General features: G+C 37.1%; 2 protein-coding genes and 1 pseudogene across 8 annotated transcripts; 2 read left to right on the top strand and 1 right to left on the bottom strand.

Moving 5' to 3' along the window:
• The first annotated feature begins 45,006 nt into the window (after positions 1-45,006).
• LOC149843917 (putative histone-arginine methyltransferase CARM1) lies at positions 45,007-110,745 on the top strand. Of its 6 annotated transcripts, none has more exons than XR_016430938.1 (15): positions 45,007-45,323; positions 47,500-47,568; positions 56,089-56,197; positions 56,788-56,931; positions 57,123-57,226; positions 57,354-57,452; positions 57,562-57,631; positions 59,737-59,833; positions 63,962-64,016; positions 93,460-93,543; positions 94,399-94,476; positions 96,166-96,269; positions 109,677-109,849; positions 109,937-110,094; positions 110,222-110,360. XR_016430938.1 is itself a non-coding variant. In XM_090000161.1 (14 exons), the coding sequence occupies exons 1-14, from the start codon at positions 45,045-45,047 to the stop codon at positions 110,425-110,427; spliced, it is 1,656 nt and encodes a 551-aa protein (XP_089856287.1). In that variant the 5' UTR covers positions 45,007-45,044; the 3' UTR covers positions 110,428-110,745. The 6 variants fall into 6 exon arrangements, 3 of the variants coding, with proteins under 3 accessions (XP_089856287.1, XP_089856288.1, XP_089856289.1); XR_016430940.1 differs by having other exon boundaries at positions 109,937-110,110; positions 110,222-110,357; XR_016430939.1 differs by having other exon boundaries at positions 109,937-110,117; positions 110,222-110,354.
• Positions 110,746-113,890: 3,145 nt separating this feature from the next.
• On the top strand, positions 113,891-123,223 carry LOC149843916 (phosphoserine phosphatase, chloroplastic-like; annotated as a pseudogene). The gene is made up of 8 exons (XR_016430990.1): positions 113,891-113,952; positions 115,461-115,558; positions 115,662-115,781; positions 115,866-115,972; positions 119,361-119,480; positions 122,171-122,318; positions 122,403-122,456; positions 122,533-123,223. The product of XR_016430990.1 is annotated as a phosphoserine phosphatase, chloroplastic-like (transcript).
• A 1,668-nt stretch (positions 123,224-124,891) lies between these two features.
• LOC149843915 (zinc transporter 6, chloroplastic-like) lies at positions 124,892-126,588 on the bottom strand. The gene is made up of 2 exons (XM_090000160.1): positions 125,701-126,588; positions 124,892-125,591 (listed from the first exon to the last, which is right to left on the bottom strand). The coding sequence occupies exons 1-2, from the start codon at positions 126,388-126,390 to the stop codon at positions 125,277-125,279; spliced, it is 1,005 nt and encodes a 334-aa protein (XP_089856286.1). The 5' UTR covers positions 126,391-126,588; the 3' UTR covers positions 124,892-125,276.
• Positions 126,589-144,179: the final 17,591 nt, after the last annotated feature.

Genomic DNA, 144,179 nt, shown 5'->3' with positions numbered 1-144,179 from the left:
TGTTTTGACTTTGTCTTAGGATTTCAAAAATGTGTTTAGCAATTTAGGAAAGTAAGTGTATCTTTGTAGTTGTTTTGATGTAGTTACTAGTTTTATTTGTAGGCTAAATTTTTGCTTTAGGATTACATATTTAGTTTCCAATTTTAAGTGATTAACTTCTTAGTAATTAGGTTAGTTATTAGGAGTTAACTACAATCGTGTAGGTGTCCTTGTTAAGTAAGTTTAAGCCTTACTAACCATAGTGGGTCTACCTAGGAGGGGCGTGAGCCTATGAGTCAAAGTCAACCCTAATTGTCCCCTTGACTAACCCTAGTTAGGTAACTAACCCTAGTTAAGATTGACTAACTATCGTTAGGTTTAAGTTCATGTTAACTTTAATTTCAAGTTAGCTTTAGATTTAATTTTCATGTTTTTAGTTAATTAGTTAGTTTACATTAATTCAGTAATATTAGGTTAGTTGATTCTAGTAGTTTTAACGTTTTAACGTTTTAACTCTTAGTTGTATGTTAGTTAAGTTAGTTTAACATTGGCATGTATTTAGGAATTTTATTCTCACATTAATTCATAATTCTTGCAAGTAACATAGGTAGTTAGTTTAGACTTCGTTTCTTTAGTTTAATTACTTTTATTTCCTGATATTTAGTTAATCTTAGGTCTGCAAATAGTTGTTTTGCAAATGTTTTTAAGTAATTAAAGCAACATTGGATTTTGACAATGAATAGTGCATTGAATTCAAAAAAATATTTTTCCACCAACTTGCACTCGACATTTTATGTGCAATTTTTCTGAGTTTTTTCAAAAATATTATTTTATTCTATTTATCTGGGTGTTAACTGACTATAAACCAAAAATCAACTTGTTTTGAGTTGATTTGGTTTGATTTTTAAGTGTTTTTGCAAAATCAAGTTTTTTGTGTTTTTGAATTTTGGGACACGCGATTTCCAGAATTTTTATGAACTTGAAATGCTTATATACGGAGCTTCCAGATGAGTTTTTTAAATTCGTAAAGTCTGACAGATTTTTAAATCTATCAGGAAGAGAACAAAAGAAAAATCAATCAATTTGAACTTCGTTTTCACCTTCAAAGTCACTATTTTTTAAAACCTATCAGAAATCAATTATTTACTTAATTGATTTTTGGTAGTTTTTCTCATTTTTCTGCATAATGTTAGTATATTAATAGTAGTTAGCTTAGTTAGAATTAACATCAGTAGTTAGTTTGAGTAGATTCTGCATTTTAGTTACTTTTTTTATTATTATTCTAACTATAATTTAGATTTAGAAACTAATTTCAAATTTAGTTATAGTGTAAGTTAGGATTAATTATTGAATTGTTTACTGACTTTTATTTTCTTTTATTTAGGTTGATAAGTTAGATACAGATCAACAGGTGTATTCAAAATGAGAGTGTGAATGCATTTGGTGAAAGGATGGAAAATGCCCCTAGCGATCCGTAGAAGACTTAGCACCTGTTTTTAGTTAATTTTTATTTTTAGTTTGTAATTTAATTAGAATTGTAATGTTAACTTAGTTGTAAATTCTATTGATATTAATGAATTATCAATTTTAGAAATAATTGTGAATGTATCGCGTTCCATGATGATTCGACCCGTACTTTCTACATTCGTGGAAAGTCGATTTTTATTATTTTTGGTTGATGATTTTCCAAATGATTTTATTGAAAATAATATTTTAAAAATACCATTGTTAAAGTTCAGCCAAATTTTGATCATCAATGTATATGAGTATTTAGTGTAGGTGGATTATGTGCAGGCAAAACATCATCTATAGAACAATGAGTTAAAAATTCACATAATGTATATTTAAATTAATCAAGTATACAATTATTTCAATGATATACCTATTGAAGCATTATGTGAAGATGAATGCTGAGACTGACTACCACTGAGCTGAGATCTTATAAAGATGATTAACAAGTAATAATTTTTATATCAACATATAAACAAAAATATAATGAATGCCTATATTTAAATATAACACAAAGACATCTACCTAATGTTGTCTCACGGCCTCCACTTGGTCCTCGACCACTGGGTGCTCAACCACTGTGACCTCCACGAACCATATTCTAACAAATAAAAATGTTATTTGGATCAGTTATATAATTGTTGATCTTAGCATGGACATGACATATGCATGAAATGTAAAGATTTAAAGATTTTACATGAATCAGTTTTATAACTATGCATAAACGGTGCATGTAATGCATGAACTATGCAGTTTTATAACTATGTATGTACATGCTACATGGAATGTAACACGATATGCAAGATATAACGATAAAATAGATTGTGCATATAAGAAAGTGATGTGGTATTTTTTACAAGATATATTTCACTAGCTCGAGTATGCTTCCTCATCACTTGTTTGACTTTCATATTCTTCTTTTTCCTCCTCCTCTTCGTCATCTTCCTCTTCTTCTTCATTGTGCGGCCATCCACTTGGTATATCATTTGAATCATATTCTTCATATGTGTGTCATCAGACAATGAAGATATGACATGCAGACCATGTGTGATATTGTGACCATAAGAGAAGTCATACATATCATCTGATTGATAGTAATCACCCCCTTCAACAATCTTGTCTTTCTGTAACTGATCATACTCGGAGTATAGTTTAGACTTCACCTTGCAAACCGCTCATCATTCATTTCTATATGACTTCCTTGTATTTGGATATGAAGTATAGTAAACTTGTTAAGCTTGCGATGCTAATATGAATGGTTCATATGTTTCAAACCTTGATTTATGATTCACCTCCACAATGCCTGAGGCTTTATTGACTCTTGTTATTGTGGGATCAAACCAATGACACTTGAATAAAGTTACCATGTTATTTATGCCTAAGTCAACTCCATTATTTCTTTAATAACACCGTAGTAGTCAAGTTCATTTTTATTGTACCTGTTATCCTTGACATACACGCCATTATTCATCGTTGATTTGTTTACACTGTAGTCTTTTGTATGGAATTGATAACCATTTTCGATGTACCCAATGTAACATTGCACAACTTTGGTCAAACCATTTTGTAAATCATATATTCATTGGTCATTAACATCATCATGGCGGATCTACAAGCATAAACAATGATTGTAAACATGACCAATTAAGTCACATATTGTTGTTTACACAGAAAGCTTGCATTTCATCGCCCTTACCAACTCTTTCAACTATGCCCCAAACTTATTTTCACATTTTTTTTGCACTTCTGAATCAATGAGATGTGAAAGTTCTCTTCACAACTCCAGATCAAATTGTCTACACTTAACAAATAATTATATTACTGAACCATGTACGTAGAGACTTAGTGTAACATATTATGTATACTTACTCGATGTAAGGGTCGATCTCTGATCAATTAAAAAGGATATAGATTTGTATTGTGTCTTGCTCTCGATCTTCCAAGAGTCTTACCCGGCAACTGCCAAAGGCATTCCTTAATTAGTGGTTTAAATATCGATAGTTTGTTAGCCACAATAACCTGTTCTTCATCATCATTACGAGGTGGGCAAGTGTAACATGTTGGAATGTGAGGCTCAAAGTACATAGATGAAAATTTTGAAATCTATTCTAAAGTGTACGCCTCATAAATTGAACCTTCCACTCTTGCTTTATTCTGAACCTTTTTTTTAGGTCAAATATGCATCTGTCAATAATATACATCTCGTAATACAATTAATTCTCAATAGCATTAGAGAGAAATATATAAATAAAAATATACCTTTCAAATGGGTACATCCATTGATATTGCACAGGACCACCAACCCTAAGTTCATATGGCAAGTGTATGATCACATATTTCATAATATCGAAAAATGCTGACAGAAATATCTTCTCTAGCTGACAAATAGTAGTGACGACAGAATCTTCAAAAAAAATTATCTTAGTTACTACAACTTTTGATGCACACAATGTTCTAAAAAATTGACTCAACTAGAATAATACCCCCCATATAGGTTTGTCTAACATATCATGGAATGCTAAGGGAATCAACTGTTGCATGATGACATGACAATCATGGCTCTTCAACCCATATAATTGTCCATCGTCTATCATCACAGCCCAAGCAATGTTAGAGACGTATCCATATAGAAATCTCAATGGTCTCAACGAGTGACATATCTGCTTTACTTGATCTGATCTAAGCATGTACCTTGCTTTTGGTTTCAGTACTTTGTCATTATACTCTTGAAGTTCTAATTCTGATCTTTTACACATTACTTTTAAACTCATACGGGCCTTCGGATTATCCTTTGTTTTTCCTTTGACATTCATTATCGTATTGAACACATTATCAAATATATTTTTCTCCACATGCATCACATCCAAATTATGTCGTATCAATAAGGTCGTCCAATATGGTAGTTCCCAAAATATAGATTTCTTTGTCCAATTGTGATCCTTCCCAAATCCAAGGAGCATCGCACTACGGGCATCTGTCAGTCAATATAGAAAGTATCACAATCATCTTAAAATCTTTATGTCAGACAACTGTGTAGGTGGACCTTCTATTTCAGTTATGTCTGCTCGGAATGCATTCCTTTGTCATCGGAACGGATGGTTATTAGATAGAAATCGATGGTGATAATCAAACCAACACGACTTCTTTTCATGCGTCTATCTAAAAGATTTTGTATCCTCCATGCAGTACGAACATGCCAACCTCCCATATGTGCTCCAACCAGATAACATACCAAATGCAGGGAAGTCATTAGTTGTTCATAGAACAACAACCTTCATATTAAAGTTTTATTTTTTTTTTTGGACATCGTACGTGAGAACATCATCATCCCATAGTATTTTCAGTTCATCATTTAATATTTTTGTGTATAACACTACCACATCATATTTACACACATGACAAGGATATTTGAAAAGATAAAATCACATTCGCGAACATGATGCATTTATTTTAAACATGTTTTCATGATACAATTTCATATGGAATGCATAATCAAATCGAAAATAACTTCATGCAAGTATGGATAGTCATGTCAAATGTTGCAATACATTCAATTATTCATATCACAACAATGTCAAACATGTACCTGCAACACACTTCAATATTCTGCTAACTACAATCATGACTAGAATGGTCTCCGAACTACAAAAATAAGAGCACTTTTATTCTCATATATTCAAATCATGCTCAGCATGATCTCCAAACTTCAGCAAAATAGTCCAAGATATCCACAACTAAGTGAGTGTGTGAGCAGAAAAGTGTTGCATCCAAGAAAGTAAATAACATGTGATGTGCTTGCATCACTTACTCGCCATGGGTATTTACCTATTTTGTATGCTTTTGCATTTGCATTTGCATTTGCATTTTTCTTGTTTCTTTTCGCATGGCATTTTAAGCCGCATGTGATGCTTAGCATTAAGCATCGTGCATTTTGCTCTGCTATGCACCAGCAATGACAAAGACTGCCAGTCAAAGACAAAGACACAGGCAGGGGGTTTCACCCTGCCTTGCCTGACGAAAGGAAAACACGACAAGGGGGTAGAGCCCCCTCCCCTTGTCGATAGAAGAATCACTCAGGTAGGGGCTTCGCCCTCCCTGTCCGATGAGAAAAGACAACAACAGAGAGATAGAACCCCAGCCGGCCAGAGAAACAAAGTGGACAAAGGGCGGAGGAGCTCCGCTTTCTACCGACTGAAAGAACCAATGTAATGCCCCAACTTTTTATAGTAAAAATTTAGGAGTAAATTTTTTTTTAAATAGTGGAATTGCGGAAAAACACAAGTCGGGTGCATTACAGGGTAAAACAGAGAAGTACCAAAAAAACATACCATTCATTAATTAAAACTTTAATGTCATTAACTATATCTCATAACAGAAATGTAAATCTACTAATCAGAGTTCAAACATAAAATACTGAAATAAATGAGATCTCTTGGTTATTTCCATAACGACTCCCCGATGCTTCGATTTAGTTGTTACCTGAAAATAATTAAAGCAGAAGGGTCAGACTCCCCTGTCTGCGTAAGAAGCATTATATTTATATGTGGTGCTTAGTGTTCTGTGTACAAATATGTGCAACAACTACATATATAACTAGCATGGAAATTTGCATCATTCTAAAAAAATAATCATGATTTCTAATTCATGATACGGTGCAAAAGATAACTGAACTAAAGGTACATTTATTCACATTAGCATAAGCTGTAGATTCCACAAGTTTTACGAAAGTCATATCAACAGTACATAATTCTTCAGAAATAAGTTTCCCATCAACTTAAATCATTTAATGATTATCTTACTCTTACTCTTACTCTGTGGGTACGCATAGGCATAGACCTCATAGCGGACCGAGACCATACGGGGGTCTATTAATTAATAACCCGTATGTCTAGCCGTACGGATATCCAAAGGGGACAGTCCGTGACCGAGAGAGAACTCCCCAGTGGCTAGAAAAAGAATTAGGATGCACCCTTGACACTTCTGCAGAAGACTTGGATCTACCGCCTAGGACGTATTGGTAGTCCTGGTCCCCTAACTTCGTGGACTGGGGACCCGGTGAGACGCCTAGCTCTCACGACAACAAGAATGTCCATGAAGCTTGTACCACCTACCCTCTCCAAGGTAGACCATGGTCCAGTAACATACACCATCTTTCAGGTGTACCCAGAATCTCGAAGATTTTATGTTTTATGTTTCATTTCACCTTTTTTGCATTACCATGTGCGATCCATCGCACCACCTGGGGTCCGGTAACATATACCGTCTCTCAGGTATACCCAGAACCACATAATTTTATGATTTTTACCCTTTGTTTGTTTTTCTTATGCAAGACATTGCTCTAAAGGGAGGTTCTCAAAATCCCGAACCCGACTTAGGGTTCACACACATAGTAATTTTTTTTTTTTTGCCAAGGTGCCATAAGCACCATCAAAATAGCATTTCTCAGAATCATGGCTTGACTCGAAGCCCACAGTTTTATTAAATTCTAGAACAAGGGTATATGCACCTGCATCCCACATACCATGCCATCTACGTGGAGCAAAACATTATATATATATATATATATATATATATATATATATATATATATATATATATATCTTTTAGGCAAGCTCATAGTGAAATCACTTGGCCTTCGCTCAACGCATCAGCAGTCTTAAGCCTAATTAGTACCATCATGGGGTTCGACCCAGTAGCAAATTGGGTTTGGTTGCAGTATGTGGTCTGGTTTTATAGGGCTAACATTAGCCTTTCTAGTTACAGCATATCATTGATATGCTTTGAATGACACGTGAGTTGTGTAAACTACGGAAACAACAAAAAGCACTGATATCACTTGAAGCCCAAATTTTGAACAAAATCTTTTTTTATTCATCCATGATTATAATGAGTCATATCATGCTAAGATTTATTTCACAAGATGGAAAAAATACGAACTTGTTTCTACTTATCTCACGGTTTCTTTTTCTCCTCTTTTTTTTTATTATGGAACCATCTTATAGCCCTATAGCACACTTAAGTCAGATGTATTAGACATGGCTTATTCTATCGACTAAACAGACCATTGTCAATCCCAATCAACATGGAAAAATATGTCCACCCTTATTTATCAAGAGTACCTCTTTCAAACCACATATATGAAGCTTGTACAAGTGGTATAGCTCTAGAGTATGATCTAAGAACTATATAGTAAGAATTAGATCTACATCAAGCACACACAAGGCGAAAGACTTATCATCCTGGTGTAATGGGTTTAACATAGTCAGGTTTGGATATTCTTGAATTAAGCAACAGAAGAAATTTTTTATATAAATTGAAGTATACCTAGTAAATCATAAAATCAACAACCTTTTAACATCTTAATGACAAACATGCTTAACATCAACAAATGGTCTAACACCAAAAGATACTGGTTTGTTTATCATGAAACAGAAGAAAGGGACTATTTTAAAAAAATCTTCACGCTAACAAGAACTTAATCCATTCATCACTGTAATGCAAGCACAGTTCAAACCTATCATTGGCTTACAGAAATTCAAAACAGGATCATCCAAAAATTGAACTAAAATTTCTTCTTCTTTTTTTTTTTTGGGGGGGGGGGGGGGGGGTCTAATGAATATGCTCATGTTAGCATATCAACCGAGATTAACTGGGCTCATCTGCTATGTGCAGATTCGCCCTGTGTGGCCCGGCCTTGACTCAATCATAGGCACAAACCAATAGCTATTGTTTTATGTGTCTATATATATATATATATATATATATATATATATATATATATATATATATATATATATATATATATATATATATATATTTGACTTCATTACAATGTATTTCATTTATAAGAAAAGTCATTTCTATTGAACTTATCAGACCACTACGTATCAGTGGTTACAACATGGACAAGCACTATGCTTAAAGAATCAAGGTAATCGTAAGTCTCAGGAACAATTTTGACAAAATATGCACATCATCAAGTTCTTGATAAATTTTCACTGGTCATCAATCCAAAGGTATTTTTTTTTTTCACCTGGAGGATCAAAAGGTCATACTGGGACTTGAAACCTGGTTATTTAAAACAATTTCAACAAAAATTCAGTTTAATCTACCGAATGCAAGCAGCTAAATCCTGAGTTCTATGTACAGAACTTGGTCAATCTGTCAACCTTGCAGCATTGTTTCCATGGAAATTCTTAGGATGCTTAGTTTGGGTTTTGATTGCTAACACAAATAACAAATGAAATTGAATACAAATCTGGCAGGCTTGCACAATCCAGCCTCATACTACAAATATATATATGCTCTTTACTTACTTCTATAAGGAACGGGGGTTCAACACCCGTATTAGCAACCCTCATAATAGTGAACACGCCACCAGTGCTGGTGGTACCGTCAAGAGGAAAGTGATAGGGTATTAACCGCAATTGGGTTCACAGAAACCTTGATCACACACAAATAAACAAAATGCCTCTTACCTCTTTAGAGACTCACGACAGCAACAAATGCACCTTCTTTTCTTTGTTGAAGTGGCACACCACGTTGCTAATGGAGGTTCACACAGTCCCAACAATGGAGGTCTACCTTCACAGTGGAAGAGAAGAATAGGAGGGCAAAACGTTGGGAGAGAGAGAGAGAGAGATAGGGAAATCCAAATCGTGTAACCCCTTTTTTTTCCATGTCCCTTCCCTATTTTAACTCTCCATCATTTTAGGTCTTTCCAAACTTTTTAAAAAAAAAGTGGAAATCGTCCCCTTATACACGATCTCTCTATTTTTTCCTAAAAAAAATATTGCACTCAACTTCCCATGTTGCCCTTTACTTATTTTGAACATTAGCTCCATCAACTAATTTTTCCTCATTTTTGAGGTACCCCTCTTCCATGTCACATGGGATTCCCTTGTTTTTTGGAAAAGTTAAGTGGAAAAAGCTAAAATTGTAGGCTTTTCCATATCCCATGTTTTTACTATTCTTATATATATTATTTATTTATTTATTTTTCTTTTAATCCCCATCATCCTCTTTTTGTGTAAAAAGGAAAAATCCATGCACAGGGGGTTTTGAACCAGGATCTTCAACCTAAGGGGTAACAAGCCCCACCACTTATGCTATATTGTTTTTCATTGCAAAGTGTGTGAATTAAATTGTATTTAACTCTTTTAGTTTTGTTCCGGATTTCATGAAAAAGCAATGTTTTTCATTTCTACGTGGGTGCTCCGAGGCTTTGAACTTGGGTTGTGCTCCACACAACCGTGCATCCTACCACTACACCACACCATCACTTGGTGCTTATTTTTGCAAGAAATATCTTTTTTATGTCATATTGGGGTGTTTATTCCTCGTTGATGGATTTCTTCCGTTTTCACATGGATTTTACTTCTGTTTGTTCTAAACTTGCCCTCTCTTACCTTAAATGTGTTTCGGATCTCACACTATTATCCCAAAACCATTGAATTTACCATTGGGTCCCGTGAACTAGGTCGGATTATCAGATCCTGTCAAGATCCGGATCCAAATACCACTTTTGAGGGTTTGTTACCGGTTTCGTTCTATAAACCTCAAATCATCAAAAATGTATTGCTTTGCATAAAATCTCACTATTTCACATAAATGCTCCACTTTTATTCATTTAGAATTTTGTAAATTTCATGGGTTTTACATAAGACGGGGGCTCTATCCACTGCCGACCGAATAAAAACAAAGAAGGAATGGGGGAGGAGTCGAACCTCTCCCTCGTAAACCAAGCAACAAGGAGGGGGTCTCGGCCTATCCCTTACGAAGAATGAGAAACGGGAGGGACTGAGACCCTCCCTTAAAACCCAAGAAAAAGAAACACTACATGCTGGAGACACCAAGGCAGTAGGGGCAAAGCCCCTGTCGGACGGAAGGAACAAGGCAGGGGCCCAAAGCCCCTATTGAAAACTTTGTCACATGCGACAGAGGATGTCTTCCTTGCTGACCTGTCGAAAAAACTGGCAGGGGCTTTAGCCCCTGCCGGCCTGCCATGGTTTGCCAAAAAAGAAGAACGACAGGACCTGTCGGTCGATAGAAAAGAAAGAGAAGGAGAAGAAGAAGACACAGAAGAAAGACAGAGGGGGTGAGAGGTTACCTAAAAAGGGGTCGTCAAGAGGGAGAGCATCGACATCAGGTGCAGGCGACAAGCGAGGTGAGTGAGGGTTCAACTATGAGAGTCGAGCGAGGGAGAGGATTTGGCAGTCCAATCAAAGAGGGGGTGGCTGATGATCGGTGGTCGTCAATGGTAGCAGGGAAGAAGGAGATGGTGGTGGTGTTCGAAGGGATGGTCGATGGCTTCAGTCGTCGGCATCTGCTCGAAGGATGGGAGGCGAACGAGCGAGGGAGGAGAAAGGAAGATGGGTTGGTGGAAGAGGGGAGAGAGAGAGAGGAGGGGGAGGAGAAATTGTGTGCCCTAAATGGGCCATTTTATATCGAAAAGTAGTGACGGATTAGCGACGGAACAATTGTGTCTCAAAATCGGTTGTTAATTAGTGACAAAAATATTCTGTCGCGAAGTTACGGCGGAGTTTGAGACAGAATATTTTTGTTGCTAATCCAATGCGAATTAGTGACAGATTTTGAGGCAGAATTTTTTCTTCACTAATTCCGTAACTAATTCCAATTTTAGGGATGACTACTTTTCTCTAGCTAATCCATCGCAAATTTGTGATGGATTATTTCTGTCATAAATTTTAATCACTAATTAACATTTTTCTTGTAGTGTGTATATATATATACACACATATATATATAATATTTTTTGTTATGCATTTTAAAAGCTTGAGACCTTGCTAATTGTATGTATCTCGATTGTAATGCATGCTAAATATGGGATGTTTTTATTCACATGCTTTAACTTAATATGACCTACTTTAGCATTATGTTATTTCAAGATTGGTTCAAATGCACGTGTACTCATAAAAAGAATGTGTATAGTCATGTGATTTAGTTTCCAGATTTTCGCTAAGTGGGGCTGATATATCTTTATGCGGGCAATAGAATGAAGTTTTCACATGCTTATGTTTAGTATATCATGTTTGTCTGCAGTACTAATGCATAGTTGCTTTCTTGTGCATGGGTATACATGAAGTTGACATATTTTGCATGTATGTAATTGCACGGTTGTTCACATGTTAAATTTATATGATACATAAATGAAAGCATGCATTGGTTCACATGTTTACTTGAATTGGTTTATGAATAGAAGCATGCTTTGGGTATGGTTATGTGAATGCATACATCCGAATATGAATACATGCTTAAGGATATAGTCATTGGCATGCATGGTTGTGCATTGGAAAGCATGTAACATATAATGAATGCATTGGCATGTTCCTAATTATTTTTGTATATAAATGCATGGATGATCAAAGTAAATCATTATGGCAGTGAAATGCCTTGAGTTGGTTTCCTCTTTTCTTTACTTGTTTATGCATTTCAAAAATCATATTGGCTATTGTGGTTTTAATTATAGTTTCCAAGGGCTGAAGCCTTCGTGATGAGACTCATATTTGAAAATGTGAATTTATGATATTAATTTAGCATGCTGAATTGTAAATTAATGAAACAACTATTAATAATAACTTAAAGAAAAAAATAATATAATGTACTTTCTAAGATATCTCGTTGGGAGTACAAGACTCTTGGAGTTGCGGTTTTAGAAAAATCGAATTGATACAAAAACTCTGTGTGCATTGTTATTGCCCCTGAACCCAATATTGAGGTTCTTTCTTTTGACCACGGTTTTAGGGTGGTGTGTAGACACAACTGTTATTTTGGTATGCCAAGAAGTGGTAGTTGTGAATGTTGTTTTCACAGTTCTCCCTACATTAGATGTTGTTTTCTAATGTTCTGATGAATGATGTTATTTTCTGATATCAATCGAGGGCTAAGTTTGAAACCCAGTAATAAAATACAACTTGTATGTTAAGTTATCTTAGGAACCCTACTTGACCTCAAGAATTCTTACCCGTTTGGTGTATCCACAGACAATGTTGATAAAAGTGAAACTTAAATTTGTGTACATCCTAATAGGAACATGCATGTAAAATAATACTTAATTTAAGATATTAATTTATTCATGCATATGCATTGAGTTCATAAATTTTTCTGTTATGCATTAGATCATGCATACTTACTTGCTTCTCTACTTGTTCTGCATGATATTTTATCTTGTTGCATGTTAAATATCTTTAATGCTTATCTGAATTTTATTCTTATTGCAGTAGTATCCTTTTAAATTTTTACATGAATTCTCTTCTGTACTATTTATGCTTATATGTTTCATTAAAGAGACTTATACTTAGAATCTTGTTTGGTTCTGACACACATATTTTTTCTATATCTTTCATCCTCAGGTACCCAGAGAAAGGATATGGTTCTAGGAGAGCTATAAGTGCATCACAACTGTTGGAGAGATCACTTAGGGACAATATGGCTCTACTCTTTCACTTACCCTTTTTGGCTTACTCTAATTTTTTTCACTTACCCTTTTTGGCTTACTCTAATTTTTTATTATTTTGCATTTGTCTCATACTATTAAATTTGAATTAATAAAGTTGCTTCAGCTTGGGTTTGATTTGAAAGATGGGGTTTAAGATTCCTTATGGTTGGTTGAGTTATCCAGTTGAGAATTTAACTGTAAAGGACCTAGGTTTTTTAGAAGACTTCCGTAATTGATTTAAAAAAAATCCTTCACACTTTTTCATGGGTAAGATTTGGGGTTGTTACAGTTTTGGTATCAGAGCAACCATAAAATCTTATGTACCATCTTCTTAGCATTTAAGTTTTAATTTTGGTATTTGAGTCATGTTCTGAAGTGTCAGCAAATCGTGCCTCATGCTTCAGAGCAGTCTCCTTCATTGGTAAGGCTATTATATACCTTTATTAAAGTATATGAATTTATTATGCTAGATTGCATTTATAGTTTAATTCTCTTCTGTAGTGACTTAATATTTTTTTTATTGTATGAATGTAATTATTTAGGATCAATTCTAAGGGGGTAGGATCGTTCAGGGTGTAATTTTTAAAAAAATTTATGTTTTTGATATATACCTGCAATTATTCGGTACATTCTAATTTCGAGGACAAAACTCTCTTAAAGGGTTAGGGATCTAATATCATGTATGTTCATACTTAGTCATTTTCTAGTTTTTCAAAATTTTGGCCAAGTCTAGGAGAAAAGTCATTTGAACCTCGATTTGTAACCGATGCCTTTAAGTCTAGGCTTGGCCCAGGTCTCATCAACTAGGTCGAGACGAGCCAATAGAAATATGAGAATGAATTTTATTTTCAACCTTTAAATTCAAGCAAAATTTGGGTTATTTTTTAGCGAAACTCAGAATTTGATATTCGTGTAATATGTTGTTGGATGTGTCTCGAAATGACAAGCACAACAATATGTTACTTTTTTGAATTCAAGTTTTGGTTGACCCAAAAATCATATTTTTAAAAAAAAAAAGAAGTTTGTCGATTTGGATTCGAAATTGAATCAGACTGGATTTGATCCAAATTAATATGGATTTCGACTCTATTCAAGACCCATATTAATCAAAATTTAGTCTAATCCAAAATTTATTTGAAATTTTTAAAATAGATTTGGATCTTGGATCCAAATCTATACCCAACATTTTTTCCAACTTTAATTTGGGGTTAAATAAAGTTGAGAAGTCTCCCAAGTTAATTTGGCTATTTTTGAAAGCTTTTAGATCATTATTAATTAATTAATTCTTATTAATTCTGAAATTTTTACTGTTAGGGTTGTTTAGGACTTCCTAATAAAGCCCTTTATACATACCTAAAGAAACCTAAGAGAGTCTAAGAAAGGACTTCAAAAAAAAAACTTCAAACTTTCAAAAATGTCAAACTTAAGAGTTTTAAAAAAATTTAGAGAGAGAGAATCCTCCAAGGAGGAAACTCTCCTTCTCCAGCCCATTTAGAGAGGGCTAGAAAAGGGGGAGGGTATCACCCTCCTCTTGTCTATATAAAGTCAAAAAAAAAGAAGGAAAGAGAAAAAGAAAGGAAGAAAGAGAGAGGAAAAGAGAGAAAAGTGGAAGGAGAGGATGAAGAGAGTCGCTCCAACCCTCCACCCACACTTTTTAACCTTCATCCTCATTTTTCTTTGTTTTTTTATTCAAGGTATGGGTTTTCTCTCTTGAATCAAGTGAGAAATTGATATAGATTGGATTTTCATGCAATAATTTGATGTAAATCTATGGAAAGAGTGTTTAAATCTATGTTTTCGTAAAAATATGTAGAAGATGGTGCATATATCTTCCTCCATGGTTGTGTTCTTAATTATTTTTACTCTTTCATGCAATAAAAATTTTGTATAAGCTAAAATAGAATTTTTATTGGTAGTAGGCATGCTTATTTAGATGTTTTTTTATAAATATCGATTTTCTTGAGATTTTTTTTTAGCTTTCCTCACATAAAAATTTTTGTACATATGTTTTTCTTTATTGAAACGGATTTTTATCATGATCCAAAGAGCATGTGTAGGTATATATAAGCCCTTGGCACACGAATATCGTTTATTTCAAAAAAAAATATTATAAAATATATATGAAGCCATAAATGTGAATCATGGCTGGTAAGAGTAAAAAACCTAAACCGTGAATAAGTAATAAAAATATTTTTGAAGAGCACGACTTTAGAGAAAAAAACTATTGATTGTGTTAGGTCAGTTCGGACTGGTATGCACATAGGTTTGAATTGGGTGACCATGTGATATCCAGGATCGAATAAAGGGTGTGAATGTAACATACGCCGGCCCATGAATATTTTTTTTATTATACAACTATGTATATACGTATATTGTAGACCAATATTCTTGATTGAATCCATTTATTTCAGATTTTAGTGAAGTTTTGACAGTCATGTGAATATGAATATCCTATATACTTACTATGACGTCAGATGTAGATTTATTGAATGTGGTTTGGGGATTGTATAATTAAATCCTTTAGTGTTTACAAATTTTGATGTCATTGTGAAAGTCGTATCTCTGTTAGATGATTGTGCATAGGCGTATGTACTCGTGTGTTTACAGGTTAATGTATTTACGTGAATCTGATTCTAAAATATACATGCAGCTATGTAACATTGAGTGGCTCTATTTAAGGATCATTTTGATTGAAAGTTATATTTTCTGGCCGTTTGTCTAAATGCATTGGATTTTTTTTGCATGGTATGTTGTATAACAGGTTGGGGTCTACCTAAATCCCCAGTCTACCACCTAGTGCATGTTCCCTTGTGTTGGGGCATTGTATGTTCACATTCCCTTGGTATCTTGAACATTAACAGACTGGAGTTTTTTCAACTCTAGTGTGTCTGATATAAAAATAAAAATGCATATATCCAAGTGCACTTCACTCGGTGTTAAGACAGTTTTGTTTTAAAACCCATAAGTGAACTTGAATAAAATTAGATGAGATCTGTCTAAACCCAATTGATTCTTTAAAAATAAAGAGTATATTATATTAGATTGAGGTATGCCAATCCCAGCTTGCCTTTTAACATGCAGATGCACGTACATTGTTGTTTAAAACTCAATTGTAAATTCAGAAAATAGAATGAGAATGGGGTTTGTCCAACCCAAACTTATAAAATAATAATAATAATAAATAATTTTCATTATTTGCTGCTAATCTAGAGGTCTGGCTAGATCAGGGCAGCACCCAATCAGGTGCTGATAGGCATGTCGGGTCTCATAGGCCCAGTCGAGTGGGCTCGATTGGGCAGGTGGATTTTTATAAAAAAAAGATACACACACACACACACACACACACACACACACACACACATATATATATATATATATATATATATATATATATATATATATATATATATATATATATATATGTTTCGTTATGCATTTTAAAAGCTCTAGACCTTGCTAAGTGTATATATCTCGATTGTAATGTATAATAAATATGTGATATTTTTATTCACGTGCTTTAACTTAATATGACCTGCTTTAGCATTATGTTATTTCAGGATTGGTTCAAATGCACGTGTACTCATAAAAAGTATGTGTATAGTCATGTGATTTAGTTTTCAGATTTTTGCTAAGTGGGGCTGATATATTTTTATGCAGGTAATAGAATGAAGTTTTCACATGCTTGTGTTTAGTATATCATGTATGTCCACAGTACTAATGCATAGTTGTTTTCTTGTGCATGTGTATACATGAAGTTGACATGTTTTGCATGTATGTAATTACATGGTTGTTCGCATGTTAAATTTATATGATACATAAATGAAAACATGCATTGGTTCACATGTTTACTTGAATTTGTTCATGAGTGAAAGCATGCTTTGTGTATGGTTTTGTGAATGCATACATCTGAATATGAATGCATGCTTAAGGATATAGTCATTGGTATGCATAGTTGTGCATTGGAAAGCATGTGACTTATAATGAATGCATTGGCATGTTCTTAATGATTTTTGTCTATAAATGGATGGATGTTCAAAGTGGATCATCATGGGCAATAGAATTCCTTGAGTCGGTATGCTCCTTGCTTTACTTATTTATGCATTTTAAAAATCATATTGGTTATTGTGGTTTTAATTGCATTGTTGTGCATTTTTCATAAGCTGGAGCTCCGTGATGAGCTTCGCATTTAGAAATGTGAATTTGTGATATTAATTTGGCATGCTGAATTGTAAATTAATGAAATAACTATTAATAATAACTTAAAGAAAAAGAATAGTGTAATGTACTTTCTAAGATATCTCGTTGGGAGTACGAGACTCTTTGAATTGCAGTTTTAGGAATACCGAAAGAATACAAAAACTCGGTGTGCATTGTTGTTGCCCCTGAACCCGATATTGAGGTTCTTTCTCTTGACTATAGTTTTATAGAGTTTTTGTCACTTTGTTTGGGGGTTGTGTATAGACACAACTGTTGTTTTGGTATACCAAGAAGTAGTACTTGTGAATGTTGTTTTTCATGTTGTCCCGACATTAGATGTTGTTTTTTAATGTTTTGATGGATGATATTGTTTCATAATATCGGTCGAGGGCTAAGTTTGAAACTCAGTAATAAAGTACAACTTGTTTGCTAAGTTACCTTAGGAACCATATTTTACTTCTTGAATTCTTATACGTTTAGTATATCTACGGACAATGATAATAAAAAATGAAACTTAAATGTGTGTGCATCCTAATGAGAGCATGCATGTAAAAGAGGACTTGATTAAAGATAATAATTTATTCATGCATATGCATTGAGTTCATAAATCTTTCAGATATGCATTAGATCACGCATACTTACTTGCTTCTCTACTTGTTCTGTATGATTAACTGTATAATATTCTATCGTGTTGTATGTTGAATATCTTTAATACTTATCTAAATTATGTTTTTATTACAATAGTATCGCTTTAAATTATTGAATGAATTTTCTTGTGTACTTCTTATGCTTATTTGTTTCATTAGAGAAACTTATACTCATAATCTTGTTTGGTTTTGACACCCATATTTTTTTTATATCTTGCAGCCTCAAGTACCCAGTAAAAAGACATGGTTCTGGGAGAGCTACGAGTGCATCATAACTGTTGGACAGATCTCTTAAGGACAACGTGACTCTACTTTTTCACTTACCCTTTTTGGCTTACTCTAATTTTCTATTATTTTGCATTTGTCTCATACTGTTTAATTTCAATTAATAAAGTTGATTCAACTTGGGTTTGGTTTAAAAGATGGAGTTGGTTGAGTTATCTAGTTGGGAATGAAATTGTAAAGGCCTTGGGTTTATGGGAAGACTTCCGCAATTGATTAAAAAAAACTCTATATGAATGTATAAATAAAAATTAAAGGTTCAAATTAAAAGACTAAGAACACGTTTGAATTTATTCACACTATTTTGTTGAAATTTTTAATAATTAAGGTTAAGGAAAACTAATCATAAAAGTGCATCAAGTGCATTAAGGTTATAAAAAATTTAAAGTGATTGACTAGTCACAAATCGGTGGCAAATTGACATATGGAGGTGAAATCTTTCTGAAAGTTTATTTAATATATGCTACCATTTTTAAGCTTAATTAAAACTATTTTAGAATATAATTTTTTTCCTCATTTTGTTTTGTAAAAATGCAAACAAGGATTTTTTGTCAATTAATCACCATTTTTTATTTTACTGATTAATCATGATTTGCCGAGAAGTCCATGACAGATTTATTTGCTGATTAGTTACGAGTTGCTGATAAGAACACCTCCTGAGTAATTGCCAAGGACGAGTTGTCTTCCTAATTATCTGACCAATCTAACCTCCTCTTTAAACTGTAAATGGAAGGATGAACCACCGTATTAACACCCTTCAATCGAACTTTTGCAACTATCTGTATCTGTACATAATACACCGAAGTAGGTGATATGTCCCCCCCCCTCCCCCGAATAGGGCAGTTAGCTATATCTCATGTTCGGGGGTCCCAAAGAGCACCACGTATGTAAGCATGTGTGTCTCGTATCCCCATGTTTGTCAGCATTAATTAGCGTTGGAGTTTGATGCGATTGCAAAGACTTAAGTACTCTCTCCTCCATTGGTGCGAAAAAAATGATGATTCTTGAAAAGGAGTGGTTGTAAAGACTTAAGTGCCCCGAAGATGATTATTTAAGACCCAGTCTCTGCACTGTAGGATTATCCGAGAAAGAAATCTCCCCTAGAGGAGGCCATGAACATCAACCCTCTCACTCTCTCTCTCCCTTCTATTTCTGCTTCTGTGCACATCCAGCAGAAGATCCTACATTGCTCCATCAAGCACCGACTGACATTCACATTGACTGTTGTGGAGCCTGATTCAGAGTTTTTACCCTTACAGAAGGAGGGTTTGGGGGCTCATCCCAACGTGGGTAGTATCATTCAACTTGAAGAGTTGTAGATTCTGATTCAGAGTTTTTACCCTTACAGGAGAGGGGTCTGGGGGCTTCTCCCAGCGTGGGTAGCATCATTCAACTTGAAGAGTTGTGGAGTCTGATTTAGAGTTTTTACCCTTACAGAAATGGGGGTTTGAGGGCTCCTCACAGCGTGTGTAGCATCATTCAACTTGAAGAGTTATGGAGTCTGATTCAGAGTTTTTACCCTTACAGAAGGGGGGTCTGAGGGCTCCTCCCAGCGTGGGTAGCATCATTCAACTTGATGAGTTGTGGAGCTTGATTTAGAGTTTTTGCCCTTATAGGAGGAGGGTTTGGAGGCTCCTCCCAACATGGATAGCATCGTTCAACTTGATTCATTGTGGAGCCTAATTCAGAGTTTTTGCACCAATGGAGGAGAGGGTACTTAAGCCTGATTCACTCTCTCTCTCTCTTCTATTTTTGCTTCTGTGCACATCCAGCAGAAGATCCAACATTGCACTATCAAACATCGACTGACCTGCACATTGACTATTGTGGAGCCTGATTCAGATTTTTTACTCTTACAGGAGGAGGGTTTGGGGGCTCATCCCAGCGTGGGTAGAATCATTCAACTAAATGAGTTGTAGATCCTGATTCAGAGTTTTTACTCTTACAGAAGAGGGGTCTGGGGGCTCCTCCCAGCGTGGGTAGCATCATTCAACTTGAAGAGTTGTGGAGTCTGATTTAGAGTTTTTACCCTTACAGAAAGGGGGTCTGAGGGCTCCTCCCAGCGTGGGTAGCATCATTCAACTTGATGAGTTGTGGAGCTTGATTTAGAGTTTTTGTCCTTATAGGATGAGGGTTTGGGGGCTCCTCTCAACGTGGGTAGCATCGTTCAACTTGATTCGTTGTAGAGTCTGATTTAGAGTTTTTGCCCTTATAGGAGGGGGGTTCAGGGGCTCCCCCCCGGCACGGGTCCCGGGTGTCGTGGTCAAAAAATGCACAGGGTGTCGTGGTGAGAAAAACATATGTTTGTTCCAAGCAAGGTTGAAAGAAATCAATGAAAAATCCAACAGGGAGCATGCCAGAATCAAGATGTGGATGTCAAGCGAGAATGGTGTTGTGCAACTCAAATAACACAAAATAATAAGGGTCCCGTTTTTAGTTAAAATAGGGAACGAAATGACAATAGAAATTGCTTAAAATTTACAGAAATAAACTAGACTTAATAACGAAGACACCACTTTTTACGGATTTGGAATATGACCTCCGGTTAGGGAGATATGGTCCTGACAAGTTGGTCCTAATTCGAGTAGCGATTTGCTTACTGAATAACACTATAAATCGCTATAGTGATTTGCGGAAGACACTACAAATCGCTATAGTGAGATCCAAAAATACTATAAATCGATATAGCGATTTGTAGAAGACACTACAAATCGCTGTTGAAAAGCCGGATAACACTATAAATCGTTGTGGGGCTTGTTGGAGACCCGAAAATACTAGAAATCGTTGTAGGAAAGCCCGATAACACTACAAATTGCTGTTGGAAGGCCCAAAAAAAATTGGTCCAGAGGGCGCTGCCCCCCGAGCCCCCCCCCCCCCCCCCCCCCGCCAGAGGCGGGCCCCCCCTGGACCCCCGCCCGCGCAGCGGGATCCGCACCAGGGAGGAGCCCCCGGACCCCCCTTCTGTAAGGGAAAAAACTCTAAATCAGGCTCCACAACTCATCAAGTTGAATGATGCTACCCACGCTGGGAGAAGCCCTCAGACCCCCCTTCTGTAAGGGTAAAAACTCTGAATCAGACTCCACAACTCTTCAAGTTGAACGATGCTACAGTCAGTGTGCAGGTCAGTCGGTGTTTGATGGAGCAATGTAGGATCGTTTGTTGGATGTGCACAGAAGTAGAGAGAGAAGGGAGAGAGAGTGAGAGGGTTGATGTTCATGGCCTTCTCCAGGGAGAACTTTTTGCCTCCCTTGATTTCTTCTCTAGAGAGAGAGAGAGGGTTTTACAGTGTTTTACGGAGAAAGAAGAAGAAGACTTTGAAGAGTCAATGTCATCCTCGACTTTCTGGATGGAGGTCATGTTTGTCCTTTTTTTGAACGGAGAAAGAAGAAGAAGACTTTGAAGAGTCAACATCATCCTCGACTTTCTGGATGGAGGACATGTTTGTCCTTTTTTTGAACGGAGAAAGAAGAAGAAGACTTTGAAGAGTCAACATCATCCTCGACTTTCTGGATGGAGGACATGTTTGTCTTTTTTTTTTAACTGTTTGTTTTTTCTTTTTTGAATGAAGGGCATTTTTGTTATTTTCTCAAACCATCACTTTATGAGAAGAATAGCAAGAAAGGGTACTTAAGTCTTTGCAACAACACCAGAGTCCGATGCAAAGTTATGTCAACATACACGGAAATACGAGCCCCATGTGCTTGTATACGTGGTGCTCATTCAAAGCCCTGAACACAGACGTGGGATTCAGTGAATCATCCGGGAGGAACATACACCACCCTCTCATAATACACAGGTAGGGGTCTGCTTAGCCCCACTTTTTTTTTATATATTTACACGGAGAAACCGACCCCAAGATTAATGACCTAGCAGTGTTGACTCAGCCTGTCGTAGGTATAATCGCTGTCCTGGCAACATAAAACTTTGTGGTCATATCCTTTTCCCCCATGGGCTGACTCTCATGGGATTTAGACTTAGACTGCCTGCCTAGCGGCCAAGCCTCATCCCACTACGCCAAACCCCTTTGGGGTCACCTAACTCCAGCTTTTGGGATTTATAACTCAAAGAAGTTGCTTTTGGTAAGAAGACCTGATCCCTCTGGCTCAGCCTGCCTTACCTACGCTCATCGTGCCGACAGCATAAAACTCTTACGCAAGGACCCCGGTCCCCGGGGCCTATGCTACACAGTTGCCACTTAACCTCCGGGGCCTATGCTACAATAATGAGGAAGCAGATCAGGTCATGCTGAACATGCGCATTTTTGCTCATGCCGACATCATGGTCGTCTGTTTGCATTTTGGATGAATGCCACATGGTTTTGTTGACTTTTGAGCATTATAAAATGCAAATCGGATGGCCACGATGTCGGCATGAGCAAAAAAACTCATGTTCAGCATGACCTGATCTGCTTCCTTGACCAAGTGACTTTTGTCGTTCGGTTTCTTCTACATGAAAAAGTCATTGTGAGGACGCGCCCATTTTGGCCTAGTCTCCTGGGTGGCACACTCGGACATGCAAATTTGGATACAGATTCATATGGCTTATATTTTAATATTTTATTACCTCTTAATATTATTCTTATAAAATTATTTTAATATTAAAATAGTAAAAATGAATTTTTAGTGTTTAAAATTGTAAAACATTTGTATCCTTATATCCAATTTTTTTGTTTTGTTTTTTTACTTATGACAATTGAACCTGTATACGTGTCCATGAATCTTTGTGACATCCAATCTAATTGCATATTCACTCACTATTTTTTTGTTAATCTTTAGCTGTATTTGGGTTGGATATGTGGTAGACCAAGAACGGATCACAAACTGGGTCATTAGATTATTTTAGATTCATATATTTTGTTTTGGATCATTTGTAATGGATACAAGATTTATATAATGGATCTAAATATAAATTTGGTAGATTTATTAGATTAGAATGTTTCTTAAATTATCTTTATGAAAACAAATAACTTAATCTTATAAGATTAGAATCTCTTCATCTATGAATAGATACGAGATCTATATGTAGATGGGCAGTTGAATCAGACGTGATATATCACTTGACGTTACTTTATTTTCAGTTGAACCTTTGCATTTTTCAATTTTTATAGATAAAGCTAGGTATTCATTGGTAATTCATAGTTTGGTAGATTTTTTCCTACAAATCCGGTGTTGGATTTGCATCAGTTGCTAGGAGAGCAACCCAACTGACTGATAATGTCACATGATTCGAGGTTGAGAAACCCTTTTCGCATGACTGATAATTGTGATCGGATCTAGTTTGAGTGTGTAGACACAATAAAAAGAATACTCTATTATTCTGGATATCTGAACTTTTTTTCGTGACCAAGAACCCTCGTCAAAGCAAGAAAAACCCCACCACGCTGCCTTAGGTGGCCCACCTCTAAAAGCTATTGACATGCCCGTGTGTCAGCAGAGTTTGATCCGGTGCCTTCATCTAAGCACTCTCACAACTACCCTGCTGGCCACGCGATGCTGGATATCTGGATTTGACCTCTACTGTTTCAACACCCCTAGCTAGAGTTAACATGGTTCAAGCATTCTGCATGATTTTAGTAGAGGACCTGATCAAAAGTGGGCACGAGTCAACATGGCTTACCCGTTTCTGATGGTATCATCCCTTGTCTTATGCAGATATTTGAAAGTGGACTCCAGCTTGTTTTGGCCTTTTTTCTTTCTGAGAATAAAGACTACAGCTTGTTTGGTCATACACTCATTTAATGCTTCTTCATCACGCACACGTAAGAGAGAGAGAGAGAGATTTTGCTTTGGGCTGGCTATAAGGTAATGGTAAAAACAACTAACACTGCCTAGTCCATAGGTATCAAGCACAGACCACGGTGAAGACTAGGTCCGGCCTATGGAGCCTAGTGCTCCTGCCATTGCATGAGTGTAGGCTCAGGGCAGGTTCACTAGCCATTATTCTAGCCGATTTGACAAGCCGCGCTTGAACCATTTACTAGATGTTTTAAATACAGAAACTATGCCCAGCCTAATCCTGTGAAAGAGAGAAAGAGCATTTATTTGTTCATGTAACTTTTTGGAGATTTGTATTTCAATTTTGAACTGTGTAATTCATCAAAATATGGATGAATCCATAGGCCTACCTTCCAAGAAAGAGCAAGCTGAGCCAAAGACAGAATCATGAACATAAGCCCCGTGATCTGGGCTGTCAGATCCTGATAATCTGACATACTCTTACCGACCTCAACTTATTCAACGCCATGGATAATGGTACATCAAGAAATATGAAATATGGGTCCCACGCACTGAGTTTGGATCCCTATCCAAATCCAGGTAAGCAAACCCACAACCAAAGTCTCTCTCTCTCTCTCTCTCTCTCTCTCTCTCTCTCTCTCTCTCTCTCTCTCTCAAAGGCAGTAGGCAGCAGTAAACTAAAGGAAAGAAGTGATTGTCAGTTGATGCAAGCCAATCTCTAATCGTTAACAAAACATAACATATACAAGAAAGATGACTATTCCATTACAGGAAGGTCCATTATTGTATGAAAAAAATTGATGATTTTGACATAAAAAAACAGCATGCACGCATTCATACCTTCTCTGCAGCTTCTTCCCCACAACTGCTCCAATTCGAACTCAAAACCTTCCGTTCCGATCTGTTCCTACTAAGCATCCTCTTCAACGAACCAAACGAGTAACCAGTGTCATTCCCCACCGAAGAAGACCCCTCTTCGGACCCCAAACCGGTTCTCGCATCCATAATTGCCTCGCCCTCCACCGAACCAGAAGGACATGAAACCACGCCGGGCTCGCCCACCTCTGCCCGGACCACCCTTGCTTCTTCACTTCCAGATCTCATCAAGAGCTCGGAAATGGCCGACGGTGGCTGCGGTGCCTCCTCCGCAGAAGTCCCGGGTCCAATTGGTGGTCCGAATCCGATCTCGACCTGATCTCCCTTACCAACAACCAGGCTAGCTCGGCAAACCGGGCAGGTTGAGTGCAACTGCAGCCAGGAATCAATGCAATGGACGTGGAAACAATGTTGGCACATTGGCAACACCCTTCCCTCCTCTCCCTCTTCAAATAAACTAAGGCAAACAGCACACTCCAACCCATCCTTGTGTTCATTGGGTCTATACAAGAAAACAGGGATCAACGCTAGCATTGCACCATCCAGACCCGTTTTAGCCATGTTGGTGTTGGTGGGTGCACCATGGGTGAACACATGGAGGCCTTCTAACCCAACCGATGGGTTCCATAGTGCAAGAATGGCGTCCTCTCTTCTTATTCTTCTCCTCACGACCCACCTTGCATAGAGGTGTAGAAGGATCAAAAGGAGGATTACAATGAAGAGGCAGAGAACTGCTGCAAGCATCATCTTACCAGTGTAGGCAGAGTTGGTGTTGGGGTCGTCGTAGTTGTGGGGGACTGAACTGGACATAGTATGATAGGTGGTGATGGCTGGGACTGGGGATGAGTATTTTTAAGGGAAGGAAGATTTGTGAAGAAGTTGAAGAGAAGATTGTGTGAAAAATCTTTTGGGGTTTCTTTTTTTCCAAGGCTTTGGTTACAAGAAAAGACTTTAGGTTTGGTTGCCTTGTAGTTGGGGACTATATTTTTTGACTTTTGGGGATCCCGGAGACCTCTCGTGATGGGGAAAGCGTTACTTTGTCTCTGTTTTGGTAGTTTCCTTTTTGTGTATTTTGATAAAAAGGGTAATTTACATAATGACTCTCATTGTATGAATAATTTACATTTTGGGGTTCGAGGTTTTAAATATTTGAGATAATCGTGTTTCCTTGTGGATTTGATACAATGCTAATTTATTATAGGCGCCTATTTTATGAAAAGTTTACGTTTAGCCTCTTCAGTTTAATTGAATATTTAAGATAATTGGGTGATTTCTTGTGAATCTGATAGAAGGGTAATTCACATGTAGGCGCCTAATGTATGGAATATTTACGTCTAGCTGCGGCAGTTTTTTAAATATGTAAGATAAGTGCCTATCTTTTCAGGAAATTGCTTAGATGACAGTCAGAATTACTTTTTCTATTATCTACCTCTCGTCGCTGGTCCTCGCTTATCCTTTTTCTTGATCCTAAAAATAAAAAAATTGTATTCAAAATGGCACTTTTAACCTTTTCTTTTTTTTAATGGTTGAGTATTACTTTCATGGCTTCTCTTTGTTGGTACAATTAAACGGCAAGGGATTAAATAAGGGGAATTTTCAAATAGACCCCAAATTTTGGGGATTAATTCATATGCACATTAATGTTTTGAGGGTGTTCAATTATACACCACAGGTTTGTCATTGTTAATCAAATATCTCCTATTCATGATCTGCTATCAGTTTGTCCTTGAGTTAACTATAACCATTGTTTCAAAGCTACTATTTTACCCCTGCATCAATTGTACTTCAAGTAGGGAAATCTCTTCATGCTTAGATTAAAATTACTGAATTACCTTTGCTTTGGAAGTCCAATCACCTTTACCCTATTTAAAGTTAGCTTGTCCTCTCATACTTCAAAATTAATTATTTTACCCTTATAGCAAAATGCTTGCATGTTTTAGTAAGGAATAAAAATGGATTTAATATGGGCTTAGCTCCCATAAGAATCCATGACTTCTTTGTGATGTTTTGAGTTGGACCTAAATCCAATCTTAAACCCATTTTAGAAAATTGGTTTTGTTCGAATCAAAAGGAAATTTTCAAATACCTCCAAACATTTCGGCCTAATTCATCCGCACATCAAATGTTTCAGACTTTGCAAATGCTCACCAAAGTTTTTACTTGGGTGAATCAAATTTACCCATGTAACTAGGAAAATAAAATGTGTAGGGTATTTAGCTAAAAATTTATTGCCTACAATTATACTTGAACCATTGACCCCACTAAAATAAACCACAACTCTAATCACTACACCATGAAATGTGTTGCTAATTATTTTTTGAAAAACAATTATATATTTAGATTATGATAAGCAAATCAACCTAACAATTACTCAACCCACTATAACGCAATTGTCATAATCAAATAATCAAAAGATTCAAGATTTAATTCCTATAAAATTAAGCATGTAGATCACATCTGCATGATCAGATTTTAGTGGATCGAGTAATTAATTGTTGGGTTGATTGGCTTATCACAATCTAAATATATATTTTTTTTTTTCAAAAAATAATCAATAGTAAGCTTTGTGATGTAGTGGTTAGAGTTGTGGTTTATGTTGTGGTTATCAATAGTTTAAGTATCATTGTAGGTAATAATTCTTTTGCTAAATACATTCAGTTGACAGCCTCGTTTATTTTCCAAGTTTTATACCATTGGGGTCATTTGATTAACCCAAGTAAAAACTTTGTGTAAAGTTTGAAACGTTTGATGTGTGGATGAATTAGGCTGAAACGTTTGGGGGTTATTTGAAAATTTCCCTAAATTAAAATCCCAAACGAGATCCTCATAATTTAAAGTATCAACTTTTATTAAAAATACAAATAAAACACTCAGGGAAGCCAGGTCAGGTTGGATATTCAATAAAAATCATAACCCAAACCTGATTGTGGATTACTAGGATCGGATTGAGGTAATGTTTTGGTCCCATACCTGATCATTTGGGTTCCAATCGGTACAGGTCGCCAATACAATCCCAATCAATTGATAGCCCTGTCCTTGACATCAGGAATAGAAAGAGTTGAATATGGGCTTAGTCAGACCTTGACCGCAAACTACATTCCTATTCTTGAAAACATGTCTAGATTTGGATCCAAATCTAACTCAAACATCAGAAAAAAAATCATGGGCTTGTATAGGATCTACACTTCAGTTGTTCAGGATCCACCAAAAATCGGTGAAACCACTTCTTTTTCATGCCCAAATAAAGTATGTTCCGGATCAGACAGTATGGATTATATCCAAGTTAGACCAAAATAGATATCGACCTTTGTGCACTGTTACATAATATCACGATAACATTATAGTTTTATCCTATATAATTTACCATGTTTACTTCTTCAATTCATTATTTTGTCATTGGTTGAAAAATGTTAATATGTCAGTTCCACTCTAAAAAAAACATGTGGGTAGGTATTTTAATATTTCACGGGTATTGACATAAAGGAAGATAATTGTGGGGGTGGCATTTAATGGATCCGGGTTGGATCTCAAGATACTCGTCCCATGTGATCATCGCCCCACCTTTCATCGTCTTTGCGAGTGAAATGGATAAGTTAATTAGGGGAATTTTTCCTAGGTCAAACTTTTAATTACTTACTTTATTTTTAGGGAAAAGTTTATTTGAAGATCCTTCTTTTGATTGATATTTCAAGAAATATCATAGTTTATGTCACCAAGATGCGGGTACGACCCGACACTCGAGTTCCAAAACTTATTTGAAAAAATAAGACATGAAGACCGGTATTTGTCAAGTTTCTAATCAGTAAAAAAACTATTTTTAACATAAAAGATATATTTTTATTAAGTTTTTTATAATTCTAAAATAATGTTCATGCGTGTTAGAGTCATGTCAACGTGTCCAACTTGTGTCATTCACGATACACTTCTAAGTGGCGTGCCAATGAAACAAAGGTCATGTAAAAACGTTTTAGGACTCAAAACTTTCTACCAATATTGTTGTGAATCGGCCTTGTCCGATTCGTATCCGGCAGAAAAACGATAGGATACTAACCTGAATTGGCTATTTTTAATAAATATAAAAAATACTTAAAATTGATTTTTTTTTAATATTATTTTAATGATTTTAACATGTTTCACGTTCTTATTGACACAAAATATTTTTTAAATTATTGTTTGATTGGCCAAACGATTAGATAGCAACATTTAATTTAATGGTCTATCCCAAAAAAAAAATAGACATTAATTAGAGTAAATCAGATTAACCTTGAGTTCGTGTAATAAAAGTACTAAAATACCCATACTGCAAAATGAAAATGGGCTAAACACACCCTTTCATACTAAAGGATTAAAAATAATATTTCATACGGATCTTAACCGTGAAAGTAATTCCAAGCCTCTATTTGACAATTTCAGTAACAAAAAGTTGAGCCGTGAGATGTTTTTCGGAAACATGAGACTCTTTTCAAAATATCAACCAAATTAATCGGAAGACGGTAAAATTTCCTCATTCTTACTTTGCAATCTTTTACCGCTCTGCCTTATTCAAGAATTTTAGACCCAGGATCAAACCACGCTGGCACACAGGTGTTTCCGTAGCTTTCAGGGTAGGCCACGTAAGACAGGGTGGTCGAGGGGCTCCACCTGAGGTTTTTTCCTAACTTCAGAAAGGGTTCTTCATCATTAAAAAAAAAATTAGGGCCGGTAAACAAGCTTGAAGTGTTCAAGCTTGGTTCATTCTTGTGGTGAGTCAAGCCAAGTTTGAACTCATAATCAGCCCGAGTAAAGGGCTGGAGTTCAAGCTGGTTTGTTTATAGAAAAAACACATTGTTTTATAGCTGAAATAAATAGGATTACAAAAAATATATGTTAAATATATTTTTTATTATTTAGCGAGCTTATACAAGTCAAATCGAGTACCTATTATCCATATTCAGCTGGCTGAGCCTATTTTAGGAGTTTAAACTAGTTCTTTACTAGCCAAACACAAGCCTAGCCATGAGCGGCTGGGCTTGTTTCCCTACCCTATTCAAGATACGACCTAAAAGCACTTCTAAAAGAAGAAAATAATATTTGAATCTTGGATTCTACTTTACTTGGGCAGACGCATTCACCCACTACAAGAAATCTAACCTTTACTAGTGCTAAATTAGTGTTAGTAAAAGTCTACCTAGCACTAATAAAGACCTTTATTGTCACTAACCTAGTGTCAGTAGTTTTGTCGGTAAAAATAATGTCGCTAATGCATAGCGCCATAAAAGGCATTTTTTTCTAGCACTATTTTAGCGCTAGTAAAAATGACTAGCGCCAAATAACATCTTTTCTAACGCTAAAATATCACGAGAAAAAATACTTTTTTAAGCACTTCTTTAGCACCAAAAACACATTTTTCTAGTGTTGTTTTAGCATCAGTGATAGCTTTTTTCATAAATTTATTTTTTTTCTCATGTAACTTGTTCATACATTCATTCATTCTAAAATAAGCATATTGATACATATATACATTCATTTAAAAATGAATGAGTACATACATTCATTCATTTTTATTCATTCAAAATAAATTTATTCATTTATTTCATTTCATTCATTCTAAATTAAATTTGCTCATAATACATTCATTTTTCGCATTCAATATAAATCAACTCTTACAATCATTAATTTATTTATTTATTCATCACCAAATGAACATGCTTATATATGCATTCATTCATTTAAAAATGAACTAGTCTATACATTTGTTGATTTCATTCATCACCAAATGAACATACTTCTACATACATCCATTCATTTATTAAAAAAATAAACCCGATCATACATACATTCATTAAAAAATGAATATGTTCATACGTATATTTATTCATTTATTTAAAAATAAATGAGTTCAGGCTTTCATTCATTTCATTCATTCAAAATGAACTTGTTGATTTATTTCATTCATTCATAAATAGGGATAACAGTGGACTAGGGCGAAGGACAAGGACAAGGTCTTCACCCCTACCCCGTCTCAAAATTTTGCCTTCCATCTCCATTTCATGTCCTCCATCCCCGATCCAAACTGAGCGAGGTGGGGGCGGTGCCCCGTTTCTCTCTAGTCCACTGCCATCCCTAAAGGTATTTTAGTTATTTTACTAATGGGGATTAGGTACGAGGTGGGGCAGGAAGGGGAAAGCGTAGGGGTGGCAATTTTTGACACGACCCACCAACCCGACTCGCCAACCCGCTTCTTAGTCGGGTTCAGGTTTGGCTTGAACGGGTTCGTGTCGTAAACGGGTCAACCCGCCTAACCCGTTTATTAAACAGGTCGGGTTCATGTTAGGGGTATGCTAACCCACCAACCCGTTTAATAAACGAGTTAGGTGGGCGAGTCAACCCGTTTACCCGAACCCGACCTGCCAACTCGCCCGCTAACCCGCCTGCTAACCCGCCCGCCAACCAGTTTACCCGACCTGACTTGTTTATTAAACGGGTTAATCATGTCATGTTGTGTCGGGTTACCCATTTAATAAATGGGTCAGGTTCGTGTTTGCCATAGCCGACCCGTTTAATAAATGGGTCGGTTCGTGTTGAGGTATGTTGACCCGCCAACCCAACCTGATTGCCACCCCTAGGAAAGTGTAAGTGCATCCCTACATGAGTTTTGATTTTAACCTTCATCCTTGCCTCCATCCTTGTTTCATGTCCTCAATCCCCGGTCTAAATGGGATGAGGCTGGGTGGACTTCATTTATCCCCAGTCCATTACCATTCCTATTCATAAATGAACCTGCTCCTATATACATTCATTTTTTTTATTCAGTTCATAACCCCCGGATGCCGAAGGCGTGAACCAACTTTTACAATCATTCATTCACCAAATGAACTTGCGTATACATATATTTCTTCAATAATGAATATAATCATACATATATTTATTCATTCATTTAACTCAAAGTAGTTCATACTTCTCATTCATTTCATTCATTCTAAATCATACTTCTTATTCATTCCATTCATTTAATAACTTCAACCTTCATAACTCATATATTTACATTTGAAGCCCTACAAGAAACACAACATTTAAAGTATGCATACACACACAACTATATATATTTCTTCATTTAACCCTTCTTAACTCTAACATTCACATTTAAAGCATACATACACACACAACTATATATATTTCTTTCTTCAACCCTCATAACTCCAATATTCACATATGAACCTCTATAACTTCAATATTCACATTTAAAGTCATGTAAGACACACAACATTTAAAGTATACATATACATACAACTAGATATATTTCTTTCTTCAACCCTTCATAACTCTAACATTCACATTTATTTTAAAAAACTTAAAATATTAGAGAAAAATCATGAATTAACATGTTAGACTACATCAACTAACAAAAAAAAATTGTTTTAAATATGTTCAAATTTTTTTATAGTTTATGAAATAAGGAAAGGATGACATTAAATAACTGAAAGTTTTATAGTTTAAAATAACGCATTAATCGTAACTCCTAATAGTAAGGTGAACGTGTTGTCAAACGCTAATCAAGAGTATTATGCTGCTTGAAGATCTTCCTAAGCTCGCACCTAAAGTTTCTCTAGGCTTTTGCATATACCTTCAACACCCATGCTTTCATCATCCGAGGAATGTCAAACTTTTCCTGTAATAACAATATATGTATCTTATTTATAGTTGAATGAATAAATGTTAAAATTTTAAAAAATTACACTATACACATATATAAGGAATATATATACCAGCACTAAATTTCAAGCATCCTTCTTTTAAGAATTTGGTAATGCAAGTCAAGGAAAAAAATATAAATGTGTGTGGTCAAAATCTCGTGTGATTGTTCCTATGAAGCAACTTAGGTATTATGTCTCTCGCTCTATGGGTTATCCATACGTATTAATGTTAACTTTATACTTTTGTCCCTACATTAATGTTTCTGACAATATATGTATAGAAAACATTGGTTGAAAATTTAACAATAAGTTAACAACATTTATGACAACATAACCATTCAAAATAAGCATGAATTCAATAATATATTATAAAAACATAAAATGATCATACTATACGATAAAAAATATGTGTTTTTTAAAATGCCCAATGTAATACCACGTATTTTCTTAGTCATTTTCTGGTTTTTCGAAAATTTAGCTAACTCTGGGAGAAAAATCATTTGAACCTCGATTTTTAACTGATGCTTTTGAGTCTAGGCTTGGCCCAAGCCTCATCAGCTAGGTCGAGACGAGCCAATCAAAACGTGAGAAAAAATTTAATTTTTGACTTTTAAATTCAAGCAAAATTTGGGCAAAAATCAAAAATTGTTATTCATGTAATACCTCGTTGGATGCGTCTCGATATGTTGAGCGCAACAGTATGTCACTTTTTCAAATTCGAGTTTCGGTTGGCCAAAAAATCGTGTTTTTCTAAAAAAAGAACAGTTTGTTGGTTTGGATCAAACTGGTTCTAGTGAGTTTGGTCTCAATTAAAATGGATCTGGACTCTATCCAAGACCCATATTAATATGGATTTGATCCAGTCTAAAATTTATTTGGATTTTTTTGTAATGAATTTGGATCTTGGATCCGAATCCAGATTCATGCCCAATATTTTTCTAGCTCTAAATTCAATAACAAGCTTTAATTTAGAGTTAAATAAGGTTGAGAAGTCTCCTAAGTTATTTTGGCTATTTTTTGAAGTGTTTAGATAATTATTAATTATTTAATAATTAATAATTTATTTATTTATTTATATTAATTCTGAATTTTAATTAAGGTTGAGAAGGACTTCTAAATGGAGTCCCTGTACATGCTTAAGAAGGATAGAGTAGGTTTTAGAAAGGACTTATAAAAATTTGAAAACCTTGAAAAGTCAAGTTTTAAAAGAGTTGGAAAATTTTAGAGAGAGAAAATCCTCAAAAGAGGAAACTCGCTTCTCCAGCCCATCTAAAAGGTGCTAGAGAAGGGGAAGGCATCACCTCCCTCTTGGCCTACTTAAACAAAAAAAGAAAGAGAAGGAAAAGAGAAAGGGGAAAACAAAAGAAAGAGGAGAGAGAAGGAGAGGAAAAGAGAGGAAGGAGGAAGAAGAAGAATGAGGAGCCTTCTTCTCCGGCCATCCGGTTTTCCACCATTATCATTGCCTTGTTTTTTCAATCTAATTCAAGGTACGGGTCTCCTTTCTTAAAAGCGAATGAGAAACTGAATATAGATGGATTTTCATGCAGGATTTTGATGAAAATCCATGGGGAAAAGGGTAGATCTTTATGTCTACTCTAAAACACATGGAATAGGATTTATAGATCCTCTCCCATGGATTTGTTTTTTTATTTTTATTCACCTCTTAAAAAAAAATTTATGTGTATGTTCATTCTTATGAAAAACAAAAAATTTTATTGGTAATAAAAGCATGATTTAGAGTTGCTTTCGATAAAAATTGAGTTCCATGAATGTGTTCTTGATTCTTTTTATCTCTTCAAGAGTAAAATTTTGTACATAGCTATTTTTATGCTAAAACAGATTTTTTAATTAAGACATAAGTGTTCATTTAAAGCTTATTTTTTATGGAAATTGATTTTCTTTATGGAAGATCCATGTTAGGGACTCTGTAAGAGCGTAATGGCTCTATGTGTGTGTGTGGTGCCATGGAGTACACGTATGTCGTACACCATCTGAAAAAAACAATGATAATACATATATTCAGCCAACTGATGAAGGATTTAATTAGATATTGGTTTGTGAATAATGACCAGCACCTATGACTATGTTGGAACACATATCATTATGTGTGTCGGTCTGCCTTAAATGACCACATAACACATGTGGATGGTTCACGCAAATATGTGGGTATTAATAAATGAATAAATGAAGGAAACATATATGTATAGACATTAGTGTATCATGCATACATTGATGCATGCGATTTTGTTCATGCAAGAATCGTGCATGCGTGTTTTTAATAGATTTATGAAAGAGAAAGGACACATGTATTAGATCATGAAAATCCATGTCATACCAGTAGTGAGTTAGAACAAAATATATATACATTATATAGACATTCTAGGACTTTACGCTCATTTATTTTCTGTTATGTTGAGTAGAAGCAAATATAAAAAAAACAATCTGCATTTTTTCTTGGGTATGTGTCGGGGTCGTTACACCCCATAATTTACCAAATCTGTCAAATAGACAATATCATAGGTTACCATTTTTTTTGACGATTTTACCCCTTGAAAGTGCAAATTTCTGATTTTCGCACGTCTTGACACTAAAATAATACACTCACGAAACTCGTCAACAAAATCTCAGCGGAGGTTGTGATATTACAAAAAAGTTTACAACATTACCAATAATTTGTGAAACTCATGAAGTGTTTCGTTTGACCACCAACGAAAATCATAAAATTTTTGAATGTTTGATAATTGCGAAATTGCTAATGAGTATCACATGAAGTATTGTGAAATTACGAAAATTTATAAAAGTCTGATATTTATGAAATTTCTTATTTGAATCACACCCAAAATTTCTTTGTGTTGGCAGGTGTAATTTGTGTGTTTTTTCTCTTCTTTGGTGTCATATCATAATAAAAAATAATAATTTCTATGATAATAACATTAAATTAGATAATACATATATGCAAAAACCAATAAGACTTATACTTGCAAAAATCAAAAGAAGTGGATTATAATTATGGGGTATTTTAAAAATATGTTATTTTTTTATACAATATGGTCAATTTATGTTATAAAAATATAAATTATAATGCAAAACCCTTAAAATTTAAACCATAAATGACAAAAAAAATCATATTTAGCATGCATTCACTAAGAAAATTGCAAAAATATGGATTAATATGTAAAGACAAAATTCTAATCATACTTTAAAAAAAATATTTGATTTATGATGCATTCAATCAATATTAACAAAATATGGATATCACATTAAAGCACAAACATATCACCAAATAAATGAGAACCTACCACTATCATGTAGACATTTTTCTATGTATGAATCAATTGGGCTTTTAATGTTCATCCCAGGAATATATCTCCTAACCAAATTTATATCAATATCATCATTTACACTTTAGACAACATCAATAGCATGTGATTCACTAGCCCAATATGGTTTAGACTCATCGTCATTCATGTCATGCAATTCACCTACTCGTTTATTGTGCTTAACAAATAAATCTCATGGTTTTACTTTAATGGCAATCTGTCAATCTGCGGTAACAGGATTTTGCACTTTAAAGACTTGTTTTGCTTGAGATGCAAATGCATAGGGTTCGTCCTCTATGCAATGCATGTTCATGTAGACAAGTGTGAAACCAAATTCATCTTTCTTTATCCCTTTACACAATGGCTAATGACATCATACCATTCACACTTGAATAGAACAAATCACATATCTCCACAATATTCAACTTCAATGATGTCCGTAATGTATCGATAATAGATGACATTGTCAACTGGCGGGTTTCTATCTCTTGCACTTAAATAACTTGAAGTTTGGGCACTAACAACGACACCACTATTTTGGGACTTCTTTCTTTCTTCGTGTAGTTTCGTATGAAACTGAAAACCATTTATGACAAAACCTGTGTATCAACTTACAACTTTTTTAGTATACTGAGAAAACCATATTATCTCATTTTGAAATTCATCATTGGTACCTCCATCACGTAGTTGATGAATCTATTACATTAAAAATGACATTAAACATATTAAAAATATGCACAAGATGACAAGGTAGTTGTTTATTACATGTCCTGAAATCAATCTGCAAATTTGGCCTTATAAATTAGCTAAAGTTTATGTTGACCTCTTGAGCTCTGAGTTTGAATGATATTAAGTGTTTCCTACAAGCCCAAAATTTGGCCCAAACTTTAAAAACTTTTTTAAAGAAATTGAAAATAATAATTGAATATAAAAACAATTGTAATCTTACTGAAGATACGATAATAAATATTCATGATTGAATAAAATGCATATATGAACTTGGTTTAATGTTGAGGGTGAGAGATTAAATAATTCACTTGTGTCCAACGTACATTCACTTTGCAATAAATTAATGTCAGCTGCAATACCAACATCTTCTTAATAATTTCTTTATGATCTATTAAACCATAACTTCACACCATGTAACTACCTGGAGCAAAATGTTAAACTTTCTTCAGCCAAGTATCCTTCAACGATTGAGTCTTCAGGCGTACTTGTGTTGTGCACATAAGCTTTCAACTTACATAAGTGCCTGAAATATGTACACATCAATTGGAATCAATGATAATACATGTTTGATTATAAAATCATAATAGTATTGCATTTGTAAAATATTATTGTTTATACCTTTCGATAGGATACATACATCGGTATGCAACTCACCCACCCAACCTAGCCTCTCATGTTAAATGAACTGTTAAATGCACCATGATATCAAAAAATGAGGGCTGAAAAATATTTTCTAGATAACACAATATCAATACAACATGTTATTCCAATTGATGTTGCTCATCCTCATTCACAACCTTCGAGCACAAGTCCTTAAAAATGCACAGAGTTCAAATAGCACTGCACTGACCTCCTTGGGTAACATCATTCTTAGCGCCAAAGGAAGAAATTGATGTAATAACACATGAAAGTTATGACTCTTCAGGCAAAAAAACTTATGCGCTTTCATGTGTACACATCATGACATGTTTGTTGAATAGCCACCTAAAACTTTTATATTCTTCAACACTTTACATAATGTAGTTTTCTCTCTCTTGCTCATAGAAAAACATGCAACAGGTATGCACACTCTAGTATAATTAGTACGCCTTCATAGATGAAGTGCATGTCTTATATGTTGGGGAACAACCGTTAGACCTACCGATGGATCAAATAAACAAACACGAAAAAGGCAAAAAGCAAAAACAACCACACATGAAAACAAGGATTTTATGCAGTTCGGTGCAATTTGCCTACATCCACAACTGCATTGCGCCTTCTTCTTTTATTGGTTGGGATACACAATACAGACGAGGAGTCTATGAATTTTACAAGGAGTCTACTAGTGTGTTGAATATAACAAGGAGTCTAAGGTAAAATTATAAAAATACCCTCCAAAAATTTCCTTGGGGCTTGTGCCTTCGAACCCCCACTTTACAAGCAAGGGTGGCACCCTCTTGCAATCCCTTGCCAACTTACCACAAATATGGATCTATAGAAATTTAGGATTTATATCCAAGTAGGAAACAAACTCCACACTCCTCCAATATTATATTCATTGCCTGCAATCGAGTTAATTATTAAGATGATTCTTTGACTTCTTATCAATGTTTAATAATGTTCCAATGATGTTACCAAATACATTATTCTCGATATGCATGACATCCAAGTTATGAAAAAGCAAATTATACTCTTAATAAGAAAACTAAAAAAAATGCTTTTCTTCTTCCAGTTCAATGGAAGGTTAAGTTCACCAACGACTAAAATATATGCATAAGTTAGTTCATGCACCACATTCGTGAATGAAAGACGAGTTGGAGCTATATTCATTTTAATTATGCCATCAAATATTGTTTGTCCCATCGATATCTATGATCCATAGGAAAGAACCTGTGATGCCCCATATAACACATTCTCTTGGTGTTTTTTAGCCATATAGAACACGTGTCTTCATGGTATAATGAGCTTGCTAACTTTCCTTTTATACTCCATCCTGATAGATCTGCGTATATAACAAAATCATTGATAGTCTACATTAAAGTTGCATGCAGTTGAAAGTACTCGTTATTTGATGCATTATAAGTGCGAACACCATCGGCGCATAATGTCTTTAACTCCTCAATAATTGATTGCAAAAACACATAGATCTATTTCTTGAAAGATTATGGTCTTGAAATAAGCATTGACAACATCATATAAGACTTTTTCATACACATTCATGGAGGTAAATTTTAAGCAATAACAATGATTGGTCATATGATGTAAGTGCTACTCAAAGTTCTGAAGGGATTAAACCCATCACTTACCAATCCCAGTGTAACATTAAGACAGACAGCTGCAAACGATAGATATGATAGATCAAAAGATTTTCATATATACGAGTCCATAGGATGCCTTAAACTGCCATCTTTGACGCCCTCTTCATCATGGTATCTCATTTTTGAAGCAATCTTTGTTGACATCAACAACCTTTGCAACCTCGAAATCAAAGAAAAACACTACAAAATCTTCGCATGATCATTGATAATGTTCTTATGATATGTTGCATCACCTTGACTCTCTCTCCAACTTGAAATTTCACAGTGTGCATAGTTATTCCTTTCTTTGTCTTCTTTCCAATATAACATGTGATTTCTGAGACATGCATTTATTTTTTCGTAACTCAATCCTAGTTTCTTAATGTTTTTCTTCATCTAGTAATAATGCTTAGGAAATTATACACCAACAGAAAAAGCTTTATGCAATAGCTCCAACAACATATCAAATGACTTATCGTTAATGTATTTCATATAGAACAAATGCACAAGAAAAGATAGTTTAGTAAACTTCGAGTATCCAGGGTATAATTCTTGTGCATTATCATTTAGCAACCTGAAATACGCATCGCCCTCTAGACTTTCACCAACAAGAATCTCATCTACATGATCATTAGTTGTCACATTTGGATGTACTCCAAATCCATCATCTATCAATTGGTTTATATCACTAGACATTTCAACCCGTGAATTTGGATGTACTTCAGACATTTCAGCTGACAAATCATTTGCACGTGGTCTCATAGGTTCACCATGAAAATGTCAGCACCCCAAGGAGACACTGAAGGTCGAATAAATCATTTCTCCAATAACTTCTGTATTTGCTCCTTGAGTTCCTTGAGTTCCGCAGGTCCCATCCGATAGGGAGCCTTTGAAATGGGTGTTGTTCCCGGAACTAGATCGATTTGAAATTCAGTCTCCCGATCAGGAGGGAGACCTGATAGATCTTCTGAAAAAACATCATCATATTCACGAACTATGTCTACATCTGATATGGTGAGATCTTCTTTCTCTTCGGTTTTCATGTACGCCAGAAATCCCATGCATCCCTTTTCAATATATATATTGGCCTTTAGGCACGATATGATAGTCGACTTATGTAACTTTCTAACACCCCGGTATGTGAAAGTTTGAGTATGGGGTATTTGAAAGTTTACACACTTTCTTCTACAATTGATAGCGGCATGATGGTCCGACAACCAATCCATGCCTAGAACAACATCTAGATCCTTGAAGTCGAGTTGCAACCAGTTCACAGGCAACTTGCGATCTTCGATTTTTACAACGCAATTAGGATACACCATATCCATAATGGTTGTTGCTCCTATGAGTGTCTCTATTAAGTAAGAAACACTGAATCGTGAAGGTGTCACTAGCAACCGTTTCCCAAAAGTTGAAATGGTAAAACTATGTGTAGCTATAGAGTCAAACAATCCATGTGCTACATTAAATTAATCACGTAATAGGCTTCTTATTTGATTCATTTATACTCGTATAAAAATTCTATCACATATTAACGATTACGCCACTCAGTTACTCAAAATGTCTTATTTTATTTCATTGTTCATCTAAGTACACATAAATAAAATATTATTAAGCAAACAAGAAGAACACAAAGCAAAATAATAGATAATCGAACTAGACTAAATAAAACTAAGTATCCCTAAATTCATCGTCATGTTCCTCTTCGATCTATCTGAAGCTTGGTTCTCTTCTTGAACTCTTTTGCATTGGTTGAAGGTGGGTCGGAGGAGAAGTATTCAAGTCATATTCGGGTAAAGCAAGAGTGAAGAAAGGTGAAGTAAAATCAACTGTAAGATCTTCATCCTCACTTCCCTCTCACAAATTTCCCGAAATTGCTCGCCCTTGCCCAAACCCTAGGTCACCTTGGTTGGCTCCCGCTGCCTGTCGAGCTGCTTCGGCGGCCTGAAATGCCGCTCTCCGAGATTCTTTAGCCAGAAACTCGTGGAATGGAGGTGGAACCCTCTGATTTCCCCTACTCATGGCAGCCACATAACTAGCTCGGGACATATGTCGTCCCCATGCTCTGGCCATACGAGACCCTCCCCGAGGCACAAAGTCTGTGTTCGGAGCTGCACTTCTCCCGATTCCTCCTTGAGCCGCCATTTTATTTCTTCCCATCCGCCCACGTGCCGACCTTGCTCTCTGACAGTTGCATTGACGATTCCTCCTTCCGTACGGTGGTGGGTGTGGCCCCTGGGTAGTGTAGGGGTAGTTCTAATGATAAGCGTCCCGGTCTCCGAGTATGATGTAGATCGGAGGGGGCTGAGGTGTCAACTCTCTAACCACCTGAGTCATGTTTGTGATGACTCCAGTAACCATCGCCATTTCGGTGAAGAATTCCTCTCTCCCGACCATGAGAGGCTCAGCTGAGCCTTGAGCCCATGGGATTTCGTTGTTCCCTTGTTCGTTAGTCATTTATAATTAAGCAATAATTTAATCACTAACATGTATTATTCAAGCAAAGACTTATATCTTGTCATTGAGTCTTATTATGAATGATGAACATCTTTTCTATGTAAACCTGACTTTGATACCACTTTGTAACACCCCGATCTGGAACCTCAACAGTTCGAGTTCGGTTGGTATTACTTCCCAGAGGGAAGAGTGCAAAGCTTACACAGAGAAAACGTGGCTAAAAAAAAACTTTTTATTTCAATAATCAACTTTTTATTACAATGTTCATCATTCATAACAGAAAAACACAATTATAATTTATTCAATGTCAAGGAAAAGAAATTATACCAACTGCTTTGCTGAAACTGCTCACGCTCTGACTGATACTAATACATAGAACCTATAGTTGTAATTAAACAAAAATGGGGGTAAGTCTACAACCCAGTAAGAAATAATCATAAGTAAATAAACAATAATTTACAACTATAATGGCCTCTAAGCCCCTAGTCTTGTTTTAATTTTCGATACACCACACATGTTTGTATATTTTAATTTTCCCCATTTTCATTCTCAAATACTCTCTCTCTCAACTATCACTAGACTGCCTATACCAATAATAGTCATCTGTGGGCGTAGCAACGCTGTAGAACACCCCAATTCTACATGTTGGCCAAATAATGAACCATACACTCCCAGTAGTCCCTAGACCACCAGGCACTGCAGTGAACCACCACGAGGACCCTACCGGTAGCTAGCCGGGAGGTCAAGCTCTCAATATCGACATGGTTCATGCTACATCCTAACCATGATGGTTATCAACCATCTAGTGTCCTCCAGAATCCCAAACCAGTGTGAGTGAAATCCTAAGTCATAACTAAGTTCACACATTGAAAAATTCTCTCAAATTCAAAGTTCACTCGTTCCCTCACGAGTGGTGCTATGACCAATCACAATAATCTCATTCTCAATCTCATGTTGACGTTAGGACTCACACCGCTCTCACTTAGCACACAATGATGTAGTGTCTCTACATCATTAAATTACCGACGGCCCACTCTCCATGGTGGCTGCACTCTGGCCGCGAACCAGGTAACCCTTGCCACAGGTCGCCACTTCCGGGATTTAAGGGATACTGCATGCTGAATTCTAAATATTCATTCATACTACATGAATGAACTAAATGAGACTCTAATCCAAACTTAAATCTCATCACAATGGATGATATTAATGATCAATTAGACATTCAATTACAATTGCTTTCTATCATGCATGACATATTACAACTAACATGCATTTCACCATAACATGTATTTAAATGAACTCATAATGTCAAGCATGAAAATTATGCATGTCATGGTCTCACTCAAAGCTATAATGCTAATCACATAACCTCTATAGCACTACGATAACAAACAAAGTGAAACAAGTTTATTTACATCTAAAGTTACTTATAATATCCCTTACCTCAAGTGCGAACACTGTACTTCCACCAAAGGTGAGTCTCAAGATGCTCTAACAATAGGATCTGGTCATTAAAGCAAAATATTTGAATTAATTCACAAAACCTCTTACTAAAATTACCAAAATACCCTTCCCGAATTATATTAAAAAAAACCACGATTTCTGCATTATTAGTTTGACTGAATTTTATAGACCAATGGATTCCCCTCTTCATTACGAATCCAACACACCAAACCTCACTCGATTCCGAGTTTGGAGTGCGAAGATATGTCCATTTTACTGAAATGGATCTCAAGTATCCAAATGAATCTCTTGGTATCTTTCGGATTTCGGGGCAATTCGAGACTATTTTCTGATCCAATTTTGATATGTATCTAAACCCTGACTATTTGGATTCAGATCCATTACTTATCTGGATCTAAAATTGTTTGACTGGATCTAGAAAAGTCTGACTGGATCTAGAAGATTCTAATTGGATCCAGAATAGTTTGACTGGATCTGGACCTGCATGACTGGATTCTGATCAGTCTGATTGGATCTGGATTTGTCTGACAGAGTCCAGACCTGCCTGACTGGGTCTGGATTCGAGAATGATCCAGTGGGATCTGGACCGGCTCAATCTGGTTCCAGGACCGGTCTAAATCGAACCGGGTCCGGTCTAAAAACCCAAGTCCAGACCTGACTGGTTCGGTTTGGACCTTGGTTCAAACCGGATCGGTTCAGACCCGATTCAGTCTGAATCGGTTCGACCTGAACCAAAATTAACCAACCCGGTTTGGCTTGAACCGGTTCGACCCGAACCGGTTCGGCTTGAATCGGTTCGACCCGAACCGGTTTGGCTTGAACCGGTTCAACCCGAACCAGTTCACCCATCCCTGACCCGGTTCGGTCTGGGTCGCACCCAGGCCGAACCGGCCCCTTTTTTTTTTTTAAAGCACTCGGTCTGGGTCGCACCCAGACCGACCCGGACCGAACCGGTCCCCATAATTAAAAGGGCGGAAGGGGTTGTGCCCCTTCCGAACACTGGTGCAGAGGGTCGGCCCCTGCCGACCCTCTCTCTCCACCCACCTGTCTGGGCCGGCCTCCGGGGCCGGCTGTCGGAGTCGGCCACCACAAGGGCCGGCCGACCCCCTTCTCTCTATCTCTGTCGATTTTTTTTTTCAGTTTCTGAAACTCGCCGGCAGCCATGGCTGTCGGCCCTCTATGCTTTGACAGAAAAGAAACGAAGAAGAGGAAAATGAAGAAGGTGGAGGAGGTTTACCTTGCCGTCGCCGCCGCCGTGGGAATCCGGTAAGCTCCTTCTCCTCTCTCTCTCGCTCCCTTTCTCTCTCTGTCTCTCCCTCTGCCGCTCGTTTGAGGTGCGGTGGAGGGAGGCTTATAGCCCTCACGCAGGGTGAGGATAACCCTCACCCTCCGCGGATTTGGGGGGTGAGGTTTATCCTCACCCCCTCCGTTACGCGATTTCCCCTTTGGGGAAACCGTTACATTTTTATTTTTTTTATTTTAATGTTTATCCCCTCCTGCGACTCTGCCGGAGGGAGTTTTACAAGTATGCTCACCCCTTCATTTGTCGTCTTCTTTTTTCAACCATAGTGGACTACCTCAGGGGTCGTCCCTCATGTTGGTGGCACTACTATGGTGTTGTGGAGAGCTCGCCCTTGTCGTGAGCCCTGGAGAGAGGACCAACCAAGGTAGGTCGGCCCCTTCACCTCTTTTATACTCTTCTTCTTGTTCTTTGTTTTCCTTTTTCTTATTTTTTAATTTTTTTGGTTCAACGCTGAGGACTAGTTGTTGCAGCTAGGCGATTTGAGTAAAATGTATTTGAACAGCTTTGTGGGGGCTTTCCTTGTTGGATTTAGCGTTTAAGGTAGGGCTCAACCCCGGTCGTGCCACACTAGCGCTTATTGAAAAAAAGTAAGCCCATGACATACTCTCTACTTTATATATGTATTTCTGATCAAAAAATTATGTTTTTTTGCGAAAATACAAGATCCAACAGTCTATTACTCGCAAATGGGCCGAAAACATCCATGGGTCAAATTTGTAAAAAAAAAAGCAAGTTCGCGCTCCAATTCACATATTTTTAGTTAACATAATGCGGTGGCTCATTTTTTCTCGACATTCTATTGGAAAAGACAGAATATCCAAAATATCACTAGATTTTAACTCTCTCATATTTTCTCTTTGATTTTTATGTTTGCCTCCTTGCTTTCCTCGCTCATATTTTCTCGAGATCGAGTTAAGATCAATATTTGAAAAACATGAAATGGATCTACGGATCCAAGGTTCTACAGAATCCGATCCATTAGTACGCCATACGGCTCCGGTTAAGCCGTATCCAGTAGCGCCCATCGCAGAAGTATCGAGGGAAAGACGGTATATAGTGGAGGAGAAACCGCGTCGCCCCATCGTTCCTGCGAGAAACCCTAACTTGAGCGAGGGAAAACGCTTTTTCAGTGGGAGAAGATGGCCCCCGTCGTCGATGCCGAGAGGAAGCAAGAGTTCCCCAACATCTCCGTCACTTTGCATTCTCCTTCTTCTTCTTCTCCTCCTTCTTCGTCTTCCTCTTCGCCCTCGCTCTTTTCGTCTTCGTCTTCGTCTTCGCCCTCGTCTTCTTCGTCGCCGCCTGGAAAGCCAGAGGCCGTCGTCGCTGCGCGTTTTAGTGCCGGTGTCGAAGGGGCTTGGCTTCGGTTCCATCACGGGAACGAGGACGCGGTCTTGGAGCTTGATCTGCGGAGCTCTCAGGTGAGGACGGATTCTCATTCTATTCACTTTCCTCACTGAGGTTTTCTGGTCTTTCGGTTTGGTAGAAGAAACGAAAGGTTTCCTCGTGGAATGTCTTGATTGTTTCCTTTTAGGGCAAGTCGCGGTGTTGGTTTCGTTGTTACTGAACATTGAAATGATTGCGTGCTTGTTTCAGTATGTGTGCTCGCTTGTTTCTTTTTTGGTCATATCTATTGGTGGCAGAATGTAGATGGGAAATTTTATTTCCTTTTTTTTGCTGATTGCCTAGAAAACAAACAAAAGAGGAAATCTTGATTGCTTCACCTGTAAAACTCAGTGGGTATCCGTCCTTTTTATCGGATATTTTCTTTTACGGTCGCCCAACTTGTGTAAACATGCTCCAGAACTCTTTAAAGTGAGTGGACATCTAGCTCCATTGGAAGCTCCGGTCGTTCTTTGTTTCTTTAGATATCTGTGAATGGTAGAATGCAGTATTTGATTTTTCTTTTTCATTTATTGACGGCAGAACAAACAAGGAGAAAACGTTCATTGCTTCACCAATATAACCCAGAAAAAACATTCCTTTTTCGTGCATCCTTCTGCTTTAGATGGCTCAGAGTACACATTCATGCCCAACCTAGTTTAGCCAACTTCTGGAACTTATAAAGTGTCTGCACCATCTAGCTCCGGCAGAAGCTTGACTGCATTGAATACTACCAACTACATTGAATATGGATACTCTACAGTAAAATTACTACTGTACTGTATCTCCACATATATGGTTTAACGGAGAATGTGATGAAAACATCCTTATCCGTGTCATTTTCCTGCCATGAACAAGAATAAATACATTCTTGGTCATTCCATGGGTTCTGATCTATTCTATGTGGACATGGGAATTGACTACGTCAATGCAGTTCTTTATTCAAGATAACGTGTGTGAGGATATGGCATGGGGTTTTCGAAGGAGTATATGTATGACATGGATGCCTAATAGCCACCAAACTTGATTTCTATTTCAAATGTGGAATAGTGCATGTAGATATACCATGAATGACAGCTCCTAAGCATGACATTCCCATAACCAAGTTGTTCATAAAATGGAATGCATCATTAAGGTGTAACATCACCCATTTAGTCAGAAAAGCATGGTAAGAAAAAGGCATGCTCGGTCACAGATCGATCAGCACATAAATCAAGTTGTATTTGCAAAAAGGATAATTTTACCATAGGGAAATTAAGAGAGTTACTTGAGTGATTGATGGTTTTTATGCAAGTTATTCTAATTATCTGGATGATAATTCAGCTTTAGTTTCCATCTTAAAGAGGGCTTCATAAGTTTTAATCTCTTTCTTCACTCTCCAAACATGCTATTTTTATCACATTCTTTATCAAGTACATGGCTGTTTCACTGGGAGCGATCTTGTTGTACCAAGCCCTTGAGAGGCTGCAGGCTAGTCATAAGGCTGCAGGCCATCCTCATGGCACCTACCCTCTTGGTCTAAGCTGCTGTACGAGGAATATTTGGTAGTCATTTTTTTTTCATGTACTGTAAAAAAACAAGGATGATGCGGTATATAAAGAAATTGTCATTACCAAATTGAACTGGTGATGAGTTTTCTTTTTTTTGTGAGGCAAGACATTGTGATGTTTAATCCTCTATCTCATCCCACTTCCCAATGTTTTCTGTTCCACACTGCCTATGGATAGGCATGTGTATCTATGAAATGAGCGGTGCACAAGTCATACAAATGAACTGGTCACTCTGTTCTATGTTACCAGTATCTTGGAGTCAAAATTGAATTATTTATTTTGTAGAATCACATCATCACAAACATCATCAATATATATTGCAATTGTTCGTGTGAATAGCTGCAATTTACAAGTCATAGTATCATTCCCTTAGAGTTGGAGTACCAATGACATGCCAAAATTAGTTATAAGAGAAAGATTAAAATAGGGAAACCACTGTGTTAGCATATACATTTTGTTTGAGTAATATAAATGTCACCCTATCCCTAGCGTGAATATTTTCTAGGCATGTAATGAGTTGGCTCTGTTTGAAGATTAGTTAGGTAGAACTGTAATTTAATAAATACCGTCTTTTGAACACATGTAATTGGTTTGTTATTCATAACATGTGGTTTCTTAGATAGGGAAATGAATTTAGTGTGAACTGTTTGCATGTTTTTGGCAGCTTTTCAGCTTAAGCCCATTAGAATCAATATGCATAGGTGAAAGCCTTCAGTCCAATAAGTTGAAAGAGGTATGTATTCTGCGTGTCTCAAGTGTTCCATCTTTTTTCTTTAAAAGAATGTCTCGTGGTTCCATGGTGCTTTCATTTTGTGCAATCTAAATGCTATTGCAGTTATCAATTGCCATAATACAAATTTACTCTTATAAAGAAGGAAAAAACAAACATGATGAATATTCCCTGCAAAATAACATGAAAGTGTTCTTCTAAAGGCCTAGCCTTTTTATGTAAGTGCAATGTTAACTAGTTATGAACTTATGATGTCTTGCCCTTGCAGGCTTTCTTTGAGTTGCATATTTTTGTTCATGCTATTGGACTGTTATATAAATTGTGTTTCTCCAACAAATTATCTATTTTAAGGACTCCATCTGATTTTGCTTATACTCTCTAGGCGGAATTATTCTATTTGATTTCAGATGCATTAAGCAGAAGCATTGATGTTGAAGAGCGCTTACACATGTAACTCCTATGTTTCTTATATTTATCCCCTTGTCTTCCATCATGATAACTTCTTTGGTTGGTCCTGATACCATATAGTTGCAAACAGATTAGAAAAGATGCTACAGTGGTATGGGATGTTGGTATTCCCTTGGTGGTGAATTCTTTGGTGCCCAGAAGACAAAATAGCTTTCAGCTTAGGAATACTTATCCGGTGAAATATGCTGAACAACTTTCAATGAATTCTGATACAATTATAGATGATAGCGATTTCGTGATTCACACTTGTACTGGTTATTGAAGTAATGTGATTGGCATTGAAATGGTATATGCAAGTTAATTGCTGTTTATTTTATAACTTTTGAGGAAAAGAAGGTTATATTAGTATTATCCATTGTCTATAATGCTTTAGACAAATAAAGCAGGCTTGTCTCCGAAAAAAATGGTAGTCACAAAATGTTACAAACCTTAATAAAGACTGACAAAATTTGAGGCATGCACAAATGATGTGATCAGAAAAAATGAGATAAACCTGTGATCCAAGGCATTATCCAACTACCATATAGTGCTTTTCAGTTGATAGAGCCGAACATGAAACACTAATTACTTGTACATCCTATCTGAAGGCACGATACTCATTAATGAACATCTAGTCCAAAGTTGCCAATCGAGGAAGCGGGAAGCGAGAAGCGAGATACTAAATATTTAAGAAGCGGGAAGTGAAAAACAACTTAGAAGTGAACCGGGAATCGTCTCGGAAGCAACAAGAGAAGTGAACTAGAAGAGACCTAGGAATCGAACCTGGAAAAAACCAAGATTTGAAGGAGAAACAAAGAGGAAAGCGACCTAGGATTCGAGCCGGAAGCGAATAGGAATCAAACAAGAAGTGAAAATGTAATTATAATTTTTCCAATTTACGAAATATAAAATTTATTATGTTATCGACAAAATAAAACATGAGTAGATAACATTAAAGCTGATCTATTAATATCAAAACTGAATCATATATGCAAGTGCAACCATTTAACAAATGCATCCTGTTGCAAGCATTTAATAATTAATACATCAAGAAAAATTCATGTTTCAGAATTGTGTAAAACATATAGCAACGAGTCAAGAACACATTTTGCAGCTGTGTTTTGCACTTCCGAAACACATTTCGGGGAAACACGTTTCCCCATTTCTATGGGTGCTTCCGGTAACCCTGATCTAGTCTATGAAAATATGTCTAATTCTTTTCCTATCCTCCAATAGGAGATTCATACTCAATATGGCACTCCGAAGACTAGAAACAAGAACAATGAAAAACCTAATGCAAGCTTGAATTACTATGGAGTCTGAAATTTAGATAGAAATGGAATTTTGATGCTTCATATCTAGCATCATGGGGGTGTCAAACTGACACTTGCTCAATCCTCTGCACACTAACTAAACTACAAAGAATGATCAATTTTGTTAATCTCTTCTTGGAGGACTTATGCGGCAGCCACTATTACTTCTATTGCATACCTAATAATCTTCGGAGAATCATTCAGATATTAGGTTCAGCTGAGTGAATTGATTAAAGGGAGGTCATCAATTCTCTAGTTTTTTATAAAATTAACAAAATCATTTAGTGACATAAAAGCTCATCATTATGGTATCTGTTAACCATATTTGAACTTGAGTAACAGCCAATGGCCAGTGTATACAGATTTGTTTGCTGGAAACAAGATATGGCCCATGTATTCGTAGCTCTATAATTGGTGACACTACCAATTTAATATAGCATATTTTTCAAATCCATTCCTGCCTTATAAGCCAAAGGCTTATCTGGCCCTGCCTTATGGCTATTTCCAAGAAATTCCATATTTTTTAAGTAACCCTCCCAATATTCCTTGAGGCTAATTGTTGTTAATGTAGTTAACAGAAAGCATTAACTTCTGGACAACTTACCATTTTACACTTGTGAATTAAAAAATGATAATGGAGGACCTTTTCTCTGTTCATTCCAATATTGTTATTTGCTATTCAGATTCCTGATTCAGTTCTGATACATCGCATATTTTGGATTCAGACTTGCCCAAAATTAGGATTGTCTTTGGATCTTATTCTACGAGTAGCTCTCAAGATTCCAACCTGAGCACTTCCGAAATCTTGCCATTTTGGTTAATGTTTTTGGTTGCAGGTGGTTGTAGGAACTCAAAAATGAATTGGAGTGTGTCTGAAAGCCACTTTCTGGTTTATTTGGCACTATTGCTCAGGCCTGATGAGCAATAGCTCTGAATGCCTCTGGCCAAAGTTGATTTTTTTGACTTTGCAGGAAATTGGCTGTTGCAACCTTTCCTTAGTGCAGTCAAGAATGATCATACTTGCAAAGAATCTGAATTTCAAAACCATAGGTAAGAAATTCAATCACTCAAGGAAAAGGAATTTGAAATATGACATGCTTGTTCAGTTGTACGTGTACCTCTTAATTCCTTTGCTTTCAAGCATGAGCTAATCTAAGAGCAAAACTTTAAGATCAATAATGCGGCTGTAAAACCAACTGCAAAGGGTTTAAAAGCAGAGGCTAGAGAAGACACCGGAAAACGCACTGAGAACGAGAGTTAAATGGCAAAAAGTGGTGACAATGAAAAGGTATAGCCAGAGAAGGGGCCGGGAAAATGCCTGGGAAAATGAGAGGTAATGCGCGAGAGGCAATGGAGTATATGCTAGTTCATGGAGAAAGTAAAGGTAAGGGTGCTTTATTAATTTTTGGACCTTAACCTATGTCACACGGACTCTTCTAACAGAGTACCGCACCCGCGTCGCACCCGCACCCAGACGCACCCGCACCCAGACGGGTGCGACACTTGGACACAGCTTCCTTTGTGTTAGGTGAAGTCCACCACACAGAGGTCCATTTCTATCCAAAAGTAGATTCAATTAACCCTAATCAAGTCCATTTTTATCTATATTATGTATATAAATACATAAATGCACACACATATACGTAGTGTTAACTTAAAACTGTTAATATATATATATATACATACATATACATACATATATATACCTGCACCACCCAAGTTTTTTTAAATCGCCGCATCTGCATCTGCATGCATCTGCATCTGCACCTGCACCTATGTGACATAGACCTTAACCCAATGCGGTCATTGGTCAACCGTTTACCGTAGTTAAACAGATGGCATTTGTGGGAAGGCTGAATCAGTCTCAATGTTTTGAAAGATTGGGACTTTTCGAAAATAGCCATAAGGCAGTTAAGGATTTGGCTTTGGCTTATAAGGGCAGGGATAGATTTGGAAAAAATCTTGTAATATATAGGAGAACTGCTTCAGGTTGTAGGCCAAATTGCAGTTTGTGTGAGGATGTTGGAAGTCAACTTGTTAAAAAATTTTCAAACTTGGATTGCCGTGTAGATATATTTGATTCCAAAGTTTACACTTATAGGTTTCACTTCCTTTCCAACTATGTCACATAGGTACAGAACTACGGATGCAACAAGGGTAGGGCAGGGTATGATAGATGCAACAAAAACTTTATAAAGAGATGGGTACATATATATATACATATATAAAATCACATTTTTTCATGTTTTTGAGTTCTTTTGTTGATTAATGCTTACAGATATCATTACATACGTTTTTTAGTTCAAAATGAGTTTTGGATCATGTGGTTGTGATGTGCATGCACAACTTTTTCAAGAGGTTTAAAAATCAATGGCCTACAATGTACAAAAATTCAATGACTTGAAGAATACCATTTTAGTGTCTGTAAAACATGATCCAAGATGCGATTCCTAGCAAACAAACTATGTTGAATGCGTCTACAGGATTAGATTAAGCGAATTTAGCTTGCACCCATGATTTCCAACTAGGCGAGTGTAGGTGCGCGCACACACACAGACACACATATATATATATATATATACCACCATAGCTTTTGGTGGTACACACTTGATTTACATAGATTCTATGTCACATGGGTGCGGGTGCGGCACTTTAAAAAACCTTGGGTGCGGGGGTGCGGGGGTGCGGGAGGGCAAAAATATAAAAAATTATATATATATATATATATATATAATTTTGAAGTTTTAACAATTAACAATAGTAACACTAATGAAATAAAAAACAATTATCATAATATCATTCATCATGCATGCAATAAATCAAATTAACATTCTAAAATTCTATTCTATATCATAAAAACTAACACCACAATTAAATCAACCTAAATATATTATATAAATAATCAAATAAGTAAAGCAAAAAAGAATTAAATTACATACCAAAAGTATATCCTACAATGTATATGACGATGAAGTAATGGATCTTAATAATTTTCTGCTTCATCATCAAATGCATCATAAGAAGGAAGACTGAGCTCAAATAAATCCATGTTTGCAATGTTGAAATCATGCTCTCCCTCTAAGTCACACTCTTCTGAGTTTACATCCCAAAATTTGGATGTTCCTTGTCTGCTAATTTGAAAATCTTAAATACAATACAAGTATATTTAAATGAAAAACTAAGAAATAGTCAAATAACTAAGAGAGCAAATTAGTATATGTATTCATTATTGGTTCGCGAAAGTAGTCGAAGATTTGAATGAACATATACTAAATCCTCTGCACGCTTGCTGATGAGTTTGTTTCTCTTTATAATATTGAGTGCAAAACATGAATCAAAATACGACAACTGAAAACAAAGATATGTGAGAAATAAAAAAGAGTAAAAACCACATTGAGTGCAAAGCAATAAAAATCAGCAAAGTCAGAAAATAGAGATCATGCACAATAAAAAATGATATTTTTCTGAAAAAGTTCGTTGAGAGAGAGAGAGAGAGAGAGAGAGAGAGAGAGAGAGAGAGAGAGAGAGAGAACCACGAAAGATCGATAACATAAACAAAATCTACAAAACAGGTACAAAATCAGAAAAATCACATCTCTAAATTCTAAGTGTCCAGTTCATTCATTATGATTTTTTTTTCTAAGTCTCCATTCATTTAGAAAAAACTCTCCAGTCCATTCATTAAGAAAAAAATCCTCTCCAGTTCATTCATTGAGAAAAAAAATCTAAGTCCAAAATAAAAAGAATATTAATTCAGCAAAGCCACTCCTCACGAACACAAGACAAGTAGATCACAATAACTCCAATCACATATTTTATGCATATTTTATCACAATAACTCCAGTCACAAAATCAGACAAAAATCCATAGTTGGTGCCATCTAACCTCACTGGAGTGAGTTGAATCGAGTCTCCCTTCTCCATACTACCGCAAACCCCAAACTACAATAATAAGGAAGCTGCACAAAACAACTATACCAACAAGGGAAGTACACCAAATATGGAGAAAACACTAACAATTTAATCAACAACACAACAAGTACGATATTAAATAAAGTTAAAAACCTTCAACAAAAATTAGACCAGCCAAAAATACCACTCAATGTTGAGAAAAACAGCCAGCCAATCATACCAATCTCAATGCTGTGAAAAAAAGCACTACCGAAGCACCAAATATACTTGAAAACAACCCAATAGCAGCACTAAGAACCCAAAATCAAACTAAGGCAGAAAACCCACAAAATCAATCTATCCGATAGCCTATATAGATTGAAGTCTGCTTACCACCTCTAATAAATACCCAAAAACTTTACCAAAAACAGAGGTCAAGTGAGAGAGACAGAGAGAAGAGACGAAGAGCGAGTGAGAGTGACAGAGAGAAGAGATAGAGGTCGAGTGAGAGACAGAGAGCGAGTGAGAGTGAAAGAGAGCGAGTGAGAGAGACAAAGAGAAGAGAGGTAGTGAGAGTGACGGAGAGCGAGTGAGAGAGAGAGTACCTGAGGAGTCAGGAGAGGTCGGAAGGCGTCAGCGTCGACGTCAGGGTCGTCAGAAGGCTTCAGGAGAAAAACTCGGGCAGGAGGAAAATTAGGGCAATTTTTTTTGCCCTAATCCTCCTCCCCTAAGCCTTTTCATCAGGCATTTTTTTGTCCAAAAATTGGACACAAATGACCCTGGGTGCGTTGACCACACCCAGGGTCTGGTTGACCACACCTGGTGCTGCACGTGCACCCGCGTTGCGTCGCGTCGACGTGGGTGTGGCACTCGGTTGGCCGAGTCCCTGTGACATAGCATAGATTTAAGCTTCAAACGCAAAACCTAATCATTGGATCATGTTTAGCTTGCTCTATTAATTATTTTCATGTGTTAAAGTTGATTCAAATATGATGTTTTATACCATTTTTAAACTACCCTTATTTTCATGAATTGTGAGCGGTTGATTTTTCACTTTCTCAAAAATGGAATCTTATGGTGTATTAAACATGATAAAACCTTTTAACATAGTAAATAAACCATGTTAAACACATCTGAACGGTTAGACTTACCATCTGATGGCTATATCTATTCAAACAAGAATGTGTACCACCGTATGATATCATGGTATAGAACTACTATATATTCCACCCCCACCCCCCACCCAAACACACACACACACTTATATATATATATATATTGGTAGGTATAAACTGCTTAAGAACTAGGCATTTGTGGCACTTTTTTTTTCGCAAATCTGATTCCATAGATGTGTTTGGCATGTTCTTTTTGTTAGGAACTTGGGTCGTGTTTTTCCAATGACTTTTTTCGAGTCTTGAATATGAACAAAAAATTCGACAATCGATTTTCAAGCCCTAAAAGAACCTGCTCATACATTGTAATCGGATGATCCGAGTTCTGATACTTATTCACACCTGTATTGTCAGTTTTCAATTTTTTTTTGAAAAAAGTGCCAGAATGCTGATGGTTTGTATGGATGCTGTTTGTTCCTAGGCATTGCTATATATAATCTTTATTTGTTTATTTATGTATATATATATATATTTATAATATGTATACGTGTATGTTTTTATATAAGTAATGATAAGGTGCTCACCTGCACCTACACCTACCTCCTAGAAATCACGGGGTAATCTTCATCTTCTCATTCAAAGCTCATACAGGTATTCATCCTAGTTTGTTTTTTAGTAATCATGCTTTGGACATTGTTTTTGGATATAAAATTTGATTCTTCAAGTAATGAAATTTTGGTACATTATAGACTGTTAATCTTTGAAGATCTTATAAAACTCACATGCATGCCACAGTCCCACAATCATGACCATAAATTTGTTTTCTCAATGCTTGTAGATCAAATCTGTAGGGTTTGATCAAGAAAAAGCTAAAAAATTATGGTTTCTACTAGGTGGGTGTATGTGCACCCAGAACACCTTATCATTATATATATATATATATATATATATATATATATATATATATATATATATATATATATATATATAATGACATGCAAAAATGCACTACGCTGCACACACACAAACTTTACATGTTGTGCTCTTTAGGAGCCTTGCCTCTCTGCAGTCCAGAAGTCCATGGTCTACTAGTGTACGACTTTGTGAACCATGGATCATCCATGTGACATTAATTATCATTGAAGACTTGTGGTTATTCACACCATCTATTGCTGATTCACTGAGCCAATCTGGGTGCGAAGAAGCTTGTTTTTAATGCTTTCATGTGGCTCCATGTGTCTAGGTGATGCTTTGTCCCCTTATTCATCTTCCTGTAATCTGTACTTCTGTAGTAGTCAATTGTTACCATCTCATATAAGCTATTTGTGATGAATAACCTCTGCCTTTAATTGGGATCTGTAATGAACACAATCAAGATTGACCGATCAAAGTGTCCATCTTCAATTGCCACTTTTGTTTTTGTAAAATAGTTTTACTAGACAAACGTGTATGGATTTTGTTCATGCATGTGGTAAATTAAATTTGTTCACGGATCTTTTGTATTGCAATTTCCTTACTATTGTGATGTTTAATTGCCTTCACTTTGCTTTTACTTTTCTAGAAATCTGACACCTTTCGTTCATGTCTATTGCATAGGTTTCAGTGTCTCTAATCAGATGTGCTGATAATTGTTCTCAGAATGATTTGGTTTCTGTGTTTCAAATAATATTTTTGTATCATAAATGTCTTTTAATATTGATCCTCTGCCATTAGAATTTACAGTCATTCACTTTATCTGGCTCTTTTTTAAATGTTGATCAGAGATCTTTTTCTCGGGCAATTACTATCACATTTAGAACAGAAGAAGAAGGCAATTCTTTCCATCTAGCATTTGAACAGTGGAAGAGTATAGCTAGTGATGCAGGGACTGGTATGTCAATTTGTTGCTAAAAAATCCACCCAGTATCATTTGAGTGATATCAAGTCATTAGTTTGGCTCTAGGTGTTTTCTCCTTCAATGCATTAAAACTTACATGGAACTAGTATCACAACCAAAGAGCGTTCTTCAGTATTGTTTTAAAGTAAAAGTGTGCTACTCGAGTGAATGCTGTCCTGATGAGAACAGTGTGAAAACAAAGGAATGGAAAAATCATTAATATAATTTTATGGGTGGTGCCAGCCTGCATAAAAAGTTTCAACTGCCATATTTTTATTACAAGTGGATAAAAAGTAGCGTTCAATTAAATGATGCCAAAAGCACATTGGGGTTTTTATTTTCTCCAAGGGGCTTTCGTTTTGTTGTGAGGCTATGGAATATTGGTTGACTAAATACCTTTAAGTAGAAGATGAATGTGTTTCGGTCTGTCCACCGCTATAATATATTTCCCATCTATTTGTTCTTTTGGGAGTGTTTTAGGTCGGTGCATTGCTGTAAAATTACAGGATTGGATCCTTGGATATTTTTTTGGGCTTGGTAATTGGTGTGCCACATCCGTCATGCTCACAGTATTTTCTGTTCAGGTATACATCTGGATAAAGGATTGGTTTCAACTAATGGAAGCAAGTTTGATGATAAAATCGAGGCAGCATCTGCTAAAATGTATTTCCATTACTATGGACAACTGCTGCACCAGCAAAACATGTTGCAAGATTATGTGAGGACAGGTTATATTATCCAACTGTAATTTGATGTTTTTTTTTCTGCATTTTTTGACAGAAACTGCATATTTATATTGTGTTGATGCCCTTTTTGTGCAATTCTAGATGACTCATTTACGCCTCTCTATTTCACATATATATTTCTATTAATGGATGTCTTGCGTTGTCCTTACTAGCTTTTCTTTTTTCTGTTTTAGGTACATATTATGCTGCAGTGATTGAAAACCGTATTGATTTTCAAGATCGTATAGTGGTTGATGCTGGTGCTGGTAGTGGTATTCTTTCGTTGTTTGCAGCTCAGGCATGTTTGTTTTCTTGCTTGGCAAAGTTTATGTAGAAACATGTATATCTATGTATCTCTATATTCTATTTGTGATATTTTTGGTTCACATGCATATGTGAGTTTGTAAGTTTGTTATTTGGTTTAGGCTGGAGCCAAGCATGTTTATGCTGTTGAGGCATCTGATATGGTAGAATATGCACGCAAACTTATTGCAGGGAACCCATTACTGGAGCAGCGAATCACGGTTAGTTTTCTTACTGGATTTAAGATAAAACTGCCTTGACTATGTGTTTTCATTTGGTTCAATAACTGTATCTGCCATTAATTGAACTTGCAGCTTCTTGTGATTGCAGGTAGTTAAAGGAAAAGTTGAAGAGGTGGAATTGCCTGAGAAAGCAGATATCCTAATCTCTGAGCCTATGGGTATGTTTCTTTTTAATATGATCTTGGTGATTCTTCTATTGAAAGATTGAATGAATAATCACTTTATAACCAAATTCATAAAATGAAAAATATCAAATGAATTTTATGCTCTTAATCGTCTGCTTTATCTAAACCAGTTGTTGTATGTAGCTATTGGCTTTCAAACTCTATAATAAGCGGTGTTTTAGTCTCTTTCTCTTTTATTCTTTTCTCTTGATCTACATAAGGTGCAAGAGATATCAGGATGCAGCCTTCTTCATCTCCTTTGAACTGCTTGACCTTCACATGGTGCCAGATGCCAACTTTTTCTTGCTTTGCATGAAGGAAATGAAGGAGAAAGCTGTCTCATGCTATCTCACTATGTGCGGGGGTTGTGCAATAGGCACTTAAAATCTAAAAATATGAAAAATAAGACATTAAATAAGAAAAGAAGAGGTTTTAGTAATTATATTTTTGCAAAAATGAAATAAAAGACATTAAAGTTTTTAAAACGTTATACAGATAATTAAAGAAGAAAAAATCATGTAAGAAAAATCATGTCTAAAATATAGAAAGAAATAACAGAAGTAAAATACTCAAAATATCATGATAATATCTCTATATTATTGCAATATTACCTGTTTGATTGTTTTTCATCATATCACAATAACAAAAGCTAAAAAAATCACTCATGGTTTCTGATAGTGTCATGGCATGCCATGTGATCCAAATCACTTGTAACCTAGGTTTAAATCTTTATAACATAATAAAAGCAACAAAAGTTACATTTGTACCATATATTCAGAAGGAACTAACAATAAAAGAAAACCAAAGATTATCTAAATGCCCTTTAAGTTGTGGTGTCTTATCCTCCTAAAGTTGTGTATCATGTATAAATATGGTCAACTCATCTGTTGGCAGTCTGTGCCATGAATTAGAGCATCCTTCAAATATCTATTAATTGATTTGTACTTCCAGTAATTTTTTGCTTCTGTTTTTGAATTCAGTACTATCATGATAAGAAATTCATATTACCGTTTAACAAAGCGGCTTCTAATCAAGCAAATTTTGAGTTCATTATTTGAGATAAAGTTAGGGTACTTTGCAGTCTTTTGGATCTTCAAATAACTTTTTCTAGTTCAGATATCTAGAATCTTGGCATAAGTATATTTTGACTTGGTTACAGTGCTAATTGCTAATACCAGGAACCATATATATATTGAGGCTATTCTTGATGTTTATGGGTGATATGCCCTCATTTGCAGATCACTGCTGTGAATAATATGCATCATCATTTCTTATGAACCCTTTTATGTCCACATCCATGTTCTCGTAGACTATCACTGATAGTTGATGCTTCCTTTCTAACAGAAGAGGTTTTGCATCTAATAGCATATTGTTGCCAGTGCTCTTACATAACCACTTTTTCTAATTGGTAATAGCACGAATCTTGTATATATACCTATGTCATAAAGATATGGGAAGCAATGCGAGTTCAAAAATATTTTGAAAAGTAGGACACGATGTCATGAGTTTCGTTTAATCTTTTCTAATCAGTAAAAAATGTTTTTGATGTTCTGATATATAAATATGTGGTGTCCATATCAGTGTATCTTTGTGTTTGGTTATATCATCAGGGAGTCAGGGGCACATGGCCAAAACGGCACGTCCTGTGATATCGGTAGATAGTGAGGATATTTGTGATGTTATAGGTGATATTACCCTTGTTTGTAGATTGCTAGCATGAATATAATGCACCTTCGTTTCTTATGCACCATTTTACTTCCACATCCATGTTCTTGTGGCTGACATTTATAGTTGATGCTTCCTCTCTAGCAGAAGAGGCTTTGCATCTGACAGCACATTGTTGTCAGTGCTCTTACATAGACACTATTTTGCACTTCTGTATTACCTAGTGGTATCCTCTTACCTGGATGAGATTGCTCTTGCCTCGTTGTATGTTTTCTTGCAAGATTTAAGACTTTAAAAGGCTTATTTTTGGTTAATTTTAATCAGGAATTCTTGTTTGGCTTTCACACAACATTGATATTATGGTGGTTCCAATTGTACTAGTAATATTCTTTTATTTTTTAGATTATTTTTACAGCTAAGATGATGTATAACAGGCACCTTATTAGTCAATGAGAGGATGTTGGAGTCGTATGTGATAGCAAGAGACCGTTTTCTTGTACCAAATGGTAAAATGTTTCCAACACTTGGCAGGTTAGCTTTGTTAATCTAAAGAAAATCCAATGTTTTCTATTTAAGATTTTCCTGCAATTAATTGATCATTGCCTGTATTTAAATCCAAAAGAATGGTTTAAGTCTTTTTTCTAGCTTAAGGGAGGAATCTTGCAACCATGATATGCTGGTGATGTTTCATTTTCTTCTTAGTTCTTGTCAGTTATACTGTTCGTGATTTTGGACCATTGTAATGTAAGGAAGGAATTATAGTCGTGGTTTTTAAGTATGATAATAATTGTAGGTGGTTTTCTGTTATTTTTTTCTTGACTTTGTGTGAATTACATTTTTCAATGGGAATTAGTTGTTGGAGCTTATTGATATGGCATAGTTATGATAATAAAGACTGATAATTATGAGTAAGAAAAAAAATTAATGGTACAGAGAAAATACATGATATATATATATGTTGAAGGAATATTTAAGATGATTTCAAGCAGGGAAGGACTTCTAGATGGTGAAACATAGATGCTCACCTTAACTCACCTATTATCATATTAGACTGCCATCCTATACTTGAAAATTGTTCTTTGACAGCATTGGTGCACTTTTTTCATAATGTCAAGCAGAGGGAATTGGTTGTGGAACTTTCGAGGCCACAAATCACAATAATCTTGTATCTCATGCATAGTACCAAATCTGTCCCTGATACCATTAATTGACATCTGTTATGTTCAGTACTTCATTGGCTAAACCTAGGTGGATTCAATGTTACATTCTTTTTGCTCTTTCTTGAAAAATAATGGCTTTTATAGTCAAACTAGGATAATTTGTTAAAATAATGATGTAAGTCATAAGTGATATGTTGTCGGTCCGAACTCCAACAGGTACATTAAAAGGATTGCCACCTATTTTTATGCATGCTCAAGTCCAAGGTTTTTGATTTTATACCATGGATAGATGGATCATGACTTGATGTGCCATACCCAACATATTTGTAAATTCTTGAGGCTCTAAATATCATTTTCTTCTCAGTGAAAAGCATGATCCAGGTGTATTATGAGTAAATAGACCATTTCAAATACATCTATGGGGTCAGAATTGCGGAAAAAACACCAGAGAACCTTGAAAACCCATTTAACGTGTTTCATTTATCATATTTTATTCAGCATGCTTTCATCGCTATATATATTTATTTGTCTTGGTTGGTTCCTCCTATACTGGTAGGAGGGAAGGGCGACTTTGATTTCTTAATTTTTCCTTTTTTTGGTTCTTTTTTTCTAATCTGACCTTAGAGATGTGATCTGCATGGTTTGTTTAGGAGGAATCTGTTGAGGAATGTAAATATGTATTACTATGATGTGTGCTACCCCTCCTTGCACATCTTATTATTTATAGGGGTATTCTTATGCTTAGCCATGGATTGCTGTAAACTGCACGTTTTTTTGTCTTTTAGTGAGCCATAGGGGACTCCTTAGTTGTCAAAAGCACTAGTCAGAACCTAGGTGGAAGACCCTTAAAAAGGCTAGTTGTAGCCTAGGCAGGAATAGTCGGCCTAGGCGGGACCAAAAAATAAAACATTAAGAAAAACACAAATTTTACAATAAATAGCTAAATTTAATAACAAACATATGATTGTAACTATGGATGAAGTGTGTAATTCAGTGTAACATGTCAGAAAATTCATGAAATTGCATAATATTGTACATACACCAAAACTTGGGGCACACCATCCGGTTACTCTATATACATTCATACATACCTGCCCCTGTTTTGCTAGGTCACTGTTAGGAGTTAGATCCTTCAAAAAATCATAGTTTTTAGATGTCTAATAATCGATCTTAACCATTAACTATGTTTATGATTGTTGCTGAATGAACATGTAATTGATTAAGCATCTTTATGCTCATATGTGTATTTTAAAGAGGTAAACAAATCATCGGTTAATATTGTACTAAAATTTCATGATAAGATGTTTACTTTTGTACATCAAATCAATTTGAAACAAAGCTTGTTTCTCAATAAATAAGTTTTGATAAATATATCTAATGATTCAAATTGAGCATAAAACACACCTAAAACTTTGATATTTGGAGGGTCTTAATGATGACATAAAGAAAAAAAGGGATAGGATAAATCCCGTTCTCATATATATATGGGTTAATCTAACATTGAACTAATTGTGTTTAACATTAGAAGAATTCAACCTTATTAAAATGACTAAAAAACCATTAAAAGAATGGTACTTTTGAAAATGCGTGCTTACTTTTATGAGCATGATAGATCTTTCGAACTTGGAGAGAATTGAAATGTCAAACAGCTTTTTCAAAAAAACAACTTTATGAATCTATCAAACTTACCTTTTTGACCTCCAAAAGTAATCACATATTTTTAAAAATGCCTTCTTTGAAGCATATTTTAGTCCTTTTAATAAGATTGAATCCATCTAATTTTAAACATAATGTTAGATTAACCCTATATATAGATAGATAAATAGATAACTGAAAAACAGATTTTATATGTGTCTGTCAAAAATACATGCATACATGTAAACAACAAAAATAAAAAAGGATAAAAAAATATAAAAAGGGAGAAAAAGGAAGAAAAAAAATAAGAGTGGAGGGCCTAGATGAGACAGAAGAAGAAAAAAAAAAGAAAAGAAAAAAGGAAGACGAAAAAAAAGCGAAGCCGGAGGGGTGAAAGGAGGAAGAAAAAATAAGAAGGTAAAAAAGAAAAGCAAAAGAAGAATAAAAGGAGAGAAAAAAAGAAAGCTTTTGAGGTGGGAGTAGGAAGAAAAAGGAAAGAAAGGGAACAAAAAAATGGCAGTCATGTCCTTACGGCCTGGGCCTGGACTGCCTAGGCAGCTTAGGTCAAAAAACAAGGCCTTACAGCCTAGACCCATGAGCCTAGGCAGTGGCCGTGCGCCTAGGCCTAGACAGAACTTTTGACAACTAAGGTTGACTCCCATATATTGTTGTATCCAGTATCCACTATCCATCTAATTGTTCTTCAATGAAACACAGTGTTTTTCCTCTCTTTCTCTCTTCTCTCTAATGGTGGTTGTCCTAATCTTTTAAATTTATATAGAATCAACTTTTGGATCATCAGAACATGACATGTAAGCAGCTTTGTATAAGGTTTAAAAACTCAACGATTCAAAAATTTCATAAATATCAGCGCTCATAAATCATATTTTTTTACCAGAAAACACGATCTAACAACCAATTCCTAGCAAATAAAACATGATGAATACAATAACAAAAGTGTGTGTATATATATATATAGCTTATGGTGGTATTGGACCACCATAACTTATGGTGGTACACTCTTGATTTACATATGTGTAAGCTCCAAATGCAAAATCTAACCTTTGGATCATGTTTAACATGTTGTATTTACTATTTCCATGTGTTTAAGTTAACTGAAATATGATGTTTTATACCATTTCTAGATCACTCTTATTTTCATGAATTGTGAGCTGTTGATCTTCATCATTTTCATAAATAGGATCTTACAATGTGTTAGACATGATAAAAACCTTCTAACACAGTAAATAAACCATGCTAAACACATCTGTCAGTTAGATCTATCATTTGGTGGTTAGATTCATACAAACAAGATTGTGTACCACCATATGGTATCATGGTAAAGAACCATCTTATATTTTCCCATATGCATGTAAACCTTCTCATCATTTTCTCACTTGTGACTGTTATAATGGACATGTCACATATGAGATGCTGCTTCCTTTAAAAAAATAGAAGAAAATGCTCAATATCAAGTATAAATCGTCATCCTTATAGACGATAACTCAAGTTCTTGCTGTTCTCGATTATCAGAGTCCCTGCTGACTTTGACTTTGTGGAATTATTCTCTTTGGGTGAGAATTCTCATCACTTGCTCTCTTATGACTTTGATAATGGATATTTGAGATGCTGCTTGTAAAAAAATAGAAAAAAGGCTCAATATCAAGTGAAGTGTAAATCGTCATCCATATAGATCTTGACTCAAGTTCTTGTTTTTCTCCATCATCAAAGTCCCTGCTGACGGTGGCTTTGTGCATATCTTATTTGTTCAAACCGTTGTAATTGTTAGGAATATTCACTAAATTCAACTCAACTTCACCTTCTTGCGGTTGTCAAATGATGCTTTTGTTGCTTCCTCTTGTAGGATACACATGGCACCATTTAGTGATGAATATCTTTATGTTGAGGTTGCAAATAAGGTATGCTTGAAACAGTGCTTAACCATTTGGGCTAAAAATGTGTACTGCTTCTCGCACTGATGAGTTTTGACTTTTACTTTTGGGACTTTCTGCTTATTGAAAGATAATGTTTAATTACAAGATGCTACTGTAGCTTGTATTATTGTAAGTTAAAATTGTTAAAGTGAAAATACTGTGGTTATGTTCTGTTTTCTTTGTACATTGTGTTGTATATTAACATGTACACAAGATGATGGTTATGAATCTAATAAAACAAAATTTTCTGCGTTCGTTCTTGATACTAATATATCTAGTCATAGATCTATTTAAAGTGTGAAACAGCCTTATTAATGGAAGAATGCAATTATATCCAGACTGGATCCAAGCTAATTTTTACATTGTGTTAATAGTGAGAATATGATCTGATAGATATAGATGTCAGAACTCATGTCTGGAGTGGATGAAGTCATGCATTCAGACCAGGCTCATTAATTTAGCTGGGTATCGTTTCTGATGTTACCTGATTCAATTTTGCTGCATGTAGTAAAGGATGTGTCTGCCTCTCTAAGCTGTTACGAAGTAAATATAATGAGGTTGTAAAGGATGTGCCTGCCTCTCTAAGCTGTTACGAAGTAAATATAATGAGGTTGTAAAGGATGTGCCTGCCTCTCCAAGCTGTTACGAAGTAAATATAGTGGGGTTGTTATTGTGTAATCTAGCCTATATTGGGGTGTGTGTATTCATAAGTATTGGTCTCCGTTATATCTAGCGAGGCAAAATCTTGGAATGTTATAGGTTTTCTGGTTATGCTTGGAAAATTGCTAGCATTGAAAAGGAAAAAAAGTTTGAGAAAATAAAAAGTTGAGAAAAGAGGGTTGAATTTGATTGGGAAGACCATGATAATGAGCTTAAACATGCGAATTTTGTTGAACTTAATGAGTGGATTATGTAACACCCGAAAATTTCAAACTTGCGAACTTTTTAGAAAACAGGCAAGAGACTAGGAAAAATCTATTTCCTTTAGAGTTTGTTTATGAAATCACTGGAAGACTATTTTTTTGTTAAATCATAAGGCAAACTGACAACCGTGGGCACGTTAGCTAAAAGAACCAAAACTCGCAAAATTCGGTTATCCCAAGGAAAATCCGTTACAAACCCAAAACGTACAGGACACGAGCTAAGAGCAGGAAGAAGAAGTCTTGAAGCCATCTTGCAATCGTGCCATCGCCCGTAGTGTACCTAATCATCACCTGTACCCATAGAATGGGTTAGTTTCGCGAAAAACTAGTAGGTGCACAAGAGAGACTACAGAAAACTGAATTAAGTACATTTAATTAAGTAGGTTACGCAGTTTAAAGCAGATATGCAGTTAAACAGGTAAGCAATGCAAGCAGGTGAATAGTACAAACGCGTAAGTAGTACAAGCAAATAAGTAGTGCGAGCGAGTAAGTAGTGCAAGTGAGTATGTAGTGCAAGTGAGTCAGCAGTGCAAACGAGTAAGTAGTGCAAGTGAGTAAGTAGTGCAAACACTAAGCAGTTTAAAGCAAGTAAGCAGTGCAACTGACAAACGCAACCTACGATTCAATTGATCGTAGGTTGTGAACCACTACACAACTAGCTTGTTCTCGTTCCTAGAACGAGGTCTCTGCATTGAATCAGTATCATGACATCGTTTGTCGCTCTCTCGACTTCTAACAAACGCTTTGTCCTGAACAAGCTTAATCTATTCCCATCTCTCAAAGCCTTACGCGTCCAACAATCACCGGTTATGACTCACTAAGGCGTCATACTTTCACAGAAAAGCCCACCCTTCCGTAGAAGGTCTAAAACATGATCACTAACTCAAATCGCTAACGATCTGATTCTCACACAATGCTAAAACAGAAAGCCGAAACTATGAATTCATAGTTGGCTATCACAAACAATCTCAGAAGATCATCACAACTCACCATAACTTTTTATGGTAAGCAAAAACACAAGATCCACGTCAGATCGCTCGGTCCGGGAGATATACGACCTCACAAGGAATTACCGCCCCAGAGGGTATACCTGGTCTTGGACCATACACTTCCTCACATGAGTTCACCGTCTTTGTGGCTACCCGTTTGTGGACAGTGTACATCCTCACAGAGATTCTATCGCTCTAGCTGGATACCTGGTCTTGATCATACACGCCCTCGCAGATAATCCTTTGGAGATCAGGTCCTCGACAGACACCTCACTCAGTGATACATGCATCAATAATCGACTGCTCCGAACCATTGACTGCCTTGGGGTTAGTAGCCACAATATGGGCACAAACATGTATCTCAGCAATATGCATCGTATCACTCCACACAGAAACATATAATCCTACGCATTGTATTATTGCCACAAAGAATATTGCAATCTTTAAATAGGACCTCAAAGCATGCGTAAACGACACATGAGAACACACAAATATGACAATCCAGTTGATTTTATAGGCGAAGAGTAACTAACTCTATCAGACAGCCAAACAAATAACTGAATAAGACAAGCACTTGTAAAACATATAATTACCATAAAATGGCTTAGTCCATCAACAAGTAATTAAATTAATTATTAGGCATAAACTATTGCATCACAAGCCATTCATAAGCAATCATACGACATCAGTTATATCACAATATGTAAGCAGCTTATAAGACAAGCGGCCACATCAATCCTAGTTGCCACCGGTTCGTAGATTACGAGCTGTATGCAATCACATCAATCATAAGAGATGCAAGCCAACAAGTGCTACGCTGTAATAAGGACCAACCATTTCTACCAAGGGGTAAAGCAAGTCACATGCTAATATGTAGCAGCTGACATAATGCTATTATTATAAGCATTTAACTAGTATGAGAAGCTCCTTATTACTCCGCAATGAACTGCGTAAGCAGTTTAACCAACTAGAGTAATGCCTTGACAGGCGTGCATAACTCAACGAGTAGCATACTGAACTACCGAGTAAGCAAGCGATCGACCAGTGTGAACAAACTTTATGTTTCGATATTACTGGCCTGCGGGTACGCGCAGACAAAACATAGAAACAACTGAGACCTATGTCACATGGGTGCGGGTGCGGGGATTCGACACTTCCAAAAAACCCGGGTGCAGCAGGGGAAAAAATGTGTATATATATAGGGCATTTCATAGGGCATTTTTTTTACATGTATGCAAGCAGCTGCCATCAGAATTTTTTTTTAATTCCGCAGCCCATTTCATAGGGCATTTTTTTTTTAAAAAAAATGGACCGAAATGATCCTGGGTGCTGTCAACGCACCCAGGATCGCGTTGACCGCACCCGGTGCTGCACCCGCACCCGCAACCGCGTCGAGTCGTGTCAACGTGGGTGCGACACCCTGTTAGCCGAATCCCTGTGACATAGACTGAGACTAGTTCGGGCGTCTGTTATTCTTTGTATTTTCAATAACCCGAATAGCTAGTTGAGTCCACTCCAAAGGGGACAACTTTAACCGAGAGAGGATTTCCCAGAGGCTGAAAAGCAGTGCCACAGATGTATCCAACTTCTGCAAAAGTGTTGAGCTAACTAATATAGCCCCTTTCCCCTTAACTCCAATGACTGGGGAGGCCAGATCATTGCCCGTGGGGTGGTTGTTAACAACCTGTCCATTGGAGTTTTGTACCGCTCTGTGCTCTCCGTTTACAGAACAACCAAAAGCGAATGTGTGCGTTAGAGGTTGCTTAACTAACGACCCATCCTATGCTATGGTCTTTAAACCACTCGAGCATCTTGCCTGTGAAGGCGAATGTGAGACCATTTATGTGATTACAACATTGTCATTTAACACTGTTCGAGGTCGCACAACCGTCTCATTCGATCATCGCAATACTAGACGTGTCGTGCACGACTACAAGTACTCTAGGATGAAGGGGGTATAACTCCTCAATAGAAGCCTCAATAGGAGTGTTTCACAAAGATGTAAAGTTTATCAACTTTACTTTATCTTTTGAAACAACAGTACCTTGTGCCAACATTATGCATGTGATTATCTCGAATCTTATCCGCTATCGGGGTATCTACATATCTCGCATGACTCGATACCAGCCTTGATAAACGGGATACAGACTTCTCAACAGAACACCCGCTAAGAAGTTCACTCAAACCCCCAATTCAGGATCACCCGAGATATGCCAAAAAGGCGAGCAGAACCAGCCAATCACATCATTCTAAATGCTTCGATTTGGAGCAATCTTTGATGCTTTTGCAAAACTCCTTAAAATCTCAAGTCGACTCTGTAGGACTGCGCACACGAAGAGCCAGAATCCTTGCGAGGTATACCTCTCCTTAGACGAAGGTGTATCACCAGCTCCCGACTGAACTCTTTTCGCAAGAGGGAGTGATAGATGTCTCTTGCATCCTCCACGAGGATGCCTCAAACGCGTATGCAATGAGCGACAACCTGAGCGTCATCTGCATTAACAAGGCAGTAACAACACATGCAAAAGTAAGAGCCTAGGCATAAAACGCAACGACAAGGTAAAGACGGTAAGCAGAAGTGCAACGCAAAACCTTTGCGCGATGCGCAACGGCAAAGTAAAGACCGAGCAGGAGTGCAATGCAAAACCCTTGCTCAATGCGCGACGGCAAGGTAAAGACTGAGCAGGAGTGCAACACAAAACCTCGACGCGATGCGCGACGACCAGTAAATGACTGTAAGCAGGAGTGCAACACAAAACCTTTGCGCGATACGCTACGGCAAAGTAAAGGACAAGGATCGCCAAACCGCGTCCTTAAGTTAAGTGCGTACTCGTATAAATATATATGATATATATATATGCATATATATTTATTTAATTGTTCTTTTTAGTTAATTGAACTCAATTCAATTGTCCAAATCTTCTATGCAATCTTCCCCTACCTTTGAGAGTTGCAAGCTTGCTGGTTTCTGCGAGTGTAAGCGATGGACGGCTCGGGTCGCGGAGCGCGAGCAAGATCCGTCGCACGAGCTGCAAAAGTAACAATCTTACCAAGCTAATACCAAAATAGAAGGTCAAGGGCACTGTCACCGTCCTGACGTAAGGGAAGCAGAGGTAGGGGCATCATGCACATGCACACCTGCTATAAGCGCAAAGAGCAGGGGCAAGGCCACGAGCCTCTGCTGACATGTTGTCAGCAGACAACGGGGAGGTAGGGGGTTGCACCCCTGCCCTCAGAAAGCAAAGGGGTAGGCAGGGTTGCGCCCCTGCCTGACAAAATAAAAGAGAAGCAAGGGCAAGCCCCTGCCTGTCAGCAACGAAGGGGAGGCATGGGATTTCGCCCCTGCCTGACGAACATGCAAAGACGCAGGGTCTGGCCCCTGCCCGTTGGCCACAAAGGGGGAAGCAAGGGTGAGGCAAGGGGCTCCACCCTTGCTTACCGAACATGCGAACAGGTAGGGGGCGAAGCCTCTGCCCGATGCCAGAGAAGAGGGAGCAGGGAGGCGGCTCGAGCCCCCCCCGAACAACGGGGGTGCAGGGAGGGGCTCGACCCCTCCCCTGCCGTAACAGAAAGCAGGGAGGGGTCGTGCCCCTTCCTTGCCATAACAGGGAGCAGGGAGGAGGGGATCGACCCCTCCCCTGCCGTAACAGGAAGCAGGGAGGAGGGGCTCAACCCCTCCCTTGCTGTAACATAAAGCAGGGAGGGCTCGTGCCCCTCCCCTGCCGTAACAGGGAGGGGGGCTCGACCCCTCCCCTGACGTAACAGAAGCAGGGAGGGGTCATGCCCCTCTCCTGCCGAACAGAGGGAACAGAGAGGAGGGGGGGGGGGGAGCCCCTCCTCTGTCGTAACAAACCAATCGGCTAGGGCTTTTGCCCTTGTCAGTCGACGAAAGGAAGAAAAGAAAAAGGGGGAGAAAAGTACGAGGCGGCGTACCTGGAGATCATCGACGGCGGCAGCGGCGGCGTTGGAGGGAGGTCGCAGGTGGCGGGGGGTTGACAGGGGTCTCCAGTGAGAGAGAGGGTGCAGTGACGAGTCAGGGGGGGGGGGAGAAGAGAAGAGAGTGAGTGTCGGGGAGAGAGAACGGGAGAGCAGGAGAGGGGAATCAGGAGAGAGATGAGGGGGGGGGGTTTCGTATTTGAAACCCCCTGCCTCGCTGTCTATAGAAGACCAGAGGGAGAGAGACGAGAGGGGGAAGGAGGTTTCGAGAACCTCCCCCCTTCGTCGCTGCGTGCTTTTAAAAGAACGCAGCCGACCTATCATCCGGTTTGGATCCGGGTCCGGATCCAAACAATTTTTTTTTTGCGTTATTAGAGATTATAAGTAGAAATTAGGTAACTAACAAGTCAAAAATATGGACTATTAAAAATGAATTGTGAATCAGATTTGACAAAGCAATTTGCCTCAAAGTAAACCAACACACAAATAATAGAAATGAACCATTACACAATAAATTTCAAAGTCATAAGTAGTAGAGATCGAGACCATACCATCTATCTAATCCCCAAGTTCTTGACATCATTACAATCTCTAAGAAAATGAAAATGGGAAAATGATCAAGAATCATTGAAATCATCATCTAGAGAGTTCATGTCATCTTCATTGTTTCTTTTCGTTTCTCATAATCTTCTTCATTACTTCACAAACTCCATTTTGTTCTATCTCCTTAAATTAATTCTTTTATTTTTTTTATATCAGTTACACTTGCATTGATCTGTTATATCTTTGAGTGACTGATTTTGATGAGGAGGAGGCTGGACAACGGGTTGACCTGACATGGCTTTTGGGTCGGGTTAGGCCCAGTCATGCTTGATCTGCTAACAAACTAGGCCGAGGGCCAATACCTTGGTCGGGCCACAGACTAGAAGATTTGTATGACAGGCTGGATGTGATTCCATTTCCACCCCATTTTTAAGGGGACATATACAGATCAAGCTAACCTTGGTTCAAGCAGGGCTGGATCTAAAAAATGAGGCATAAGCCCAATTTGTATTCATGTATACATATAACAAAGCATTTAATTGGGTATAGAAATGAGAAATCCTCTTCATAATGTTTGTTTTTTTAAGAGATGTGGTTATATATATGTATATATATACATATATATATATGTATTTTATATTTATATATAATTTGTTTATTTATTTTTATAGATTGTATTTAGGGTGTGTTTTGTATTTTTATTTTTGACCATCTAGCTGGTGAGAGCTCCCAATTGCAAGATATATTCTAGTCATCGGGAGCTCCCCAATGGCTAGTAGGTCTCTCTCTCTTTCTATCATGTATATATGGGACTTTTGGTCCCTATTCCTTCATGCATGTATTATGCATTTTATGTCAATAAAATTATTTATTTTTACATTGTGAATGTGTGCCTTTGTGCCTCTAGTCTTGAGAGCCTCCCCTTTGTGGGTTGTGTTGTGTTTTTGCCCTAGTAGGCATTTTCTTTGATTCTTGGATATCTCATGAAATGGTATCAGAGCATAAGAGCCATTAGCTCTTGGGACCTTATCCTTGTAATTGTGATCAAGAATGGTTGGCCTCTACTTTTCAAGTGATTGTGGTGCTCATATTCAAGTATTCGTGGTGCTCGTGTGTTCGCGGTGCCATTTTTGTCTGTGCAACCTTCATCCTTTTCCTTCTTCTCTTTCTCTCTCTATTCTTCCTCCATTTCCATGGTCGATAAGGAGGTTGTCACCATCGTCCTCATCAAGTTTGATGGAACAATTGCTGTAGGTGGGCCACGACGATGAAGCGATTCCTTTTTGGAAAAGAACTATGGGATGGTTTTACTCCGGAACTTCAACTCGTTCTTATCAAGAAGGTGAATGGAGTGGAGGATGTCCTAAAAGATGGTGAAAAAGAGAAGGCTATGTCCGATTACCAGAAAACCTTGAGAGATTTGGAAGTGGGCCATGCTAAGGTCCTTTTATGGTTCATGAATAACATGGATCAAAATCCATATGATAACATTTTGAGCTTTGAATGGACCGATGAAGCATGGACCTTTCTAAAGGAAATGTATGCTAAAAAGATGCGCACCTATTTGTGGGAACTTAGAGATAAGATCCATTCATGCAATCCAAGTGATCGATCTATGAGAGAATACTATGACAAATTTAAAAGTTTTGTGGGATGAGATGGCTAGCCATGATCCTATATGGAATACACCTATTGATGCCAAGCAATGGAAGAAGTGTGTTCAAGAAGAACAATTCTTGCAATTTATAAAAGGATTGAAACCCGATTATGAACAAGTGTGAATTTCCATTATACATAGATGAGCGACTCATGAGATTCTCACTACATGAAATTTTGGCGGAAGTGTGTATGGAGTAAACGAGACTCAAGTCTTCTCTGAAGCCAAAAGAACCCAAGAAAACCATGTTGGCTGTATCTAGGCTCGGTTCCAATATTAAAGCCTACAAACCACTGGCGGAGCCAGGGGTAGGCATGGGTGGGCGGTCGCCAACCCCAGAATTAGAAATAGAGTCGGGCCCTTAAGTCAGACTCGGATCGGATCAGATCGGATTCGAGCCAGACCGGGACCCGGGCTCTCGATCATTCTAGAGCCTGCTTCTTTAAAAGACGCAGGCCGAAAGGGGCGAAGGGTAAAACCCTCACTACTTTCCCTCTCTCCTCTGCTCCGCCCCTCCGTTCCCCATCTGTCACCAGCCACCACATTCGTTGGCGCTCCTCCCCCGTGCTCTGCAGCCACCGGTGACTGCGCCGTCGGCCTCCCTTCGGTGAACCCGTGGTGCCCCCCTCCGAGCTTCTCCCTCTCTACTGCAAGCTCCGACAACGCAAGCCGCCGATGTCGGACCTTCCTCCTCCTTCGTCATCTTCCTTTCGTCGGCGACCATAGCCAGCCGCCGGCCGTCGCAGGTAACCTCTCCACCCCCTCTCTCTTGCTTTTCTAGTTGATCGGCAGGGGCTGAAGCCCCTGCCTATAGCTCTGTTTTTTGACAGGGCGCGACCTGTCGGCCAGTGTGGTTGGCTGGGGCTTTGGGGCTTCCTGTCTATTGATGTTGTTCGGCAGGGGGCTTCACTCCCACTGCCTTGTGTTGTTTCCAGACAGGAGGCTCCACCTCCTGTCCCCTTGTTTCCCGGCGGGGTGCGAGCCCCCCCCCCCTTCCCTCTTATGTTTTCCGGCAGGGGGCTCTACCCCCTGCCTCCTTGATGTTTTTCCAGCACTGGGGCGAATCCTCCCCTGCCCTCTTCCTGGTTTACGGCAGGGGGTGCCCCCCCTGCCTCTTCTGCTGTTTCTCGGCAGGGGGCGTCCCCCTGCCTCTGCTGGTGTTTCCGGCAGGGGGCTTCACCCCCCCTTGCCTCTGTGAACCCTTCCCGATAGGGGGTTTTGCCCCCCTGTCCCTCGATTGTTGTCTAGGTCTCTTCTTCCCCTGCCTCCTCTGATTGCCGGTAGGGGGCTTCTCCCCCTTGCCTTGCTCTTGTTCTTGTTGTCAGCAGGGGTGGAGCCCATGCCTTTCTCCTTTCCGGGGGGGGGGGGGGGGGGGGCTCCGCCCCCTTTTCTGTTGTGGCAGGCTCGGCAGGAAGTCCCTTCTCCCTCCCCTGCCTTCCTTGTCCTGGCAAGCAGGGAGCCCTTGCTCCCTGCATCTGTTGCTCTTTGCCAGGCAAGGGTGAGGCCCCTGCCCCTGTCACCCTTGCAGGCAGGGTGCAGTGTAAATTGTCCGCCCACCCAACGAAAAACTTCTGGCTCCGCCACTGCTACAAACCTTCGACAAGATGGTGCTCGGAAGAAAAAGATTATTTGCTATTTTTGTAGAGAACCAGAGTATATCATACCTTATTGCCCTAAGTTGAAGAAGGTGGGCGAAAAGAGTGACATCGATTCATTCCCAAGGAGAAAAGAGTGGATTCGATGATGGTTCCAAAACCATCAAATCTCTCTCCTTGTCTCAATTGGTGGAAGCTCTTCAATCGCTACTCAAAGCTCCATCCACTACCACTGGTGTCACAGTCTCTATCTCTTCCCCTGGCGGTATGAATTATTGTCTCTTGGATTCAGGAGCATCTTTTTATATGACCTCAAATGGTGATCTCCTTTTCGATTGTCACACTAATTTATGACTCTTTTGTCTCAACAATTGATGTAACTTCTTTATACATAAAGGCATAGGAAGCATTGATAAAACTCTTAAAAATTCAAAAAAGTTTTTTGTTTCAAATGTTAGGCATATTCCAAAACTAAGTTTAAACCTTCTTTCTGTTTCTCAAATTTTTGACCATGGGTATGGTGTTTCCTTCTCTTTAAGTGATTGAGCATGGCCATAGAGAAGAACTACAACAACAACAACAACAACAACGCTTTCATCCCAAACAATTGGGGTCGGCGATATGAACCAAAAAGAAAATCATTTTGTGTCCTCCACATGAATCCTTCTCCTCCAATCATTTCTATCCAATGTCATGTCCTCGGTGAGGTTCAAAGCATTCATATCCTTTCTTATCATCTCCATCCAAGTCTTCTTAGGCCTACCCCGACCTCTTTTAGCTAATAGATTTTCCCATTTCTCCATCTTTCTAAACGGAGCATCATTAGGCCTTCGCCGAATATGCCCAAACCATCGTAAACGATTCTCACTCATCTTATTTTCAATGGATGCAATGCCTACCTTCTTACGTATTTCCTCGTTCCGAATCTTATCTTTTAGTGTATTTCCACACATCCATCGAAGCATACGCATCTCGGTTACACTCATTTTTTGCAAATGATGTCTTTTGGCAGCCCAACATTCCGTACCATATAGTAAAGCGGTTCTAATTGTCGTCCTATAAAACTTTCCCTTCAACCGCAATGGCATTCTAAGATCGCACAACACTCCAGTTGTACTTTTCCATTTCAGCCACCCAACCTTAATCCTATGATTTACATCACCATCAATTTCTCCATTCTTTTGAATGATAGATCCCAAATATTTGAAACAATCATCCACCGCTATTTGTTGCTCACCAAGCTTCACTACACTCTCATCGCTACTTCGTTGCTTCCTAAACCGACATTCCATATATTCTGTCTTACTCTTACTCAACGTAAAACCTCCTGCTTCCAAAGTCTGTCTCCATAATTCTAACTTAGAATTAACCCCAGCTCTAGACTCATCAATCCAAACAATATCATCAGCAAACAACATACACCACGGCACATTTTATTGAATTGATCTCGAAAGTTCATCTATCACTATAGCAAAAAGGAAAGGGCTTAATGCAGATCCTTGATGTAACCCAACCATTATAGGAAAGTTGGTTGTCACCCCTCCACAAGTGCGGACAGGAGTGACAGCCCAACTTTCCTAGAGAAGAACTACATGAACTGTATTGAATTATCCAATTTTTTTTGTAATATTGCCAAACATAGTGATTATGAAGTTTGACATTGACGTTTAGGTCATCCTTGTGTATCCAAAGTCTGATATTTTAATTGTTTGCAAAAATATTTGTCTTGTTGAAAATCTTATGCTATTGATTGCATAATCCAAAAAATGAAATCTCTTCCTTTTGCTAAACACAATTTCATTTCTTTCCTATCTATTGAATTGGTGCACTTGGACGTTTGGGGTCTCGCTCCTATTGCTTCAAAGGATGATTTCTTTTACTATATTGTGTTTGCAGATGATTTTTCTAGATATACTTAGATTTAATTTTTGGCATAAGTCAGAAGCTTTCCATCATTTTAAAATTTTTCATGCTATGATAAAAAATCAATTTAATTCTAACATATCTATTTTTCGAACGGATTCAAGAGAGAGTATGTTTCAAATGATTTAAAAAATTACCTTGATTTAAATGATATTTCTCATCAAAGGTCTTGTCCTAATACCCTTCAACAAAATCGTTTAGCAGATGGGAACCATAGGCACATTATAAAAACTTCTAGAACCTTTTTCGTTTCAATGTTCCAAAATATTTGTGGGCTGAGGTTGTCCTTACTGCTGTTTATCTCATAAACCCCTCTTCTTTAGAAAACATCATCCTTTTTGAAAAACTTTCTCGTGTTCAATCGAATTATAGTAGGTTGAGAGTTTTTTGTTGTAAATGTTTTGTTTTAAATGAAAAAAGAGACAACCTCTGACCAAAATCCATTCCTTGTGTTTTTGTTTGTTATGCCGAGAATAAAAAAGAATTAGGTGTTATGATGTTAAAAATAACAAATTATATGTTTCAAGAAATGTTTATTTTGTTGAAAAGTAAAGCTATTTTGACTCTAGTATGCCTAAGAAAGATAATGGATATTCATTTTTGTTGGATTTATTGCCTAAAGAAAATATTGATAATGATGTTGATGTGCTTGATCAAGAAGAGAACATTACCAATTTTGAACCTCCAGTAGATGTCAATGATGACCGTACCGAGAATTTCATTTCTAAAGTTGAACCTCCTATCCTCACTTATTCTAGAAGAACCACTGAGAAACAACCTAGTGCTTTAGAAAGATTCACTTAGATAGAACAAGATGAAACTTCCAACCTTGGAAGATCTACTAGAATTTTGACACCTCCCGATCAATTTGTATTCTATGAGTCTTTCTCTCAACGTAGGGACATGTTTAGTGTGGTTATTCCTATTTTGAACCTAAGATTTATGGTTATGCTAAAGATTTTCTGAAGTGGATTGAGGCCACGAAGATTGAACTGAAATCCTTAGAAAGATCCAATAGTTGGGATATTATGAAATTACCAAATGTGAAAAATCCAATAGGATATAGACGAGTATATAAGGTCAAAACCAAAAGTGATGGGACATTAGAAAAATACATAACCAGATTAATTGATAAGGGATATGCTCAAGAACACATAATAGACTGAGGAAACCTTTGTTCTTGTAGCAAAAATGACTACTATTAGTTCTTTCATAGACTTAACTTCCATTAGAGGTTGGCTTGTATATCAAATGGATGTGAAACATGCTTTTTTTAATGTAGATTTGGAAGAAAAAGTATATATGGATCTGCTTCCAGGTCTTGAGGTTCCATATGGTTACATTCTCTATTTAAAGAAAGCTTTGTATGGCTTAAAACAGGCTCTTAAAACCTGGTTGATAGATTCATTACTGCCATGCTAAATCTTGTATATAGACCGTACTATATTGACATTGCTTTATTTGCTAAGACATCTGATGCAGGTATCGTCATTCTACTTTTGTATGTAAATGCCATGATCATTGCTGGTGTAGACAAACACAAAGTTAGTCATATTAAACATGTTAAAAATAATTTTGAAATGATTGATCTTGGATTTCTTACATATTTTCTTGGTGTAGAGGTTGCATACTCACCTCGTGGGTATTTATTGACCCAAACTAAATTTGCAACTGAGATCAATGACATGTCTGAAATTACTAACGAGAAAAGTGTCGACACTCCAAAAATGATTAATGCAAAAATAAAAAAATTGATGATGAAACACCGTTAGAGGATCCCACACCGTCAGATGATTAGATCTCTCACATATTTATCTATCATCAAGCCTGATATCACTAATGCAGTTCATATTGCAAGTTAATTTCAACAGTTGCCAACTACTGTGCATGAGTGTTGTTATGAGAATAATTAGATATATTCAAAGAACTTCTTTCCAAGGCCTTTTTTTATCGTCTTCCTCCTCCCTTGATTTAGTTGCATTCTCTGATTCAAATTGGGAAGGAAATCCTAATGATTGTCGCTCAATTACTGATTTTTGTGTGTTTTTAAGTGACTCGCTCATATCGTGTAAGTGCAAAATACAAAAAAAAGTTTCTCTTTCATTAATGAAAGTTGAGTACCGAGCCATGTTAGAAATTGTATGATTGAGATGACCCCTTGAAGATATAGGGGTACATCTCATGATGCTCTCAAAGCTTTGCCGTGACAATAAAAATGCCACCATACGTTTTGTGAGAGGACTAAGCACATTGAGATGGATTGTTACTATGTTCGAGAAGAATACTTGAAAATGATCATATCATTGCCTTATGTAACCTATGAATATCAATTGACAGACTTCTTCATCAAGGCCCTTCCTTCTCCTAGATTCTATTTTGTCCTTGACAAACTTTCGGTAATGTCACTGTAAGTTTGAGCAGTGGTAAAAGATGTGGTTATATATATAAATATGAATATGTATACACATATGTATGTGATTATGTGTATATGCATTTTGTATTTATATATATTTTTGTTTATTTATTTTTATAGATTGTATTTAGGGTTTGTTTTGTATTTTGTATTTTTTATTTTTTGACCATGGGCAGTTCTATCTTTTTGACCAGATAGCCGTTGGGAGCTCCCAACAGCTAGTAGATCTTTCTATTCTCTTTCTATCATGTTTATATATGGGACTTTTGGTCCCTATTCCTTCATGCATGTATTATGCATTTTATATCAATAAAATAATTTATTTTTACAATGTGAATGTGTGCCTCTTGAGAGCCTCCCCTTTGTGGGTTGTGTTGTGTTTTTGCCCTAGTAGGCATTTTCTTTGATTATTGGAGATCTCATTACAGTTTTCCCTTTGTGATTGTCTTATTTTCATAATGAATATCCTCTACTTTTTTGGTCTACCCTTGATTCTGCCATCAATCTTCATTTTTGCATGTTATGAAGGAAATCATAATCAAAACCCTTCTATTAATCACAAGAAGGGTGATTGTGGTTTGAGCCTCACTTGAAGATATACCTAAATGAACCAGCTGTGAAAGTTCTTTTAGAAAATTGTTGACTGTAGAGTCACTGATGAAAAGTGCTCAGGCTCAACATTCTTTGCATCTTGGTGGTCATGCTGATACTATGTCTTTTTATCATCAGGTGGAAAGCTGAGTATGCAATGCATGAACATAGTGGATGACCGACACTTGGGTTAGGGGAGCTCTTGGATGAGCACTGACCAGGAAAAGGATTGTTTCCATTCCAATGGATGCCATGAGGGCCTTTTGCTTGTGATATTGTCAGCACTACTTTTCATTGAGAAATGAGAGGTCATATACAACCTTAACTGCACAAGCCTGTTCCAGCCTGCTCCTTGTTCAAAAGCGTTGTTAGTGGTAGTGTCTGGTATAAAGTTAGTTTTTCTTCTTTTACAAGTTGGAGGGCCTATATGGTTGGCCTAAAATTTTCATTGTTTGTTTTGTTACTTGGGAAATGATCCACAAACAAATTTTTTTAGTCCTAAAACAGGTAAAAACATCCTATTAGTTAATTTCATGCTGCCACATTAAAAAATTTGATAAATAACGTAGGTAAAAGATAAGTAAAATATGTGTGGATATAATTACGGAAACTTGGATGTGTAGGCAGTCCATAGTCAACCCTTCTTTAAACAACTTTGGATTTGTGTCATGGTAACTCCTTGCTTTGTTTTCGTGGAATCATTTTAGAGGTAACAACAGCTAGCTCCTTTCTTTTCTCTTTATCCATCTTCACCTTTTTTATCCAAAAAGAAGGGGCTATAAACAGATTGTTGCTGCACAGAAACTTATTCCATCTATAGTCAGTGATTCCTGAGATGCTTATACTTGTTAGGATCATCATTGAGGATCTCTTGATGCAAATTTTGATTAATGGTATATCACAGAGTTACCGGAAGCGCCTAGGTAAGTGGGGAAGTGCGCTTCCCCGAAGTGCGTTTCGGAAGAGCGAAACGCCGCGCTTCCGAAACATGCGGGGAAGCGCCATTTTTTGGGGGAAGCACGCTTCCTTTTAATGGGAAACACGCTTCCCCCATTTTTAAATTTTTTTTGTGTTTTATTTTTATTTTTCTCTTTTTTTGCTTCCCCGTCGCTTCCGGTTCACTTCCTACGTCGCTTTCGAGATGATTCATGATTCGCTCCTAAGTCGTCCCACGCTTCCAACTTCCTAAAATTTTGAAAGTGCCTTGCTTCCCACTTCCTCTTCCCGTATCGCTTCCCGCTTCCTCAATTGGCAACCATGGTATATCATCTCTCATCTTTTATTTTGAAGTTTTGACACTCACCAATGGTTCCACAATCACAATAATGTCTTTCGTGGCTCCCCAAAACCTTAATCATGTAATATTTCTTGTCACTTTCCATAGTAAGGTCTAATTTCTCCACTCAGATGAGGCAACCATGAATTTAAGGTTTTCCTCATTTCAAAAGTGACTGCAAACATGTAAATTAAGAAGCAAACCTTGTCACACTAGGCATTTGCAAATTCCCTTCTTTTGGTTTGCCATCTATATTTCGTTGGTATTGTGGTGATGTGATAATGTCATCATATTTTTTTGTTTTGCTGTTAATCTGAAAATATTATAATATTTTACCTTTTATATCTTAAATTGGATAATGTTAAAAAAAATCTCAATATCATTGATGTGAAAATGTCTTCAAAGAGACAACATACACAAGAACACTAAGTTCTTAGTGAGAAACATGTGCACAAAGGCACAACACATTCAAGAGATCATAAAATGCACAAAGGCATAAAGAATATTAATCTTTGTTGAGAAAGTGAGAGTTTTTTCTAAAAGCTTAGGAACTACAAAGGGGTTCATCCCTATTTATATAATACAAGAAGGAGACCTTGGAGGGGCTCCATATAGATGTTGGAGCCCCTCCAACAGTCACAATTGTGACCGTTGGAGGGGCTCAATGTCTATATGGTGGGCCCTCCAATGGCTCAAAAAAGTGAAAAAGAAAAAAGAATAAGAAAAAAATACAAGAACAAAATTACATACATATTCCAAGGGGAACATGCATAAAATAGGAAATGACAGTTTTACCCTTTTAGGGTATTACAAGAAATATTTATATATATATATCTATATATATATATGATACATTTTAACATCTCCCCTCAAACTTACGGTATGATGATCGAAAGTTTGCCAAGAAGAAAATTGAATTTAGGAGAACAAAGCGCCTTGTGAAAAAGTCTGCCAGTTGGTATTCTGATGTCACATAAGGTACATCAATGACATTCTTTAGATATTCTTATCTAACATAGTGGTAGTCCATCTCGATATGCTTCCTGCGCTCATGAAATGTGTGATTCTTTGCAATATATATTGCACTTTTGTTGTAACAACATAGCTTGGTAGGTCCTTGAATACAAACCCCCATATCTTTCAATAGCCGCCGAATCCAAACAATTTCCATGGTTGTAGGTGCCATGACTCGATACTTAGCCTCCGTAGAAGATAGAGACACGTTATGCATTTTTTTACATCTTTGTCAAACCAAAGATTCACCTAAAAAAATACAGAAACCAGTGGTGGAATGACAGTTATTTGGGTCACTTCCCCAATTAGAGTTAGTATATGCAATTAAATTTAACTCAGAAGATGAAGATAAAAATACTCCCTTATTTATGGATCCTTTCACATATCAATAATCCAAAGAACAACACTCATATGAACTGATGTAGGGGCATGTTGATGTTGGCTTGCAACATGCACTGCATGAGAGATATCTGGTCTGGTGATGCTAAGATACATCAATGAAACAACGAGTTGCCTGTAAGGAGTAGAAATTTATAGAAGAATCCCATCATCAATCTTCATCTTTGTCCCTACTACTTCAGGAGTTTCATAAGTTTTGTCATTTAAAATACCTGACTTGTCAATGACCTCACAAGCAAGCTTAGTTTGACACAAAAAATAACCCTTGTGAGAATAAACAATTTCAATGACCAAAAAGTATGTCAGAAAACCTAAGTCCAACATTTCAAATTTTTCCGTTAGAGTAGACTTGATATTCTTGATTTGTACTACATCATCACCTATGATCAACATATAATAACAAAATTACAATACCTGCATCAAAGTTCTTGACAAATAAAACAGTGTAACATGAGACAACCATTTTCTACCATTATACTGGTAAATCGATCATACCAAGCCTTGGTTGTTTCAAACCATAGAGGGCTTTCTGTAGACAAAGAACTTTACCGTTGGGCACATTCATGTTAAATGGGCTTACGGGCTGCTGTCGTGATCGATATCCTGCACGAAGAACAAAGAAAGGGAGAGAGAGACAAGAAGAGAGAGAGAGAGAGGTGCACAATGGCTGGGTCTGCTCAAAATATTTTCTACACACAGCCACAGAGCCCTAAACATTATATATATAAACAAATTACAATGGCTATATTACATAAATGCCATTAATGAAAAACCCTACCCACATTAACAACGTCGTGCATATGGATCTGGATCCAGACCCATACACATGTTCTATTTTAACACCCTCCCTCAAGTTGTACGTGGTCTTGGAGCATGTACAACTTGCCTTTTAACAACCAAAATTGATGTCCTGTTAACCCTTTGGTAAACAAGTCTGCTACTTGGTCTTCTGTTCGAACATGACGTAGTTCTATCTCTTTCACCTCAACTTGCTGCTGTATAAAATGTTGATCAATCTCAATATGTTTCGTTCTGCTATGCTGAATGGGGTTACATACAATATTTATTGCGCTTTGATTGTCTCATGAAAGAGATGATTGAATAATTGTCTCCCAAGATCACTTAGTAAGTGTCTAATCCATGTAACTTCTGCTGTGCCTGCAGCCATCAACCTGTATTCTGCTTCTGTACTCGACCGTGCCATTGTTTTTTGCTTTCTACTGCTCCAAGGCACTAAATTATGTCCAATGTACACACAATATCCATAGACAGACCGTCTCTCATTTGGATATCCTGCCCAATCTGCATCTGTGTAAGTGATGAGTTCATGAACTTGATATAAGTTATTATTCCTGTGATAAACAACTCCGTCTCCTATAGTTCCCTTTAAATAACGTAGAATGCGCTTCACGACTTCCATATGACCTTCCGTTGGAGCATGCATAAACTGCGATACCTGATTGACAATATAAACTATATCAGGTCCCGTAAAGGTTAAATATTGCAGCATCCCTACAAGACTTCTATACATTGTAGGATTGACACAAGGGTGACCATCTTCAGAGCTCAGCCTTTGATGTAATACTCTCAGAGTGGTGACTGGTTTGCAATTGGTCATCCCGGCCCTTTCCAGAAGGTCAAGTGTGTACTTCTGTTGTACGAGTGTGAATGAGTCTCTTTGTCTGTCAACCTCTACACCAAGGAAGTATCTCAACTCCTTCAAATCTTTCATCTTGAAAGCTTTCATCAAAAATCACTTTACTTATTGCACATGATTATCTGAATTCCTAGTGATCACAATATCATTAACATATATAAGAAGTATAACGATGTTCGACTTTTGGTAAATAAAAAGCGAGTGATCTAGAGATCATCTTCTAAAACATAGCCTTGAATTTGCGTGGAGAAACTTTCAAACCAAAAGCGAAATGCCTGTTTCAACCCATATAGAGACTTTCTTAACTTGCACACCCAGGTGGTAGGATATTTCTCGTCATACCCAGGAGGTTGTTCCATATATACTTCCTCCTTTAGAACCCAATGCATGAATGCATTTTTAACATCCATTTGACTAAGCTTCCATCCTCGGTCGACTGCCAAAGATACGATGACACGAATTGTGCCCATTTTGACTACCAGACTAAAAGTTTCATCGTAATCTTCACCATACTGTTGCGTGAATCCCCGAGCAACAAGTTGTGCCTTATATCTGTCAATACTTCCTTCGGGCTTATATTTTGTTTTATAAACCCATTTTGAACCAACTACATTATTTCCTTCTGGTCGAGGTACTATTTTTCAAGCTTGGCACTCATGAAGGGCTTCCATTTCTTCATTCATAGCCTCAATCCAATGACGAGATTAAAGAACTTGATTAAAACAAGTGGGTTCATTCTGGTTTGTGAGCTGGGACATAAACAACTGAAAATCAAGGGAAAAAGTCTCATAACTTACCCATCGCTGAATAGGATGTTTGATGCGTGACGACCTTGGAACTGGATCACTAGAAACGACTTCCACATCCCTCGACCCTGTATTTCTGTCCCTTATAGTGTAAATCTGACCAGAGAAGCGCTCAATTGGAGGCGACTCAACTGGAAATGGCTCAAGTGAGGATGGCTCGACATGCATCTGTGAGTCTCCTGACTCCCTACTCAAATTGAAGGAAGCACAGGTCGCCTGACGTGTCTAGCCTGTATTGGCAAATAGATCCGTGCTCATCCATGGATCATATACTTCTATTTCTCGACATGGCAACCGTTCGGAGTCATTGATCTGAAAATTCTGTTCATCAAAAACAACATTCCTGGATGTCCTAATACGTTTGGTATTAGGGTCATAGCATCGATAGCCTTTGTATTCATCCACATACCCAACAAATATGTACTTAATGACCTTGTCCTGAAACTTATTCCACGTGGAGGAATCAATTTGCACATAGCATACACAACCAAAAACATGTATCTCATCATAGGAAGTATGTTTTCCAAATAAAGTATAATACGAAGATTTTCGATCCAGAAGCGCCATAGGGAGACGGTTTATGGTATGAACAGATGTGTGAAAGGCTTTTGTCCAAAGACTGATGGGCATCTTGCTGTCATGTAACATACTTATCGCACTTTCAACAATATATCAGTGTTTTCTCTCCGCAACCCCATTTTGTTGAGGAGTATGAGGGAAAGAAACTTGTCGACTTATTCCTTTATCTCGAATAAAGGCAATAAACTCGTTTGATGAATACTCTCCTCCACCATCACATTGTAAATGCACAATATCGCTGGAAAACTTTATTTTGACCATTGAATGGAATTCTTGAAATACTTGGAAGACTTCATGTTTATGTTTCATGAAATATATCCAAGTATAACGGGAATAAGAATCAACAAATATAATATAGTAATGACTGCCAGAGAGAGAAGGAATAGGGGCGAGTCCCCAAACATCAGAACAAATAATCTCAAATGGTTTTGAAGCTCTTTTATTAATATTGTGAAAGGGAAGAACATGACTTTTGCAGAGTTCACAAGATGAACATTTTTTATTCTCTGAAAGGGAACATAAACTAGACTTTGAAAGAAGACCATTAGATACAAGATTTTCAATGAAACCTCGACTACAATGTCCCAAGCGACTGTGCCAGATATCAGGCTTATTACAATGAGATAAATCAAAAAATTTCAATGGACTGAAGGACAAAGACTCCGAAGACGAAGAGGCTGAAGAATGCTTAGACGGCTCCAACTGGAGAACTGGGACTGAGGGAATCTCCTTGAAGACGTACATGTTTCCTTGTCGCTCCTCCTCAGCGAACGTCTCCTTCGTTTGTAGATCCTTAACATAAACAAAGGAGGGAGTAAATTCGATTGAAGAATTCAAATCGTCAACAAGTTAAGCCACAAAGGCAATGTTCTTTTGAATATTAGGAGCAAGAAGGACATTAGACAAGTGAAGTGAGGATTTCGACATAAGAATATGTGCACTGCCAGTATGACTAATGGAGTGAGAAGTTCCATCTCCCGTAACTATACTACCTCTTTCAAGATAAGGCAATAAGTGAGACAACTTACCCGCATTACCCGTGACATGAGTGACAGCACCAGAGTCAACATATCATTCTCCTTGTTCATTTTGCTTGATCGTAATCTGTGACAATGCTGATAGTAACAGTTGTTGCACATCTGCAGATGACGCTTTCGTGTCCACAACGGTGCCTGCCTTATTCTCAATTTTATTTGTTTTTTCCTCTGTTCTGCAGATTAAACCAACAATCAACTTTCACATGTCCTCTTTTGTTACATAGGAAGCAAGTGGGCACTCTCTTCTGATTCTCTGCATTAAAAACACCCGAAATATTAGGTGTAGGCAAGATACCACGACCTCCTTACCCAAAACGTCCTCGACCTCCTTGATGTCCTCCATTTCCTCGTCCAAGACCTACAGAAGTGTCCATAGCCAAAACTGAATAAGAACGAGCTGATTCATTTCCTTCCACCCGTTGTCTCATACTCATCTCATGTTGAACAAGCTTCGCCTGAAGGTCATCAAAGTTGGGCAAGCAGGGAAGGCAGGACAATGCTCTAGTAAACATGTCAAAATCAGGGCCCAATCCATTAAGAAGTTGTTGTACTTTATCTTTTTCTGAAATAGCACTTTCAATAATGGCCAATTGGTCAGTAATACTCTTCATGCAGCCTATGTATTCCATAACTGTCATTGAGCCTTTTCTCAAATTTTGAAACTCATTTTTTAAATACATAACTCGAGCTTCTAATATCTGAGAGTATGTCTGAGACAACTTACTCCATAGATCTGTTGCAGTGCAATTATCTAAAAGAGTAGCCAACACTTCTTGAGAGAGTGTTGACGTGATATAAGCAACCAAATACTGATCCCTCTTTCTCCAGGCTGTATAATCTGGATTTTTAACAGACTTGATAATTGTGTCGCCCTACTCATCCTTGGTTTCCTGCAAAATAAGTTGTGGTGGCACAGGAATAGAACCATCCAAATGTTCATCAAGATCCTAACTCCGTATGAACAGAAGTATCTGTCTCTTCCATGTCAAGAAATTATTATGTGTAAGTTTTTCTGTAACAAGCTGATTTAAAAAGTTTGCAGAGGGGCTAGAAAAAGTCGAGTAAGAGTCCATATCAATGGAGCAACGAGTAAACAAATTTAAGAAGTTTAAGAAAGAAACCAAATTATGACACAAAAAAATAAAGAAAGAAGAAGGTAGATTCACGACCTGATTCAGAATAAAATCCGTGACACAGAGAATAACATATTCAAGATAGTGAAGATTGTAAGGAAGAAACCAGATTTGCGTCACAAGAAATAAAGAAAGATGAAGACAAGTTCACGACGTGATTCACGTCAGAGAAACAACAATAATAAATGAAGAAAGAAGATGCAGAATAGTAAGAAGGATTAAGGTAGACAAAAGAGAGAACTACCTGTTCAGGGTCGTGATACCACACAGTGGATAGGAACACGAACCTGCTGTCTAGATTCGCAAAATCAGATTTTTGATGCAAGAAAGAATGACAGATAAAAATTAGACTTTAGATGCAGGAAAAGGCGACACATATACAAGAAAGAACGACACAGGAACCAGACCTTAGATGCAGGAAAAGACGGCCCAATGAACAGATGCACGTCTGATCACGCCCAGTCACAAACCCGCTTTGACACCATGTTAAATGGGCCGAGGGGCTGCTGCCGTGATCGATATCCTGCACGAAGAACAGAGAAAGGGAGAGAGAGACGAGAAGAGAGAGAGAGAGAGCTGCCCAATGGCTGGGGCTGCTCAGAATATTTTCTACACACAGCCACCGAGCCCTAAACATTATATATATAAACAAATTACAATGGCTATATTACATAAATGCCATTAATGAAAAACTCTACGCACATTAACAACGTCGTGCGTATGGATCTGGATCCAGACCCATACGCATGTTCTATTTTAACAATTCATACCCGGAGGAGGATCCATATAAACTTCTTCATGTAGATCTCCATTTAAGAAAGCATTCTTAACATCCATTTGATATATGTTCCATTTTTTAATAGATGCAATTTTAATTAGGCATCTAACAGTAACCATTCGCGTAACTGGGGCAAAAGTTTCATCTTTATCAATACCATATTCTTAAATATACCCCTTGATGACAAGACGAGCTTTATATCTCTCAAGAGACCCGTTACTCTTAGTTTTGACTTTGAAAACCCACACACATCCTATTGTTTTCTTCTCTTTAGGCAAATCTTGGAATTCCCAAGTTTTGGCTTTCCTAAGAGCTCTAAGTTCATTATCCATTGCATCCTTCCACTCTAACATTTTCTTGGCTTCTTCAAAACTTTTAAGTTCTATATATGAATGAATGACATTAAGACATGCTCTATGTTTAGTGAGAATGATTTATAGGAAATAAATCTAGAAGGGTTTCTTCTAGTTCTCTCGGTTCTACGAGGATTATTTGTTAAAGAAGATTCACTAGATTCACTATATTTTTTGACTGTACTTCTAAAATTGTTTCTATCTCTATGTGAATAGGTGATAGGGCCACTAGACGTTCTTTCTTCTATAAGATGATCAATAGATTGGTAAGGGAAGTTGTTATTTTTATTTATATTTTCATTATCTCTAGAATCATCTATATTTTCATTATCTCTAGAAATATCCTCATCTCTAGATAGTAACTCAAACAAGAAAGAGTAACCCATCTTCTCTTTATGAGTTTCACATTCTTCAAAACCACTACCATTTTCTAAAAAGGTCACATTCCTGGAAACATATAGTTTATCATTCTTAACATTATAGCATCTAAAACCTTTTTGAGTTTCGAAATACCCAAAAAATGCACAAGGAATAGTTTTTGGTGAGAGTTTGCCATTTTTATTGGTGATGACAAAACATTTGCATCCAAATATTCTCAACCTATTGTAATCGGGTTCCTTTTGGTATAGAATTTTAAGAGGTGAAATTTTATTTAGATTTTTTGAAGGAAGGTGGTTTATGAGAAAAATGGAGGCAAGAGCCGCCTCGGTCAAAATCTTTTAGGAATATTTTTAGAAATAAGCAAAGTTCCAGTTGTTTCAATAATATGCCTTTGCTTCTTTTCGACTAAATCATTTTGTTGATGTGTTTTTGGACAAGATCTTTGATGAACTATTCTATGAATTTCAAGATAATTTTTAAAATCATTTGAAAGATACTCTCCTCCAGAATCGGTCCTAAGAATCTTGAAGTTACTATTAAATTGATTTTTAATCATCATATGATATGTCTTGAACAATGTAAAGATCTCATGGTTATGCTAAGGAAATATATCCAACAAAATCTACAATAATCATCAACAAAAATAACATATTATGCAAATCCTCCTTTAGATATAACGGGTGCCAGTCCACATACATCCGAGTGCACAAGCTCAAAAGGTTTGTTTGTAAACATAGATCTTTGTTCAAACGGTAAGCTTCTCATTTTTCCAAGAATGCAATCATTACAAGTGAAGTTACTTTTACGAAGATCCTTAACAAAAGGCAAATAAGAAAGCTTGACGACATTAGGATGTCCAAGTCTTTTATGCCAAACATTTATATCTTTATGTTGGGCAATATTACAAAAAGATTTTTTTGGAATTCGTAGAAACTCCATGTAGTAGAGATCTCATTTTCTAGAGCCTTTCCCGATCAACTTTTTGGACTGACGATCCTGTACCCAACATTTATTTGATAAGAACATAATATCACATCCATGGTTCGAGAGTTGAGAAACCGAAAGCAAGTTTAAATTTAATTTTGGTATAAATCTAACTTTTGGAATAGAGAAATTTTGTTTTTCAAAGTTTTCAACTCATTTGATTTCAAGAGAAGCACCATTAGCGGTTGAAACAAACGATGAAAATACATTTTTTGAATATTCGGAAAGTGCAAAAAAAATGGGAGTCATATGAAAGGAGGCACCCGAATCTAAGAGCCAAGAGATCTTACCTGGAGGAAATGACATAGCGGCACCGGAAATGGATCCTTTGAGTAGGGGTTGCAGAGCCTCCATGATTTGACTTAAAGACAAAGCCCCATTGTAGGAAGTAGATGGATTCTCCTCTTTTTGTGGTTGAAACGTGGTAGACATTGCCACCTTCTTTTTTTCACTTAGGACAAACCAGCTTGATATGTTACGGTTCTTTACAAAAATAACAAATAATTTTTCCATACTCCCTTCCTTGATTCTATCTTCTATTTTGTCCTTCTTTCTTTACTCCTTGATTTTGATTAAAATGAGGAGGCTTATATGTTTTTAAATTACTTCCGGGCCTAGAGACGGCATAAGCAGTTTCATTTTCATCTTTACTTGAAGGCATGGCAAGAACACTTGGGTTTGATTTACTCATTCCCAAACAAGTCTCTTCTCTACTTAATTTGGTAAGAACATCTTCAAGAGGAGGAGAAGTAAAAGAAGATAGGAGAGAAAATCTTATTTGTTTGAATTCAGGTCTAAGTCCATTAAAAAAATTAAAGAACCAATCTTCTTCCAATTGTTTGTGGCGAAGCTCAATGGCTTCTCCACTCCACTTTGGTTGAAGCATAGCAAGCTCGTCCCAAATAGAAGACAATTCGGCGAAATATTCTCTATTGGTCATTTCGCTTTGTTGGAGAGTCAAAACTCTCTTTTGGAGATAATACTAATGGGATAAATCTCTTGAGTTATACATCCTCTCAAGATATTTCCACACTTGAGATGCTCTTTTAAATTTTAAAATATTTGCATTGATTCTAGTCTCAACCGAAGAAAAAATTCATGATAGGATTTTGTAATTTTTCATCTCTCATTTTTCATGCTTTTTGCTATATTCTTCAAGTGCTTTGGCTCTTTCTTCTCCATCAAGATTTTTTATTTTCCTCTTTTCAACCATTGTAATTTTTGGCTCCGGTTTCGGTATTTAACCTTGGATGTACCCCCAAAGTCCCTTACCTTTGATGTGTGCTTCCATATACCCATTAAGCTTGAAACCAAGAGAAAAGTGAGAATCTTTTTCCGCCATATGAGAAGCTTATACGAGAGACTTTCAAGAGTAAAAACACTTACTACAATTAGTCTTTAAGGCTTACTTGATGTGGTGTGCTTCACTAGGAATGAGTTGTAGGAGCTCTCCACACCAAAATGTAAGAGTAAAAAACGTGCACGATTTTTGAGGTGGCCACCGAGATGAGTCCAATCACGAACTATTCTTTTAGAGACCTTGCTCTGATACCATGTGAAAATGTCTTCAAAGAGAACACATACAAGAACACTAAGTTCTTAGTGAGAAACACGTGCACAAAGGCACAATAAGAACACTTAGAACAAATGTGTGCATAGGCACAACACATTCAAGAGATCACAAAATGCACAAAGGCTTAAAGAATATTAATCTTTATTGAGAAAGTGAGAGATCTTTTTCTAAAAGCTTAGGAACTACAAGGGGGTTCACCCCTATTTATAATACAAGAAGAAGAAGACCTTGGAGGGGCTCCACATAGACGTTGGAGCCCCTCCAACGGTCACAACTGTGACCGTTGGAGGGGCCCAACGTCTATATGGTGCCCCCCCCCCAATGGCTCAAAAAAGTGAAAAAAATATAAAAGGGAAAAAATACAAGAACACAATTACATACATATTCCAAGGGGAATATGTGTAAAATAGGAAATGACAGTTTTACCCTTGTAGGGTATTACAAGATATATATATATATATCAGATACATTTTAACAGTCTATGACAATGATGTATGTATAACAAACACTTGCATGCATACATAAAAACATACATAATATGCATACATATAGTGCCATCATCCTGTTTCAAAACCAAGGGGAGAAGGCCCTGTTTTCCCCGTTAAAAAAATAAAAGAAATACGAAGACAAGAAAAACCAACTTTGTTTCTCATATATATTCCTTTGTGATTGGTATAAGCCCACGGTCTTCACCTCTTTCTGTCTCTCAAGCATTGAAGAAAATATAACGGACTTCATAATATCCACTGAGTGCTGTGGATGTTTAGTGACAGAAACACATGTTGATCCTACCCTCGCATGCCTGATCTTACAGAGCCCAGCAACCTGGTGAAGATGTGTTTGTAGTGCTTGGTGGTCTATGTGGTCAGAAAGGATTTCCAAGCTATTCAAAGGCTGTATGTCCTTGATGGATTTTATACTCTATAAATCATAGATTAAAGTTCAATCTAAGACTCAGAGAATTGGCTAAATGGCAGGGTCCTGATCTGTCATGGTTGACTCAAATAGGCTATGGTTCGTGAGTTAAGCTTGATTATTGGGATGGTACTGCTTCGAAGGAAGGTATGAGGGTGATATCTTGTCACGTTTGTTGTATCTTTCTTCCTTCTCTTTTCGGTAAACAATTTCCTTTCTTGGCCCCTTTCCACACCAAAAGGGAAGAATTGAATTTGATAGGTTATGCTATTGACGATTTTGCCTTTAATACCCTTGGTGCTAGCAATCACTTGATAATTATTTGCATTTTTGTGGAGCAATTTTGAAATGTCCTAGTTGTTATACCATAATCAGATATCCAATCTGGAAGAAACATCTTTCTCTAAAAAACTTGATCAACTTGGTCTAGTTTTAAAACTATTCGAAGTATGAACCAATTTGATTTTCATATTTACTTGACATCTGTCATTACTAATCTAAATCCTATTTGACTCTGAATCTGAGTGCACTTTTGAGGTCTTCTTCGAAATGAATGGGGCTGGTAAGCGAACTGAGCAGCTCGTGACTTGGTTCGGTTTGGCTTGTCATGAGCTCATTCGTGATTGGTTCATATAACTGGCAAGCCAAGCCACAAGCAGTTCATTTAGCTTAAACGAGTCAAGGCCGAACATCAGGTGTTTGGCTCTGTTCAGCTTGGGTGAGCTCGTGCAGATAAAATCTGCATATATTTTATGTGTAATATATAAAGAGTAGGATGCATAGTATATATATATATATATATATATATATATATATATATATATATATATATATATATATATATATATATATATATATATATATATATATATATATATATACATAGACACACACACACACACACACACGGGCAGCAGTATCGTCAAACACCCAAAAATCGGACAAATGGTCGGACACACAATCGTGCACCAACTGTAATGATAAAGGGTTTTAGGGGCGGTCGCTATTGCTGCTAAAGGACTCTGTAGCGCAAAAAAATTTGCACCATTGATCCCGCGTGCAATCAGCGGCGCAAACCCCGTCCGACTTGCGTCGAACAAGATGGGTGTTCGATGATACACCCATCTCTCTCTCTCTCTCTCAATATGTGTATGAATGTATAAAGAGAAAGATATGCATGGAAAATATATATAAAATATGAATTATTAAGTATAATACATAAAATATATATAATTTTAAGTGTTATATATAAACATTATATATATATATGTTCTATGTAATAAATGACATGGAATATTTTACATGAGCAGGCTTATGCTTGGCTCATCTCATTCAAGCACGAGCCGAGCTTGAGCTCAGCCAAACACGAGCATGAACCGAGTCACGAGCTTGATCCAGTGGTAAACGAGCCGAGCCCGACCATGTCCTGTTTGGTTCGTTCTGCTCGTTTGGCAGCCTACTTACGAGGCTGATCCGATCAGTGGCCCCTGTTAGAACATTATGATGTACATAGGATCACCTCTCATGCAGATTGCTCTTTCTTTTATATGATCACCATCAGTGTGATCAGGCATCCACATGCTGGAAAAAATAGTACAGATTATGATTCGGATGGGACCACCCTGTGTACAATATGGGCTAATACTGGTCTATTTGAATCAGACAATTTTGACAGTAGTAATAAATTGTATTTGCTTGTCATCTTGATTTATTCTTTTTACTTGGTTACTGTTGATGTTATGTGGCCTATGTATACCAGGAAAAACACTTTGTAGCCTTCAAGTTTTTTTGAATTGTCCAGTAGAATCCCGACAAATCTGAGTCTATTTTTGTTATTTTGTGATAAATATGAAATATCTTTTGTTAGTTGTTGGAAAGTTCTGATTATTCCTAGTGGTCTTGTTCAAGGACAATAGTCTTTTTAGAGTTTAAATAAATTTGTTTCTTACAGTTCACCCTGTGATTTCTTCCAGGCCCTCTTTTGGCAGCAGACTAATTACTATGGTGTTGACCTTACTCCCTTACATGGCTCTGCATTCAAGGGATACTTTGCTGAGGTTGGTTCCCTCAATTGCTTTGACTTCCTCTGACCTTTGAGTCATCAATGATGTCTGTTTGATTGTAAAAGCGGTAGAAGTTTGAATTTCTTTATAGTTTGAATGATTTGTTGCTGATTGTACTTTTGCTTTTGATTGGAATATCTGAAAAATTTACGCTGATTCATTCTATCAATCCATTGTGCTGTGACCATTGATCTTTCTGGTATCCTTAGCATGACGAAGATTTTTGTAGTGTGAATCAGAAAAATTTATGAAGCAAGAACATGAGTTCGGAGAGGCCGGTGGCATGGAATCATACATCTTGTACATCATAAGCAACCACCATAACGTTGCATGTCTTAGGGATTAGCTGATGCTATTATAAGAGTCAACATGAGCCGTTATAACTTGACCAAATTTTATGCATTTTTGCTTTTATAATAAGCATATATTTTCCCCAATAAACTGCTTAGGGCTAATTTTTGTGATTGTGGATATCTCCTCAATAATTATGATGGAGAAGGTGCAAGTGTGAACCAAATTGAGTTAAAATGCAAAATATAAATGACTTTCATCTTTGTTGCTTCAAGTGCTTCTTTCTGGATTTCACCAAAATGGACAAATTATTGTGCAATTGGTCTGAATTTGGCTGATTGAGGTGTTCACATCTTATGGTTTATTGTATATGCTACTTGGAGTGCTTGTATGCTGCTTTATGCATAGGTTAGTTCTTTCTACAGTATGGTAACATGCAATTCCTTTTACCTCTATCTCATTTCTTAAGTTTTAATGTTGCAAACTTACAATACTTTGTTGTTTGTCTTTTTCTATTGTCCTACTGACGTTTGGGCTGTTCTGTTTCTTGTGTTGCAGCCTGTGGTTGATGCATTTGATCCGAGATTGTTAGTTGCTCCAGCTATATTTCATACTTTAAATTTTTCGAGTATAAAGGTATAAAATGCCATTCACTTGGTGTTCTTGTGTGTTTGCATTCATGAATGTATCTGCATGTATAGGTCATTTTTTATGCAGTATCACTACATGCCAATCATACTTTTTTTTTCTTTTCCACCATCCATCTAGACATTCCTTGAGATGGATAGTGTATTCACTTGGATGGGTCTCAGCTGGTAACTTCTTTAAACAACATTTTTGGTAAAAAGGAAAAAAGGAAATCAAAGGAAAAAGTTGAGGGAATAAACCATGCCTTTCCTCAGTCCAACCTTGAACATATCTCTTTCTGCATGTTGTGGAAAATGTCAATGCTAGATGAAGGGGAAGGAAAATGAGGGCATTGAGCTTTGACCATATCTACCCCAAGAAGCTCTCTTGATCCCTTGCTAAGAATGGCGAGAAGTGGAGAAGGTTGGACATGGTCATCCAAGGGATGGAAGCCCTTGCTTCGTTTTTAAACCCATTTCAAACATAACATTTTCACAATATGTTTCATTTGTTCAGAGTCATCCTGCTCACATAAAGCTCTAATTGGTATATTGTATCCTTTTCTGCCATTTCATCAATAGTTACTTTCCGGGTCCATCTATCAAGTAGTTATTTGTTAGAAGATTTGCTACCAGACCTTTTTCTACAATATGATCCATTGCCTTGCACCTGCATTCTCGAAACAACTTGCATATTTCTTCAATTCTTCGTCACAGAGCCTATTAGTCCACAAACTGTAGATTTAAGAGACATTTTCTTCTTCATCATCCCATCAAGCGACTGCTACACCAACTTTCTTCATAGTCATCTTCTTGAGGACTGCCTTAGCCATAATGATCTTCCCCACTTAATCCATCTTGTGTTGACCACCAATAATCACTTTGTATGCTTTCATGTCCTTCAGCAAATCTATGAGCTTTTGCAACTTCCCATCCTTACACAAACTAAAGATCATGATACTTGTGAGGTAATCTGATTCAGGTTAACTCTTCTCCTCGCCATATTCCTAAACATACTCATATACTGTGGTATCTGTTGAGCAAACCAACATATTCAGCATTTTGTTGCAAGCTAAGAAGAAGAAAATAGATGCCTCAAAGAGTAATGACTAACCTTCCCCACCATATGTTATGAGTGGGTCTCTCTCTCTCTCTATATATATATATATATGAGCCCTCTTTCTTTCAGTTTTTTTTCTTTCCATTATTTTGTATGAGTTACTGGCAGGATCCCCTATAGCTGGCTACATACTGTCCATCTTGAGAACTGTCGAGATTGATATTTGCAAAAAGTGGATCTGCATAAAAGGTAACATCATCTGTGTGTATGCATGCGTAGGTATGTCTATGTAGTCTGTTTTAGAATCCTGTGATCTTTTGAGGCTACCTTTGTTTTTTTTTTTTGAATTTATAACCCGAAGAAACCACACCCGGCACGAAGACCTGGTCGTGCTGGCCCAGCCTGCCATACGTACGGTCGTCATGCTGGCAGTGTAAAACATCGAGGCTAGGATCCCTGCCCCTGGGGCCTATGCTACGCATTGGCTTGCACATAAGGGTGACATTTATGAGAATCAAACCTTGACTGCCCATCTATCCGGCAAGGCCCCACTCCACTATGCCAACCCTCCTTGGGACTCTTTTGAGGCTACTTTAAAATGCAAGATTTTAATTTATTCTATTTGTTGCTTTTGTTTAGGAACAGGAGCTCTATGAAATTGACATCCCGCTTCATTTTATAGCATCTGTTGGTACTAAGGTTCATGGTCTTGCATGTTGGTTCGATGTGCTATTTGATGGAAGGTAACTTTTTGTCTTTGCATGTTTAAGGTTTTGTGATGTGCCTTTCTATTTCAAGTTCTTGAGATGCTTGTGTTTGTATCTCATAAATGTTATTCTATGGAGATCTTCAATCTCCTGGGAAGAGGTGTAGTTTTACTATTTTTTTATGTTTTAGGCTTCACACTTGCCATCACTTTTTGGTCTTGTTTCCATAAACACATGTTTTTTTTAATCTAATGTGATTTTCTTGCTTTTCTGTGCCAAAAAATATATGGAATTTATTCTGATAAGGTGCACATGGGCTTCAATGGTTTTTTATTTTGTCTATCCATACCCATCTGCTTCCCCAAATCACAAAAAAGGACCATTAATGAACTAGCTTATATAACCCCTTTGTTTTGTGAGCCCAGTATTTTTCGTTTGAAAATATCTCCATATGAGAATGAAATGATATAAAAAATGTGTATTCATGAAAAGAAATAATAGCTGCCTCACATATGAGAAAGTAAGGTAAGAAAAGTAGGTGCATGGGATCCATCAAATTTACTTTTTGGAGGTTATTGTTTAAACTTACATAAGGTGAGAAGAATGGCTGGAAAGTTTTTATCTGGAGCAGGTGCTGAAATAAAAAAGGTTTTCTCATGATTCCATCAATCCATGGGATCTTTTGTTCTTGTTGATCGTGAGCCCACTTTTCACACATTTATGTCTTACATTGAGCAAATATGCATTTTGAAATGAATGTAGCACATAGGTCTTAATCAAATTTCCTTAAGGTTTGTTGGGTTGGCTCGGTAGCTTGTGGGCTGACCTGGACCCCAGCCCATTATTAAACAGGCTGGGATTTTGGCCAGGTGCCTAATAGTCTGGGCCTAAAATCCTTGCATCAATTCTAATGTGAGACAGATCGACTAGACCTGACAGGCCACTGTTCTGTTGCCCACCCCTTATGCATGATATTTCATCAAGTCTTCTACCTACATACATGGTAAGTTAATGTTAATGCTATCTTCCTCTTTTGTTAGCTAGGTTGCAAATTATAGCTTCATCGTATGTCGGTGTTGTGCATCGTACAGGATTGTGATGCATAGAATTGCTCTCTGAGCATGTCAAAGACTAACCTCAAATGATGTAGATGTTCATGCTCACTCTTGCTATAGATGAGTATCTCATCGAAATAGACTACAAATTTTTTTCCTATGTATGACTTAAAATTCTGGTTCATGATTCTCATGAAAGTGGAAGGGGCATTGGATAGACCATCATGAGTCTTGAATGCAGTTTTCCATTCATCTCTTGATCTAACTCTAATATGATGATAACCACTCCTCAAATCTAGCTTAGAAATTTTTTTTGACCCCGTCAACTGATGTAGAAGATTATCTAGCTTAGGGATGAGAAATCTTGACAGTGATCTTATTGATGACATAATCATCAATGCACATCCTCCAAATACTATTTTTCTTTGATACTAACAATGCATCTACAACACACAGACTAATACTCTTCTTAACATGTTCCTTCTCTAATAACTTTTCTACTTGCCTACGAAGTTCTTCATACTATATGAGACTCATCCTATAGTGGGGTGCATGTGGCAATGACACACGAGATGTAGATATATGTGGTGTTGGACATCTCTAAGAGGTGGTAAACCAGGTGGAAGCTCTTCAGCAAAGATGTCCTTGAATTCTTCCAATAATGGTGAGACTTTAGGATCTACAGGTGGGGATTTAGACTCAATCAAGGATGAATCCACCGATAATAAGAAATAACAAACCTTGGATTGTCCTAAGTCATCCTTTAACTTAGCTTTAGGGTCTACCGACTTAGATGGATTAAGGTTAGGTTTGGGGGTGGTAGATGAAGATGGAGATGCTGGATGATGAAGAAGATGATAATTGTGGCAAATTCCTAGAAGGTAACAAATTGATCTTCTTTCCTCATATGTGAATGAATAGGTATTTGTCATATTGTTATACATCACCGACCTATCAAATTGCCAAGGTTTGCCTAGAATTAAATGACTCGCATCCATGCAAAGGACATCACACCAGACATGGTCGATGTATGAGTTCCCAATGGAAAACTTAACTAGACACTGACGATCGACTCGAACTGTTAAAATGTGACATATAAATATATAAAATAATAATACCATTATATTTATTATTATATATATTTGTTTTTTTATTTTTTACTTTTTCTTTTATTTATATTTTCTGTATCTAGTTCAATAGGAACTAGATACTCTTTTTCAATCAAGTTCCAGTTGGAACTTGACTGAGATATAGCTGTTGGACTCTAGTCCAACAACTATAATAAGAGCTGTTGGACTAGAGTCCAACATCTCTTTCTTGGGAGAGCTCTCCCCACTTGTTCTTCTTTGTATAAATAGGGGTGAACCCCTTCCATGTAAATCATCCAAAATGCTTCTTAAGCATTCTTGTTATTAATAAAGATATTTTCATTTCATTGTGTTTTCCTTTTATACACTTTTATGGGTTTTACTTGAACGATCTTTTTAGACATTCTTGTGGTGGATTCAAGTGCTTGTGTGGAAGGCCACCATTTCATTACATGGTATCAGAGCCGTGGAGATCTCAGATCGTAAAAAGCTTCCGCCTCGTTTTCCATGCCTCACTTGCAAAAGGTGTTTCATCACCTTGTTCTTGACTCAAGAAGGTTTGTTTGAAGAAAGAGGCTATTGAAGTAACACTTGCTACAAAAGTTTGTATTATTCACCACTCTCTTTGCCTCTTATCTCTTCTTCTCTCCTTCTATTATTTAACTTTTGTAAAAGATGGATGATAATGATAAAATCATCATCATACCCATGAAGCTAAATGATACAAATTATGTAATGTGGGCTTCGATTATGAAGCACCACATTTGGGGAAAAGGGTTATGGGGTATAGTGGATGGTTCCGATTCGAAACCTAAACTATCTCTCACTAAAAAAGATTGTGATAAAGAAGTTCCTCTAACAGAAGGGGAGAAGAGCAAGGTTTTAGAAATTTATGAAAAGAAATGAAAAGAGTGGAGGATAGGGCATGCACAAATTATGTCTAGGCTAATTAATAGCGTAGACATTAAGAAATGCTCTAGTCTTGCTAAGTTCGAGTATGTCGATAAGACTTGGGAATACATCAAAAATATGTATTCTCTTAAAGATATTGCACATGTGTGCAATTTACAAGACAAAGTTCGGACAATGACTCAAAAAGATAAAACCATTCGAGAATATTATAATGAGTTGTCCGAACTTTGGGAAGAATTGACTCTTTTAGAGCTGAAATGACATTGTCCTGAAGACATTGAGGTCCGTCAAAAACAACTTGATATGAAGCATTTTTATCAATTTATAAACGGTTTGAGACCGGAATTCAAGTCGACTAAATCAGCTCTTCTTCATCGAGAAAAAATTTCTTCTATTATTGATATTGTAGATGAACTAACTATGGAGGAAAACAGAATTAGAAAGAATACTTCAAAAACCGAAGATGATTCCGTTCTAGTTGTGTCTAGACCGGGTAATCATGTACGCTCTTACAGGCCTCCTCGTCTCAACTGACAAAATGGTGATTATGACAGAAAAAAGTCATTTGCCACCATTGTCATGAACCCCACTATAAGCCTCAATGTCCTAAACTAAAATAGCTCAGAGAAAAGAAAGCTGCGATTGCTGGATCGAAACTCAAAGATCAAGATGCACCGGTTTCTATGGCTCAATTAATGAAGATTTTCCAACCTCGTATCAAAGGAGCTTCCTCCTCATCAGAAACCTCAACTGGAGCAGCGGTTTCATCCTTCTCCGATCCAGGTAACTTTCCTTGGCTTCTTGACTCTGGTGTTTCTTTTCATATGACCCCAAATGACAGTAGTCTATTCGAATATTTTAAAAATAAATCAAGTGCATTAAAAGTTTTTACAGCTGATGGAACCTCTCTTGAAATAAAAGGAATAAATTTTTTTAAAAGAGTCTGTAAAACTAAGAAACTTTTTATTCCAGAAGACAGATTTATTCCTAAACTAAATTTAAATCTTTTATCTGTTTCTCAATTATCTGATTATGGATGTAATGTCTCATTTTCTTCTCATGGTTGTTGGATACAGGATCGCCAGTCAAGCAAGCTGAATGGGAAAGGCCATAGAGAATGAGAACTCTATTACATGGATTTTTTGGAATTGTGTAAGAATATTTTTTGTTATAATATTCAGAAAATTGAGTTGGATTTATGACACAAAAGACTTTGTCATCCTCGTATAGCTAAGCTCCAATATTTTCCAAGTCTAGAATTTTTTTTGTAATTCTGAGAATTTCATTTGTAAATATTGCATTTTTGGCAAAATGAAAAAGTTACCATTTCATGATAGAACCTTTATTTCTTCTAGACCACTTGAACTTGTACATTCGGATGTTTGGGGTCCTACACCAATTATTTCAAAAGGAGGATTTGCGTACTATATCATTTTTGTCGACGATTTTTCTAGACATACTTGGATTTTTTTTCTTAAACATAAATCTTAAGTCTTTTCATACTTTCAAACATTTTATAACATGGTTAAAAACAAGTTTCAAAATGATATTTTCATTTTTTGCACGGATTCAGGGGGAGAATTTATGTCCAAAGAATTCAAGGAATATTTCAATTTAAATGACATTACACATCAAAGGTTGTGTCCATATACACCACAACAAAATGGACTAGCTGAACGTAAACATCGACACATTATGGAAATAACTAGGACATTATTAATAGCAAATCAAGTTCCAAAGGTTTTTGGGGCAGAAGCTGTCCTAACAGCTACCTATCTAATTAATCGAATGCCATCTTCCTCTTTGAAAACTATAACTTCTATTGAAAAACTTGTGAATATTTCCCAAGACTACTCTAGATTGAGAGTATTTGGATGCAAGTGCTTTGTTTTCACTGGCAAAAAATGATAAACTCTCTCTCCGTGCGATTCCCTGTACCTTTTTAGGATATGCTGATAATAAAAAAGGCTATAGGTGTTTTGACTTTCAAAATGACAAATTATATGTATCAAGAAATGTCACTTTTCTATAAAATGAAAGTTTCTTTGATTTTGAAAAACCTAAGGAAGTCACTGAATAGTCTTTTCTGATAGATCTAACATCAAAACCTAATCTTGAATATGACTTTGACAGTGTCAAAGTACTATTGATGTTGAACACAATAATGACAATGAAGAGCAAATCCATAGGGATGTTAGATTATAATATTCAAGACAAAGTGAGTCAAATCTTCCATGTGCACTCCAAAAATATTCTGAAGTACTAACCAGAAGGTCGTCCCGAGTCTCAAGACCTTGTAGAAAGTTTGTGTCATACGAATCTTTCTCACCCACCTATAGGGCAATTATTGCATTAATACACTCATACGAGTAACCATCATCGTACTCTCAAGCCAAGAATCATGTAGAATGGATAGAAGCCATGAGATTTGAGTTAGATGCACTTGAAAAGGCTTCTACTTGGACTATTCAAGATCTTCCTCTAGGTAAGAAACCTATAGGGTGTCGATGGGTTTACAAAGTTAAAACCAAGAGTGATGGAACACTTGAAAGATATAAAGCCTGATTTGTGGCCAAAGGCTATGCACAAGAATACGTCATTGATTACGAAGAAACCTTTGCCCAGTTGCTCGTATGACCATTGTTAGGACATTAATTGCCTTAGTTTCTATTAGAAAATGACCCATATTTTAGATGGATGTCAAAAATGCTTTTTTAAATGGTAAATTAGTTGAAGAAGTATACATGGAAGCTCCCATCTGGTATTAGTATTCCCAATGGTAAAGTTTTTCGTTTAGAGAAGGCTCTTTACGGTTTTAAACAAGCACCAAAAGCTTGATATGACATGTTTAGTCAGGTTATGCCTAATATTGGTTTTCAATCCTGTTTGATTGACACTGCTTTGTTTATTAAGAGTTCTGATGCAGGGATTATAATACTTTTTCTCTATGTGGATGACATGATCATCATCGGAGGCGATAAACAGGGAGTTAAAAATATCAAAAAACTTCTTAAAACTCATTTTTAAAATGACTGAGTTAGGTTTATTAAGATATTTCTTAGGAATTGAAGTTGCTTATTCCTCTCGAGGGTATTTAATGTCTCAATCTAAGTTTGCTTTTGATATTGTTTTCAGGTCTGAAATTACAGATGATAAGAAAGTGGACACTCTAGAAGTTGTCAATGTTAAGATGAAAATTGATGATGGAGAACCTCTCGAAAATCCTACTCCTTACAGACGGCTTATCAGAGCACTTTCCTATCTTTCTATTACTAGATCAAACATATCACATGCTGTATACACAGCCAGTCAGTTTCAACATGCTCCTACCACAGTCTACATGGGAGCCGTTCTGCATATTGTTAGATATATTAAGTCTTCTCCTTCATGAGAACTTTTCTTGTCTTCTACCTCATTAGATCTAATTGCATATACTGATGCTGATTGAAGATGTGATCCTAATAACAGACACTCAATACTTGTTTTTGTGTTTTTCTAGGTGAATCATTAATTTCGTGGAGATGCAAAAAACAACAAAATGTCTCTCTCTCATCTAAAGAAGTTGAATACTGAGCCATGACAACCACAACCATGGAAGTAGTTTGGCTCAGTCGTCTGCTCACCGACATGAGAGTTGAAGCAACACAAGCTTCGCGTATGTGTTGTGACAACAAGAGTGCGATCTATATTGCTAGCAACTGAACATTTCATGAACACACCAAACATATTGAAATGGACTGTCACTACGTCAGAGAAGAATACTACATGGAACCATTGATCTGCCATATGTTACATCAGAATATCAATTAGCAGATTTCTTTACCAAGGCCCTTGCTGCTCCTAGATTTCACTTTTTCTTAGACAAACTTTCGCTCATTGTACCGTAAGTTTGAGGGGGAGTGTTAAAATGTAACATAAATATATAAAATAATAACAATATTATATTTATTAATATATATATATATATATATATTTGTTTTTTTATTTTTTCTTTTATTTATATTTTTTGTATCTAGTTCAGTAGGAACTAGATACCCTTTTTCAGTCAAGTTCCAGTTGGAACTTGACTTAGATATAGGTGTTGGACTCAAGTCCAACAACTATAATAAGAGCCGACGTCTCTTTCTTGGGAGAGCTCCAAATGAGCTCTCCCCACTTGTTCTTCTTTGTATAAATAGGAGTGACCCCCTTCCATGTAAATCATCCAAAATGCTTCTTAAGCATTCTTGTTATTAATAAAGATATTTTTATTTCATCGTTCTGTTTTCCTTTTATACCCTTTTATGGGTTTTACTTCAAGTGTCTTTTTAGACATTCTTGTGGTGGATTCAAATGCTTGTGTGGAAGGCCACCATTTCATTACACGAACATCCACACTCTTTTGAAGCCATGACATCTGGTATGACCTAGGGTGTGCTCTCATGTTCAACTTCAACTTGGACACAACTTTTACGGATATGACATTCTCACATCCTGAATCGATGATAAACCTACTCACTTTGCTATATACGGTGCACGTGGACTCGAAAATGTGATTCCTAAGCCACCCATCACTCGGGCCTTGCCTAGGGGGCTAGACATATCCTCTTAGTAATGAGAGCATCACCTCTATCAGGTAGCAACAAGTCTTCTACCTCCTCTTCCTCAACATCCTCGACCTCCATTTCATATTGGGGTTCTGAGCCTGAGTCAAATCTAGATTCTTCTTCCTCGTACGTGCCTTCCATCAACAAGGCCTTACCCCTATATTCAATCGATTTGTGACCCTGTTTCCTATGTGTGTAACACTTGATTGGGGCATTGAGTCCTGATGGCCTAGCTTGGGATGAGCTAGATGTATTCTGACTCGGGTTCCTAGGTTGACCACTCGCATTAGGATGGATATAGGGTGATACAGACTTACTAGCCGATGCAATGGGTGCACGACTGGCAGTCTTCACGGGCTGACTCACCCTAGCCAAAGCCTTCCTTTGGGTAGACTTTTCCCACTGCCTAGTTTTCTGATGAGCCTAAGACAATGTCCAACGGTCTAAAAAAATGAGCATATCCTTTAATTGATAGCTCAGACTACCTATATATTTCGACACTAGCTGTTCCTCGCTCTCACGAATATCGTTTTCTAGCAACGATGTCATGAAATTCTTCGGTGTACTTGTCCACCGACTTCGTACCTTACTTGAGGTTTTGGTACCTCTGGTACATCTCTCTATGGTAATTAAGGGGCAAGAACTCAACTCGAAGCTTTTGTTTCATGTGCTCCCAATGAACAATATGAGATCAAACCTGATGAACACGAGTCTGCTTGAGTTGCCTCCACCAAGCGACAACTCTATCCTTCGACCTGCGGGTAACGAGACCTACCTTCTTGTCTTCAGGGACTTCCTCAATATCGCCTAACCAATTGAGGAATTCCTCTGGTGTGCTAGATCCCTTAAACTCAAGAATTTTGAACTTGATCCCCGCCTCCAAGTTGGACCTCCTAGAAGGATCATGTGTTTTACTCAAATGCGTACGAGCATAGGTATCAAACTTACTATCGGAGTCATACTGACTTGCGTCATGTGAGCCGTGTGAACCATGAGCACCTCGCTCAGTTCGACACTCCCTTTCTTTGGTGAAGTTGTTAAGCCTTCTAGTCAAATATTCTACTTGACGCTGCAAGTTCTTATTTTTAGAACTAAGATCTCTCGCTTCATTCTCGAAAGCGTAGTCACCACGACCACGACCTCCACCTAGGATCACTCTAAGATAGGTAAACCTAACCTGCCTTAATACCAAAAATGATTCATGCAACCGACCATGGTGGTCATGCAACCGACCATGGTGGTTGGTTCTCAAACACATCTACACCTTGGATTCTAATGCAGAAGCGGTTTGAGTTTTAAAACAAGGGGCAAAATTTTAAAATAAATTTCAGATTTGATGTGAAAAGCGAATCTAATCACATGCATTTGGCCTATCAGCTATATATATATATATATATATATATATATATATATATATATAAACTAATGCACCTTGCCACAACAAAACACTCCACTATTCCGCTCTCCAACTTGTACCAAACTATAATATCACAAATAAAGTTGGCACTTCAATAATACTTTAAATAAATACGTTGAACAAACACTTGGAGCCACTAAACATGCATAAACAACTAATATGACAATCAATTTGTATTTGCATAACAAATAGAAGAAAGAAACGCGGATAGCGTCACCAATCAGTGGCATCAAATCAGATCTGACAGATCTGATTCAACTGGACTAGGTATGCACAAACCCTAGGGACAAAAACACTCAAATGAACGAGATTCTGTGGGTCACAGCTGGACCAATAGATTGGTCGATGGTCCTGGGTGCACAAAACAAACAAGATTCAAATGTAGCGACTACTAGGGAAAACACTACCAGTGTTTTCTTTTCTCTATCGATTTTCAGAGATGGAAAATAAGGCACACACGATGACTCAGTCAAATTGAACAAGATTAAATTCTTTTGTGATGATTAAAATCTTAACACAATCAGGAGAATATATATATATATATATATATATATATATATATATATATATGTGTGTGTGTGTGTGTGTGTGTGTGTGTGTGTGAAATATAAACAATTGACAATGATTTTCAGACTTCAATAACCAACTCATTCAATCCACAAAATACTATTTTCTTAAGAACAAGATTGCAACAAAAAATAAAATGTAACATGACAACGATTAGAATTTTGATATCAATCACACATGAAGCTTTAAAATTGGAAATAACATTCACGATTTCTTCAAATAGGATTTTGCAAACATAATACATGCAACAATGATGATATTTAAAATCAAAGTCAATAGTTCGCAAAGATTCAGGACAACAAAAATCAAATATAACAGTTTTAAGTATTCTAAATGGGTAAGAACAATGGCAGCGACAGTTCCCTGTCAGTTCAACCACCACAACTCAACAACGTTCTCGAACAATACCACGACAGCTCTGAATGACAAACAGTTGAACACCACATTGGTCGTTGAATAGGTTCTGAAACAACCTGGTTCACTCCCAAACAACAATGATGCACTACTGTGGTCACACCGACAACTACTCGTCGCTAGAACGAACTCAAGCTTGTCCGCCAAGCTTTCTTGCCAAAGGAGGGATTGAATGAGGCCACGCCCAATATGCTCCACATGTTCTCAATTCCACTAAAGTTTCATAAGAGTCACGTTGTGCAAGCTCTCCAATAACCGCGACTCACAAGTCCACAATGTTCACACTAGTTTCACAAGGTTCATAAGTTCCTCAAGTGTTTTCAACAATCTCAAGCTTTACAAGATTCTTCCAGCTCACATTCTCTTCAATGGAGAAGACACAACCAGATTTTCAAAAATTTCAAAACAGAGGCAAAAAGTCCCTCTACACAAAGTTTAGAGCCTTTTTGCCCTCTTGTCTAGTTTGATGGTTTTTTATCGGTCAGCCAAGAGGTGTAATGAGACAAAGATGGTTCAAATCTTGTTATCTTATTGGCCTCTTGGAAGACCTCCCAAAACCCCAATAATAGCCCATAACCATTATTGTTTCCCTTTAAAGCGACTCCAAAATTCATGTAGAGTGACTTTTTTCTTCTATTATGGAATTTTCGAAAATTTGGTTGTCTTCTCCATTGAAGAAAATGTGAGCTGGAAGAAGCTTGTGATTGTTGAAAACACTTAAGGAACTTGTGAACATTGTGAAACTCGTTTGAACATCGTGGACTTGTGAGTTGCGGTTATTTGAGAGCTTGCACAACGTGACTCTTGTGAAGCTTTGATGGAGTTGAGAACTTGTGGAGCTGATTGGGCATCACCCCATTCAGTCCCTCCTTTGGTGTGAAAGCTTGGTAGACAAGCTTGAGTTTGTTCCGGCGAGGAGTTGCTGCCGGTGTGACCACAGTGGTGCGTCATTGCTGTTCGGGAGTAAACCAGGTTGTTGCAGAACCTGTTCAATGTTCAGTGCAGTGTTCAACTGTTTGTTATTCGAACCCATGCGTGCTATTGCTTGAGAACCTTGCTGAGGCGTGGTGGTGGTTGAACTGACCCGCCACTGCCATTGTTCTTACCCATTTGGAATACTTGAAACTGTCATATTTGATTTCTATTGTTCTGAATTTTTGCGAATTATTGTCCTTGATTTTAAATAAAGTCATTGCTGCGTGTTTTATGTTTGAAAAATTCTGTTTGCAGAAACGGTGCTATTTCCAATTTCAGATATTCAAGTGTGATTGATATCAAAATTCTAATCGCTGTTGTGTTACATTTTATTTTCTATTGCAGTATTGTTCTTAAGAAAATCGTCTTTCATGGATTGAATGAGTTGATGATTGAAGTCTTAAAATCCTTCTCAACTGTATGTTGTTCATATATAGATATATTCTCGTGATTGTGCTAACATTTTAATCATCACGAAAGAATTTAATCTTGTTCAGTTTGACTGAGTCATCATGTGTGCCTTATTTTTCATCTCTGAAAATTGATATAGCAAAGAAAATGCTGGTTGTGTTTTCCCTAGTAGGCACTGCCTTTGAATCTTGTTTGTTTTGTGTGCTGTGCGCCTAGGACCTCGACCAATCTTTTTGTCCAGTTGTGACCCACAAAATCTCGTTCATTTGAGTGTTTTTGTCCCTAGGGTTTGCACATACCCGGTCCATCTGAATCAGATCTGACGGATCTGATTTGTTGCCACTGATTGGTGATGCTATCCTTGTAGCTTTCTTCTATCTCTTTTGCAAATACAAACTGATTGTCATATTTGTTGTTTATGCGTGTTTGGTGGCTGCAAGTGTTTGTTCAATGCATTTATTGAAGTGCCAACTTTATTTGTGATATTGTAGTTCGTTGAAAGTTGGAGAGCAGAATATTGGAGTGTTCTTTTGTTGCACAGCGTGTTAGTTAATATTATATATAGTGGATAGGCCATGGGCATGTGTTCAGATTCACTCGTCACATCTAATGTGAAGTTTATTTTAAAATTCTTCCCCTTATTTCAAAACTCAAACTACTTCCGCATTAGAATCCAAGGTGTAAGTGTGTTTGCGAACCCACCATAGTTGGTTGCATCATATTGTCATAGTGTATAGATTTGTACATGAATACTCTCACATAAGGTGTCAATGGTGCGGGTTTGTGCCAGAAATCTGACCGGCTGGAATTGATTTAGTCAGTTTTGGTAACACATTTGACATCTGATTACCTAACAGGGTCAGATTGTTGAGTTGGATCCAGTTTTAGACACTGACCTGATCGGATGATTATAGTTCGAGAAATCATTTTCAAAATGTTAGAGCCGTGTGTCATATAACTTAAGACGTAATAGATGTAGCTTTGGAAAGAAACCAGTGTCAAATGTTGTTAGATACATTGATTTTCAAATTTCATCAGCATCAATGTATCAACTCAAAGTCAACAACTGCAATAAATGCATCAACCATTTAGTGCCTAGTGGATATGGATTTAATTCAGATTTAGTATCTGAATATATTATACTAATCAGCTGGATTTAGGTTTCGTTTATATAGGACTTGGATTCAGTTGTAGTGAACTTATGTTTGACTCAGAGTTGCCAGTTGGGGAAGCGGGAAGCGAGGCACTTCCAAAATTTTATGAAGCGGGAAGCATGTTATGACTTAGAAGCGAAAAAAAAGTTGTCTCGGAAGTGAGAGGAGAAGCGCCTTAAGAAGCTAACCGGAAGCGACATACAAAGCGAGGTGAAAGGGAGGAGAAAGCAAAAAAAGGGAAAAAAAGAAAAACAAGATGGGAAAAACAAAAAAAAAGAAAAACAGGAGGGGAAACGAGCTTCCCAATTTTTTTGGTGTGTCCCAGCACGGGAAGCGTGCTTCCCCAAGTCCTATGGCGCTTCCGGTAACTCTGGTTTGACTCCTAATCTGAATCGTGGCTTAGGTGGGGGAGACATGAACAGATAGGTGTCCTATTTTTATGCACTTCTTTTTTTTATCAAGTCACTGGAAACTAAGCAGACATTTCAGGGTCCCTTGTTGTGGTGGACCCAACAACGTGTCCCATCTCTAAGATACCAAGTTTAATTATAAATCTTGGGGCCAAGCAGTTGGTTAACTCTTGGACTTGTGTTTTCATCATTTTCTTCCTTGATTTTCTCCACGCTCTTTTCTGTCATTTTGAGGTTGGCTTTGTCCATTCCCATGATATTATCCACTGTTTTCATCTGAACTTTACGCATGCGTGCACACATAGACACATGTGTGCATGCATGCACACATAGACACATGTGTGCATGCATGCTTGTAACTGCTTGTAACAAATTTTACGTGTGATTGTCATTTATATTTCTGTTGTGTCTTTGTGGGTTCAGCTGTCTTATATTTTCATTGTTCATCCCGTAGTTCGGTTCAGCGGTGGCTGACAACAGCTCCTGGTGCACCAACAACCCATTGGTATCAATTGCGTTGTGTGCTTTCCCAGCCACTATATGTCATGGCTGGACAAGAGATTACCGGGCAGCTTCATTTGGTTGCACACAATGCACAGAGCTATACCATGCACCTTACCATGACAAGTATGCCTTCTTGTGGTCCTGTTGCTCCAAAAGTTTTTGTTACCATTAAGTTGCATATTCTAATCTTTTATCCATTATTCATAAAAGCAAAAATGTGGGGTGCTGGCGCGGAACAAGGAGGGATAATCCAGACATCATATGGCAAGCTGGATCTAAAGGAACCATATTATCGGATGTCGTAACCACAGCCACAGCCCTATGCATGGGTTCAAGATCAACAGCCTCATCAGCTGATGCAGATGCTGGTGAGCTTGATTTCTGGTAGAATGTATGACCATTGGTCAAATTACTTGCTTATTCTTGAAATAGCATTCCATTGGCTTATGACATTCTGGTTAAATTTACTAGTTTTTCCCTTTTCACTGTGAACAGGAAACACCTCTTCTGTCTCAGCATGTAAGCAGCTCTGGCATAATTTCAACTCAGGGTTCAGGGCCTTGGATTCAAAGATGGCAGAAAAGATCATCTTAGGTAGATACTGTTTTCCTTCAGCAAAGACCGACACTACGAGCTTGTTGCAGGTGCGCTTCCTCCACGTCTTGTTTGGTTTTTGCTATTTCTTGTACATCTATGACTAATCATTGATAAGGCAGCAAGGTTTGTTGTTGTAACCTAATGTAATGCAGTTCTGCCAAATTTCTCTGTCTTTTCTCAATGGAGATTTGGCTTCATGGAGAAAATATGCTTCTAGAATGGTGAAATCAATTTTAAATTATGCTCTAAGAAATAAGACTAAATTTGTTGTGCTACTGTAGTCTTAATTTTTTTAACTTTCTAGAAAATGCCTTCTTGGGTGATTATGTGTCGACAAACTCGTAAATTTTAGCACTTTCTAAGGAAACGATCTTGTATTATAAAACATGCATATATGCAATTATGCACGTGCATTGCTGGCATCTATCCACGTCTTGTTTGGTTTTTGCTATTTCTTGTACATCTACAACTAATCATTGATTAGGCAGGCAGCAAGGTTTGTTGTTGTAACCTAATGTTATTTTATTCTGCCAAATTTCTGTTTTTTCTCAATGGAGATTTGCCTTCATGGAGAAAATGTGCTTCTAGGATGATGAAATCATCCATCTACTGGAGTCATGAGCGACTCGTGATCCTCATTTGCTAGCCCTGTTTATACTGATTCATAATTATCACCTACATGGCTGGACATGATTTTCCATCGAGTGGTGGTACATGCCGACACGCTGCCAAGTGTGCAAGAGCAGGCTAGTTTTTGACGAAAGTGGATACTAGGGAATAAAGTGTCGTAACATGTGGTAGCGTAGAGCCGTGAGGGCCTATTTCTTGACTTAGCTTTTGCTTTTCTGGTAGAGGGCTGATTCTGCCCACTTCTGGAGGAAAATTTGGGGAAAAGTTTTTTCAAACTGGTAGTACCTTGCTACTAGATGGAAATTCTCATTCACCTGCACCGAGAGCGCATTTGAAAATCTTTCTAGCGCATTAAAGTTCCATCCCTTCCTTGTTAATGCTTATGTGATTCTCCCATTTTTTTGAGTGTGAGGGTGCATGTGCTAACTATCTTTTGATGCATTTAATGTTTGTATGACTGCATGCCCTGCAATTAAGTTGCGTACCAACAGCAGAACAAAAGTTGTTGCATACTCATAGATTCAATGCTCTATTTAAATCAAATTCCGAGAGCGGGGGAGCGAGGGGTTTAAAGTCACCCTGGAAATTTTAATTGTTTTGGGTCATCCTGTTTTCACGCACCAAACATTAGCCTGTATCTTTGAAGAACGGTGAAAAAGTTGCTGAACTATGTTGGCTATTATTTTTTTCCTGCACTTTATGTTGAACATGACTAACGTCATGAAATCCAACATCTCAGCTTTTACTAGAAAGATTGGCGTTCAAGGGTTTGGTCATGGTTTTCAATGTTTTGCATGTTCTCCAAGATGCTCATTTTATTCTAGCAGGATCAGGCTTCTGGGGGGTTTTGACAGTGATTCATCCTGGGTTGTTTTGTTTGTGCCATTAATCCTCGCCATAAATGAAACTCTACGAATCCAGCTGCGTATTTTGCTGCCTACAATGTCTATGGCATAATCTGACCATGGTGAAGCCCCATTAAGTTGCTTACATGTTATTAAAGAATTGCAAAAAAAGAGCTACAAAGCGATTAGTTAATCTTAGGGTGCGTTTCGATAAATTGAGTTTTCATGAGATTTTAGAATTCTTGATGCAAAGAATTCTCAATGAAGAGGATCTACTGAGAATTTTGATTCTATTATTAAGGAATGTTACATAATTATTAATCTATTGCATAATTCAAAGTTTGAAAACACTAGCTCTGGACTTCTGTAGTTGACTTGGGCCAATTTCAACAAGTCAAACGAGGCATTGAGCTCTAACGCAACTCCATTCTCCATGCAACTTACTCAAACCACAACTGAACATTCATCCTTTTTAGTTGGTCTCATGTACTTAGCAAAATCGTGCAATGCAAATTGTAATTTGTTTACGGTCTCAAATGATCACCTTTACTCACATTAAAAAATGTAACAATGTAAGGTGACAATTAGTCCAAAGCAAAATATAACAAAACAAAGAAACATAAGAAATAAATTAAAATATAAAGACAACCAATTGAAAAACTGAAATTCTCATATTAAGAAGGGAAAGGAAATATAGTCCTATTTGCGTTCTGTCATGTACAAAAGATTAGATATAAATATCGGTGTTTGTCAAAGTTGTAAGCTTGAAGCTTTAACACTCGCCTCTGTTAGCTTGCTGTCATCACTCTTTGTTCCAACATATATTTAAGGGAATGGTGGTCTGTCCTAACCATAAAATGTTTTTCAAGCACTCAAGGACGCCCGACATTTCTCAATCATAAGTCCTTAATGCATGGGCTCTTTTGAAAATGACTTTACTCTTGTAGGGTATGAGGTGTTTCTTTTGCATTAAAACTGCCTCTATGCCGTTGTCACCTGGATCTGTCTCGATAACAAAGATTTTGAAAAAATTGGTTAAGGTCAAAACTTGTGCATTAGTCATGGCCACCTTTTAGCCTTTCAAAGGCTTCTTGAGCCTTGGCGGACCATTGAAAAGAGTCTTTTCTTAGGAGAGTCGTGAGCGGAGTTGCAATAGTAACATATCCCTGAACAAAGCACCTATAGTATCCGTTCAACCTTAAGATACCCCTCAATGCCTTGGGCGTTTTGGGTTGAGGCCACTCTCTCACGTGTAAGATCTTGTCCGAATTTGTTTCCATGCCTTATGAGACACAATATGGCCCAAGTTCACTAGGTTGGCATTGGCAGCCAAAGTAATATGGTGATCTTGGGACCGTGGGGGAGGTAACCCCTTGGGTTTTTGGAACACTACATTAAACTCTCCCAACAAAAGAGCCATCAGGGTGCACTTCCACACTCTTATCCTCACCGTTCTCGTCCGCTCTTTGCACTAAGGACAGGGCTATGCAGTGTGTGGTCTGAAATATTCTTATGACCTCGGCAAGTTTCCTTTATGCGATCCCCTTAGCATAATTATGAAAATGAGTCGGTGAGAAGTCAGCCACCTAGGGTTCTCAACCCAAATATTGCAAAACACATCCCCCTTGCTTTATTAAAAGGACTTATTAAGAGAGGGTATTCTCAACCCGCACCACCATCATTTCACTTCACAACACGTTCCAAAAGAGACATGCACCAGTTGATGTCAGCTCATTAAGAGAGGCCTTTGTTTTTTTTGTTTAAATCTTGTTGTTGGCTGGCCATCTTTCCATCACTCACCCGCCAAGAAATGGCAAGCAAGTGCTTGTTTTTCTTAAAAAAAGAACCCTTGGATGCTGCCATTTTCTTGCTACCTGTTGGCTATGTTACATGGATACGGCTGTGGGCACGGGGATGTGTCAATTTATATGAAGTTTCTAGTATGACTTGTATGTAAAGGAATACAGAACAACCGTCAAAATGGAGTCTCTGTGTGATATAGTTGTTGGCCAAACTAAATTATTATTATTCTTTTAATAAAAACCCATTTTTAGCCATTTTCTAGCAACCCATCAGCCGATAAATGATCGAGATGGCACTATTCGGCTTGGGCAGTGCCATTCCAGCTATTTCGAGTCAGTGGGTGGCCGAAAAGTGAATGAATTTTTTTTTCAAACAAAAAACCTGAAAATTCAGTTTTTTTTTTAACACTTGCAAACCCAAGTTTTTGCAAAAGCCTTGTTTTGAGGCAAAACCAGGTTTATGAGAAATCTGGTTTTGCCTCTTTTCATCTGAACAGGGCTGAAAGCATCAACAGCTAACCTGATTTGGTAGCGGGTTTGAGTGTTTCAGATCTCAAATGCAAGGATTGATTTTGGCCAGGCCACTGCCAAATCTCCATTTTATACAAAGAAAGCAATGGGATCCTTGGATTTGAGATCCAAACAATGGCTCATATTCATGAATCTTAGCCGGAATACATGATCTTATCCTCTCTGTGTCTCCTGAACAACATTATTGCCTTTAAAAAAAAGGTGCAGCATTTCAATTGTTCAGATATAAAATCTGATGGCTTAAACTTGAAAGCTGAAGATTAAAGATATACATCTCCTTGTCACCCCTCTCCCCGCTCGGCGCCAGCGATACCTGTATTTCAATTGAAATAAAAATCATGATCCTCATGCCTTCATTTCAGAAAGGATCTGAGTTTTCAGCATTTGATAACCTTGGATCTTAGTGCACATGGCATGCTACAAATTGTCTTTTCTCGTCAAAATTTTGGCAAAATGCTGAGCATATATATATATACACACACACACTCTTATTTACATAAATCTAGCCATCAAATAGTAAATAAAACTAAACAAATGTGTTTAGCACTATTTATTTACTATATTAAAAGGTTTTATCATGTTTAATACTTCATAAGATTTCTTGAGACTGAAAATCAACAACTCATAATTCAAGAAAACAAGGGTAGTTTAAAAATGGTATAAAACATTATATTTGAATAAACTTTAATATATGAAAATAATAAATAGAATATGCTAAGCATGATCCAACCGTTTGCTTTTGGAGGGTAGATTTATGTAAATCAAGTGTGTACCACCATAAAAGTTCCTATATATATAAAATGTTATCAAAATATATAATATTTTAAAAATATCATGATTTTTCGATATAGTATCGGGTTTTGACAATATTACAACGAAATCGTAACAAACCACACGAGGTCATCTGCGTGGCCAGTTGGGTGGTTGTGAGGGTGCTGATCCGAAGCTGCCGGATCAAACCCTGTTGGCACAGGAATGTTTTCGTTACTTTCAAAAGCGAGCCACATAAGGCAGGGCAGGGTGATCGTGGGGCCCACTCAAAGTTTTCCATGTTTTGCCGAAGCACGGAGGCCGGAGGCCGCATCCGGGTTCGCTTAGACGTGCCAGCCCACTCCGAAGCCCTCTCTGAGACCGTCGTCGTCTATAAATTGTAGCGGGCACGTCCCGCCTCTCTCTGTCTCTCTCTCTGCTTCTTCCCGACCCCCTTGCATGGCGGATTTGCGGATCCAATGCTCCCTCTCTCCTCTCCTCCTCCGCTCCTTCCCTCTTCCTCGATTCGACGCCGCAATCCACAATCTCTCTTTCTTGCACGCGAAATCTCGTCCCCAGAAGCCCCAGGGATCGTGCCCCTCTCGCCGTCAACGCTATTTCTCTCCAGCAGGATCGACTCTCTCCTCGTCACTTTGATAACACTCTTCCTTCCAAAGGTCTTATTCTTCTTTCCGCTTCTGCTTTTGAGTCGTTGTGTATTGATTCTTCGGTCTTGTTCATGATCATCATCATCTTCTTCTTACTTTTGGTTCGCCGCAGAGGTGTTGATGATTTGGCGGAGAGCGGACGCCGTGTGCTTCGACATCGACAGCACGGTGTGATCGACGAGTTGGCAGAGTTCTGTGGCGCCGGAGAAGCCGTTGCCGAGTGGACAAAGAGGTGAGTTTGGTGACGGAATGGGGTTGGGAAGTTTTGAATTTCTTTTTTTTTAAATGAGTTTGTTTACTATTTTTCTGGGGGCAGGGCAATGAGTGGAACCGTTGGGCTTCAGGAAGCTCTGACCGCGGGCCTAATCTGTTCAAGCCTTCCTTGGCGCAGTTGAACGATTTCCTCAGCAAGAGGCCGCCCAGGTGAGAGGATTGGTGTTTTTATATATGTGTGTTTCTGCAAATTTCTTTGTTCAATCTCCTTTCCTTTGTTTTCTCAAAAAATCTCCCTCCCTTTGTCCTTCGTTTCACTCGTAATCATTGATGCTGACAATAGAATTTGTTCATATTTTCAACTAAGCACGATGTGTGGTCCATAGTTAGGGCACGTTTGGAAGTGAGAAAGATGGAGGAAAAGCTAAACCAAATAAAAATCCGTTCAATTCGTCCTCGTTCAAACAGAACAGATTTTTTTTAAAAGTATACTTTTTAATAGAAAACTTTCCTATTGAAGAGTGGAGTCTCTTGGTGGAAGTGAAGGGTTCAACCGAACCGTCTTCCTATCTTTCTCTGTTTGAGAACCTCCCTTCCAATTTCACCACCATCTATCTTCTCACTATCACCATCCACCACCACCCACCATCTCACCATCCATCTCTAATCGTTGGGGTCACCATCAGCATCCGTTGAAAGATGAGGAAGAGAAGGAAAGGAGGAGGAAGACTAAGAGAAAGGAGGGGTGATTTACATTTTTATTTTTCTCATGCACACAAACAAATGAAAAATTTTCATTTTAGAAAGATTATCATATCAAAACTTTTCCTATGAGAAGTTTTCTTGCTTTCGAACGTGCCCTTAGCAAACCTCCGTTTAAAACACATCGAAAAAACAACAACAATTGAAACTCTATTTTCTTCCCAAAAGATTGGCAAAAAAACACGTTCTCTTGGGAGAAGCGTTAAAAACACAAAAACTTAAAGTAAAATACTCTTCAAAAAAACTTATATTTAAGTAAAATACTCTTCAGGAAAACTCAAGTATGGATCCAATTGGATCAGTTCTTGGGTTGGGATCATAATGATTCTTGAATCTGAATCCTATATCTTAACTTATTTTCCATTGAAAAATCTCATATATATGTCCCTCTTTTTTATGCCGTTTTGTAAAATTAAAACAGAATCCACATTGTTTTCCGTTTTTGTCTGCACTCTTCTTTTGTTCAGCTCTCTCAGCCGTCTTTTTTAATGTGAAACCTTCGGAATAACGTGTTCTGGGTGTACTCCCCAGTGAACAGGAGAACCTCAAAAGTTTTACCAACTGGAGGCCAGACAATGTGCGGTGGGTGATGGGGTTGCCCTTGGACTATCCAAAAAGGAAACCAGGGTTGACCCAACACTGGATTCGATTTTCAATGAACAGGCCTGATTCTGGATCTGAATCCGACTCAGAAATATGGTGGAATTCCAGATTCAGATATGATCTGATCTGATCCTTCGGTTGGATCCACAGAAAACAGGTAAAGTTATTTCCATGTGAAATAAATTAAATGGGACAGATCAGACCCAGTTCTGAACCTATTGGCTCTTCCAATTCTGACCTGGATCCAACTAAACCTGGCATTATTTTCTTTGAATTTGAGTCTATAATGCGAACATTATTTTATGGACATATTTGCCTGGAATAGCTTTGGTCATGTTGGATATCCGATCTGGATCCAGCCCACTTGAGCCCCTTGTGACATTCACTTTAGAGAACGACCCAATGACATAAACCATTTCTTTGATAAAAGAAGACCAAAAATCAATCTTGACAACTTGAAAAACATCCATGGGCGCCTCCATTGGAACTAGATGGTAATGCTGATTCGTTTTCAACTAATAAGACAAGTTTCAATTTTCATATGATATATACTCATCTCATAGACACTACTGTGCTAACTTTTGGAACCTATGCTAAAAAATAAACCTAAGATGCAATTTGTCCATCTGATAACTGCGGATGCATCATATATCTTTTGTTTTTTCATTTATCTAAAGAATTCAGGGCCTAACATCAAATTATCATGATGAGAATGATGTCATGTTGGTGAGGCAAAGATCTTTATCATCTGCAAAAAAAAAAGGGGAATCATCGTCTAAAGAAATACATTGAGAAATGCAAATGTATAGTGCCTTTCACATGACAGTGCTTTTTCAAATCTCTCAAATTGGAATTTTGTTTCCATACATGCCATTGTTTCTTACTTCTGCAGGGCTCAAATATATAAACTTTCTCCTTTTAAAGACTTTTTCAGAACCATTGCCAATACTAAGTAGCAGTCACAAACAGAACACAATCATGTTTGACGGTCATAATGATGATGGCATCCTTGTTGGATGATACATGTATTGAACGTGTTGAGAGTGCATATGAGAACTTAGAGCAATTTATCTTTGAAAGACAAACAATGCATATATTCTTGGAAAAAACAAGGACTACATTATCAGTTTATCACCAAAGAAATTACACCATCAACTGTTGACACAATGAATATGGCTGAAACAATCATTCGTTGGTCAAATATGCATCTAGAAATACTTCTGTCCAAGACATGGGAAAAACTGAAGGTTAAAATCCTAAGGCACAGATGCTACTTATGACATGTTCAAACTTGTTTTTATCAATGTTATTCTGCTCAGATGTACCATGTACTTGGGCATGATCATTGAGGACAATTCCTTTTGATGGCTAGTTCCATATAAGGAATAAAACGTACTTTCCTTGAATTAGACAAAAGCGGCAAGATGACCAAGGACATTATGATTATTTGAAAATACAATGGGATAAGCTTATTATTAGCATCATTTCCCATATAATGTGTTCAAATGCAACATAAATCGTTAATGGATGATCAAGTTGGTAGATGAAGCTACCAACTTTACCTAGTGTTTGTCCATCTGGTCCCTTTTCACAGCCTATTTGTTTTACCTATAGAACCAACCTGATTCAACTCATGACCAAGGACATTATGTTAATCTGAGAATAAAAATAGAATAAGCTTATTATTAGCATCATTTCCCATACAATGTCTTCAAATGTAACTTAAATTGTTAATGGATGATCATGTTATTAGCATCATTACCTAGTGTTTGTCCATTTGGTCCCTTATCAAAGCCTACTGAACCAACCTCATTCAACTCATGATTTTCCATCGTGTAATTTTTTTTTATCAACGGGGCCTCAGATTGTCTGGTAGGAGCAGCTAGTGCAAGTCACCTTGTGTTGGGACGTTGCAGGTTCAAAACCTAGTGGTATAGTTGTATAACTGGTAGGGGTCTGCCTAACCCCAGCTTGCCTTTCAAAACAAAAAGTTTTTTTTTCTTTGATATAGATTAATTTGCCCAGTTGCAAGGCCATGTTACATGTTCTTATAAATTATCATGATAGCTCACTTGTCTAATGTTCTCATATAAATGATATTTTTATCCTTTTCTTATGTTGTCTGATCTACTCTTATGGATCATATGTTTGATAGAATCCCATTCATTCGAGTTCCTTTATGTATTAACATATTAATTCTCTGCTGAGGTGAGCTGTATATTTTCTTAACCAGGATCTCTCCAGGCATAGCCGACTTAGTGAAAAAGCTGAAGGCTAAAAATGTCAATGTCTACCTTGTTTCTGGAGGTTTTCATCAAATGATCAATGTATGCTGCTCAACTTGAGACTTGAGGTAGTTGACTTCTTTCAATTACTATAAGATGAGAAGGTTTCGTTTGTTATATTATGTTTATGTTGCATGTGTGTGTTTGAATTATGTATATATTTTTTTTTCTGGTCATTAGTCATTATGTTCTTTTTTTTCTTGCTTTAACTTACAAGTCACTTCTGCACATGAAGGGAAATTATTTGAGTTAATTTAACCATTAGAGTGGTAAAACTCCAAAATTTTCTACATTTAGTTTGACTTACAATATTTGAAAACATTAACCCAGCTGGATGCATAGAAATTGGTTAGACATAATAAAAAAGATTACACAAGGATGAATGCTTCACATGTCCTGCTTGATCTTCCATGGATGCCCTACATAAAGTCGAAAATAGCATGAAGTTTCATCAATTGTGTTTTACAAAAGTAAGATATAATAAAATATTAGTCTATCTGAATGCTTTGCTTCTCTTGTTTCAACATGTTAAATGAAGAAGCTAGTGATTTAGGTGTACTAGTAAAATATTCAAAATAGTGAAGGCATTAAGCTTGACCAATCTTTAAGATACCTATAAAATGTTACTATTGAATTAGGAAACAAATAGAAAGGCAAAAAAGCTCGCACTCAGGCTTTTCTATATGACATTCAGCTGTTAATTCCTTTTCTGGCTTCATAATGCCAAAGCATGGATGGCAACCAATTACTTGTCAGGCTGAATATGGTAATGATTGCACCATTTAAGTTCCTGCAAGTCCTTTAAGTGATTGTTCTAGAATAATGAGCATTTGTGTGGGTACATGTGTGTGTGCGTGTGTTGCCTGCAACCTATTCAGGATTTCTTGTTTTGCATTACTACAGTTAGTCCTCGTGATCCAAATGCAAGGTTTCAATGGGTTGGGTCTGATGGAGCATGCCTAGTATTGACTCGATAACACCTGGATTAGAACGCCTGACAGGATACAGTAGCCTTGCGGTATTAGGTCAGTAAGAATAGAGACATGATGTGGAGCTGATTTAAGAATTTCTTGCCTAGATCTGGGGGTACACCTAGTCCAACTTCATTTGCATGACTTTGGTGAAAAGAAGGATTTTGCCTGCTAAGTTTAGTTTTAATTCTCAAGTCATAAACAGTTGAAACCACACCAGGGGCAAATACTTCTTGGCATTAATATAGTAGGTCCCTACAGGGTGGACATTGTCTGAACCTGCACCCACTGAGGTCAACAGTGTCTATGAACTATTGACAACCCTATTGGAAACATGTATTGCACTGGCCGTTGGTGTTCATATTCCTCTTTTAGTCCATGTTATGGTGAAATTCTATATCATCATACTAGATGTATTGAACGTAATGGCAAGTTGATAAATTGTATCAGTTCATTTATCAGACAGAAGATGGGTTTTGAGCTTGTGAGCCTAATTATAGTTGATGAAGCAAGAACTTGGAATGGTCAAGCTGTAACCAGCTTCAGATTGAGTAGTTGAATCAACTTCCATAGCTGGAAAAGAGGAGCTACAACTTGCAAGTGGCAAGTTATAGTTGCATGCCAAAATCATGCACATTAAATGCCGAGTAGTGAGGTTGAATGAAAAGACTGCAAGCATTTGAAATTGCCTGAAGGATCAGTATAAATATTTTAGAAACAAGTGGCTCTAGATGTATTAATAATACTAAATTGCTGACAGAATATCTTTGATTTCTTGCCATCGATTCATTGAATACATTTTTGTTAAGCGTGCCATCATACAAAAGGCACATGGGAGTGAGAATTTGTTTCAGATGCAATATATTTGGTCAAAAGATGATCATGTAATCCAATCTTGTGATTCTCTTAATAGCAAAAGAGAAATAGTTTTTTATTATTTTATATATGAAACAAAAGGGATATCATATAATCAAAGAGGCACAAAACGTCATTATTTCCCTGAAACCTATATTTTATCATGCCAAGTGGCTGTGACTGGTAGACAGCAAGTCTAATATTTAGGTAGATGTAGTTCCTTCAAATTTTTTCATGTTCATTGCATTTGTACCATGCCTCTTAATACGGCTTACTGTCAAGGTTCCAAAACTGCATTTTCATTTGTTATTGTAGTCTTTATTTGGAGCTGTTAAACTGTTATTATTTTTCTTTATCTTTTTTTTGGAGGGTACCGCTACTACCATTGCTGCTGCTGTGGCTACTACTACTATTGCCCCAATTCATACTACATTCCTGCTACCTCCTCCTACTGCTACTCCTCCTCCTCCTCCTCCTCATCTACTGCTACTGCTGCTGCTGCTGCTGCTACTGCCACTACTACTACTATAATAATAATGCTATTATTATTGTTGTTGTTATCTATATAGACTTGAAAGCTATCGATGTTGTTCTTTATGTCTAAAGATATATATCTAAATTTTTGCCAGCGCTTGATGCTGTTTCATTACTTGATCCCATGTGGAAGTATAAGGAACCCTTCTTTCTGCAGATGTAGATCATCATTGTGATAGCTAGTCCAGTAGAGACACTATCTGAGGTGGAGGTCTCATATTGAATTCCTACCAGTGTCTAACAATCACAATAAAATAAAATAAAAAGATGTCCTGTGTTTTAACAAGTTGGTAGATACATACTTCTAATTAGTTTCCGAAGCCATTGTAAATACCCACAGATTTGGCAGAAAAGCAGAACTCACTTAAGTACTAACTGATAAAAACTTGTCATTGTAGCCTGTGGCATCACTTCTTGGTATTCCACATGAGAATATATATGCAAATCAGCTTCTATTTGGAAGTTCTGGTGAGTTCATTGGATTTGACACAGAAGAGCCAACGTCTGGAAGTGGGGGGAAAGCTGTTGCTGTTGAGAATACATTAGGTAGTATCTGTCTATTTCTCTTTCAAGGTTAAATTTTGTTGGACTTTAATTGCATTATGATCCTTTTGTAAATGTGGGATGCAGAAGCACGGGTACACGGTGACGATCATGGTTGGTGATGGCGCAACAGACCTAGAGGTAAATACTTGTATTTCCATGGGCATAGTCGATAAAGTCTTCACCGACCTTTACCTTTACCTTTTTATCTGTTCAGGCCCGTAGAGAAGGTGTGGCTGACTTATCTGTTATGGAGGAGTTCAGCTGCGTGAGCATGTCACTGCCAAAGCTGATTGGCTGGTCTGCAATTTCCAAGATTTGATAGAGGCATTTGGCATTCACAATTAGAGTTACTCTTTGTTTGTGGCATATATGGCTTTTGTCATGTCTACATTATGTTGCCCCTTAATTAAAGGTATAATCTCAATGACTGAGATTTTTTTTTCTTTTCTTGAACAATTATTTGGGGCAACAAGGGGTAGTTGTTGGTCTAATGCTGGTGAAGATCAGTTTTGAATAACTTGTACCCATTATGGATGATGTAATTCAGTTTGGAAACTACATGGCACCTTACATCAGTTTGGAAACTACATGGCACCTATGCCACCTAGCGAATTGCCTGACTTATGTTGGACAAGTGGCACCTTCATTTTCTAGTTTTTTAATCTCTTGATTGTACGTATAAGCAATTATATTTTCATTATTGGCTCACCAAACCTCCCTGTGGAAAAGATTGCAGCCTTGTAGCATGGGGAATGGTTACAATTTTTCAACTTCTAAAAAAGAGGTGGTGAATCTGTTCTGGTCGAATTAGTTAGAACATGTGCACATTATTCATTGATTTCAGCTGTTTAAGAACTTTGGGAGTCAGCCAGCTGGAACACAACCAACAAAGGTTTTGTTACTCTTTCTACCCTGCTTTAGGCTTGATCTCAACCATAGATAGGTAGTCCTTGGCTGCATGAGGAAGCTGCAGAAGGTATTGCTTGCAGAACAGTTTCCTCTTGACTGGGGCTTTTTTCCCACAAGGGCTTACAAGGTGCAATTGCAGGAAGTAGGTTGGAAGACTCTTTGTTGTTAAGTTGCATCTGTTCTGATCGAATGAGATGGCTTGATGGTTAGGTTGCACTATCATAACCAAGGGTCTTGTGTTTGAATCCTATGGGGGCTGTCCAGCAGTTTGACTATGAAAAAGGTTACATGTAAAAATATTATCAGCGTCGATTGTATCTGATCTAGAACATCAGAATTTTGGCAAACATGTCTATCAGACTTTTTCTTCTGCTAATCTTCTTGATGACTTATGGTTTCCAATTTCAGGATCAGTAACCACTATGATTCTTGCATTGTTACAAGCTTGATTAATCATGGATGATTGTCTATCTGTGTCTGGAGTGGTGCTAAGTCTACCAATATACTCCAACAGAAACTTGCTGAAGTTTCATATATTCTGGAATTGGAAGGCAATCATCTTCCAATTTTCATATTTTCCCAAGTTAGCATTTACAGGCACTTTCACTTTCTGCAACTTCAAACACTTCCACCAACAAATTGGATACAAACAATGCCAACAAAGGAAGGTAAAAAGAAAACCTGGCACTCTGCTTGCAAGAGCTATAAACAACTAAATGGATTTTAATTCCTTTAGAATAGCAACAGTTCCTGCCTAGCTTGTCATTAAGCTCCACTAGACAGAATAAGAGAAAGTACCCCATTGAGTCGTTGGCCAAGTTATCCACTAAAATAACAGGTAATAAATGATTGACATGTCATAAAATTAGTTTGCCATTGCTTCAAGGTTCCTACTTCCATTATTTTACACTAACAATTTCATGTAAGCATTCTCTTGACCTCTTCTTATTATATGATATATATCATACTGAAGGGTAAATAAAAGCTTTTAAAGTGGGAAACGCCACACTTGATAAGAGAGGCATTAGTATTAGGAAGAAAACAAACAGAAACCAAGTTTATCTAGGGATAGTATAATGATATCGTTCTTCACAAGTAAAAATTTCTGTTAACCATGGTAGTATAAAAGACCATGACATATAGATGTGACTAGATCGTGCCTGCAGGGACATCTTATCATTTACATGACACTGAACCAAGTAAATCAAGGGTTGACCATGCCTGTATAAAAAATCATCACATGTAGACGTGACTAGACCATGCCTGCAATGTGGGACACTGAACCAAGCATTACAGTGGATGCAACGCTGTTACGTGAAAGGAAACCAAAACTATGTAATCAACCAAGATTGTGAAATGAGATCTCCATATGACAAGGATCCAAAATTTCTACCATGACCATAGTCACACAGGCCACTATCAATCATGGACTATCAACAGAATTTCAACAATGGTTATATTTATCATGAGAAAAGGCGTCAACAGAAAGAAGGGGATACCTAAAATGGAATACCCATTGAATGGTTAATGGGAACTATCAATATGATCTACTCATTCGATTCAAGGCTGCATTAGTATTCTAGCAGATTTATAATGCACATTTCGAGTAGCAAGTGTTCTCTCACTAATATATGATCAACAAAACTGACATCCATGAAAGCAAATTATCAACCAAAATAGGTAACATATATTTACTATGCAAGAGGAAACAGAGAAGTAGCATCACTTTGTACTCCCAAATGTCTCCATTGACATATTCACGTGTGTATACCCCTTCTTTATCTTATAAAAACATTCTAATGAATGTAAAGAAGAATCTACCAAGTTGAAGAAGAGATCTCAACTTTGCTTCTTTACTATGTGCAAAAAACGTTTATAGTCTTTTTCATTGAATACCTCAAACAAGGCTAATCCCTCCAAATAGACGATGCACCAAAAGAAGCAACTGGTACTGGAAGCACAATACAGAGAAGGGTATATTCACAAGATTATAAAGATGGAATCAATCCCTTTCCCTACTGAGGACTGAAAACGATGTGATACCAATTATCATGCCCACAAAGCAAGAAGAGACATAGTGGCCGAGCCGAGGACCAGAGCAACATAAGCCGCCTTGCTCATCCATGGAGTTGAGGACATATTCTTGTTGTGAAAGAAATCAATGGCTACAAGATCCACCAATGCCATGTAAATGAGAATCCCATATGAAAAGGATCCCAACAGCCCCTCCATAATCAAAGCCTTGGGGCTACTATCATCATACCCTGTCAACCAGAATATGAACATCCCGACCACTATCCCGATTGGGGTTGTGACAGAGAACAGCATAGACATGTAGGTCGTTGTGGCAACTCCAAAACCAGCCTGCCATCAATCACACAATAATAAAAATCTTGCACTGTCATATAAAATCCGGATTAAACGAATGAGAACTTTAATAATATTATGTCATATATATTGATGATTATAATACCTGCGCTATACAGCCACCCAGTCCCATCCCTTCAAAAATTTGATGGAAAGCCAAAGCGGCCACCAGAGGCTTAATGGTACACCTGTTCTGGGACATCCCCATAGTGACACCAATGATAACAGAATGAAATATTATGCCAATTTCCAGGACCTGAGACACCAATCTCTGTTTCAGCTGGGTGAACTCATCAACCTGCTGCTGCTGCTGGTGGTTATGGCAGCAGGGACCAACAACACCACCCAGCTCCAACTCTCCAACTTTGTGTGGCTGAGGAGGCGTCTCGGCCTGGATCGGAATGTAATGATTGCTCGGCTTATGAGAATGTGCAGTGGCCATGATGTCCACCAGCAAGGTGATCAGAGCACCAATAACAGTGACCAGACCTGCAAAGGGGAAGTCCTTCCATGGGTGGTGAGTCGCAACGCTGCAGTCGGCGAGCGCATCGAAGGCGTCGGGGAGGACGTGAACTAGAGAAGTGGAGAGGATCACGCCCGCCGCGAAGCACTTGATGAGGAGGAGGATCTTGGAGTAGGTTGGTTTGCCATTGAAGTAGCGAGCGAGGAGAACAGGGGAAGATATGCCGATGACGCTGGTGATGAAGATGACTGTGATGGCTGCTAGCTTCAGATCAAAGACTCCGTGGCCGTCTCTGCACTGCTCCCTGGAGGAGACCTCACCAGGGCAGCCCATGGCTCCTTGTGGCGTTACAGATCAGTGGGAGGACTTTTTGAAGATAAGAGCCGTGTGGGTCATATCATATGAGAAGGCCTGTGGTAAAAGTCTTCATCAAACTTATTATTATTATTTTTTACCATTAACAAAAGACTAAGTGGGTCCTGTTTTGTTGCTGTTGTTGTTTTCTGAATCATGAAACTTTGGAAGCTGCTGTAAGGATCTGATTGCGACGTCTTTCTACCCAAGCTGTGCTGCCAGTATCAAATTGCTTCAGCTCGACCCATTCAAGCTCGGCTGGAGCTGGTTTGGAAAAAGTAAATGAGCCGAGCTTCAACCAGAGCTGAGGCTCTGTTCACATAAACAAGTCAGCTTGAACAGACAATCGAGCTGGACTAAACTCAATTAGCCTGATTAAACTTGGCTCGCATAGTTGTATAAGGCATTTAGTTTTCATATCTATATATATTTTGTTAACAAATTAAGCAAAAAAGGTCTTATCTTGATGGTAAGATGCTAGTCTTTTAACTAGAGATGTTTAGTTCGAGCCGGGTGGAGCCTAATTCGAGCTCAACTCGAGTCAGACACAAACAAGAGCTGTTCAGGTTTGGCTCAAGCTCGAGCAAAGCTTAAACAGCTAATCTTCTTAAGGAGCCGACCCAACCAGCCCAAAGCTCAGCTCAAACTCAGCTTCAGTGCAGCTCTAGACACTGCTAAATTGCCACTATGGCCTTTGGGACAAACTTAATACTCGAGGTGGTGATCACCTCAAAGTTAATACGCATCTTCCAACTTATTGGTATGTGTCGCTAAAAATAGGTGATGTTTTGCACATTCCATTACCAGGTAAACGACCTCAGCCAAATCATATTGTCTATTCGGGCTTGGTTTGTTAGAAAATATTGAGTTCAAGCTCAAATTTGTGCTTGCCTTGAGACCAGCGTAACAAGTTTGAGCATGATTTAGTTTTCTTCATAAGCTTTACATCAAATATGATCTTGGTTTCCAATTTATCCTTTTTAGAACATCATTGACTTTAGGCTATGTTTGGGAGTCTTCGTTGTTGTTTTTCCCATGCTCTCATACTCTTGCTGTTTGGGAGCAGTGACCTTTGCCTAAACAATGCATTGGGAATGGTGATGGCAGCCTCAACATCACATTTGTACAGCATTCACAAGAGGGTGTTTTTGGCAACTCCATCTCCAACATCACACTTTGGCAAAACAATATTTTATTTTGGCAACATACTGAAACCGTCCATCCCAATGCAAGGCTCCCAAACATAGCCTTAATAAAGTGGTTGGTGTTGGCACCAATCAATGAGAATTTCATTATAAAAGAAACAAGTCAAAAAAAAAAGATAGAGGTTTTTAGATAATATTTTTGAGACAAAGATAGCATGTCTGAACAAAAAGATTTTATAAAGTAGCAATGGTAACGTTAGTAGGAAAGAGACCTACCAGGAAAGTTAAGTGAACAGATAAGAGGCCGGACTTAAAAATGGTAACAGTAGAAGAGAGATCTACCATGAAAGTTAAGAGAAAGAGGGACTTAAAAAATATATATAGCTTAAAGAATTACTCCAAAAATAAAATTAAAGGTTTTCAGTTTGAATAGAATCGAGTCAAACTTAGTGTTTCTTGAGCTTGACTTTGCTTTTATTGAAATGTGGCATTAGTGAGCTTGCATTGTTAGCTTAACAAATTCGAGCTTCAACGAGTATCTACTGAATCAAATTCAAGTCAAGCTCTAGTAGCTTGATTTATTAATTACCCCTGGTTATAGGGCAGCATTATATTAATTTAACCGAAAATGACCGTATAGTATGGTTAATTTGATCCGATGTCTAAAATCCCAAATATGCGACATCGTTAAGACCCTTTAACCCTTCTCAGCTGCGAATTGAGGTTTTATTGTGATAAAACTATAATGCCTATCAGCTAGGTCTAACTCTCACTTACATCCAGAATCGCAGTTTTTTTTATGCGAAACTTACAAACTCGCATAAATTTATTTGTGAATTTTTGGTGAATTTGAAACTATGAAAATCACAAATAACCTACTCTTTTACATATACGTCAATATTTTGCATAAATATATTTGCAAAACTCCACTTAAACTCAAACCACTAAAATTGTATTTTCGCATATAATTCATGATTTTGCATAAATATATTTGTGACAATCCTAACGAAAATCCTTCTGTTTCACAAATGAATTGAGTATTTGAGATTTTAATTGTTTTAGTGTTTATGACAAACAATAGGCCTTTTGAAAAACAGTCGGTTTTTTTAGAATCGATAGGATTTTTGCAAATATATTTATGCGAAATCGTGATTTATATGCAAAAAAGTATGAAATATGCAATTTTAGTGGTTTCAGTTTAAGTAGACATATGTTCAATCGAATTTACGAAGTATTTGTGATTTTAGTAGTTTCAAGTTTTTAAGTGAAATTTCGCATATAACAACCTAAATAAAAGTGAATGTAAGAGAATAGACATTCAAATCATTTAAAAAAATATAAACATATAAACAATGACATTATATACAAATTATTCGACAATGCTTTCAGTTTAAACATTCAAATCATTTAAACATTCAACAATGCTTTCAGTTTAAACATCAAAATCATTTAATGACATTCAAATCACTTTATATAAAAATTTATTCATAGAAACATTCAATCAATGACATTATATACAAATTAATAACATTCAAATGACTTTATATAAAAATTTATTTATAGCAAACATTCAAATGACATTATATATAAATCAATGAGTTATAATGTTGATCTTCGAATACATACAAAAGAATAAAAAATAATCAAATGAATATCTACAATTGAGGATGTTGTAATTGTCATGATCATAACTCCTCGATGACATGTTCTCCAGAAGGGCAACTTGAGTACGTATCATATCTTCTTGACTACATATCATATTCTTTAGCATGCTGATTTCTTCAAGTCCAAGCACCAACTCTTTCTCCAATCCACTCACGATCTTTTTGTGCTTCTTTCCAACTCTCTCCTCCCCTTAAAAAACCCTCTTTGTCGTTAAAAAACATGCAACTTAATGGGCGACAAAAAAATCATCATTTGTGGGATGTGCCATGGACGACAAGCTAATATCTTCACTGCCCTCGCGTCAGTCTTCAAGTTCGAAGAAGAATACCGTGGGGTAATTCTTTATCTTATCTTTCGTGGCATGTAATAGAAATTTGCTAACTGCACGAGGGCGGCTAATTGGTTGTTGAACAAACCCAAATTGCTGAACTACTCAACTGGTCATTTGGCGCTCAACTTCATTCATATTATGTAACTAAATATCCCTCATCGCGATGTCCTTTAATTTTCCCCACAACTATATCAACATTCTCCTCCTCTTCCAACATACCTTTATAGGGGCACCTATTTACCCATATTTCCTTTATGGTTAGACCTACATACATGCATTTATATATATATAAAATATTAATAACAATACTTACGTTTGCTTTAGTCATCATGCAAAGCGATGCAACACATTCAACACGTGACATGCTATGACCCACAAAACTTCGATCACGACCTCCTTTGTTGTATGACTGACTCCACATTGTGGCATGTGAAAATTCTTGAGCAGCATTACACATATGAGGCCTTTCAATGGATATGTGTTTTCTCTGTTAGTGTTAAAAATCATTGGTATGCCTGGTTGCAGTAGAACTGATGCATACAAGATGTTGGCTTTTCTGAATCAATTAGCTGAGAATCCTGCAATCCAAATTAATTTTATTGAAATCGGTTAATTTCGGAAGCATATTTTGAAACCCTTTTTAGCAAAATCTCTCACTGCTAAAAGATTCTTTCTCATGAAAGGTATATAAAATACATTTGTTAGTAGGAGACTAGTCCCTTCTACTTGAACCTTGTAGGTCCTTATCCCGACCACATCACTGTAGGTGTTATTTCTTATATACACCTTATGATCTCTAGGTCTCAACTCCTTCATCTTCACAAGTCCTTCATTTAACTTAGACACATGTTGTGTCGCTCTTGAATCAAACCACCACCATCAATATCTGCAGTCAATGATTCAGGCACAGTGCATACTGATCCTCGTTTTTCATTTATTTGCTTTCCTAAATTCTCTTTCTTGGTGCTATTTGGGCAATTATTCGTGAAATGCCCAACTTTTTTGCAAGAAAAATATGCTCTTCTGGTTGTAGTCATGGAGCTTTTAATTTGCACTGGACGCTTCTTGAGGAATTTATTCTTCTTAAATTTCTTAAAGAATGTGCCTTTAGGCTTAAACTTGTGAGAGGTTGTTGGGAAGGATTCTTGAGTATTTATAACTTCTCCCTTTCTGTCTTTTGACATGTGCTCTTGCTCAAGGGTTAATTGTAGATGAAGCTTAGTTAGAGTAAGGCTTTTCTGGTTTAATCTCATGGCAATTGACACCATCTTTCAAGTTGAAGGAAGGTTGTTTAGTATGGTAGAGATTTGCATTTGCTCGAGAATATCATTTTCAGCTATGGACTTACCAACATTCGATTCACATGATCGACTATGTTGTCTGACTCTTTCATCATGCATGAGTTGTATTGCTCCATAAGAAGTTGAATGTGAGTTTTTGAAGTCATATCATACTTCTTTTTTACTTCTTCCATTATCCTCTTTCCAGTGTCAAAGTCTTCAAACACTCAGATATGGTCATCGTGTATAAATGTTAGAAGAATTGCTCAAGCAAGTTGATCATCTTCGATAAACTTATTATGAGCCTTTTCTCTTCTTCACTTGATTTGTCTGTTAGTGAAGATTTTACATTATTCAATATGTATAGAGTCTTGTCATGTGTTAATAGATATTTTATTTTCCTTCTCCACATTCCAAAATTCTTCCTATTGAGTTTTTCGATTTTAGACAACTCAACTATGACTTCGATTTTCCATGTTCTTAATTATAAATAAATATTAGAATTAATAAAGCTTATTCCAACTAATATTTGTAAATGTAACTAGTTTTGATCATTCTAAACTAGTTTAGCATGCAATATGGTCTTTAAGTATGCAAAAAATGTATAAAAATTGCTAAATATTAAGCACTATTTGACAAAAATAAGTAGTAGGTGGTTTTTAGAAACGCATGCTCACTTTTTTGTTATTTCAGAAAATAAAATAAGTAGTTTTGTATAAACAAAAATCATAGTAACATGTTTCTGCAACTTTCTAAGTTAAACAAAAAGTTCTGACTCTCTTTTTGTAATATCAGAAAAGATCAGAGGCCTTATTCTGCAAAAATTCAATAAAGCAGAACACTTTCTGAAATTTTTGCAGAAAAGATAAACCACTTTTCTATAATTTTCAGAAAGGCAAAAGCCTTTTTTAAGCAAAAACAAAAACTGAAACTTTAAAAAGAATTTTTTTTAAGTTAAACAGAAAGATACAACCCTCTTTCTATAATTTTAGAAAAGATCAGTAGCCTTTTCATAATGATCTAACATGCTATATATGTATATGAAATTTCCTGAGTTTAACTGAAAAGAAAGGAATCACTTTTCTATAATTTTAGAAAAGTCAATATACTGATTTTCTGTTTTCAGAAAAAACTAAAAGAAACCCTTTTTTAGAATTTTTAAACAATTTCAGTTTCAAACTGAATTTCTTTTATGTAAAGAAAGCTTATACATAAAAACAAAAGGGAAACTCGATTAGGGTTCCCTTTTCATTTTTTCTTCTTGTTCTTTTGAGAGAGGGGAAAATCGGTAGCTGGAGCGGCGATGTTTTTTGGCAAGGGATCAACCACCTCCTCCGGCCTGTTCGGCCATGCCTAGACAAGGTAAAATAAAAACCCTTTTCCCCTTTCTTCTTCTTCCTTTTTTTTTTGTTTGTTCGTTTGTCGCTGCAGGCAAAAACCTAACGACCGGTCCATTGACAGCACGTCGCACCCAACAGCACCCGGCGACCAGTCCGGTGATAGCACGTTGCACCAGACAAGGTGACCGACGGTCACCGCACAACCTCAGGTTTTGAGGCCTGAAAAAAATCTGACCAATCTGTTCCTAGAAACGGTGCCTCTACGGCACCTCCAACGGTGAATCTGGGATAGTTCTATGCCTTTTTTTAATTTTATTTTCGTTTTTGTTTTTCATTTTTCATTTCAACGACTTAGTCGACGCCTCCTATGGTTGATTCAAGCATTTTTCGGTGGGTCGAGCCCCTTCCCTTGATAGATCAACAGAGAGAGAGGAAAGAGGGAGTCAAACCCTTTTTCTCTCATGATTTTTTTTTCTTTCAACACTGCGAACATCGAGAAATTGGGTGGTCCGACACACAGAGAGAAAGAGAGGGTCAGAACGATCGAGCCACCACCGGTATCCGATCACCACCGATGGTGTTTTTTTCTTTTTCTCTACCTAGAAAAAAAAATGAAGAGGGCCAAACCCTTTCACCTTTTTTTTTTTTTGAGTCTACACAAATTGAGAACCCTTGGTTCACCCATTTGTCTAAATTAGAAAAAAACTGACCTCTTGTTTTTTTATTTTTCTTTATGTGCTTTTTTTTTTCGGTGATGAGTCATTGCCATAAAAGGGATATTTCGGTTTGGGGTCACTGGCGTTTGATTCCCGCATCAACACACCTGTATGTACAAGCTGCTTTCGGCACCGTTAGGGTTCTATCGAACCCGCTCTGAGACCAATGTAGGAACCTGTACTGAAATACAGAATTGCAATGGGGATGAAGAAATTGTTATTACGATCAAAATCGCCGAGGCGGTCCACATTTTAAACTCTTTCACATTTTGAATGCCTTTCAATAACTGTAACCATTACTTTTCCATGAATGTCTGTCTATAACTCTGTTATGGCTTCATATATTTACCATACCCTTTTACTACATTTATAGTTGTGTAAAGACTTCAAGTTTGAGATACACCCATGAGAAATTGCATTTGAGCATTGTGACTGGTGTAATAGCCAGCTCTCAAGAATCACCTGATGGCATCATAACCTTACATGAAACTGACTATTAACCCAAAGAGAAATCCAACTTGAGGGAAGATGGCAAGATGATATTTTAGACAACTCCATCTCAACAGCACATTTTTGCAACACAGAAAAGTGGTATTTACATCTGCTCCCAAACAGGTGGACGGATTATGTGCAATCACATTGCACACTTTGAGCTCATCAGCTGCAGCTAAAGTATGGGATGTGATTGCACCTGACCTGCCGTCCCCAAACAAATCTCAAAAGCAGATCATGCAACTCCTATACATCACGTTCTATTCCAAAAATCATGCGTTTCAGTCGAATATATAAGCTTAAATTCCCTCGTAGATTTATACAGATTGATGAGAGAGAGAGAGAGAGAGAGAGAGAGAGAGAGAGAGAGAGAGAGAGAGAGAGAGCACGTGGTTGTGTCAGAATTCATGAAGAGAATGATTTTTCTTGCTGGTCAATAATGCTTTAATAATGCATATGAAAATTATGGGGCAATTTCTTGATACAGTCCCACCGTTAACTTGGAATTCCATGTCATGAGACAACTTTTCTGAAATTCTTGACATGGACCTAAGTTTTTCTGACAATGGTCAAATAAAGAACTGGCATAACCTACAGCTACCCCTCACCTAGTTCACCTAAGTTAGATATTTTAAAATGTCAAAACTATCCTTTTTACTCTTTTTCTTTTCTCATCCATTAATATATTTGTTATGGATCTAGTTAGGGTGTTGAGAGGTTGACTTTCACTGGATCCATGTGGATCCAGACCTGTATTTGACATTGTGCTGCTGCTGCTGCTGCTGGGTCTGGAGCTATCATAAGAAAAATTATAGTCAGGTCCTATAAGGTTAACATAAACTAGACCTGATTCATAATGAATAAAATGATCTGAGTTTTGAATTTTGGTTCTAGTTTTATATTTGAATCCAACTCAAAATTCACAAAGACTTATTAATTTCAAGTAAAAATGGGTTTCTTTACACCTAATTTTGACTCTAACTACAATATTTGTTTGATTTTAACTTGGATCCAAACAAGCCCAAATATATTGGTGAAAATTATCTATTCAGTTATATATATATATATATATATATATATATATATATATATATTAGTTCCAGTTTAGACCTATATTCTACTCAAGCCTCACAATAAAGTTTTAAATTTGGTTAGAAAACGAGACCCTGTAATATTAGATCCACTAAAAAAGGTTGATTTTTATGTGAGAAATGAGTCAGGTTACCCTAAATATATTTATCCCGGATCTGACTCATATTTGGCCAAATCTTAGGCAAATCTGATATGTGAGTAAATCTGTTTTGGACCTGGGTCTTAGGCAAATCTGATATGTGAGTAAATCTGTTTTGGACCTGGGTCTGATTCGTTTCAATCACTTGTAAGTTCTTAAAATATAATGTCATGGTGGATGTAAGTTGTCACCATTTAAAGTGTGTGTGTTTGATGGAGCCAATTTTTTCTCCTCTCCGTAACAAAACTTTTTACATTTTTTTTTGTAGGGCCCACCAGCACCATCAAACACGTTAAAAGTTTTCCCTTCAAAAAGGGTTTGAGGTTATTCTCCTCTAAAATAAAGGGTAAATTAAAAAAATTGTGTGAGAGATCACGCGACTTTTTTCACCCTGAAACTGTTTCAAACGTGTCATTAAATATATTATATGGGCTTTAAAGTCTGTATAAGGAAATTACCCAAAATCATAATTTAAAAATGACATTTTTATTTCAAAGGAAAAGAAAACAGTTTTTTATTTTTATTTTTGGTCAACGAAATTTGCATGTCAACCGTACCATGAATATATGGGAATCCCAAAAAATAAACTCATACCAGGACTATGGAATGAAACCTGATAGAAAAAAGACAAATCAAAATGAATGAAGAACTTTACTCTCTCTCTCTCAAAAAGAAAAAGATTGAAGTAAACAACAACCCAAACACAACCATGTAATGAGTAAGATTAGTAAACTAGCTGAACAAACCAAACAGAGCATGTTGGGCTAGGCTCGCTCATCAGTCGAGAGCTCATGCCTCGGTTTGTGTTCATGTTTAGCGGAGCTGAACTCAAGCTCGGCTCATCTCTAAATGAGACAAGCCGAACATGAGCTGGCTCGTGTAAAAGCATTCCTTGTTATTTATACACAAAATACATTTTATATATTAGACATCATTCATATATATATATATATATCCATTATTTGCTTTTTATATATATTTTATGCATTCTTATTTTTATATATTATACTTAAAATATATATTATACATAAAAAAATTATATATATATATAAGGTTAATCTAACATTAAACTAGTTGCGTTTAATATTAAATGAATTCAACTATATTAAAGTGATTAAAATACTCTTAAAAAGTAGTATTTTGTAAAACATATGGTTACTTTTTAAGTTGTAAAAAAAGGCAAATTTGATGGATTCATAAATTTACTTTTTTTGAAAAAGGTGTTTAACTACTTTTCAATTCCCTGACCTGTAATGTCACGAGCCAAGCCAAATACCCTGTGTTTTGGGCTCCACTGGTTTAAGCTAAACATACTGCTTGTGGCTCGCCTCTCCAGCTGCACGAATTCATGAGGAGCCGTGTCATGAGTTGCTCGGTCTGTTTACCAGCCCTAGTACAATGAGACATTACAATAACCCTCATGCAAGGAAATTGTGAAATAAATCTCTCAGAAGTCAGAATATAACCAGGTTTGAAAAACATAAAGAACTCAGCCGATCTTCGGTTAACGAACAAATAAAAAACTGAAAGGAAAATCTTGTCATAATACAAGGCCGTGACCATTCCACCTTCATTTCAAACCTCCCTCCCAACAAGGAGCTGAGAGAATGAAAATGGTTGTCAATTTAAGAATACCATATTACCAATCATGAGGTTTCTCCGCATTAATTCTTTTGAGGGGTTCTTTTCTGATTTCCTAGTTGAGGACTTTTATCCCAAAAAAGACAGAGTAAAGTGGTTTTCAAAATTTCATTCATGTATTGTTCTTTCCTTCTTTTTTCCCCCACAACAAACTTATCTGTCTTTCCTTTTGAGCCAGTTTTTGTTTAGCATTGAGCCCCAGCTGACCAACTCTTGCATGCAACTTGCACTTGCTCCAAAATTTATCAAACAATGCCCTAGACTTGATCATTCATTAGCTGGGGACCCAAGTCAAGCCAATCGAGGGGAAATTAAGACTGACAATGGGAATGGAACTCTACATGCATGGTCAAAGACTTGGAGGTAAGATCAGGTGATATGTCAAAACACTATATTTTTCTTTGTTTTGAAATCACCAACCATTCATTGTGCAAACAGTGGGGGCTACCGAAAGCGCTGATGTATCGTTACACAGAAAAAAGGGTGGTGATGAAGGCCAAGGATGGTTGTGATTTCAATACGCTGAAGATTTGTGTTTTGACATATCACTGATCCAACCCCAGACTTGGGTCTCACGAGCTTAAGCCTAGATACAATCCCACCACTGTGAGCAAGATTGAAGCAAATATAGAATGTTAGGTCATTTAGAGAGAGAGAGAGAGAGAGAGAGAGAGAGAGAGAGAGAGAGAGAGAGAGAGAGAGAGAGAGAGAGACATTCCAGTTTGATTTTTTACTAGAGTAACAAGAACAACGTCGTTGGACCGACCGATCCAAAATTTGTAGCAGAAAAGACAGTCAAAGTGCCAAGGTTTTCTCGCTTGTGAAGCGTGAATCGAAGCTTCATGGTCGCTTCCAAATTCCAACCACATGACAATGTTACCACCACCAACCACGCAATTAAGAAACCAAAAGATTCCCTCTTCAACAATTCCAACTTCGCAATCTCATGAGAGCAAGCACGCATGAGCGTGAGTCAACAAATGAGAGAGAGAGGGGCAGCTTGATCTTTTTGACCAACTAGCAGTTGAGAGCTCCCATACACATGCATACCAATACATGTATAGATCAATATGCAAGATATTTTAACACCCCTCAAACTTAAAATGCTGCCATGAAAGCTTGCCGAAAATGAAATCTTGGTGACGGTAGTGTTTTGGTGAATAAGTCCACCAATTGAAATTCTGAAGAAACATGTGAAAGAGATATTGTTAAGCAAAGTTGCACAAAGATATGAACAAAAACAAAACACAGTTACACCATCCTCTCTTACAACCCTTCAGAAAATCTGATACATCTAAAACTCTCATAACCCTCTCCAAGTAGAACACTATTTCCTATCAGAACTTGTACTGTATTTAGTGTTAATAGCATGTTAAAGTGTGACTTGAATTCTAGACCCGCTTAGCTTCATGACCATGAGCAACACTTCTCGTACCGTAAAACAAAAGACATGAAAATGCAGGGGAAGAGGAGATCATCCAAGAGAGAGATGCCAATGAATAACCCTCAAAAAATGAGAATTTGAGAGAGCATTCAAGTCTCTCAGCTTGTTGTAGGCCCCATGTCAAAGAATTTGAACACAACCAAAGTATAACATTTAACATGATGGTGAAAATTGCACTTGAATTCTCCAGATTGATTTATTGGCTCTATTTGAGTCATAGCCGTCAGTAGGAGAAACTTCATGGAAGCATTTATTCACCACACCACAACAGTTCTGTACCCACCCAACACTACTACAGCTTTTCAAAGCATTCAACTCGTATTGAAGTTCAGCCGCATATAGGTATTCAAATAATGTAAACAATCTTTCACAAAAAATTAATTAAAAACAAACCTGAGCAATTTGGGCACTTCCCATAGGAAGCAAAAAGACCATCAAGTTCGGACCCTGGGTACTCAAATCGGACCCGGACAGTATGCCTCAAGCTGGACCTTTCCAAAGCATACGACAGGATAAATTGGGATTTTCTACGTAATGCTTTTCTCTTTTTGGGGTTTCACTCAACTTGGGTCCAAAGAGTGACGATAGAGGTGACGATGGCTTCTTTTAAAGCCCTTATTAGTGGCGTTCTAGGAGAGTTTTATAATTCAAGGGGATCGAAGCAGGGGGACCCCACTATCCGCCTACCTCTTTGTAGTCGTCATGGAGATCTTACTTCGAAGATGGTCATGGAGATCTTAGCTAGAAGATTTTTTGGGGCATACAATAAGGTGACATTGATATACCAAAGCTTCCTAACTTTGATGAGTGTGCACCAGCCTATTTATGGAAATAAATAGGTAATTGGTGTTTAACCCATAGTTGTCGGAGAAGAGAGGGTGGTGTATGTTCTCCTCTGATGATTCACTGAATCCCACGTCTGTGTTCGGGGGTCTGAATGAGCACCACGTATAGAAGCACATGGGGCTCATATTCCTGTGTATGTTGACATCACTTAGCATTAGAGTCTGGTGTGATTGCAAAGACTTCAATACCCTTTATTGTTATTCTTCTCATAAAGCGATGGTTTGAAAAAATGACAAAAATGCCCTTCATTCAAAAAAGAAAAAACAAACAGTTCAAAAAAAGGACAAACATGTCCTTCATCTAGAAAGTCGAGGATGATGTTGACTCTTCAAAGTCTTCTTCTTTTTTCTCCGTAAAACACTATAAAACCCTTTCTCTCTCTAGAGAAGAAATCAAGGGAGGCAAAGAGTTTTCCCTAGAGAAGGCCATGAACATCAACCCTCTCACTCTCTCTCCCTTCTTTCTCTACTTCTGTGCACATCCAACAGACGATCCTACATTGCTCCATCAAACATCGACTGACCTGCACACTGACTGTAGCATCGTTCAACTTGATGACTTGTGGAGCCTGATTCATAGTTTTTGCCCTTAAAGGAGGGGGTTTGGGGGCTCCTCCCAGCGTGGGTAACATCATTCAACTTGATGAGTTGTGGAGCCTAATTTAGAGTTTTTGCCCTTACAGAAGGGGGATCCGGGGGCTCCCCTCCAGCGCGGATCCCAACAACGATTTGTAGTATTATCGAGTTTTCCTACAACGATTTATAGTATTTTCGGGTCTCCAACGAGCCCCACAACGATTTATAGTGTTATCCGGCTTTTCAACATCAATTTGTAGTGTCTTCCGCAAATCACTATAGCGATTTATAGTATTTTTGGGTCTCCAACGAGCCCCACAATGATTTATAGTGTTATTCGGTTTTTCAACAGTGATTTGTAGTGTCTTCCGCAAATCACTATAGCAATTTTTAGTGTTTTTAGGTCTCCAACGAGCCTCACAGCGATTTATAGTGTTGTTGGATCTTACTATAGCGATTTGTAGTGTCTTCCGCAAATCACTATAGTGATTTATAGTGTTTTTGGGTCTCCAACGAGCCCCACAACGATTTATAGTGTTGTTGGATCTTACTATAGCGATTTGTAGTGTCTTCCGCAAATCACTCTAGCGATTTGTAGTGTTATTCAGTAAGCAAATCACTGCAAATCGCTACTCGAATTATGACCAACTTGTCATGGTTATATCTCCCTAACCGGAGGTCATATTCCAAATCCGTAAAAAGTGGTATCTTCGTTATTGAGTCTAGTTTATTCCTGTAAATTTTCAGTGATTTCTATTGTCATTTCATTCTCCATTTTAACTAAAAACCAAACCCCTATTATTTTGTGTTATTTGAGTTGCACAACATCATTCTTGCTTGACATCCATATCTTGATTCTGGCATGCTCATTGTTGAATTTTCCATTGATTTCTTCCAACCTTGCTTGGAACAAACATATGTCTTTCTCACCACGACACTCTATGCATTTTTTGACCACAACACCCGGGACCCGTGCCGGGGGGAGCCTCTGGACCCCCCTCCTGTAAGGGCAAAAACTCCAAATCAGGCTCCACAACGAATCAAGTTGAACGATGCTACCCACGCTGGGAGGAGCCCCCAAACCCTCCTCCTGTAAGGGAAAAAACTCAAAATCAGGCTTCACAACGAATCAAGTTGAGCGGTGCTATCCACGCTGGGAGGAGCCCCCAAACCCTCCTCCTATAAGGGGAAAAACTCTAAATCAAGCTCCACAACTCATCAAGTTGAATGATGTTACCCACGTTGGGAGGAGTCCTCAGACCCCCATTCTGTAAGAGTAAAAACTCTGAATCAGACTCCACAACTCTTCAAGTTGAATGATGCTACCCACGCTGGGAGGAGCCCTGAGACCCCCCTTTCTGTAAGGGTAAAAACTCTGAATCAGACTCCACAACTCTTCAAATTGAATGATGCTACCCACGCTAGGAGGAGCCCCCATACCCCTCTCCTGTAAGGGTAAAAACTCTGAATCAGGATCTATAACTCATTTAGTTGAATGATGCTACCCACGCTGGGAGGAGCCCCCAAACCCTCCTCTTGTAAGGGTAAAAACTCTGAATCATGCTCCACAACAGTCAATGTACATGTCAGTCGGTGCTTGATGGAGCAATGTAGGATCTTCTGCTGGATGTGCACAGAAGCAAAAAGAGAAGGGAGAGAGAGTGAGAGGGTTGATGTTCATGGCTTCCTACAGGGGAGATTTCTTTCTCGGATAATCCTGCAGTGCAGAGACTGGGTCTTAAATAATCATCTTCGGGGCACTTAAGTCTTTACAACCACTCCTTTTCTAGAATCGTCATTTTTTTTACACCAATGGAGGGGAGAGTACTTAAGTCTTTACAATCGCATCAAACTCCAACGCTAATTAATGTTGACAAACATGAGGATACGAGACGCACATGCTTACATACGTGGTGCTCTTTGGGACCCCCCGAACATGAGATGTAGCTAACCCCCTGTTCGGAGGGAGGGGACATATAACTTGCTTCAGTCTAAGAAGGGTATGGCTACGCAAGATCCTCAAAAGTTTTGAGTACGTTTTTATTGAAACATGTATCTAAAAATTTTTACAAGTCGATCTGGCCGCATGATTTATTTTGACAAAATTTTATGCAATCTTTTTAAATTTTATCCAAATTTGAGTTTTTTGCACATAGCTTCTTCAACAAGTATCATTTTGAATCAATTTTTCAAAATGTACTATTGCCCTTTATTTTCTTCACTTGCATGTTTTGTCTTGAGACTGATGATTGATAATCGGCAAGATCTCTCACATTTAATGGCTATTTATAAAGCTAGGAAGACTTTCGTGTGAATCAAGATTCCTGCTTCGTCTTTGGGCCATTGGTTTATTGTCAACAAGAATTTTCCACTTTGAGCAGCTGTTTATTAAGCCAAAAAGCAAAGAACGTCTCACAATGCATTTTTAACCGTCATTTTTTGTGTCAATATTGACTTTGAACAGGCTAAACTCATGTATCTTTTGCATTATTTTCTCACAAAGTTGATCTTTTATAAGTGAGAAAGTTTGTCTTAAGAACTTGCTTCATGATCAATGGTTGATCTTTTTGCAATAATATTTTTAAAACATATTTTTTAATAAATCATTTCGAAAATCGTCAACCAAATATAAAAAAAAATGACTTTCTGCGAATATGGCAAGTACGAGTCAAATCCTCAGGGAATGGGAAGATACTCAAATTAATTCTAAAAATTTCAATTTATTAATATTAGAAATGTTTACAACTAAGTTAAACATTATAACTAAGTACAAAATAAAAAAGTAAGTAAAACAAATCATAAAATAAGTTGATCAAGCTTCTCCATATCGTAAGAGGCATTTCCGTATTTTCACATCTATATTCTTTTGCTTGACGAAATTAACCTTGTAATCTGTAGTGAACTTATCAACCTAAAAAAAAGGAAAATAAAAAGTTAGTAAACAATTATGACAATTGAATCTAAGAATTACACTAAAACTAATTCTAAAAGTAAATATTGAATTTAAAATTGCAATTAAACTAAAAATAGAATAAAATACAATATCTAATTAAACTAACTAATTAAGTGAAATCTAACTAAGCTAACTTACTGTAAATATACTATTAAAATACAGAAAAACAAGAAAACTAACGAAAAACAACTAAATAACAAAATAACTATTTTGCCCTCAATATAGTGCAAAATTAAAATTTGATAAGTTTTTAAAAACATACTGTTTGAATGCCCAAACAGTGTCTGAATTTGATATTTTTTCTGTTGTTTTATTTCTGAAAGATTCAAGAAACTGTTGGATTTTACGGATCTTAAAAATTCATCTGGGAGCTCTGGATATAAGCGTTTCAAGTTAAAAAAAAATCTGAAAACAGACCTATCCCGAAATTGAAATTTCTAAAATATCTGATTTTTGCAAAACACTTAAAAATCAAACCAAATCAACTACAATTGAGCTAATTTTTGGTCAGTTGACAGTTAACACACCAATAAAGAGAATAGAATAAAAAATTTATAAAAACTCAAAAAATACACATAAAATAATGAGTGCAATTTGGTGCAAAATTTGGTTTTGGAATTCAGTGCACTATTCACTTGAAAGAATTCAATTAATGTACTATTAGCTTTAAGTACATGCAATTATCAGACCTATACTTTGCTAAACTATAGAAACAATGCTTAATGATGCTGGAAATTAAATCTATAATTAAATCCTATTTTACTTTCTAGAAATTATGAATTAATTCTAAAATAATAAGTAAATAAGACACTAAAGTGAATAACAATTATACTAATGCTATTATACATCTATCAGAATATCAGACGTCCTTAGACAAACCCTATTTACACAATCCTTAAGACAACATAACACTATGCACATGAATTAAAAAAATGCACACTTATATGATTTACCTAAATAACACAAAATTTAAATGGAATATATATTATCTAAATGCATCGTCTCCTATGTGGGACCTATTGAGTACTTAAATGACTGTCAACATACAATGCATTATTAACATAATTGACTTCTAACTTAAACAATATGCAAATTTAAATATGAAATGAAATGAAATAAAACAAATTCTAAGTCAACCTTTCCTAAAATGATCAATGACATGCAAATACTATACTAAACGAGAATGCTAAATAAAAAGGGTTATTAATGTATAGAATAAGCTGGCTGGAATAAGGTGGGGCCCATGACATCTTACCTTAGGGAGCAATGAGAGATCTTCAATACCAAAAATTGCCAGTCCTAAGGGACCCACACATTTTTGGTCAAGATTTTCTTAGTTAAGAGCATGATATTCTCTTTAAGGTAAGTGCATTTGAAATGATGATAAAGACTTTGCAAATTTTAATGCACCTTCCTAATTTATGGAAAATGATTCCTCCCTTAGGTTGGACATTTCATGAAGGTCCAGACTTACCAAAATGGGACCTCACAAATTTAGAGAATATACTCAATTAACACAAACCATTCAAACCCAGCCAACCTAGCTATTCACGTATAGAAACCTAAAATAAATCAAGTAATCAAATAACTTCCTAAAACACTTACACATTTTTTAGAAACTAATGCAAAGTCAACACATTCTAAGCAAACATAATGTAAAAGACTAAAATGCTAACCTACTAATCTAAAATATCTAATTTCTTAAGGTTGAACAAGAAATCAAGACTACCCAAAATATACTATGCAATTTTTGCAACTCTATGGAAACAGTCAATTTTTGCAACTATGGAAACAGTCAATTTTTGCAACTCTATGCAATTTTATGGTTTTTTACATACTTAAATTAGGTTTATTCATGTGCTTTATCGATAATATGCAAATCTTGATTCTGGGTGCACGGGAACGACATTATTTCATGTTCATTTTTCCATCAATAAATTCTGATTTTTTTAGGGTTAAACTGTGTATGTGTCAGTCACTTTCCATAAAAAATTTGGATTATTTTGAGCTTTGTAACTTTGCTAAAAAAAATAAAAACCAAACTCTGATTCTGGTACTATGAAAGCATTGTACAGGATCAGGTATGGCTTGTCAAGGTGATATCTCCCT

Source organism: Nuphar pumila, chromosome 3 (assembly GCF_984573655.1).
Source record: "Nuphar pumila chromosome 3, dmNupPumi1.hap1.1, whole genome shotgun sequence".
Lineage (NCBI taxonomy): Eukaryota > Viridiplantae > Streptophyta > Magnoliopsida > Nymphaeales > Nymphaeaceae > Nuphar > Nuphar pumila.
Note: the sequence above shows the minus strand (reverse complement) of the source record. Positions and strands in the feature narration are given on the sequence as shown.

Excerpts from the sequence above, each read along its gene's own strand:
- LOC149843917 (XM_090000161.1), top strand. The coding sequence starts at position 45,045 with ATGGCCCCCGTCGTCGATGCCGAGAGGAAGCAAGAGTTCCCCAACATC. Across the intron at positions 57,453-57,561 it reads TACTGGAGCAGCGAATCACG|GTAGTTAAAGGAAAAGTTGA; the intron begins GTTAGTTTTCTT and ends TTGTGATTGCAG. Across the intron at positions 93,544-94,398 it reads TCAAGGGATACTTTGCTGAG|CCTGTGGTTGATGCATTTGA; the intron begins GTTGGTTCCCTC and ends CTTGTGTTGCAG.
- LOC149843915 (XM_090000160.1), bottom strand. The coding sequence starts at position 126,390 with ATGGGCTGCCCTGGTGAGGTCTCCTCCAGGGAGCAGTGCAGAGACGGC. Across the intron at positions 125,592-125,700 it reads TGGGTGGCTGTATAGCGCAG|GCTGGTTTTGGAGTTGCCAC; the intron begins GTATTATAATCA and ends GATTGATGGCAG.